This window comes from Scardinius erythrophthalmus (genome assembly GCF_964197995.2).
Source record: "Scardinius erythrophthalmus genome assembly, chromosome: 24".
In the NCBI taxonomy this organism is placed as follows: domain Eukaryota; kingdom Metazoa; phylum Chordata; class Actinopteri; order Cypriniformes; family Leuciscidae; genus Scardinius; species Scardinius erythrophthalmus.
In genome coordinates, this window is record NC_138244.1 from 24,475,185 (window position 1) to 24,619,363 (window position 144,179).

The 144,179-nt window shown below is 39.6% G+C and overlaps 4 protein-coding genes and 1 pseudogene across 5 annotated transcripts; 1 reads left to right on the forward strand and 4 right to left on the reverse strand.

Moving 5' to 3' along the window:
* Positions 1-5,231: 5,231 nt before the first annotated feature.
* Positions 5,232-46,290, reverse strand: kif15 (kinesin family member 15). Its single transcript, XM_081355423.1, has 35 exons — positions 46,145-46,290; positions 45,873-45,897; positions 44,141-44,324; positions 43,982-44,058; positions 43,870-43,907; positions 42,972-43,069; positions 41,579-41,758; positions 40,829-41,038; positions 39,987-40,112; positions 39,787-39,909; positions 39,570-39,702; positions 39,372-39,451; positions 38,865-39,062; positions 33,858-34,044; positions 33,006-33,147; positions 32,759-32,900; positions 32,498-32,680; positions 31,470-31,598; positions 31,285-31,390; positions 30,877-31,042; positions 28,854-29,004; positions 25,394-25,479; positions 25,027-25,105; positions 24,831-24,917; positions 23,826-23,930; positions 23,623-23,745; positions 23,363-23,509; positions 22,442-22,534; positions 22,183-22,347; positions 21,754-21,857; positions 21,611-21,674; positions 20,878-20,915; positions 14,081-14,213; positions 8,187-8,318; positions 5,232-5,565 (listed from the first exon to the last, which is right to left on the reverse strand). The coding sequence occupies exons 1-35, from the start codon at positions 46,161-46,163 to the stop codon at positions 5,506-5,508; spliced, it is 4,113 nt and encodes a 1,370-aa protein (XP_081211549.1). The 5' UTR covers positions 46,164-46,290; the 3' UTR covers positions 5,232-5,505.
* Positions 46,291-50,070: 3,780 nt separating this feature from the next.
* Positions 50,071-51,828, reverse strand: LOC308684832 (histone H2B). Its single transcript, XM_081356160.1, has one exon. It carries the CDS (start codon positions 50,773-50,775, stop codon positions 50,401-50,403), a length of 375 nt encoding a protein of 124 aa, XP_081212286.1. The 5' UTR covers positions 50,776-51,828; the 3' UTR covers positions 50,071-50,400.
* Positions 51,829-51,946: 118 nt separating this feature from the next.
* Positions 51,947-52,258, reverse strand: LOC308684833 (histone H4; the record flags this gene model as incomplete). The annotated part of the gene is made up of 1 exon (XM_081356161.1): positions 51,947-52,258. One exon carries the CDS (start codon positions 52,256-52,258, stop codon positions 51,947-51,949), a length of 312 nt encoding a protein of 103 aa, XP_081212287.1.
* Positions 52,259-58,526: 6,268 nt separating this feature from the next.
* Positions 58,527-58,937, reverse strand: LOC308684496 (histone H3.2-like; the record flags this gene model as incomplete). Its single annotated transcript, XM_081355739.1, has 1 exon — positions 58,527-58,937. The coding sequence occupies one exon, from the start codon at positions 58,935-58,937 to the stop codon at positions 58,527-58,529; it is 411 nt and encodes a 136-aa protein (XP_081211865.1).
* Positions 58,938-63,459: 4,522 nt separating this feature from the next.
* LOC308684619 (putative nuclease HARBI1) lies at positions 63,460-70,877 on the forward strand (annotated as a pseudogene). The gene is made up of 6 exons: positions 63,460-63,506; positions 64,545-64,687; positions 66,997-67,114; positions 67,521-67,663; positions 68,459-69,245; positions 70,638-70,877. The product of its transcript is annotated as a putative nuclease HARBI1 (transcript).
* The last annotated feature ends 73,302 nt before the right edge of the window (positions 70,878-144,179 follow it).

The window sequence follows — 144,179 nt, forward strand, 5'->3', positions numbered from 1 at the left end:
GGTCTTGAAAGGTGGAAAACGGACTAGATTTAAAATGTAGTTTCACAGGTTTAGTGCTGGATCTCTCAGGTGAGAAGGAAGAACTAGAGCTGGGCTTCTTAGAGGAATGAGAGCTAGACTTCTCAGATGGAAAGGAAATGGGTTCCATGGAATCCCTAAGTTTCTCAAGTTTAGAATTGGGCTTCGAGTAAAAGGTTTCACTCGGAGAGGAGAACTTGAGGTCTCAGGAGAAGACAGTTGTTGTAAGTTTTTGACAAATTCAGTTCATTGAGGAGGCACATCTCACAGCTTTGAAGCCTAAACATAGCTTCCTTTATTGGGGCTTTCAGAGGTGCACAAATACTTGAACGAAGGAGAAGTGTAGCATACCCATCAATTCCATCTGTTGCAACTCAGGTTGTCTGACTTTCCTAAAGTTGAACTGTCTTTTAATCTTGCTTGGAACGGACAACTTTATCACTCCTTGGTGATACAGCATCAAGTTGCCAAAGCTTTTCTAAATACTTAGAAAAGTCATCTGGTGGAGAGCTGAAATAGGTCTAATTGGAACATGTGACCGGTGGATTTAGGAAATCTCTGACAGGTACCTGAAGTGTCCAACCAAGTCGAGTTCTGATGGCTGCAGGAGCACCAGGAGGGCCAGACTTTACAGGTTGGATCAGCGTTATCAGATGAGTGTAATCTGCAACAATTAGAACCAAAGAAGTCACTTTATCAAGCAGCTGGAGGGGCAATCTCTGCAAGTGAGGGTAATGACACTGAAGAGATATCACTGGGTGAGAGTGTTCAGACAAAGCAAGATGTTCAGCAGTGAAAGCATCTCGTATAAGCAAGGATTTCTCTGGATTGCATACAGGAATTACGTTGAAACTTACTGCTGCACCCTCAAGGTTCTTAACATCCTGACACACAGTTCTCAATGTTAAACTCTCTGGTTTACCCTTCAAGCATAGTGTTGTACAGCTGGTTGTAAGATGATTGTCCTTTCAGATCCATCATCTAATATGGCATATGTATCCAGAGTTTTGTCCCCATTTGTCAGTGTTACTGCTACTACCTTTAACAGCTCTCTGTTACAGTCACTAGGATGATCAAGGTACAGGTTTTGATCGGGCCTTTGATTAACATGGCAAATAATCTGTAAGTGTTTCCATTGCAAAAGTTACAAGGGTTTCTTAGGTTGCAGTCTGCTGCCATATGATCACAGGCACACCCCCAATATCTTTTTTTTTCCCTGCTGAATCCAATTGATTTATTGATCTTTAGTGAACTTTGGGAAATTACCATATTTACTGATATGATGATCAGTGGTACTGCAGTATGCACAAACAGGAAGGCACTCTGAAGTTGGTTGAGGGGTCATACTACTTATTGTAGAAGACTTTACTCCAGCTTTAATAAAATCTCCTTTCTAAGAATCCTTAACAACATGAAGAATTGTTGTAGCTTTGACTGAATGAGATGCCTGCTTTTGCTGGAGGCTGCCTTTGTCTGGCAGAAAGACTCAACTTGTAACCAATTGGAAAAAAAATCTAGAATATTGTAAGAGAACAAACCTTGATTGTTCTTTACATAGACCTCTTATATTCACAGAACTGCTCACTGGGTCGTTTTTCTAAAATTCTCTCTACATGAGAGTCAAGTCACCTTTATTTATATAGCACTTTTTACAATACAGATTGTATCAAAGCAGCTTCACAGTGATAACATGAAAATAATACAACAAAATTTGTTTCTAGAAGAAAATTGCGTCATAGTCCACCTTAAGTAAGGCAGATCAATAATAGTGTTGAATATTAAATGTCCCCAACTAAGCAAGCCAAAACCCAGGGAAACAGTGGCCGAGGAACCAAAACTCCATCAGGTGACAGAATGAAGAAAAAAAAAAACCTTGGGAGAAATCAGGCTCAGTCGGGGGCCAGTTCTCCTCTGGCAAACGAGCAAAGTCAGATTGGATCAGAACATTCAGAATATTTATCCAGTTCCATCTGGTTGGAAGTCGGAGTCACGCCGGTATGGAGACGAGTTTGTTAAGGATCAGTGCCTATTGCTGTCGTGTTGATGAGGCCTTCACGGGGCTGATGAGGCTGGCACTTCAGGGATGCGTTGTGGTCGTGTCATGGGTCCACCATCTGATCTGGATATGGCCCGGATCCAGCTGACTTCAGTAAACCTCGGAGTAAGCAGAAAGACTAACATTAGCGTAGATGCCATTCTTCTTATGATGTAACGAGTACATCGGGTGTTATAAGAAGTGTCTCTGGCTCCGGCTGACCTAATCTATGCAGCCTAAAAATCATTTAACTGATTTGAATAATAGAAATGTAAAATGTTCTGTATGAATGCTAGGTAAAAGAGATGCATTTTTAGTCTAGATTTAGACTGACAAAGTGTGTCTGCTTCCCAGACAATGTTAGGAAGACTGTTCCAAAGTTTAGGCGCTAAATAGGAGAAGGATCTACCGCCACCAGTCAATTTTTATATTCTAGGTTTTTTATATTTTTATATTATCAACTGGCCAGAATTTTGAGATCGCAATAGACGTGAAGGACTATAATGTGTTAAGAGCTCGCTCAAGTACTGGGGAGCTAAAGCATTTAGTGCTTTGTAAGTAATCAGGAATATTTTAAAATTGATACGTTTAATAGGGAGCCAATGAAGTGTTGACAGAACGGGGCTAATATGGTCATACTTTCTGGTTCTAGTGAGAACTCGAGCTGCTGCGTTTTGGACCAACTGGACTTTGTTTATTAAGCATGCAGGGCAACTACCCAGTAGAGCATTACAATAATCTAGCATTGAGGTCATGAACGCATGAACTAACTGTTCCGCATTTTTCATGGGACGAGTAGAAATATAGAGCTGAGTTTCATCAGCATAACAGTGAAAACTAATGCCATGCTTCCTAATGATATCTCCCAAGGGTAGCATGTACAGAGTGAACAGCAATGGTCCTAGTACTGAGCCTTGTGGTACTCCATACTGAACTTTTGATCGATATGACATCTCTTCATTAGCTGCTACAAACTGATAACGGTCAGATAAGTATGATTTGAACCATGCCAATGCAATTCTACAAATGCCAACATAATTTTCGAGTCTATTCAAAAGAATGTTGTAGTCGATAGTATCAAATGCAGCACTAAGATCGTAACACTAATAGAGAGACACAACCACGATCGGATGATAAGAGCAAATCATTTGTGACTCTAATGAGAGCAGTGGTCGTTCATTATGGGAAAGGGATGGCAAGGACTGACTGGACATATCCTGCTGCTAATAAGTGAGCTCCGGTTCGAAGGACCACGTAAGGGAGGATAGGAATTAAGTAGGAATGTCAAACTTGGTGTCTATTAGAACACACAGTCCAGCAGTAAAGTTCCATTTGACCACTTTATAAATCTACAGAGCACATGGACAGGGAGTACATAATGGTTTTGGTTAAATGGCTGAAATAAGGTCTATGGTGAACACAAGCTCAAGACACTTTATGAATGTCTGTATATTCAGCACTTGCATACTGTAAAAATACAGTAGCCCAAAAGGTCAAAGCAAATTGTAAATGAAAAGCATTTTACAGTACACTCAGAAGAGTTGCGTAACTGCAAAAACAAAGTCAGTGAGATTCATTCAGCCTCAGCATCACATCTTCATGTTGGGTCCGGCCTGATGACTGTCCACATCACAGGCAATGTTGTCTTGCCAGGCAAAGAAAAAACATCTGGTGTGCCGAATTCAGTTTTGATAAGACTCCACACCTTGCTCTTCATCATCCTTATCCTTACTCACTCTTCCTCCATTCCTCAGATCGTTTCATCTATTGTTCATATTACCATTCAGAGCACCTGTGCACTCTGAACTGGCTGATTTTGTACAGTTGGTTTGATCACATCATTAGAAACAAGTGTGAACAATTTTAAGTAATTTTTTGAGTGTCTAAACCATGCAACTGTGATTAGATGTGTTGAACTTTTGCAGTGCATCACAGTGCGAAATGTTTTTTTACTGAGTAAGTATGTTTAGAGTTTTGGAAAAAGAGTGCATGAGATTTGCAAATGGTGTCTAATTGCCTGAACTTGTATGATGTTTGGCATATGAATGATGAACGCTTTTTAAAATTATACATTCAAAGCATAACAACTGAATGTTTAAGAAACATCAGTCAACCAAGCATTTTTGTATCATTTACGACATTGTGGTTTAATTTGCTTCTAGACATGACATTTTCAAATCATCCTCAATCATATCTATGGGAATATTCCAGGTTCAGTACAACTTTATATCAATCTACAGCGTCATGTTTATCATTCCCTCTTTGAACATTTATACTTCACATTTATAGAGATTTCACTTCTAGAGAGATTCAGACCACTGTGCATCTGCTGCTGTGGAGAACTGGTCAAACACAGTGTCTGAGGCAACAGATACACCAGCTCTAAGTGAAGTGTGGTGTGACGCTTTCAACTACCCTAAAGAGACATCCACATGATCACATAAAGAGTGTGTAGATGTTCGTTACAACCTAGTTTCTTTTCCAAAAAATGTATGTTCTTCAAACTACATTAATGTTCAAGCTATGTAATGTTTCACATACACACTGATTACAGTAAATTGTTTAATCTCATGTAAAAGTTATGATAAATCCTCTTTCTTGCAAACTATTTTTGTTAACATTTTAATGCTACATATTTCAATACTTCAATCAATGTTCTCCAACATACATTGACAGAAATAAGTGGCAGATAGTAGTTATAATAGTATAATGGTATAAAACTCCATTTCTTGTCAGTTGACACAAGTCATTTCAACTGACCAACAGCATGAACCACTGTAGTGAAACCACACTACAATAGAATTAAATAAGACATTACTTTTAAACTCCAATGAAGTTTGGATAAGTGTTGTGCAGTTCACATTTCTGTTGTGAGCCATGGACTTAAGTGTGACTAAAGCCATACTCTCTCACTACTTGGAGATAGAGAATGACATTTCACACACCTATTTGAAACGCATATTACAGACATTTAAAAACAGAAGGAAAGAGATAAGAAAAGTATTTCATGTTTTACTTAGAAATTTATGTAATGTCTGCATTCAGACAGGTATTGTTTTTATATGTAGCTAGTTGTAAATTCAATATTCTAACCCTTAAAATAAATTAAAAATTAAATAAATGAAATTTGGTTCACTTCTTGGTACAAATTTATCCCCAAAAATATGAACAAGCAGTTACACTTGTAAAATGCCTTGTGAAGGGTTGCTTTAATAGATTTATTATACAAAAATAATTACAATTCATAAATTGTGTAGCTACCGTTTAGAAAGATAAAAATGGAAGCAAAAATCAAAAGAAAAAAAAAAAACCTGAATGAAACACACACACACACACACACACACACACACACACACACACACACACACACACACACACACACACACCAAAATGACATCTAAAAATCATTTTATCATGTAGTTTTTACTTCCAGCATGTGAAGGGTGAGCATGTTATAGGCCTGTTGCAGGACTTTCTTCCATTTGAAGACACTGCTTGAGTTTGCCGTTTTCCTGAAAACACAGAGACAGATTTAATACAATCCTGCAACAGCAACTCGGTACTTTAAAAATTCTTTCCCATCTTGAGAATATGAAAGCATCAAGAGATAAGAGAGATGCTTTATGCATATCAGATAAATGTAATGTATGTAATGTCCCTGAAAATGTTGAGCATATCATAATGAGGTGTAAAACATGATTCAGAGAGGAATATTTTACAAGATAGAATGTATGAGCTGGAGCGAGAATGGAGTTTACTAGGGATTTTAGGGACAGGTGGAAAAATGAGGGAATGTAGTAAAAGCAGGGTTTCCACTCTTTCAGAGATAATTTTCCAGGACTTTTCAAAGACATTTCAAATTTCATTATATACACTTTATAGATAACAGATTAAACAGATATTTGGTCCCCGACTAAATATTTTCCTAGACAACTATTAGTCGTTCATTAAAGCCATTAGTTGTTTAGTCAGGGGAGAAATACTAAACTATGCACATAGTGCACATAAAGCTTGCTGCAGTGACACCGGCAAACATTGCATTAACTTTTCTAAGATCAGAATGTAAACAAAATGAATAACCTATAATATAATGAACTGCCTTATCTTTTTTATTTATTTTTTTATGTAGGACACAGATTATAAACAAATAAATAAATATACAGCAAAATGAATCAGTTAGAAGAGAAACATCAATGTAAACACTATAGTACAGCCTTAACATTGAATAAAAACACAAACAAAACCGATACATTATAGAAATGAAGCCAGCCTTAGAGAAGATGCACACCGAAGGCATGGACGACATGGAAGTTAAACAGTTTGTGCAGTAAGAGGTTCTCATTTAGCTTCCACACTCCGTACGTACACTTGGATATGCGGCTAATAATAGCACACATGTATCTAGGTTAACATTAGAGCAAGTGGCCATGTAAAGTGGCTAACGTCAGGCTACTTGGGTCTACATGTTTTAAATAAAAGTCATGTTTGAGGTTGCACAACACCTTTTTGTCAAAATATTCCCACAAGTTGAATTTTCTGCCCGACATTACCGCATGAGCCAGCCGTGTTAAAGGAATTCTGTCATCATTCACTCAACCTCATGTTGTTCATGACACAGTTGACAGTCGCCATCGACTTCCATAGTATTTTTTTTCCAACTTTGGAAGTCAATGGCGACTGTCAACTCTCTGGTTACCAACATTCTTTAAAATTTCTTCTTTTGTGTTCATCAGAAGAAAGAAACTCGTACAGGTTTGGAACAACTTGAGGGTGAGTAAATGATGAGAATTTTTATTTTTGGGTGAACTCTCCCTTTAACGATCTTCTCAATGCGTGACTTTACCAATTCCTGTGTTTTTTTTTTCTGTGACTAACCAACTAAAACGTAGTCAGCCAAGGCCTCTTCTTGACGACTAATGACTGACGCTAGTCCACTATTAGGGGCCAGCTCTAATTTATTTATGACTTTGACCATTCAAAACAGGTTTGTGACTACATTTAGCATTAGGCCTATTTAATCAGCATGTTAAGAGCATTTCATAATAAACATTGTTACAATTGAGAAAATTATTTGTAGATTGCAAGGAAAGACCATTACACTTTGAAATGACTAGTTAACTTTGTTTTCTGCTCATGAAAACATTTTGATTATTATATACGTTATTTGGTAGATACTTATTTTAAGCAAAATATAAAAATTTATATTTTAATTTATACTTCAAGAGGAAAACCCTGAAAACATACAGAAGGCTATCTTTTATGAGTCACATGGCCATAAACACAGTGCTGCCAACTATTTTAAAAGGAAAGTAGCTAAAGTCTGCCCAAAAAGTCACTAAATGTCGCTAGATGACATTATGCGTCAATTAGTATAGTCATGACGTCATCACGTTGTTTTTCTTCTCCCAGTCCATGCTCACACACTGTATTTTAATATAGCCGAATGTCTAATAAAGCTGTTCTCATTTACATATTGTGAGACAACAGACCCCCTATCTGAGGGTTGTCCATCCCTAAAAATATCATTAAAATATGTGTATTTGTAAATAATATAATGATATAATTGTGTAAGTAGTAGGGCTGGGACGATACACCTATCTCCCGATTCGATACAGTCACGAGACTTGGGTGCCGACAAAATATGTATTGCGATTCTTTTAAGAATCGCGATTCTACAAGTATTGCAATTCGATATTGCAATATATTGCAATTTAATTTTTTTAAAACACTAGACCATTAAAACACTATATATATATATATATATATATATATATATATATATATATATATATATATATATATATATATATATATATATATATATATATATATATATATATATATACATATATATATATATATACATACATATACACACACACACACACACACACACACACACACAGAGACCGGACGTCTTGGAAGATTAATCGAATATGTTCTGGATAAACAGGGATTGTCTCTTCAATTGGATGGCCATATTGAGCATGCTATGCCTCTATGAATAAGTAAATTTAAGACAGGACTACAGCTGCCACTTTGAGTGTTATGATTTTTCCCATGTAAACGAGTGAATGTTCTCTGTCTTGTACGTCTCTGGTTTTGTGCATAAAAACTGTGGGTTCATACTGACCTCCTGAAGTTTGGTGATCTCCTTTTTCAATTTGACCAGGTACTCAATCTTCTGCTTGGGGTTCTGATGACCCAACAGTTTCCCATTTTCCTCAGTCAGATGGTCCACCTGCTTTCTCAGAACCTCAATTTCCTGAAAGACACCACTAGGGTTACAATTATGGATTTACATTTACACACATTTAAATGAACTTAAAGGGAGAGATCCCCAGAAAGGAACATTCTGTCATCGTTTGCTAATCCTCATTTTGTTCCAAATCCATTTGACTTTTCTTCTTTTGTGTTCCATGGAAGAAACAATTTTGCTCAGTGTCCTGGCCACCAGTTTCCCTACTATTATTTCTTGAATTTTGGTCTTTTCACAACAAAAATATTGTACATAGATTTTCATAACAAATCTAAAAAAATAGTTTTCTGACTCTTGCGCTACATATTGTCCTTTAGTAGTCCACAAAAGACAGTCATACAGTTCTGGAACCACATGGGCAGAGAATCAAATAATTAGTATTTTAAGTAGTAATGTCCAACCGCTCCCCTTTCCCCATTATCAAGGATTTGGCCAGTAGTTCACATTTTTACTTGTTGGGGCCCCACCACAAAAACAAATAAATAAATTAGAATACAAGGTTAATTGGGTCAGAAGCATGGAATACAATAACTAATAACTAAAGTTGTGAGGAGACAAACAATGTAAACAACAGTGAAATTACAAATTTTTTTTATTCAAATTTCAATACCACAGTAAAAAACTACTAGCCTAACTAACAGGCTGTCTGAGAGGCGGCTTTGTGCACACGCTTTGGGTGTGCACGCACAGAAAACATTGTGCATGAACGGTTTAAAACAGCTTCAAAGTTAGAATTGGCCTGATTGGATATCAGTCAGCGTCATCAGGAAAGTTTTTCATTTGCATTTTTTAATTTTTTTTATCTAGAAATAAAATAAAATGTAATTAAATCGTCACCTTGGAATTATAAGATTCTATCTGACATTTTTGTAAAATTGAGTTATTCACAATCGTATTCTGACAACTTATTTATATTCTATCTATCTATCTATCTATCTATCTATCTATCTATCTATCTATCTATCTATCTATCTATCTATCTATCTATCTATCTATCAAGAAAATAATTATTCGTCCAAAAATATGACAAATCTCATAGAAAGCATTAAACTTAACTTTCTCATACATGTCGACACATTGTTACAACACCAATTTTATGTTTTAAAACAATTTATAAGTAAACTGTTTGTGTTTCTTGAAAAGTATTGCTTTAATTAATGTTTTGCAAAATAGAACCTTATAATTCCAAGCGGAAAGTGATTTTTTAGAATTAGAAGGTTCTGCATTTGACCTGTTCCAAAAATGCCCATTTACAAATTTGAGAGGATTTTGATATTGTACATTTAGAATGCATTTAGGGTCTCTGTCATATTCATGTATGAAAGAGACTTGTTCACCATATAATTTTTGCTATATGGAATGCAAAATCTTTGAAGCTCAATATCTCAAAACCGCTCAGAATGCAGATAGAACCTTATAATTCCAAGGTGGTGAATTCCCTCAACTGTTCCAAGCATTGTTTTTCAACAACACTCATTTCCCATGTTATTATATCAGGCTACCAGCTAACCTTAACATTTAACCCTCTGGGCTTCTTCGTATTATAGTCACACTTAGCTTCCTCCCGCCCGAAAACGGGCGAAGCCTTAAAATCTTACTTTACTTTTTCCCAGGATAACCAATCAAATATATTTTTGTTCTATAATGTTTTCTGATTATTATTTAGAATTTTTGGAATTTTTTATGATATTTTGCATTAATTATATAATTTTTATGAGCTATTTTTTCCATTAGAATTAATATATTATTATTTTGGTTTTTTTTATTTTTCAATAAATGCAACATTTCACATCAAAATAGAGTGCAGGCCTAAAAAAAAAAATTTTTCAACTGAGAAGAGCGCCATCTAGTGGCTTCAAAATGTATTAATTTGTGTCATGTCCTATAACCGCCTATAGGCGGCCTATAGCTTTTTTATTTATTTATTTGATTTATTCCCATTCGGAAAGAAAAAAAATTATTACTAAGCAACCACTGAATGGAACAACACAAATTATATATCATTTTAAAGCTTAGGATCTCATCTAATTACATTTATTAACTCCCAACGAGTGCTGAGTAATCCCTCTAAAACCGAGTGTACTGCCAGCAGGCGCCACCTAGCTGCGAAAATATTCTTTACCATATTTTTTAAAAATCTTGCCTTGATTAACACAAAGTTGATGTCATTTGAAAGCTTAGAGTCTGAACTATACAGTGAATGTATCCACTTTGAAAAACTCTTAAGTATTGCTGAGTTATTTGCTGATAAATAGAATTTCTTTTTTTTTCATAATCTATTAAATAATGTACTGCAATGTGTCAAAAACATCATACAGCTCATGAAACATTCTCAGATAATTGAAAATGGCACTTCATTTTTTACAGCATATTATTACAATTAAAATGAGCCCAAAATTAACATAATCTATTGCTTTTATGACAAGATATTCTTCATGAAGAAAAAATTGCCCATGAGGGGGTGTCAAAGACTGTACAAAAAGGCTATCTCTTTTCCAAATGCTGTAACTTTTGATTCCTTTGTCCAAAAATTATTATTTTTTTTATCCAGATGCAGCTAACATGTAGGGGGACTTAACTAAAAAAGAGTTTCTCAGGAAGGAAATAAGGTTTTCCTCCTACCTTATTTCCTTCCTGAGTTATTCCATGACAAATAAGAAAGATATGCAAAATCATAATAAAAATTATATATATATTTTGTCTTTTATCCGCTGTTTCTTGGCAGGACAATGTCCAAATGTAATGTAATTTATATTTTCAAAAAATTTAAAAAGAGTTCTTTCAAACGATACCTACCTTTTGACTCTCCTTGCTATAGTTTTGGAGTTATTATGATTATATCATTTTTATATAGTTTGGGGCAAAATTTGCTGTTTCAGTCTTACCAGTTCATTTCTCTCTCTCTGTGTGTGTGTTTGTGTGTGTAGGTGTGTGTGTGTGTGTGTGGGGGGGGGTGTCTTATTTGCACTCTTGATGTTCTAGAGCAGGGGTCTCCAACCTTTTTTCATTTGAGAGCTACTTTTTAAAAATGAAAGTGGCAGAGAGCTACTCATGTAATGCAATACTTAAATCTCTTAAATAATGTCTCATAACTCTAATATTAACAACTATGCAAACTGTTTTTGACCTAAAATAGTTATTGTAGGCCTATATGTGTCACCCTTAATTGTCAGAGATAAAAAAAATTATTATTAATTATTGTTGATTTTATAGTGCATCATAACTAGAGATGAAATGGTATGAAAATGTAATTTCATGATTATAGTGACCAACATGTTCATGGATGTTCACAGAATCCTGTTCAAAAAGTACAAATACTACACAATAAAATCTATTCACCTCAATTCACATCAAGTTTTATGTCGAAAACCAGCAAATAACAAATAAACTTAGCATCAATATGCACTTTTTGTTTACATAAACATTAAAATAATAACATTAAAAATGATGGCCAAATATGAAAGGAGTGTCTTGCAACATGTACTAACATGTACAAGTTCAAGTAAAGTTTTGACAAAAAAAAAAAAAAGAATGAGTCAAAAAAGATAAATTACTGACATTTACAATGCACATTAGCTTATCTTTTATTATTAATAGTAAAATTCGGTCCGATTTTCCCGTGGCGTCTGTCGTTGCTATGCAACCAAGCACTGCGCTCTCCACAACGACAAAGAAGTTTTAATAGCTAATGGATTTCCACCACCAAAAAACGCTTGTTGTAGCTTTGCTACTAGATTTATTTACGGAGAAGAAAAAAACACCCGTAGTGTTTGGGTGCACTCCCATCCTTCATGCTGACTTGCTGCGCCTGGAAAAAATGAGCGCGTCGCTTCAATTATTTGAAATAACGAACTTGAGCGCGCAAAAGACGCGATATGTGAACGGCCCTTGGCGAGCTACCTCCAATCAGGCCACGAGCTACTGGTAGCTCGCGAGCGACGTGTTGGAGACCCCTGTTCTAGAGTGTCACCCCTTCATTGCTGTACACTTTTTTTCAGCACAGTGGCTGATCTGTAGCTTGTACCACCAAAAGTTTCTCTGAGTTTTCCTATTTTTTTCGTATTTCCCATTCATTTCCTATGTCGCCCGTTTTCGGGCGGGAGGAAGCTAAGTGTGACTTTTTTTTACGACCCTTTAACATATCAGAATCATCTCCTTGATTTTTTTGTGTGTTCATATAGGTAATAAAACAAAAGTCACCAAGTTTCACCCCCATCCGATGAAGCAAAAAAATTAAACAATTCGAAACGTTCAAGTTTTCGCCCGTTTTCGGGCGAAGAAGCCCAGAGGGTTAAGACATTTGAATGAATTTTCAGCTTAAAACTTGTATGGTCACAGCGTGTACAAATAACAAGGTCACATGAGACACAGCCATCTTCTAACCGTACACATACTGGGAACTATATTCTCAGAAGGAAAAGCACTGCTACTTCTGTGGAGTGATTTACTCCAACTCTGAGCGAACTCTCTGCTCCTCACCACGGGGCTTCTCAGGTGCTGCGAGCAAATCACTCCGCCCAAGTAGCAGTGCTTCGCCTTCTGACAATATAGTTCCCAGTATGTATACGGTTAGAAGATGTCTGTGTCTCATGTGACCTTGTTATTTGTATACGCTGTGACTATACAAATCACAACATGTAAATAGGAAAATGTTGGCGTTATTTTGTCACTTATTGGGAGCAGTATGCTAGCTGGAGCCGTTTACCTCCAGTCTTTGTGCTAAGCTAGGCTAGCGGTGAGTGTGTCAGACAAAGTTAAGGCACGCACGGAGATGAGAAGGGTATGTATGGACTTATCTAACTCTGGGGGATAAGGTGAATAAGCTAAAGTCCCAAAAAGTTGGCGTGTTCCTTTAAGAGAACAATTACTCGAGTAGCCCCGTCGTTTCACAGAATAGTACAACGGCGAGCGCGTCAAGCATAAACGCCTCGTCCGTTTGGGTCACAGTCTGTGGGGACTCGCACTGCGGAGCCAGGCTAAAGTATAAACAAGGCTTAACATCAAGCAAAGCGAGTGTTTATCACAGAGCATAACCTGTGCAATGAATGTCCTTGTAATTCGCTTCAACCTTTCCGAACTTTATGAAAGATAATTTTTTTGGAAGGTTTGAGTGGTGTGCGTATGCGTGTGTGTGTGAGAGAGAGAGAGGAATTAGAAGCAAGCAGAATACGTTTTTTTCTAAAGCACACGCATCTATGTCAAGTCAAGTCACCTTCATTTATATAGCGCTTTTAACAATATGAACAGTTTCAAAGCAGCTTTACAGAGATAATAGGACATTACAGTAACAGAGATTGTTTTGGCTTTACAGCAGCTCTAGAATAAAGTTATTGTCCAGCTAAATTTAGTTTTGATCGATTCACTTCCGTTGCAAAAAACATTAGTCATTAACTTAGGGGCCGCTAACACAACACAGTTTAAAAACTAAGCTCAGACTCGATTCTGAAATTCTCTGAATCGATCCAGAATCGTTGGAGAGAGAATCTATAACACAATATCACATAAATTAAACATAAACGGTTCTTTCCTGTATGCCAGGCCTATATTCTTTACTCTTGCGTGTCACGTGACCAGAGTGTAGCAATTAATCGTTCAGTAGTTTTAGTTTCAGTAGTTTCCACTGTCAGGCCAGTAGCCCTGCAGCGGAAACACAACTTGATTTTGGGCTCTGTGCTTGAGGTCCAAGGCTATTGGCTCCGCCCGTCACGTTGTTAGCTCTGGCTTGCACTGGCCTGACAGTGGAAAAGCGACTATTGTTTCTCTCTGACCTGCTGCAGTTTTTCTTGTTGATGGTCTTTCTCCCGCAGATCCCGCAGCTCCAGGCAACGATTCCTAAGTTCAGTGGTCAGTTCCTGCACACACGTCTGAGACTGGGCAAGAGTAACCTCATTACGCTGGAGTCTGTAACACACAAACAGGGGGTTGGGTAGTTTGTTAATGTTGTGGAGTTTAATGGCAATCAATTCAGACATTTGTAAAAACGGTTTCATTGCATTTGGACATGATCATTTCTTTCCCTGCGCTCATTAACAGATCATTAACTGTTAACTGACAAGATTTTGTTACATTAGAAGTAAATTAAGACAGAATGTGTCTGTGACCCATTAAAAATACCAACATTTGTTTTCCAGGGGTTTAGCAGTGGGCAGTGGTGACTGAAGGCAGTGACTGAGTAGTTCTGATGTCCCATTTTTATGGAAGTCACAACGGCTTGTGAAAAAGCACAGCTACTTTATACAGGCTATGTGCATTTGTCTGTGGATTGACAAAGATTGGTTTTGAAACTTATATGGTAGTTACATAGCCCCTAGACCTCTGTTATCATGAAAAAAACCAGAACATTTCAGTTTTGACAATATGGGACCTTTAAAAGCCAGTTGCGCTGGTGCCATGGCGGATTCGCTATTTAGATGACAGAATCTGCAAGCGGAAAAAACGAACGCGTCTCCAGAGTGCCAACAGATCTGCTCGTTAAAGCACGCAAGCAGACCATCAACGGGACAAGCCGGATTCCACCATATCTTTATGGACACAATAATAATATTTTACATTGAAATCCTTTTATTTTTTATATTTGCCATGTTTGTGTGCTGCGTCCCTGTGTGTGTAATAATATTAAATAACAAAAAAAATAATAATTGCGCCATTGACTTTAGACCAGGTTTCAGTTGCCTCAAAATAGCAACGCGCCAACCAAGCGCCTGAACACACCTTGTTTTCAGACCATGGGCCGGAAATGCATTTGCTATTTAAACAACGTGGCGCAGGACGTGAAAATGATACCTAGCAAAGAACACTTGCGTCACGCCGCATTGCCTTACACATCCCTAACTTAAACTGGAACGTAAAGTCCCAACTAGAGGCTTAGTAACTACTAGCTAGTTTATAATTAACTCTGTACTTTATTCGGTAGCTCCATTTGTTTTTCAGGCAGAAAATAGGTCGTAAACTCTCCTTAAAAGTAATGTGTTGTCGCATTGAATGACGTCTATTTTTCTTAACCTAATCACAAGCCTTCTAATAGGTAAACAGGAAATATTCTGAACAGCACATGTTTTCAAACTCATTCTTGACTAGCCTAAATTGAAAGAAAAAAATAAATTAAAGCAAACATTATCAAACTTTTGCTTTAAAGTTTGAAGGAGAAAAGAAATGGGAAGAAAAATTTCAGTGATAAAGAAATTCTTTGCTGCTCTCTCTGGCTCCATTGCAATTAGTAACAAGGACATTTGGGGTTTATTCAAAACCTGTACTACTTTATCTGAAATATTAGCCTGTCTGCTGTCGCAAACCCCTGTGGAGACATGACCACCTCCTTTTTATTACACTGATACTTTTTTCCACTGTTACCCGTGTTTTGGTATGTGCAGAATTTAATTTCTCCTCTGCTTGTGTGGAAGGGTTTAGGTATGGTGTAATCAGACACTTTTTAAGTGTGTAGGCAGAATCACCCAGCAGAATGCCATGATACTACCCCGAGTCAAATTTTTCAAATCATTCTTATGATGAAGCTGTCATGCTTTGAACCTGGCCATATCTAGCAACACAGTTGGTGTTGTGGGTGCTTTTTTCCTGATTTGTGTCCCATCAATGCAGCCAAGTACATCAGGGAAACCAGCAATGGTATGTAACTTTTGCCTGTTTGTGTTTTGTACATTTATGCTTGGCATGCACACGTAGTTGTTCATGTGGCGATCAAAATATTTAGTAGTGCGAAAGTTGTAACTTAGTGCCCATTTACGTCAAAACTAGGCTAAGTTGTAACTTGCCGGCTTACTGGTGCAACCGGCCCCTGGAGAGGCTGATCCTCTCCCACATTAGGAACATTCCTGCAAACATGGACCAGCTGCAGTTTGCTTACAAGGCAAACAGATCGACAGATAATCCCATTTCCATGGTTTTACACACACTGTTCTGGAGCATCTAGAACAGACTAACTCCTATGCCAGGATTCTCTTAGTCAATTACAGTTCAGTCTTTAACACTATAGTTCCCATCAAACTAAATCACGAAACTATACCATCTGGGGCTAAATGCACACACAAGCAACTGGATTTTAGATTTTTTAATGGATCAAACACAGACAGTAATGCTGGGAAAACTCATCTCATCCACCCTGACCCTGAGCACGGGAGCACCGCAGGGTTGTGTTCTTAGCCCACTGCTTTACACTCTTTTCACAAATGACTGCGTTGCTACTCACCCCACAAACCATATTGTCAAGTTTGCGAACGGCACTACTGTCATTGGACTGATAACAAACAACAGTGAAACAGCATACAGACAAGATGTACAGAGATTGCACACATGTTGTGATTACCACAATCTCACACTCAACATCAGGAAAACAAAGGAAATAATTAGGGCTTGGTAAAAAAAATATCGATTTCTCGATTTTAATCGATTCTCATTTTTACGAACCGATATCGATTCTTAAATCCCAAGAATCGAATAGTCATCCTGTTTTCAGTTGATGAATGAATGTAACATTGTAGCGCACATCCCATCCAATAAATCGCAATAATCTTTGTGCTTTGTTATTATTGATATGAAACAAAAGTCTCAGATTTCAAATTACGTCTATTTTCCTACGAAATTCATAAACAAATACCATTTTGGCGCTGCGACGTGAGATCGCTCTGGCTCAGCTCAAGAGAAGCAGCAGCACATGATCTTCTCTTCCGCCTTAATAATACCAGTTACTGTGCGAAATAAACATGAATGAGCATCTGAAAGCATGTTAAAAGGTAGAGTACAACTTATCGAAATTCGTATCATGTGACATGGAATCGCTCAATTAGTGTTTCAAGTTCAACCGTGGAAAGACGTCAGTAAATCAGCTTGTAAACAATGTCATGTAACGTCACATTTACCTCAGAAAAACCATATCCAGTGACCATAAACTTGTTAGTCAGCTAGAAAAATTAACTGTAGAGAGGAGCATTTAGCTAAATATATGCACCATATTACATATTCAATATATTTTTTTATATTCTTCAATTTTTAATGCATGTTTGAATAAATCTGGCAGGTTTTTATGAAAGCCACCATTTAAGTGTTTATATTTCATATAACTTTATTATTATAAAAATAAATAAAAGTGTAATTTAAGTGTTTGTATACAAATCAGTTAATTTTTACCTTCAATATATATTATAGCTAATGAAGCCTAGTAGGCTTCAACTGACTCCCACAGTTTACAACATTAGTTAAGAGATTTGTTTTCCTTGATAAAATTTGCCATGTATTGTACCTGATATCCAAAATAATCAATATTGAATCGAAATCGAATCGAATTGTAAAATTTGTGTCAATACCCAGCCCTAGAAATAATCATCAACTACAGGAAAACAAAAAGAATTGAACACGTCCCACTCCTCATAAATGGAGATGCAGTGGAGAGGATAACGTGTTTCAAGTTTCTGGGGATACAAATCACAGAGGAGCTCCACTCACATCTCCACAGTGGTGGGAAAAGGCCAGCAGCGCCTATATTATCGGAGGACACTTAAAGGGATACTTCAGGATTTAGCATTAAGCTTTGTATTAGTAGAAAACCTGTAGTATTTTCGAATTACCGTGCTTTCCACCCTCATATCCCCCTGAGACAAGAGATTTATGTATTTTTTGTCTGGAAAAAATCCTCCGATGACGCAAAAATCGTCATTTTGCGTCATCGGAGGATTTTCTGGCCAGAGGCTAAAGACTACAGCCAGTAGATGGTGTTGTTCCGCATGTTTTCAGCCCGCCCATAGAGGGTTGGATCTCACTCACAGAATGTACACAGTGTCAGCCGTCTTTCTTTGGAAGCTAAGCTAGCAGGCTCTTGTTCTGTGGAGAAAGCTGAATAGTGGGAGAAAGCTGAGTAAGTAGGGGTTACCATCCTCCTTTTCCCGGACTTGTCCGGCGGGCGAGATCGTTCAAAATGTCCGGGTATCAGCTTTTGCGTTCGCGGTCGCCATTCTTTGTTTACATGCACACCTTTTGTTTCAATCTAACTGAATTCATTCCGATAGCTGAATCTGAATGTAGTGTTTACATGAACGCTAAACAAGTGATCGGTTGATGTGCGTTTTACCATTGCTAAGAAAATTCCCGCTCCTCCGTGAGAGATGCGAGACCCGGCGCGTCTCAGTAATGATGCCACCGGCCTCGCGCCGTTCTCCCGCGGCCGTCAGCCTCGTCCTGCTCGCCACAGTAAACATAATGAATGAATGGCGACTGTAGAACGCAAAAGCCGAATCCCGGACATTTTGGGCGATCTCTAAATCCCTGGCAAACTCGTCACATAGGCTAGCCTTGTTGTTTGTTTTCAACTGCGCTCCCTTACCGGTAGGCGTGGCCTCCTAAGGCAGCGAAGCAAGTGCATTCTGGGAGTTGTTGTCTTTCATCCACATAAGCCAAAAATACATTTTCTGGGTTTTCTCAGTCTAGAAAGCTCCAAATTAAAAAATTTCTTCACATTTCTTCTACTTAAATGACCTATTTTAAATACACATTCATCTTTCCAGAGGTGAAGTATCCCTTTAAGAGATCCGGTCTACCCCAGAAACTGCTGGTGAACTTATATCACAGTGCCATCAAAAGTATAATATAACATAACATACTGTATGACATCATGATATGGTAACTGTAATCAGGCTGACAGGTGAATGCTGCAAAGGATTGTAAGTACAGCACAGGATACCATCGGGACCCACTACGAGACCTGGACTCAGTTTACACCTCACTTTGCTTGCGAGCTCAAAACATTATAAAAGACCATCGCATCCAAGTCATCACCTGTTTAACCTTCTGCCATCTGGGAGGAAATACAGGAATATCACTCAGACTTCCCGGAAGAAAATTAGTTTCTTTCCCAGGGCTGTGACAATACCGAACACTGCTGCTACACCCATAATCCCTCACACCTCCTCAGTGTGCAATAATCAAGGTCCACAGAGAGTAACATGTTAATTCCATTCTTGTTCATTGATGTTCATTTTCATCACGTTTACTCATCTCATTTCTTGTTATTTAATCCTATCTTATGTTATTTATTTTCATTATATATGTTAACTCCATGTGTATTTATTGTTTTCTAATATTTGTTGATTTGCTGAGTGAGCATGGTGACTATTTGTAATTTCGTTGTTTACAATGACAATAAAAGCGGTATTCTAAAACATACTGAAAACTATGCAACAAGTAGTGCTGAGTTTCGGTTCACATTCAAGTATTTTAAAGGTCCCATTCCAGGGATTATTTTTATTATTTTATAATGTTTCCAGGGGTGCCCTTATAATGTTAGTATGTTTTTTAGATCAAAAATTGTTATAATTTAAAAATAAAAGGCATATTTCCTAGCCTGATTTCATTCCCTGGTTTGAATGCTCTGTTTGAAGGGGCGTGTCTGCTGTGAGACTTCAGTGTAAACGCCCTCTGCTGTGATTGGCTGACATGCTTGCATATGAAATATCTGGCATTACATGTGGAACTATCTGGAAAACTTTTACTATTACAGCTATTATACGTTTTTACTATTACAGCTATCTGGATTAACGAATCGTGAGAAGTTTTTTAGGTATTTAGATCTATTCTCATCACATAAAAGGTTGCAGTGATGATGAGCATTGAGCAGATGACAGACTGTTGATCGCGTGAAAAAAGATCTTATCATTGCAACGCGGTTTCTGCACTCTCACTAATGATTTCACCAATGCAAACATGAGGTATATAAATACAGTAGAGCTTCGTTGTGCAGTGTAACAGCGTCATTGATTTCATAACGAGGTTTGGCAAGTGTCCAGATAAACTCGCGCTGCGTGATTGACAGCTTGGGCGATTGGAAAGGGATTGTTCTTTGACTGCTTTCTGTATATTAATCACAGTTTAAGTAAGATTATTTTCATCCTACTAAGAGAAACGATGTGAAGTTAATCGCTACTTCCATAGTGAATCACTACTTACTGCTTGCTGGAATATAGTTGAAATTGCCCCCTTCGTCAGTATGAAACGCTGAGAGAAGCCTGCTTGATATTATCCAGGTTAGAAAAACAGTCCGTGGTGAAATGGACAGAGCAAACTAACAACTTCGAATTAAACTTTTGCAGTACCCGATTATAGATAAACATCAACCATGTCTGTTGACATTTCGCCATCAATACGCCTGTGTTCCTGTGGGCGGAGGTTAGTCAAAACACGGTTCTGTTGATGTCACTAATGAAGGAAGTAGAGGGGTGTAGTCCAATCCAGCCGTTTTTTGTAGTCAACTTCTGTTAAATAAAATATCTCGCTTGGCATTGAACTTTGAGCTTTATAATTTTACAGATATTATTTATACTCTAACAACAACATTACACACTAACTAAAGTTTGAAACATGGGATCACGCAGAACGGGACCTTTAAGTCGTTTCCACTGTTGCAAGGAAACTATTCAAATGATCGTGCAGGGGCCTCATGCGCGCGCGCGCACACACACACACACACTGCATCCGGAAAGTATTCACAGTGCTTCACTTTTTCCACATTTTGTTATGTTACAGCCTTATTCCAAAATAGACTAAATTCATTATTTTCACTTACGCTGTCTGAGCATCAGTCAACTGCATCATCATGGAGCTCTGAAAAAAAAAAAAAAAAAAAAGGGATTCAACTTAACACAATTCAATCCAGTGCGTCGTTTAAAGGGGCATATAGCATTTCTGATGTACCTTTTTACCAACTTAGTCATAAATAAATGCAGTTGGATTACACCAAAAGTTATAAAGACAACAAAAAAAACCCTGAAGCAATTACTTCTTCAACAATATACTTTCAGATATTTACATTTTGCTACATTGTTGCTCTGATCTCCATGTTAGGAGGGCCTTGAAAACATTCATGCATGGAAAAATGTTCCAAGTGAAAGTAGTTCAACTGTTTCAGTGACACCATTGCTCAATACTGTTGAAAGCCATGGCAGACACAGATAATAACATCCCTCTCTATCACACACGCAAACACAACCTAGTTATTCCAATATCAAATACTATAGTAGCTACTCAAGTCAACTGTTACCAACAACATATTTTTCTAAGCAAGATGCTGAATTAGTGGCATCTAAGTTCTACACACATACATTACCAGAAAAGTGGTAACAGTGATATAAGCACAATGTAAGTGATAAAAACTGACTCTGAACCGTTTAATTTTTCTAAAATAAAATTATAGCATCGGGTCACATCATTGACCCAGGTTATTGGAAACAGTCTAGACTCCAGAGGGTTGATGTAATCTAATTCATATAGAGATTTTTTTAGATCTTGCCTGGACATACTTTCACTTTCCTCTCTTCTTGTAGTTCTCTCAGCACAGAAATGGGTATGGTCTCCTTCACATCTCTATAAAGTCAAAGCAAAGAGATAATTTCATAGACAGAACACACACGTATGAACGAGTGTATGAGTGAATCATTCTTACTTTTGCGCACAGCTGCCCTGCTGTTGCTGATTCTGGACGGTGTAAAACTGGTCCAACAGTGTTTGAATCTCCATTCGCACAATCTCTTTTTCATTCAGCTGGGCCTACAGATGCACAGGCAAACATTTTTATGAAAAATGAACCTCCTGAAAACTTTCATTAAAAAAATAAAAAAAATAAAAAATAAATAAAAAAAAGAGAGCGTACACTGCTATGAAAATTAATTTGGCAAAATACAGCCTGGACAAAACTATCCAAAGGTGAACACTAAACAAGAGTACGATAAAAGATAACTCCTCCCTCTCAATTAGATCAACAGTTTCTAGAATACAATGAATAAATAATTACAATTTAATTATATAATAAGCTGTGAGCTTAACTGTAACAGCTGTAACTGAAGTGGGAACTGTGCGTGTGCATGAGCATAACCTTTAATCTGACGATCTCTTGGTTCTTGGCTGTGCGCTCTGCGTTGAGTTCCTTCAGCAGAACCTCCATGGTGATCATTGAAGAGCGTCGACTCTCCAGCTCTCTCTCTTGACTCTCCAGCACCTGAGACAGACTCGAGCTAAAGCCACCGGGGGTTTGGGGTGTCTGAAAAAACAGACAATGTTTAACAAAGGCTTCATTTTTAAATTGACTCTTTCATCACAATCAAGAGCAAGCACTCTCTCTCTCTCATACACACCTGTATTTTTCCTTTGGGTGTGGCAGCAGCTGGAGGTTGATTGACAGACTCTCTCACTCTCAGAAGGTTAATCTGATCATTCAGCTGTTTCACCTGTGAATGTGTGTGCACCAGAAATCATTCTGTTATGTTTTCATGCATATTGTGGACGTTTGTCTGATTCAACAAGCTTGTACTAAGGGTACTTGGTCACACTTTAGATTATGGTCCAATTCTCACTATTAACTAACTATTAACTACGACTTTTGCCTCAAAAAACTTTTACTGCTTATTAGTTAGTAAGGTAGTTGTTAAGTTTAAGAGTAAGGCATGTAGAAAATGGTCATGCAGAATAAGGCATTAATATGTGCTTTATAAGTACTAATAAACAGGCAATGTCATAGTAATATGCATGCTGAGAAGCAACTAGTTAATAGTGAGAATTAGACCCTAAACTAAATTGTTACCGAGTCCTTTCACACTGGCAGCTCGAAATAGGGCATGGTTTGCATGAAAAATTGGTAATTTAAAAGTTGTAATGAGCACCTAGGAGCGCATCATGGAATCGAACTTGAGACTACCTGTAGGAGGTGGTCTGAGTTCGAGAAGCATTTTCTCCACACTTTTGAAAGTTGATGAATACTGTTATCCTACCTATACTTGATTATATATTGCATTTTAATAATTGGATTTCACACTGTTTGCCTGCAGTCTAAGACACATCAGAACAATTCCGAGACCCATTTTTGGTTTGCAACACACCAGTTGAGAACCACTGGTTTAGAGTTCATTATTCAAAAATATTTGACTGTTCAATCAGAATCAAGTATCGCAGAGAGCCATCGATAATGACTAAATGCCAGGTGGACTCTACATTAACTCCTACATATTTGATTTAAAAACTGCAGCATGAACTGAGGTAGAACGCAGAAGGGGCAGTACCTGTTCCTCTAGGGTGTTTATATTGTTCTCTTTCTCTGTGTTCAGAGTCCTTGACCTCTCCAATAAAGCAGCTTGTTCCTCCACCACTTTACTGAGTCTCTCCATCTCATCAGTAGCATAGGACATATCTTCCTGCAGCAGCTCCAGCTGTGACACACACTTACTTCAGTTTCGGCTTGTGACAAAATGTTAAAACTTAACCCAGTTACACACATACCCCAACACTGTCAGAAGCAAAACGTAAACCATTACACACATACCTCTACACGGTCAGAAGCAAGACGCCTCTCTGAAGCTTCTCGCAGCTCCTGTAGTTCGTTCTGCATTTGTGTGATGTTCTCTTTCATCTGCTCTTTCTCAGTACAAACTGTGCTGTACTTCCCCTGCAGGTACAACACTTAATATATCAATACAACTTACCTAAAGCATTATGAGCATGTAGGGTATGGATAGGGCAACTCACACTGATGTCAGCGATCTCTCCTCGCAGCAAACACACAGTCTGATCTCTCTCAGCCACCTCACTCCGAAGCTCTCTGGTCTCCTGCATAAACTCCAGCACCACATCCTGCACACAAACACACACATAGTGAAACCCCAGTCATAACATAGCAGAGGAAAAACTAAATCCTATAGTTATTCAGTCCGTCTTAGTCTTGTTTTTCATTAAAACATATGTTACAATAAGAATTATAGATAAAATGTTATCTTGACTTGTTTTCAAAATAGATCTTAAATACATATAAACACATTTAATTGCAGTTACATGTATATTTAGATTAACCTCAATATAAACACCAATATCAGAAACCTATAAGATCATACACAGCAAACAACTAATTGCACGAATCATGATATTTTCAGTATTCAACCTAATGACAGCAATCATAAGTTGCTTTTGTTTATGGTTTACCATGAACACACTTTAAAGTCACATTTGAAATCAAAATTGACAATTCTTATTTTTAATGGAATAGGCCTATTGCAGTATTTTTTTTTTTATTATTTATCCATGTAAATCGTAGTTAATGTAGTACATGTCCCACCTTACATTTTTTCTTGTTTGAGAACCCGTTTCACTTGGATGTCTGTCACAATAGATAAGAAAAGTCTATTGCAACTTGAGTTTCATGCTGACTTTGAGATCAGTTTTTCCAGCTGTTTTCAGAGTGTAAATTTGAGTATTTTACTGAAACCTTAAGTGTGTTTTGTCTTGTTCCATTAATGTTAATTTCGACATATACCACATTCCACATTTGCATTGACATTAAACATGTTAAATAATAACATTAAGTTATAACCATTAACATTTAATATAGCATTAAATACATTTTATACCGTTTTTTTCGTTTTTTTTATTGATACCAATGCATAAACTAAGGTTATATAACCTAACCTTTTTTTTATAGACATTTTTATAGTGAGTGAAAGATTCCTGCTTTTTGTGATCAGTGTATTGCATTCTCACTTTGTCCTGTTCTATCTTCTGCTTGAGGCTGTTGATAGTCATGTTGGCTGAACACACACTCTGCTGTAGAGCACTGATCTCATCACACTGCACAGACACATCAGAACCAAACAGACATGTAGAGGTCATGTAATACAGCATCAGAACATCATCATACAAATAACAAAAGACTAAAATTGTTAATGGACACACATACCTGTTGTTGATTTTTGTTTGTCAGGTCAGTGATGTGTTTCTTCAGTGAAGAATTCTCTTCTACAGACTGCACAAGCTCTCTGAAAAACACTCAACATCAAAACTTCTATAGGTGCACATAATGCAAATTATAAGTGCATTCATTTCTCTCTGGCTCTCTCCACACACACACACCCCAAAAGTATTTAGACACTTATGCACGCAAGAAAAGATGGAGGAAAACTACAACAACAAAACTATAACTATATAGAGTTATATCAACAAGTCCATAATTTACACGCTTCCTCTATAATATCTAATACCAAAATCAGATACATCAAATAATAAGGCGGGGTTTTGACAGATGTTTTCATGTCTCTTTCACTCACTTGGACACACTCTCTTGGTGTGCGGTCAGCTGGGATCTCACACTGTTGTTCTGCTCTTTCTCCTCCTGAAGAGTATGCTGCAACTCCTACAAAAAAAAAACCATACTATACGGTCAATGTTTTGATAATAGCTATGCCTTCAACCACACAATAAAATGAAATATAGACATCTGACCTAAAAATCATTCAACCAAGCATGTTTGAACCACTAGTAAACCTGTATAATAAACATGAACAGTATAGGGCTTTACATACTTGTAATAGTTAACCATGAATTATTCTGATTTAGACTGCTTCACACTGCGTCATAATTTATTCTGGGTTAATTGGGTATTCATAAGACATTTCATACTGTAATTAGCAAATTGATTAGTTACATTTATATAGGGCTTTTCTGGGTACTCAATAGGGGTGGGAATCTTCTACCATCTCACGATTCGATTCGATTCCGATTCTTGAGGCCACGATTCGATTCAAAATCGATTTTCGATTCAAAAAGATTTTCGATTCAAAACAATTCGATTTTATTCATAATGATTTCTAATCAGGTTTCTGATCATGATCTACTCTCATCTGCTTTGCTATACAGAATGACAAACATAATGACAGACATTAAAGTGTCTTTTTCACATTTATTAAGTTCAATTCTCAGGGAAGTGCCTTTCATCAAAAACATTGAAAAAATGTTTTTACTTGGTACTTTTAAAGCAAAGTATTTATGATGACCCATAACGAACTTACTTCTAATACTTCCTATATTAATTTTATTAATAAAACAAATGGAAGTGATTTGGCAAGTCAACTGTAAGGTTACATTTGCCAGCATATGTCCCAACATTGCTGAGAACCAACAGGAAAATAAATGTGTGCTTGTACTAGCAGCATACTTGTAGTAAATTAATACAAACTTCAGCATATTCTGAATCTCTAGCATAGTAGCAGCATTTAATAATAGACTTCTAACCAACATCCTCTTGTTATTTCCAATTAGCAATATAATCCTTCATACTAAAAAAAAAACATTTTGCTGTAGCAAATTCACAAACAGTTTTCGTTCAAAAATATAGAATTATGTACCAGAAGCTATCATAACGTATAATGCTTGTGGACTTATGCATATTCTGAATAATTAGTAACATACAAAGTCGCTCTTGACTTATAGTACACAACTAAATAATAAAGAGTTATGACTTGAAATGTTTGCTGTATACCACAATCAAAAACAGCTTATACAAAGAAAGTGAATGAACATCTGCAGAGAGTAACTTACAGTCAAAATGTAACTTTTTGTGACTGGCATTGCACATTTGGCGCTTATAGCCATCATGCGTCCGTTATGTGCGCGTCTCTGTTATGTGCACGCCACAGACTGTCCGCGCACGTGCACGTCCGCTTCAGAGTTCCGCCTTTTGCGTTCCGTCAATGTTACGTTATTAGAATTTTTTTTTTTTTTTAGAAAATCGATTTTTGACATTTGTGAATCGATTCAGAATCGTCCACGTCCCGAATCGCGATTCATCTAAGAATCGATTTTTTCCCCCACCCCTAGTACTCAAATAGCTTTATATATGGAAGGGGGGGAATCTCCTCAACCACCACTAATGTGCAGCACCACCTGGATGATGATGTGACAGCAGCCAGACTGCACCAGAATGCCCTCAACTAGGGGTAGAACAGTTCATGAAAACAAATCTGAACCGTTCAATTCACTTGTCACGGTAAGAGACACGTGTGTATTGTTCGGGTCCAGCCATGCACAGCGTAACGTGTTTTTTAAATTTTGTATAATTTGGTACAGAGGCGATTGTTACACCGTGTCCTAACCAGACGCGATGCAATAAGATTCCAGAGACAAATAATTTGACTGTCCACACCAGACGCGATGCAACTATGGGACGAGATGTAGTCAATCAAAGAATCACAGCCAATCAGAAGAGCGTGAGTGAGTGGGCTCTCTAGGCAAGCTCCCGGCACTCTCAACTAAATGGATAAGTACATAATCAAGTTCATGAATATTACACCATTTTAACACTATTAAAGTTGTTGAGGTGTTATTGAAACAATCGTTTTCATAGAATACACTTGTCTGTTAACAATGAGTTGACAGTTTGAACGTTCTTGTTCACTTTTATTTATTTAGAAGATCCGAGGTGAATTGTTGCTTTCAGTACGGCTATAAAAAGACAAAATGATATGCAAACTCACACAGACAAATTTGACAATAAGTGTTTTTGTTCTCAGCTACAATTTGTTTAAGGTTGTAAACTTTTTTTGACAAATAAATGAAAAGCCTGTTGAAATTAACAATCTCCCCTCTTGCTGTATTAGAATCTCAGATTTAATTTATGATTGTCACAATAACGTGTCTATTCCTAAAATCAAGCTGCCTCATTCTTTCAGTTGTTTTGAGTACGTGACCTTGAGAATAACTTATTTTTTAAATACTGTAAATGGTAGATTTTAAGGCTATATATGTTATGCTGATGTATGGTATTTCTAAAGTGTAAAAAAAAAAAAAAAAACAAACAAAAAAAAAACATTAACAATGTTTACTGTATCTAACCGAAAATCGTGACCACAAGCCGTGATACAAACCGAACCGAGGATTTTGTGAACCGTTCCACCCCTACCCACAACAAACCGGCTTATTGGTGGAGAGGAGACAGAGTGATGAAGCCAATCAGTATATATGGGGATGATTAGGAGGCTAATGGGCAAATTTGGCCAGGATGCCAGGGTTACACCCCTAAACCTTTTTTTTTTAAGGACATTCTGGGATTTTTAATGACCACAGAGAGTCAGGACCTCGGTTTAAAGTCTCATGCAAAGGACAGTGCTTGTTTCAGTATAGTCAATATACTGGGCCATTAGGACCCACACAGACCAGAGTGAGTGCCCCCTGCTGGCCTCACCAGCAGCAACCTAGTTTTCCCAGGAGTCTCCCATCCAGGTACTGAGACCAGACTCAACGCTGCTTAGCTTCAGTGGGCTACAGTGTGATAGCTGCTGTACACTGTACATAAAGGCTCTAGCGCTGCACATCTTCATTTTATATATTTCTGAATATATCAAGTTTTACCTGAATGGACTTTTTCAGACTATAAAAAGTAAGAATACATTTCTTAAGTCCAGTAGATGTATTTTGTGTCACCATTTGAAATTTTTTCCCCTCAAACACCGAAACTTTTTATTCAACAAGCAGTGACTTTGTGACTGTCTGAAGAATGTAAATATGAGGAATGCAAAGTGGGTGTCTGTTAGGCTTAGCCTTAACATTCTAACACTGCACCAGTTTGGCACCACATTGTGGAGTTAACAGTGCAAAAGCGGTGTTAACCCTGCTCTAGGACAGGGTTTCATAAAAGCTGTGTTTAGAACGGCAATATCGCAGGGTTAGGCACAGGGTGAAAAGCCCTTAAGTGAAAACTAAAACTGTGTGAGTATGTGAATGAATACTGACATTAATCTTGATTTGCATTTCTGAACACTCTCGGCGCTTGAGCTCCATCTGCTGTGTGTGCTGATCCAACTCAAACTGAAACTCAGCCTGCAGTGTGTCATACGTGTCCTGAAGAACACGCTGTTTTTCCAACACCTGCTCCCACTCCAACCTGAGACAGACAAACAGATTATATTGATTACATATTGAGTGTAATTAAGACAGACAAGTTATACTGGGTATAAATGTTTTCTGAGACAGAGAGACAGGTTACAACATCACAGGTAAAAAACATCAATCTGAACACCCCGGTAATCAAACCTCTGATCTACACAGCATGTTCCCTTTCGAACGGTCAGTCGTATTGCGTAGCTATACGCTATGGAGAAAACTCCTTTTTCTCCGAATACTGAAACCTTTTTGTATAATAACGCAGTGCTACTGCACAGCCATAATAGTGCAGATGCTACTCGCAAGCTTATTGGCTGGTCAGTGGTAACTGCACGAACCTATGGCAGTTCATATTGGAACAGGTGGTTACCTTTCTTCAATCCAAAGGAATTTAAATGGACTCCTATAACATTGAGGCATGTCACCCTCTGCCCCGGAGAAATGACAGCGACAAACCAGCTATCATCATGAGATTGATCAACCGAAAGCACAGAGCGGCATAACTGCGCGAACCAATCGGTGCACAGCTTGCCAAGCTGAGTGCAGACTCCACCAGAATTGGCGGGGCATCTGCCTATAAAAGACGCTCGTTTCACCATAGATTCAGATTTATCTCCTTCAGCGACGATCTACGGACCTTGCAGAACAACTCTACTCAAAGCCTTCACCTTCTTCGCAGAGAAAACAGAGCCAGCAGACTGCACCAGACCAGCGCGCTCTTCAACCAGCGGAATTCATCGCGGTGAGCTGTCGCGCTGTTTCCCTGCGCTCTCCGGCGGGCGCCTAAGAGACGCAAATTTCTAAAAGAGCAAGCGACGTTGTGGCCATGGCATATGCAGAGGACAAACACAGCGAGTGAAAAAACGGAGGAGTCAGAGGGCTGAGCATTTGGAAGTTAGTGAGCTCACGCCGGCTCAAACATCGACGACGCTGAGGAGAAGAGTTATGAGAAACTAGTGGCCCCCCTGTTTGATGTTTTGAAAGCTCTCCGATTTCATTAAAAAGATCTTCATTTGTATTACGAAGATGAACAAATGTCTTAGGAGTTTGGAACGACACGAGGGCAAGTGATCAATAACAGAATTTTCATTTTTGGGTGAACTAACCCTTTAATATTAATGTAATCTTAACAGCAATTAATATTTTTATCTTAAAAATAAAATAAAGTAAATCTGCCTGCAATCTTGAATTGTCACCAAATAAGGTGAAAATCAACTACAAATGAAACACCTATGAGAAGGGCACTGAGCACTACCGCAAAACCTTTGTTTTTAATAGAATGCCAAATAAAAATAAATCGTTTTTATTATATTTTAATTTATAATAATATGCTCACTATTTTTTCCCCCTCATACAGAATACATGAGACTTTTAACACATGAAAATGTAAAGCTGCTTTTCTTTTACGGTCTGTGACCTAATTTGAGATAGACAGGTTACACTGGGCATCATTCAAAACCTCAGAGACAGACAGGCTGAGTACAATTATAATCTGAAGGAGATTAATTCAACTCTCAGAGAGACAGTTTCTATAGAGTATGTTTTAGTTTAATTTACACTACCAGTCAAAAGTTTGAAAACTTTTGATATAAAGGCTTCAGCTTAAAATAAAATGTATTAAACTAACACTGGCTGATTTGGAGAAGTAGCTCTGTTTATTAATCCAGTTTTGTTTATTAACCGATAGAGCATTTAACAAGTTCAGTTTTTTTTTTGTTTAAGGCTACTTTTGGATAGTTTTGATTTGGTTAATTTACTGCATAATTCCTTGATTTCAATTATATATAAAATTTTTAGAACAATAGTAAATAAGGCGGAGGTGTGTTCAAACTTGTGGCTGGCAGTGTATTTGATGTGAACGGTGTGTTTGTACTTGACGGTGTCCAGCTGCAGCTGTGTGCTGATCAGGCTGTTGGACAGCTGTGTCGTCTCTCTCTCGTGTTCTGCTCTCTGCTGCTGCAGTTCTGTCCGCGTGGTCTCCAGCTCTTTATCAGAAGACTGAAGGACAACACGCAGATCTCGCACCTCCACCCGAAGCACTGCAGAGAGGTCACAGCAATCACAGACCGATTCATAATTTTGTACACTTGGTTCATTTTAGGAGCCTAAAAGAGGTTGACAAACTCACAGAATCCATCATATTGGCTACTAATTCAACATATTACTCACTTACTGAGCTGCAAGTTCCAAGTCATTATTTCTTCAAGGTGGGTCCCAGCATTAAAAAAAGTTTGGGAACCCATGTGACAAGGAGTTAAGCATCTGAACCACTAAGACTCACCATCCATCTCTCTCTTCTCATCTTCCAGCTGCTGTTCAAGGGTACTGATTTTCTCCTGCAGATGATCCTCTTTTTCCAGCAGGGAGTGTCGCTCAGCACTGAACAACTACGGTTAGAGAGCATCATCAAACCCATTTGCACAAGAAACAGAACACCAGAAAAACTGAACACTATTACAAACACACCTCCTCTGTACGACTGGACTTCTCAGTGGCTTTGGTGACCTGTTCTTCCAACTTGCTGATTTGCTGAAGCAGTTTTCTGTTCTTGGCTTCCTCCTCGTCTAACTGGCCCTGAACACCAAGAGCATGTTCCTGAAACCAAACCAATAAGAAAGTTTAAACAGATTCCCACAATCTACAGTAAACTAATATTAATTTCAGTAATCAAATCATATGATCAACATTTTATGCAATATTATGATTTTTTTTTTCTAGAACATGCACTGATGATTTCCACACTGTAAGAATGCAAAAATAGCTCTTGTACAGTAATTTGATGGTAATCTGTAGGGCTGCCCCCTAATAGTCGACTAAACGCTAGTCGATGAGAAGAGGCTTAGTCGACCAAAACATTATTAGTCGGTTAGTTGCAGAAAAAAAAAAAACCTGCACACGAGGTGGCGAAGTCCGTGAGGGACAGATCGTTAACAGCGGGTCCTTGTGGTAATTACAGTATGTCGGGGAAAGAATCCAAACGTTTGCCTATCATCCATCGACCTCAAATATGCCTTATCATTTGAAACATGTAAGTAGCAACTTTACATGGCCGCTCGCTCTAACGTTAACCTAGATAAATGTGCGCAATTATTAGGTGCATATCCAAGTGTTTGTGCGGAGTGAGGAAGCCAAAGTATTAGCATGCTTTACTGCATGACATGGAGGCCTTTTACTTTTTCCATACTATGGAAGTCAATGGGGTCCATTAACTGTTTGGTTACCAATATTCTTCAAAAAGCTTCTTTTGTGTTCAGCAGAATAAATACATTCATACAGGTCTGGAACAACTTGAGGGCGAGTAAATGATGACAGAATTACATTTTTTGGGTGAACTATACCTTTAAATTAATATAATCGTGATTAGTCAACTAATGACTTAAATTAACGACTAGTCGACTAGAGACATCTTCAGTCGGGGGCAGTCCTAGTATGCTGCTTTGAAACTGCAAAACAACCCTTAAAACAGATTAAAAAGTAAGGTTCTTTGTGAGCACCTGCATTTGCTTGAGCTCTTCAGTGAGCGCTTCACAGGCTAACTCGTTCATCTCAGGGGGCGGCGGTTCACTCTGGATATCGTCAACGTCCATATCCTCGGCCTGTCCATTCAGATGCTCTGGGCTAGACAACGGCACCAGTCGATTTCGCAAGTTATAGCCTTTTGTGGGCGTAGTCAAGATCTGAGGAGCAACAGCAGCCATTATAAGACATTTCAATTTGAAATCATTTTAAAACAGACCAACTTAAAGTCTCCCTACCTTAATGGTCTCAGCATGAATCTTGTTGAGTTGAGACACTTCCTGTTTGCTGTAGGCTTTAGTGGCCTCGAGGATATTCTCAAGGTGTTTGTTGGACTTCTCCAGATAGCGTTTCTCAGATTCCAGCTCAGCTACCTGTTTTCTGAAGAGTATAATGTTGACACACTTGTCAGAATGATCAAATTTTCAGCCACCAAGGACTCTGCAAGTATTTGGGAAGAGACACATGAATGAGACATGAACATACTTGTTGACCTCCTTAAACTCCTCAAAGGCTTGAATTGTTGCTGTGAGCTCTGACTGTTTCTGCAGCAGCTGCACCTTCATTCTCTCCATGGAAACTGATGACAGCGTCTCCATGGTGACAGGGGTGGAGTAGATGGGAGGAGCTAATAATCAAGGCAGTTACAAGAGTCTAAGTGATCTCCTCATGCTTCACATTTAAAGAGCTTTGCAAAAGTCAACTTTTATGTTGACTTTACTGTAAAGCTATTAATTGAAATTTTTAATCGTAGTTAATCTCTTTTTTGTAGTGAAAGGTACCTTTGTTTGTTAAAAAAATACAAAAATAATATAATTATATAATGAGTACATCATAACTAGGGTGTGTGTTAGAAATCAGGAATGGTGAGAGAACATTGTGCTTGGTACATTTTTCGTCTTCAAACCAAACTTGGGTCTTCAGCCGACAGAGTTTAAATCTCATCTGGCTAGTGCGCTTCCCATAATGTTTACGCATTAGGTCTGAATGTGGAGAGTCGGCGTCTTTTGTGACCATTTGAATGCGTTCAACCACATGATCGTTTACACTACTAAAGCAATCTGGTCGAATGCGTTTTCAGCTACCTCTGGAAGTGGTCGAAAGTAAGCAAGCTCAAAATGTTTTAGATCCTGTTTACACCTGTATTTAGCATCGTCCACCGATCGACCAAAATGCATCTTAATCCCAGCTGTGAAGAGGGCCAGAGAGAAGTAGCTTCAGCTACAATGTTCTTAATGTTTAATTAAATCATGCGTGTTCAACTTTGACAACCCTACTTTATACATATCTGCCTAACGACTGTGGCAAACAGTTAAAACGGAGGTTCGAGTTCTTCACCTCCTGTGGTTTCCTCTGGTCTCTGAGCTTCCAGCAGCTCTAGGAAGTTTTTCTCCAGCGCAGTTAACGACTGAACCTTGGTCTCAACGGCAGATCTGACAGAATCCAGAGCGCGCAGGGCTCGATTCTCCTCACGCAGGGCGCAGTTCTCCGCTGCATACCGCATCATCCGTGGGTGGTGTTCCACCTGACAAAAAGAAAAATATTTTTTAGAAAATGTTTGCATAGTTGTATAACTACAACTAGAATTGACTAGAGAAGGACTACATGCCTGCGCACATATATATTCAAAGCGCATACCTTTGGACTGAGCACGTAATGCGCATGTGTGCGACGTCTGCGTTTTCGCGGGTTTGCGTTTTTTGAGGTTTGCGCAGAGATAATGGATAATCGTTTGCACCTTCGAAACTATTTCAGGGAGTGCGTTCTTGAGACACCAGGCACTGTTTTGTGCGGATGGGTGGCCGGAGCGCGTTAAGGGTTTTCCTGTTAGAACGGTGTTGTTCGCGGCCCCTCAGTTTTTAACTAATGATCTTCGCAACAGAAGTGAATCAATCAATCAAAACTAACTTTAGCTGGACAATAACTTTATCCTAGAGCTGTTGTAAAGCCTAAACAATCTGTTACGGTAATTTCCTATTATCTCTGTAAAGCTGCTTTGAAAAATTGTAAAAAGCGCTATATAAATGAAGGTGACTTGACTTGACTAGGAATATATTAGCAGGTCAGCACCAAAACTGAAAGGCATTAAAGGTGTTAAACACCAGTTCATTCAATGAATTACAGATAGAACATAAACCATTAATTTACAATTCAATTCACACTACATGTGTACCTGTGCGCTTTGATTCCATGTGCGCCTGTGTCCAACCGAATTGTGCTCTGGCCCAACTCTTCCAAGCGGGCCAGGGACGGTTTACTGGGCACAGTCGGTGTGATCCCACTAGTAAAACGAACCAGACTTAGAGTGTACTCATTGTAGGCGTTCTGAACCATGCCCGAGCACGTTTGAACCCCAAAGTCGGCTCTTTCCCCCCAAAATGCCCCAGTGAATAACAAAGTACTGTAACAAAATACTGACTGGAACATTTTGTTGACAGTAAAGTAAAAAATCTAAAAAAACAAAACAAAAAAACCCCTAAAAAACATTGGTGGGCAGACATAAGTGTCTCCATACTAGAAGGCAAGGCAAGTTTATTTATATAGCGCATTTCATACACAATGTCAATCCAAGGTGCTTAACATAGAAGAAATTAAAATAATAAAAAGAAATAAGAATAATTAAAACAGTTTAGAAAAATTAAATAAAATACAGTACAGTACAAACAGTCGGACGAACAGCGGCACAGTGCTCATTCAGTAAATACACAGCTAAACAGATGTGTTTTGAGTCTGGATTTGAATGTGACTACTGTAGGAGCACATCTGATCTCTTCTGGAAGCTGGTTCAAGCTGCGCTGGCATAATAGCTAAAAGCGGACTCGCCATGCTTAGAGTGAACCCTTGGTATTTCTAGCTGATGTGATCCTAATGATCTGAGTGATCTGTTGGGTTTATATTCAGTGAGCAAATCTGCAATGTATTGAGGTCCTAGGCCATTGAATGATTTATATACCAGTAATAATACTTTAAAATCAATCATAAATCTAACTGGGGGCCAGTGTAAAGACCTGATATGTTCATATTTTCTGGTTCTGCTCAGAATCCTAGGAATCCATTGTTTCACAATCTTATTCGTATTTGTGCCAGAAATTTGTGTTTAGTGTAAAAGAGCTTTTTTATTATCAGTCTAATAAAATGTAGATACCTAATATCAGCACATGCCTAAATATTGAAATCGGAAGATTTCTGTAATGTTCTGTTCATTTCATTTTTCCACTCCGCTTTGACTGTTGGAGCATGCTGATCCAAGCTATCATTCTGGGCTATGCTGTTGACTCAAGCACCACTGTTATGCAGTCTGTCTACTAGGGCTGTGTATCACCAACAATGTCACGATACGCATCACGATACTAAAGCCACGATACGATACGTATCACGATATGGATCAATTTGGAATTTCAGAGTTTAGTAACAGTAATATATGTTTATTTTATAACCAGTGTTATAACAGTTGTGATCACTGAAAAACCATTTAGTTTTTGTCATAAAAAACGAAGAGTTAAATGAAATAAAAAACTTGTCACAAAAAAGCTTAAAATGGCTTTTCCTTCAGTAGCGCAAATAAATACAATAGAATAAAGATAGCCTACCAATAAAGAGAAAACTTTTTGAATAGGTCTAGCACTAGTATTCAGAAATACTAGAAACTGAATAAAGTAATCAAATGCAAAATAAAACAGTAGTATTTTAGTCCTGATTAAATTAAATACATATGCTATTAATCCAAATTCTTCAAATTAAAACTATCTTTTGTTGTTTTGACAACAATATTAAATGACAGAAATATATGGCTTCTGTCCCTTTAAGAGCTAGTGCACGGATCCTGATTTCATTATACTGTCCCATCATGCGTTTATGCTGAAGACATAACCGACTGTGTTTAGAGGATACTCAACAAGACCGAAATGTTTGACATAATTTCGCGTGTTTTTGTTTGTTAAAGTGATATAATCCGCGAAAAATAACTTTTGTTACTCGCAATCTGTTTGTGAGCGCGTCGAGTATAAACGCCTCGTCCGTTTGGGGAGGTGCGCGTGCAGGCAGCGGAGACTTGCGCTGCGGAGCCAGGCGAAAGTACAAACAAGGCCGCTCTTTGTGAAGTTTTAAATTGACTGATCTGATTGTATAGTCTGTGTGGATTACAGGGACGTCGTTAGGCCTATTTTAGGGGGGCTGAAGCTACCCCAAAATGTTCCTAAGCCCCCCTAAATCAAAATAAGAACAACAATAACAATTCGATTTATCAATAACCGTATCCTCATTCATATTTAGACGGAACAAATGATATATACAGCTATAAAAAATAGCCGAAAAGTCGGAAGTTGGACTGAAGTACAAAGAGTCGTTGTGCTATAAAGATGATGCACCGCACCGTCTCGTTGCATTGGTGTGAACTGTGGCAGCTTTCAGAGCGTTGCAGACCGGAGCGCTGCAAGAAACTGGAGGATTCATCTCGTCTCGTCGTTACTCTAGTCTAGCCTGAAGTTGAACTTGCTATGCACCCCTCCCCCCCTCATCACGGTAAAACACAATGAAACGTGCATCACTCTACTTTCGTTTTCAATAACGCAATTCTCTTCAGGGAAAACCAATCAAGGCAAACATCGAACATATCGAAAACAAGGACTCGACAATACCGATTTTTTTTCTTTTTTGAAGGGAGAAAGTGAGAGAGAATTGTAGCCCATCCGGATAAATGCCCTGATTAAAACAATTTTTAATAAAAAAATAAAAAAACTAGGGAATCACCGAAAACGTGAGGAAGATTCTGTTTTATTTCATTTAATGTAAGTGGCGATTGATAGCCCTATAATGTAGGCTACTGACGGTCATAGATAGCCTATCTATGCCCACGGTAACAAAGTTGCGCTGTTGAGGCTCGCGCTGTTATTTATAACATAGGCTATAGTTAAGAAACAATATATAGCCTAGGCTACACATGACCAGAGAGCTGTTTTCCTGAATGCCATCAAGATTGAAACCGAGACTGATTTCATAACAGTTCAATAAACAAATAATTAAAATTAAGTCACTTACATGCAATGACTGTTTTTGTTCTGTTTCAGCATCAGCGAAAATAGTTCCAAACAACAGAACCATAGCGCATCTCACAGCAAACTCAGCCGTGTTTCATTAATGAATGATTCAGCGTTTTGAACGAATCTATTGAGTCAAAGATTCAATTATCCATTCATAAACTGCCTCATTCTGAATAAATCAGCCTTTTGAACGAATCGTTTGAATGAATGACTCAATGACTCGCTCATTAAGACTGTCGCCTGGCGCCTCCTACTGGCGGTTTAGTCTAATAAAGTATCATTCTTTTCAACATTCCTTATTTGTATATTCAAAAATATTTAAAATAATCTCATTTAATACAGTTATAATTTTTCAATGTAAATTATTTAATTTGATTGGTATAACTAACAGCCTGTCTTATTATTTTAATTGAATATATTGATCAAATTTAAGAATTTGAAATGAAAGATGGAGCAAACATTTAATAAAATTAGGGAAAAATGCCCTTTATAAAGGAGTGTTTTCAAACAGTGATGAAATGAAACATTGACGATTTAAGTTTGAAGGGAGTAAAGCCTCTGTTTGGGCTATTAAGGAAATGTAATTTTGCCAAAAGAAGAATTTTTATTTTAAATAAATGTTCATTTTAAATCAGCCTTCATGGTGATATGTTACCATATTATCATGCTTAACACTGAGAATTTGAATAATTGTAATGTGATGATCAGATGCAGATATCTAAATCAGAGAATATAGGCGGTTTGCGGGTGGATTATTTATTTTTAATAGTGGATTCGGGTGACTCAAAGACTGCACCAGATTAATGAATTTATCTTTAAAATGTACAAAATTTTCTTCCGGGGGGGCATGCCCCCGGACCCCCCTAGAGGTACCAAGCTACACCAACAAAAATAGTGTGAGAAACACACCAGGCTATATGATGATATACAAAAAATACAAATTTAATTACCTTATTATTAAAATACATTATTAGGATTTTACCACGTCCGCCTCGTTTTGAACCAGGAAAAAACCTGTAAAGTGTACCCTGGGGGCTAAGCCCCCCCTTTCTTCTAATTCTAGTGACGTCCCTGGTGGATTAATTTACTCATACAATCTACATGCTAAAGTGCAGGAATGATTAAAATTATGCGCAATACCCGCGCCGAAATTCGAGCCCTGATTTGGCTACATAAGCACAACAGTATCGATACGGAAGCTGCTGTATCGATACGCGCATCGTCAGGAGTTCATGACGATGTATCGTTGTATCGATATTCTGAGCACAGCCCTACTGTCTACCTTATTGAATTTAAGTGTGTCTACCTGATCTCGAAGCAGACGGATCTCTTCCTGCAGCTCCTGGTTCAGCTGCTCAGGATCTGATCTCTGGCCTGTCTGAAGTTCTTTCTTTAGCTGAGCGATGTAATCATCTCTGAACTTCATGATCATGCGGTTTGACTGGATAAATTTCTCCTTCTGAGCCCAGGCAGCTTCCAGCTGAGACACTTTCTGCTTTAGAGCCTGTAAGAAAGACAGCAGCAGAGGCGACTGTGGTTAAGACTGAGCATAATGGGAAGAAAACGCAAACTCATAATAGAAAAAAAGTGTTTATAGCTGAAGTCAAACATGACGGTGAGTAAATTACAGAATTTACATTTTGGGGCATATATACTGTATATATTTTAATTACTTTTAATTTTTATATTAAAATGATTGATTTCCTAATTTTTTTGGTGCGTACCATTGTGTACCATTACTAAATCATGGGCACAGATTATAAGTTCTCAATAAAAAAAATATAATAATAATAATGAAATCAATAAAAAGCACCTTCTTCTCCTCCTGTCCTTTCTTCCAAAAGCTCATAGCCTGAATGAACTGTGTCTTATAGGAAACTTCAGGGTCAGAGTCTGCGGCAACACAAACACCAGTTTAAATAATGAATGAATGTGCTCACAGTAGTTGTAGTTTCTGACACTATGTCTAGGCAGATAGATTGTCTGTGTGAGCTCTGTAATGTGTGTATACCTGTTTGCTGGTCTGTTGGCGTAATCTCTACAACGCGCCCTTGAGAAAGAGCATTTGCAAGCTGTTCCTTTAGTTTTCTCACTTCTGCTTGCAGTTGTCTGACATTACCCTGAGTGTCCTCATTTATCATAGCCTACAGAGACACAAACACACAGATCAGTCTTCACATCTCTTCAAGAATACTGAGAAGATCGGATGAATAATTCTGCTGTTCAACCTTATTTTTGATGAGCTTGGCTCTCTGAGCGAATTGCAGAGTGGACAGCGTCTCTCCAAAGCACTTGGAACCCGGATGAACATTAGCGATGATGTACGTCTTTGCATTTCCGCCCAGAGAGTCCTGACAAAATGAACAGCATTCAGCCAAGATTCAATCATCTGCATTCATTCAGAGTAACGTTCTCAAAGCACCCTCACCCTGAGCAGGAAGGTCAGTTTCGAGTCTCTATAACAAATATGACGATTTTTCCCATTGGAGACATCCATCAGGGCCATGATCACCTGACCGAGACACATCAGTGACCGGTTTATGCTGCTTGCCTCCTAAAGCATACAAATCAAAGGTTACAGTTAATTTTTAAAGTAATAACAGTGGAGTAACAGAATGTCTTTAAAGCAGTTGTTTTAAAACTTTTCATTTGGTGGGCAACATCAACACTAAAATTGAATAGTATCTAAAAGTTGAATTAGTGTAAAGTTTCTTAAATATATCTTTAAAGAGCTTAACTTTTACGATTTGTACTTAACTTTTACAATTCATACTTAACTTTGTCACACTAAGAAAGACTACATTGCTACTTTTGCTTGACAAACCGAAATAAATTTGGCTGCACACTTATGTATGACCACAGCCATGTTAATGAACTAAAGCAACAGAAACATTATACAAATTAATTATAACATAGTGTTATGAGTTGATTTCGTCAATTACATTAGGACTGCATGATGTCCCTATGACATACTGAGGTAGAATTAAAACTTTCCTCATATTGCTGTTGCCAGTGTATCAAGGGAAAACTAAATTACATGAAAGTGGATTTTTAGTCCACATTAGCTGTGACAGAGTATTACTTGCACTTATTTGAAACAGACTCAAGTTGAATATTATTGTAATACAATACTGCAGTGTAGTAATATTTATAATAATAATAACAATAATGTATTCCTCTTAACCTGAACCCTTATTTTGTTTGAAAACTGAACAGTATGACAACCACTGCTTTAAAGTATTTTGAGAGGTAAATGTTCAACATAAGCACCTTGAGCCGTGAACCCTCTGAATGCGTGTCCCTCTGTCTCTCTGAGCCGGCAAGATCCACCAGGTTGAGCTGAGAGGTCCTGATGTTGACCACTTCATGTCCAGTTTCCTTCGATTCCAACGTCATGGTGAACACTGCATGTGAACGAGAGGATTCGCGGTTCATTGAGGTGGATGCCACTCGCCGGTTCCGCCATCCCATCGACAACACCTGCAAACACAAACATTCAGAAACACATCACAAGGTCACAATAGAACTGGCAAAATAGTATAAATAAAGATAATATACAACCAGGTTCCCACAGTTTGGGAAAACCTGAAAATGTGAGATTGCCTAATCAAATTTAAATAGCCACGGTATTTGTATGAAATGTAGAATGTAAATTGTTCTAGTTGTGCAAAAGTTCTAAAATATTTTATCGGGTAGACATTTTATAAAAAGTCTTATCCAGTAAATATCGAACGACTGGAAAAGTCATTGGTAAAAAAAAAAAAAAAAAAAAGAAAAGGGACCCTGAAGAACATTCAGCTCTTAAAAAGAAAATGTTTGTTCATTATACATTAAAAATATCGTTATACATCATAATTAAGTAAAAATAGAATTAGCAACTTGATGAGTAGAATTCTGTTAGATGGAATCCAGCCGTCACACTGTAGGATATTTCAAACCAAGTCTTGCGGCTTGAAAGCTATTAAGGTCTGTTACTAGTGTGTTTTTTTGACAACTACTCAAGGTCAACATGTGCGAGACCTGATAGGCCTCTGCAGCAGATGCAGCGTATTTCTCCACAGCTCCTTCTACAAAGACGCCCCTCTTGATGTCCTCACGCAGGAACAGGCTGGTGGACACACTGTCCAACAGGTCATAAATCTGCTCGTTGTAGATCTCTATAAACGAACACTTGCAGAGGAAGCTCTTCGTCCCACCAGACTGCACAGAAAACAGAAAGAATTAATAAACACCACAAAGCACAACACCAAATAAATAATTTACTGTACCCACTGATTAAGAAATGTAAAAACGTCAATACTTCTAATCTATAATTAAGGAAAAGAATAAAAAAACACTTGGAAAAATTATTTTATTCTGTAGTGCCCTTATCAGCATGTTGTTCACTGAGGTCATTTCAGACGTGTTCAAATGAACACTAATAACTCTAGGGGTGTAACAATACCCTCGTGTCACAATTCGATACCACGATACGTATTATTGCGATACTCCAAGACATATGATAAGAAGTTAACAAAAAATGTACTGTTGATTCAAATGCGAAATTCGGAATTAATGAATAGGCTTGGACTTGTTGCTGGAAACCCAATTCACAGGACAATAGAGACTCCAGAATAACAATATTCATGATTCTGAAGCTGAAAATACAGAATTATTTTAGATGAATATGCTTGCACTCTGTCACTGACTAGATATATTTAAAATAATGTAGGCCACTTTTTACTGGTAACAGAAGATATCTGGCATTATCAGGACACACAAATATTCCCCCATTGCATTATTATACATTATATTCAACATTATATACAGTATTTTAATGTAGTACTGACACGAAAACTTCAGAGAACTTCTCACACAGTGATTTTAATTTTGGGTTAACTTCACACGTGACGGTACATATTGTTGCATTTTTTTATTGCAATATATTGTTTGGACACCATATATTGTTACACCCCTACTAATAAGACATTTAAAATACATATTATGACACACTGAGGGGCGAAAGAGAAGAAGAAATGTTGTATCAACAATGTATTGCAACATGTATCAAATGTTTTGTTTTGTTCTCCTACAAAAGCTGATTGAACATGCACTTGTCATGACAACAGCAAAGTTCATCGTAGCTCTAATTACGAATTTTCTTCACACAGAACAAATCCCACATCAGAGAGCCCTATTTTACTGTGATGTACTGCCCAATTCAGTGGAAGAACACAGACATTCTAGAATAACTAAATATACAACATAAATTTCACTAATTTCCAAGTTTTGAGCTGTTTCTGAATGAGAGGTTCTTGAGAGTCCCATGCACACATAGTTTATTTAAACAGCAAGATACCTCAATGAATGTGCAATTAATTGGTAACATTAAATTAATCTAGAATTATTTGACATTTATTGAAACTTGTCTCACCCGTTCCACCTCTCGATTGATGAGGAAGAAGAGGTATTCAAAACTACGAGGAATCACACCACGCAGCTCATCGGAGAAATTATCCAGCTCTGAGGGTCCTGCAGACACAAAATACATACACCCGTCTGTATGCTTACAGTGCTCCCAAAGAAGTAAATGGAAACTCCTGGAAAAGTCACACTTGAAACATATAATTGACAACACATTAGATAACAAAAAACTTCATCTGACCAAACAACTGTTCTCACAGCTTTACTGTTCTGAGATATTTTTAAATGACCGGTGTCAGCGGTTGTTATTTGTAGTGCATGAATGCAGTCGGTTCCCTTCAAGTTCACTCATAATTCATATTCTAATTACATCAAACTCATATGAACTAGCATTTGACAACTACAAAATAAGATACAAAAACTACAAAAATAGCTTGAGCTTACAGTATCTTCTAAACAAATGCCACTTATATATTGCAATGTTATTAAAACATTTGGTAACACTTTACAATAAGGTTCATTATTTAACATTAGTTAAATACCTCAGTTAACAAACTAAGAATGAATACTTCAGCATTTATTAATATTAGTTGATTAATCTAAACATTTACGAATACTTTATTAAAATCAAAGGTTGTATTTGTAAACATTAGTTAATGCACTGTGAACTAACATGAACAGCTGGATTTGAATTAACTAACATTTACAAGGATTAACTAATATAGTAACAAATGTATTGCTCATTGTTAGTTCATGTTAGTTAATGCATCAACTAATGAACCTTATTGTAAAGTGAGTGTTACCAACCATTTTTAATTGTAGCTCAAGTGTCTAAATACTTTTTGGGAGCTACTTCATGTTTGCTATGCATGCACACAGTCAAAAGCTGACTAGTTCTCAGCACTTACCCAGCATGGTGAAGGTCTTTCCTGAGCCTGTCTGTCCACTGAAAAACAAATACAACGTCATGAATCGACAAGGCTCTAACATTTTTAAAACAGGAACCACACAGGAACTCACTATGCAAAAATGGTGCCGTTGTATCCGTTCATGCACGACTCCACAATGTTTTTAGCCACGCTGGAGAACACCTCCTCCTGAGAGACACAAAGAGCAGTGGATGAGATGTTCCTCGACTGATCTTCAGCCAGAGAAGACACTTCTGAAGCCCTGTCTCACCTGGCTTGTGTTCATGTCAGCCACATGGTCGTAAGTGAAGGTCCGAGGCTCTGGTTTGCAGTGCAGTCTGACAGTGTGCGGTGAGCTCACGGTCAGGCACAGACTGGGATCGCCGTCTGTTGTTAACCCAGAGCCTTGAGTCAGCGGCCGTACCCGCACAAACACCTTGATGGCATCTCCATCACTGCATGAGGACGTTAGAGGAGGAAATGAGTCTCGGACGGTAGAACACACATCTGTTTGATTCAGTATAAAGGGATGCAACCATACAAATTTGTATGATAATTTTACACAATTTTTTTTAAGCTGCGTTCACTCCTTCAATAATCTGTCTTCTTTAAAAAGAGAAACCAGTCTGTATTCCAACACATTCATGAACTACAACCATCAAAGTTGAGATCTGTGCTCAAAAGCGGAGTGACAGTTTAATGACCAGCGAAAATAAGGGGAAGAAAAGCACAATTAATTTGTTTCTACCAGACAAATGTCAACCGACCAGCATGATAAACGCTGTGTGTTCTCAGTTACCTGATAGAATGGCAGTGCTGGGTAGATTACTTACAAATAGTTTTTAGTTGCTGATCCCAAATTACATGACAAAAATTGTAGTTAGTAATGTAATCTAGATTGCTCAATTTAGGTAATGTATTCTGACTCCTTTTTGATTACTTTTGACCAAACTCGTTTATCACATTGATCTGGATAGGATAATCTTGTACATTATTGATATAAAAATACAAAGAGAAAGAAAATATATTCCAATCTTTAACAACAACAGGAAGTGCATTAACTATTACATTATGTCAGGGTTTTCCTGAATGGGGTTCGTGAATTTAATGAAAAGCTATCAAGTAAAAATTTAAATAAATAAATAAACTATTAAATAATAATAATGAAAACAATCAAAATAAAACATTTACTAAAATAATAATCATCATTTATTTTTTCCCTGCATGTCATGTGACCATTAACCGACATCAGAAAACCATGAACTTCATTTTATTATTATTATTGACTTATTTGTATTATTGACCTATTAACTTAAAATATAAGGGCTTCCTTCCAGTAAATGCATTAGGGCAAAGAGGTTCAGCTAACAAAAAAGTTGAAGAATCACTGTATTGCATGTAGACATGTAATGACGATCATTTAAATATACATGGTTAAATAACTCACTGAAAGATCATTCAAATAATAATTAATGTGCTCATCAGGAGCTGATTAGACATGCAATGATGGGAAAACACTTCCTAAAAATGAAATGATCAAAATTTGCTGTGGTTGTCAGTTTTCAGTGATAGTGGCTGGTCTGTGTAACTGTTACCTGGAAGACCTTCTGAACGGATATAAACAGTATAGGCTTTTTTTTTTTAGAAAGAAAATGTTTAAAAATAACAAAGAGGTACAATCAATGCATAGCATAATTTACTGTTATTGTAAGAATAACATGTAACCATTTACTCAATAGAAAAATAGCTGTAGTGTGATTACGAGTTTTTAAAAAGTGTAATGTAATCTTAACAAAAAAATAATGTAATGTAAACAAAAAAATTTGGGGGATCTGATTACGTAATCCATATTAACATGTAAATCAGTTACTACCCAGCACTGCTCGGTGTAGATAATGGTATAAAACATTGCTAGCGGAAATCGTTTCATTCTTTAACGTGAGCTCAGTGTTAGCAGTCAGCAGTGTTTACTATCTTTTGGCTGTGTGTGTCTATTTATGTACCTGTTGATATTTGATTCCGCGGTTCCTGAAAGGAAACATAAATGATAAAACACAATTATAACACAACTATAGTAAACATGGTGCTAATATTAACGACAACAAAGCTCGTCAGTAAACAGTAACGTGTACTCGACCCCAACAGTAGATATCTTCTGTTTATTCGATGTAACAAACATTAAACATTTAGTAAACATTTCGGCTATTTGCTTTAGCATCATATGCGAAGATTGAGATCGCTACATTAACTCATAGCATGAATAAATAATCCTCACCTTTGCCTTTAAGATTCATGATTCATTCTTAGTGAAGGATCATAGACTGTAAAAAAATAGGATACAAAATTTGGCGCCTTGTTCTTGTTCTTCTTCTTTGTGTTTTAAGGGCAGCTCGTAACCTGGATGTCGCACTACTGCCCTCTTCTGGAGGCATGAACTCCTGCATTCTTCACTGCACTTGCATATTTTCTCCATCAGTGCTCATTATCTTGTCCGGTTCTGCCAAATACCAGTTTCTCAAGCGTAATCCGAGTATTTTTTTAAAAATATTTATTTGTGTTTATGAAGAAATAACAGATGGTGAACATTGACAATGAACATACTTCGGTAGCCTGAATACTTAGAAACCCATAGGGAACTGATGAAACAGGAACCAAATACAGGAACTATGATGCAATTTAAATTAAATTTACTAGTTATATTCTCAGTGAATTACTTGAACCATTTTTATACTGCAATTATACTTATAAATTTTATTTAAGCAAAATTATTTAAGCAAATACTTATCTACTATTTAACATTTTGCTCTATATTCACTGAAAAAAAACTGAGTATGTTCAATACAAATATCCATAAGCCAATAACATGACAGACAACATTTTACTACATTTTGTTTTTTAATTCAATGTCAAAATTGTAAATTCATTAACAGTTTACAATATAGTTCACCAAAATGCATTCAGCTCTTTGCTTCTCTAAAGACATAATCCGTGGTGATGATCTGTACAATCTGACTTGAGATGAACAGCCAAAATGCATTATTTTCCGGTTATCACTGTAAAGATGCTTTATAAACAATCTGTATTGTATAAAGCGCTATATAAATGAAGAAAATCCTAGCTGAGAAGTTGTCGTCTCCTCCTCCTCCTCCCAGACAATTATGTTTATGGTACAATCTATATTTTATCCCCTAGCCGAAAAGTTTATGCATTTTTACATTTAAAAACGTATAAACGGATGATTTTAAGCCATTTTACTCATCAGGACAAAAAATGTCCCCACAAGGACAAGGATTTAAAATATTACCATCTTTGTGGGGACATTTTGGTCGATTGGAGACGGCCCCGGTAGACTTAGGTCAGATGAGAGGACTTAGTTAGGTTTAGGGAAAAATCTACGACACTTACCAGTTTTGGAAATGTTGTTTTGAATTTATTGCACCAGTGTGTTAGACTATGTTGTAGTGTGTGTGATTTTGAGGGCTTGTGTGTCCTGTCTGAGGGCAAAGTTAGGTTTTTCAGCAAGAGTGAATGGTTTTGAGTGTAAAGCTTCATTTTGACCTAAAAATAGGATTTTTGGGGAACTGGGTGAGACGTATTTGTGTTTACTGTTTTGAGAATACGAGGCATAGAGGCCTATAGTAAACTTGATTCACATTAGTATGTAGATTTCTCATGATGTAGCAATTATTACATAATGACCTTGATTTTATTAAGTTGAAGAATGCTTTAATTCCAGAACAGTACATCATTTAGAAATTAAGAAAATTTGAGGGCTAAAATTGAGATTTCACAAATGTGTATTTAAACGGTACAACGTTTTTACAGTGTATACCACCTGTTTATTGCACAGTATCTGGTATGAAGGTTTTAGCCACGATGCTAACTACGTTGATCTAATGAACAAATGGAAATTATCGAGACTGTTTTCCTGCCTGTATACGCGTAATGTACTGTCTTTATAAAGTATCTTCTTATTAAACTGTCTGTACACTTACAAACTTCTCCATGCTTGGATGTAGAGACCCTCATTATGCTACCGTGTTAGTTTGAGGCTATTTTGAGCCTTGTTAGTGGTATTAACTAGCGATTTACTTTTACTTATTCTCTGCCCCATATACTAGCATTATGAGCTAATCTATTTTTAGAGATAAAACTCTTTACATTCGATTATCATTAAAACGCATCCCAGAGAACGATCGACTCGGTAACCATGTGTTAATTACCCCTTGGTTAATTTTTCACCGGAATTGTTCTTTAATACTGTTTCCGGGTCGAAGCCTCTACTTCTACTTCCTCTTGTTTCATGAGAATACTCAACAACCATTTATGAACACTGTTGTCACACATTTAAGCTTTTCAAAAGCCATAGTGTACATTACAGTCTCCAGTCTCACGGCATCCCAGACTTCAACATTTTATGATTCAAAATAGCTGAATAACTAACCATCAGAGATTTCGGTATAGAGATAAAGGTTGGGATCATAATTTTCAGGAACATTACGGCACAATGAGTGCATATTAGCACTGTTTGTTTGGTTTTGACATCTGATAGAGCTTTTGGACTTGGAAACAGTGATGTCAGACTTACCATCGGACTGAAACACAAATGTTTTAAAATTAAGTGAAGGTTGACATTTTTAATTAGTCAAAATTAATTTTTTTACATCGATTTATTTCATGGAACATGTGTTTCCATGCATTTTGTTGAGATGTCTTTTCTTGTATAGCCTATTGTATATACATGGTTGATTATTCATGTTGCTTATGTATTATACTATTTTTTTGTGTATTCATTGATATTAATCTATAGTTAGCTTTTTTCCCCATGTGCATGCAAATGTATGTATAAAAATTAATATAAAATATGTAATAAACAATTCTTATTTTGTATTTGGTTCAATTTGTTTTTTATAATAGAAGTCTGAAAGCTGAAATAGAAGTAACCATAGTAACAACATGAAATTAAATATTTAAAAAATTAAATTTGGTTCCTGGAGGCACCCAAAGCGGTTCCACACAGTGCCTAATATAAGAGTTCCTCAGGAAACCTGTGTGGGTATTCAGAGAACCGCCCCTTTTTAAAGGGTGCCTAGAGGATCTACAGACGGTTCCGCCGGTGTGGCAAAGTGAAGAACCCCAAAAGGTTCCTCCAGGCACCTTTTATTTTTACAGTGTACACTATAAAGCTTTCTTAAATTTGTCATTTTCGCTGAATAACAAAAAAACAGCCTTGGATGAAACACGGATCAAATTACAGTTTAGAAAATCCACCAATTTACAACACGTTTTTCTACATTTACCATATTTAGTTTTGAATGTGGTATTTGCAACAGATTCTAAAACATCTGAAGCGCTTTTTGAAATGTAGGGTCGGGTAGGTATGGATTTTAATTTAATTTTATTCAGGGTTCCCACACCTTGGTTAACTCCAAATTCAAGTACATTTCAAGGACTTTTCAGGTCCAATACCCTCAAATTGAAGGACTTAATGTGGGGACACATATCAAGAGAGAGCAAGGTTACATCGTGTTACCTCTTAAGATACATTGTTACAGTTTTCATGGGTCAAACACAACTATGCAAAAGAGCACAATTTATTTTTGGCCATATGACAGAGATCTGGTTTTCTATTATGCATAAAACTGAAGAATATTCGGTACATCCTATACTGAATTCTTAAATTAGGCCTATCTGGATTTTGGATTTTATTGGAAAGAATTAGGCTCATGTAACCAGAAGGTTTAAGATATATGTATGAATATGCTCTTAAGCTTTTCTTGCCTTATGGGTTTACATTACCTTCACAAGCATTCTTTGTAATCTTCTTTGTTGAGCTAAATATCTTGAAACTTGCATTTTCCAGGCATCGTGTTTCAGCGGTTTCAGACTATTTTTGCAATGTTTCAGTGTGTCTGTAAAAACGTTGAGGTACCATCGTAATAGTTTTGTGCGCGTGTAACGCGAAACACGTAACGTAACGAATAAATGCGCGTAACTAACGTAAATTAAGCAAGCTAGTGTGCATAGGCCACGAAGTGTTGGCGAAATAACACATTAGCGGACCGGAGGAAATATGGATTTTTTTCCAGAAAACTTCTTGCACAAAATAAATTCAAGCACTTTCAAGGACCTCTATAGGCTATATGTTAATTTTCAAGAAGTATCCAGGGCCTTGAATTTTTTTTTTTTTTTTTTCAGATTCACAAACTTTCAAGGACCCGTGGGAACCTTGTTTATTATTTGTTATGTATGGACATTTATTTATGTTTAGACCACTTCTATTATTGATGGGTATCAGGATGTTTCAACCACTATAACAAAACGTGTTTTTCTACCTTTGAGAAAATGGGTGGCTCTTAAAAAGAGACATTCGAATCAGGTGAGAGAAAGAGTGAGATGAAATGGATCAAATATCAGAAGATGCAATTTTTCACCGTTTAAACAGCAACAATCAACAGAAACTCTTTAAATGGATAGGGTGGGTGGCTCTTAAAAGAGCCTTTGTGGTAGCTGAAGTCTTAAGACCCCGCTTTACTTCGAGCTGGTGTATTTGGTGACGGCCTTTGTGCCCTCGGACACGGCGTGTTTGGCCAGCTCTCCGGGCAGCAGCAGACGCACGGCGGTCTGGATCTCTCTAGAAGTGATGGTGGAGCGCTTGTTGTAGTGCGCGAGGCGAGACGATTCACCGGCGATGCGCTCGAAGATGTCGTTGACGAAAGAGTTCATGATGCCCATCGCCTTGGAGGAGATGCCGGTGTCGGGATGAACCTGCTTCAAGACTTTGTAGACATAGATGGCATAGCTCTCCTTCCTGGACTTTCTACGTTTCTTTCCTCCCTTACCGGCGGTCTTGGTGACGGCCTTCTTGGAGCCCTTCTTAGGCGCGGACTTTGCTGGTTCAGGCATGATGATGAGTGATCAGAAAACTGACGAATCAGTGTAAAATCCAGTGCGATACAGAGGCATTTATTCGCTTCTTATGTTAATTTTCAAAGAGATTCGAGAATCTGCTGATTGCCTGTTTTCATAGACCAAACCCATAAACTCGTATTTCATTGGACAACTCAAAGAATCACGAGAGGAAAAAGGGCCAATCACGAGCGGTTAAATGATAGCCCCTCCTACCGCCAAATGTTTGAGTGACACGCCACAGGACACTGTTTCCTTTGTTCATTTCCCGCTATTTATTTTCGTTTTGATAAAATTTTTAAGAAAAAGCCAAATATTACGCATGATCGTGTAATCTGAAAACTCATTTTTGAAGGGAATTAATAATAGCAACGATAAAATTCCTTTAAAAACAGCTTTTTATACCAGAGAGTCTCTCAAAGCCCCTTTACCGCTGACGTTTCACTTTTATTTTCACCATTTTCTCTTTTTTTCTTGTTTCTGTAAATCACTTTAAAGCCCAATAGGTGGTGAATCTCTAGGAAATGTGCTTCTGAAAGAAAAGTTTATAGAACTCAATTTTTTGTGCGACTTTAATGCAATTATACAGTGAACCTTATGTGACCCTGGACCACAAAACATTTATACATCATATGAAAGCTGAATAAATAAACTTTCCATTGATGTATGGTTTGTTAGGATAGGACAATATTTGGCGGGATACAACTATTGAACATCTGGAATCTGAGGGTGCCAAAAAAATCGAAACAGAGAAAAATCAACTTTAAATTTGTCCATTTATGTTCGCAATTGTGCTGCATTCACTCACAAAATAAGTGTTTCATATGTTAGGACATTTACAAAATATTTTCGTGGAACATAATGTTTACTTAATTTTTGACAAAAGAAAAATCTATCATTTTGACCCATACAATGTATTGTTGGCTATTGCCGTAAATACTTGTGCTACTCGTGACTTTTGTGGTCCAGGGTCACATATCCATTATAGACAAATCAAAACTATCCCTGCAGAATTATCAATTATCCGAAAACAAATTAGAATTGTAACGTTTACTTTCAAGAAAAGCATTAATTATTAACACTGATGTGGCAATACTCTTTAACTGAAAGTGTGTGTGGCTCTTAAAAGAGCCGTTGGGTTTGAGTAGTTTCTCCTGGTTTCAGGCGTTTATCCGCCGAAGCCGTACAGGGTGCGTCCCTGTCTCTTCAGCGCGTACACAACATCCATGGCGGTGACAGTCTTTCTCTTGGCGTGCTCGGTGTAGGTGACGGCATCTCGGATCACGTTCTCCAGAAACACCTTCAACACTCCGCGGGTCTCCTCGTAGATCAGACCGGAGATGCGCTTGACACCGCCGCGGCGAGCCAGACGACGAATGGCGGGTTTGGTGATTCCCTGGATGTTATCGCGCAAAACTTTACGGTGACGCTTAGCGCCTCCTTTCCCGAGTCCTTTACCGCCTTTGCCTCTTCCAGACATGTTTCACGAACTCCAGTCAAACGATGACAAGAAATGTACTTTCAACGTTGCAAGGAGGCCTTTTATAGTTACTTACAGGACCTGATAGAAACCAAGACCGCGTCACAAGGCACAAAACGCCCCTCCCTCGATATAGTTCCAGCACAAAACAATGTGGTTTAACCCAAACCATAATCTAACGAGGCCTGTCCGAATTCTTTAATGTTTTTAAGATTTATTTCATTTGATGAAGAGGATGTTATAATATCATCATATAATATACAGAGATACTGAATGCTAATGAAATGTGATAATCTAGAAGTACAGTATAGTACATTTTGTATTAGACAATTCAGATATATTTGCAGAATATAAATGATTCCAGGCCTCAGTGGTTTAAACTGTATGTCTACCTTTAGCTGAACTTGCACCTGTATAAGAGTAATCTCTAAAGTTGGCATTGAACTTGCGCTAAAAGTTTCAAAACAGACCACTTTTAGGGAGTATCTGGAAGAAGAGTTGGAAAAAACAACCACTGTAGTCTTGTTTGGGAAAACTGTTTGAAGATGAAAAGAAGCTTTACCTGTAAATGGGTCATTGACGAATAAGGTTTTTAAAAGTGTAAAAAAATAGAATGGAGATATAACTATATTTGAAACCATTTTTTAGTTTACCTAGGTGTTAACAATAAGATTTTGTGGTTTGTACAATCAATTAACACTGTTTTTGTCATTTTTTACAAGATGGACAAAATCTGTCACCAAAAAAGTCATTCGGTTTAACCATGAATATATCTAAAATTATTAATTTGCAGATAATTATTCATGAAAAAAACTGATTTGACATTGATGTTGAGATAGTATATAGTGTGTACCACAGAAGAAATATTAAATTAAAATATAGCTGCGAGCAGCGATTGCGGGCCCAAGCCGGAGGCACCGCCACCCTGGTGCCTTTAGTTACACTAAAGGCACCGAGGTGGCGGTGTCACCGGCTTGGGCCCTCCATCGCTGCTCGCAGCTAAATATATATATATATATATATTAGACACACACACACACACACACACACACACACACACACACATATATATATATATATATATATATATATATATATATATATATACATATGTAACAATATATATATATATATATATATATATATATATATATATATATATATATATATATATATATATTCTTTTTTCCCCCTATTTTATATATATATATATATATATATATATATATATATATATATATATATATAATTACCTTTTTTTGGATGCTAAACTATTGTTTATTATATGCTTTGTACTTCACTCACATTCCAATATCGAAGGGAAAAATTATCCTCTTCACATGCGCAAAAATGTGCTTGGAAAATTCACAGTGGAGCGGTGCTTACTGTGAATATACGAATTGTACTACTGACTATTTAGAGCAGTGTAATTTTTATATGTTAGGTTGACCATTTTATTATTATATTTTATTAAGGCTATAATGAACAGGCTGCAATGTCAAGATTGCAATGCTGGAATGTGTGTGTGTGTGTGTGTGTGTGTGTGTGTGTGTGTGTGTGTGTGTGTGTGTGTGTGTGTGTGTGTGTGTATGTGTGTTCATGTTTTTCTATCCCGGTGGGGACTTTAACCTGAATGCACACAGACTCATGGGGACTCGTGTCACAGTGGGGACCTAAATAGAGGTCCCCATGGGTAAACAAGCTTATAAATCATACAGAATGAGTTTTTTGGAAATGTAAAAATGCAGAAAGTTTTCTGTGATGGGTAGGTTTAGGGGTAGGGTTAGTGTAAGGAGATAAAATATACAGTTTGTACAGTATAAAAATCATTAAATCTATTGAGAGTCCCCACAAAGATAGTAAACCGTGTGTGTGTTTGTGTGTGGGTGTGTGTGTGTGGCGTGGGCACGATTGAACAGTGGACACATAAAAACATACTCCGTCATTATACAGGACGACATTCAAACTGCAAAGTGTTAACTTTGTGTACAGTCGCAATAAAACACAACATTGTGCTTTTGTAAAATAATTTCAAGCAATCCACCCCCCGAAAGGCGCTAATTTTAAAATTAAACTAAAATGCTCATGGCTGCACGGGCATTCATAACGGTGTGCGTCCACGGCGAGGAACGAGCAGAACAGAGTGAACGTTTTTCAGTTAATTACTACTTCCATAGGAATTAATTTGAAACGCTCGCTCAACCACTATCAATGTCAGTGTGGACGAACATATTTTACTTTCGTTTTTAAGTTGGCGATTCAAAAGCCCCCAGCGGTGTCACACGTCGATTAACCGGTGGTAAAATATTCTCACCATCACATACCTAGTATATTTTTATGTAGATACAATAGGCCTACCTGATTTTGAACACAAGAGGGCAGTATAGCCCTATGTATGACTTGACTTTTATGGGACTAAATAGTACAATTACTATTTTTAAACTTATAAATATTTATTAAACTGAAAAAAAAAAGAATAAAATGGGTTTAGTTGTGATATTTTTATACTTTTATATAGAAATAAATGGTGTTTAATTACATTTTTAGAAGATGAGGCTTTTAGTGTTTCCTTTTTGTACATTACTTTAGTCCCTCACTATAGCAAAACCGTTTGAGATGTTTAATATCCGTTCACAATTTAGCATCTTTAATGTATCTTTATCATTTTGAAAAAGTTTGGTGTGAATAAAATAAACCAGTTAGGAAGAGTAGCTAAAAACTCATAGTCTGAAATATCCAAAAAATCCACATTCAAACCAAAATATCTGACTTCCTTTTGCTCTGAGCTAATGACTGTAAATAAGAAAGTTGTCCGGCTCAGTGAGACCAATATAAATACTGATTTTTGTAACTGTAGTTAAAACTAACCCCCCCACTTTTGTCAAAAGCATGTTGAAAGTGACACACTTCCTGCTGCCAGTTGGTGGCGCTATAAATTTGACTCACAATAGTTACATCCATCTGATCGGTCTCTTACCACGAACACACTGCTAAAGTTTCATCAAGATCAGTTAATGTATGCAGAAGTTATAACACTTCGTCTCTCTCTTTTCTCGCCATAAATTTGTTTTCTCGCCACGGCCAAACCGTTCGAGATATCAAAAATCCGTCCGCAATTTAGCATCCTCAATGTCTTTACTTCATGCTGACTGAGTTTGGAGGTGATTGAATGAATTCTCTAGGAGGAGTACATCACATTCCACAGCAAGCGTTTTCCAAACAACCCATAATAGCCGACTTCCTGTTGGGCTGGCGTGAAACTTGACAGAGGGAAAGTTGTTCGGCCCCATGAAATCTATATGTGTACCGAGTTTCATATTAATTCATGCAAGCGTGTTTGATATATGGACCAAGTTTTCAGACCCTGTTCAAGAGGGCGCTGTTGAGCCCCCCTGCCACGCCCGTTTCTGAAACTTTTCACATGTCTACTGGCTAATAAGTGTTATGTGTCTGTCGAGTTTCATCCAATTTCAAGCATGTTAAGAGTCTCAAACGCATCCGAAAAGAATATTAAAATTTGATGCGTTGCCACGGCAACAGTATCTAAGATATCAATAATCCTTTCACAGGTCTACATCTGCCGTGTGTTTACATTATACACATAAAGTTTGAAGCAAATTGGGTAAAATTAAGAGGGTGACTTCAAAGCATTTTGAAAGCACGAAAGTTGTTCGGCCGATGAGATCTATATGTGTACTGAGTTTCATATTATTACATGCAAGCGTGTTTGATTTATGGACCAAGTTTTCGGACCCCATTCCAGGGGGCGCTGTCGAGCCCCCCTGCCACGCCCCGGTACCAGCTTCAGCCCGGCCCTGATGGCCGCGGGTTCTGACCTGTGTGCAAAATTTCAAGAGTTTTTGAGCATGTTAAGGGCCCCAAAAGTGGCAAAAAGGCAAAAAAAAAAAAATAATAATGAAGAAAAATAAAAATAAAAATATACAAATAATAATAATCCTTACGGAAACAATAGGGCCTTCGCCCTTTCAGGGCTTGGGCCCTAATAATCCTTACGGAAACAATAGGGCCTTCGCCCTTTCAGGGCTTGGGCCCTAATTATCACTGATCTCATAAATGTAATCATTTTATTGGACTACTCTAAACACTCCAACATATTCAAGTAAAACATTGCACAGGGAAAGGAGAAAAGGGGAAATGTAAAAAAAAAAAAAAAAAAAAAAAAAAAAGCCTTATCTGCTTTATATTTGTATTATTGTAGTTCCTTTAGTTATTAAAAACAATATTATTCCATTTGGTACTATACGGTTATCCGGACCACATGTGATGACCTACCCCAACCCCGCCCCAAAACCGACCCGTCACTGGGGTTATGACCAACCTAGAGCGGTTGTGGTCAGGTGTGGTCCGGATAACCGTATAGTACCTTTCATTTAAATATTTACTATATCGGTTTTACCGAATGACCAAGGCCGGTTATGCCAAATGACCATGTCTGCTGCCCTTGACATTATGAATATTTAAGACAATAAACAGACACAAATAGCTTCAAAAGCACATTTTATTGTTAATATAATAGGCTATTAATGTAAAAAGTACTTCAGACATTAAAACATTTTGATATGGGAATGAACATATAACTCGTATCGCAAATTATATTAATTAAAACATTGAAGCATTTAATTGGTCTTGGAACAAGTGTTTAAACTGTTAAATGATGAGCTGCTAGGCTATACATTCATGAAAAATAACGTCAAACATTATGACATCTCATTGTTATCGGAACAAACATTACATACAACTCGTATTATTAATTGTAGGATAAACATGCACAATCCAGGTTTTTGGGGCATTCCCTTCACCATAGTATGTCTATGGGGTACTTTCAGGCACCTATATTATTGAATATAATAATACAAATAATAAAAACAAATGATACCTTTCCCTTCTTTTAGCAAGCATCTGTTCTTTTTTAACAGGATCAGCATTGACCCAGAAGTGAGCGGCTTTTTTCTTATTTTATAAAGGCAATCTGCAAAGGTAAAATTCAGTCAAAATTATATAATATACTCTGCACATTTTCTATTAATAAAATGTTGTATTTATTTATTCCAGATATGTTCAAATATGACCAACATACATTGCTGTCATTCGATACAACCAGTAAGTCATTCGTTATAACCAAAATTTTGGATTAACCGAATTACTCTTTTGGTTATAACGAATGACAAAATCTTCACTCAATGCCAACAGGCTGATATCTAGCTGCCCAGCTTGTTAGTTAGCTACCAAAAGGACAATCAAATATTTTATATTTAGTAAAAGTTTTTAAAATATTACAACATTATCCATGTTTTATAGCGGTTGTACCGAATGACCTGATATTTGGGTACATGTGTATGAGCAAGTGAAAACATGAATTTTTCTAACAGTTAAGAAAGAGTTACTTACTTTGCTTCACAACCATGCAGTCCTTTGCAGGTGTCTGAATGTCACATCCTGTCACATAATATTGACCACATGACTTGATCCAAAATGGAGCCCTTTATATTGGTTACTCTGAATGACATCAATGAAAATTTTTCCGGACATTCTTTCTCATAACATAGCAACGACTTCTACACATAATTTTAATACCATTTTGCACTATGTTGATATATAATGTTATAAAATCATGCCAGAATAAAAAATATATAAATTTATTACATTTTAAGATATTTTAATCACAAATGAAATTGCTGTATTGGCCTTCGGACGGTTAAACCAAATGACCTTTTGACACTTCAAAATCTTTAAAATGCCTTGTGTAGTAAAATATAATTAAAACCTTTTGGATTCAGTAAAAGAGATCAAGTTGTACTACCTTACATACTTTGGATGTTGTACATATATTTATTTTATTATTATTTATTATTAAGGCCTTTGGACAAAAAAAAAAAAAAAGACCAGTCACGTCATTGACCCAAATATGAAGATAAATTTCTAGCTCCGTTGAAACCATCCACAACAACACTGGAATCTGAGTGCGCAGTTATTTGTGTGATTCGCATCCTGTACAACTGACATTACAGTACTCAAGTAAAATAAAAAGAACATAGAAAATTTCCTTATGTCTAAGTAGTTTGTAAAAGGATTAGGATTAGACTTATAGTAATGGTAACTGATGATTTAGAGAACGGTGACCCAGAGTATTAATGTATTGCATGAACGCAACTTTCTACTCATGTAGGAGTTAAACTGGAAATGATCTCGTTCAGTGCAGTTTTGGTGGCTCTTAAAAGAGCCGTTGTGGGTTGACGCAGACGCGTGTTTAAGCGCGCTCTCCGCGGATGCGGCGGGCCAGCTGAATATCTTTGGGCATGATGGTGACCCTCTTGGCGTGGATGGCGCACAGGTTGGTGTCCTCGAACAGACCGACCAAATAAGCCTCGCTGGACTCCTGCAGGGCCATGACAGCAGAGCTCTGGAAGCGCAGGTCCGTCTTGAAGTCCTGAGCGATTTCTCTTACCAGCCGCTGGAAGGGCAGTTTGCGGATCAGCAGCTCGGTGGACTTCTGATAGCGGCGGATCTCCCGCAGAGCCACGGTCCCAGGCCGGTAGCGGTGAGGCTTCTTGACGCCGCCGGTGGCCGGAGCGCTCTTACGGGCGGCTTTAGTAGCGAGCTGCTTCCTCGGGGCTTTACCACCGGTGGATTTACGAGCGGTCTGCTTGGTTCTTGCCATTGCTACGGTCTTTCTCTTTGTTCTGCTTGCGCTGGAAGGAAATGCTGCTATACGTTATACACCCGCTTTTAAAGCATTGTACCGCCACGAGCTCATGGTGTCGCGTGGATGCAGACCTTGTGATTGGCTAATACATGACGTCTGCGCATGAGTGCCAGCCAATGACTGCGCGTTTCCTCTTTTTCAAACAAGTGGAAGGCTCCCCGCTCGAGCTGCTTTTCTTCTGTTGAATACTTCATATACATCAAAAAGTGTATATATATATAACACCTCCCTGGTATTTATACTCACAATGTTGTATTAAATTGTTCTGAAATTCTCCCATTAATTGAGCAGATTTTGGATTAGAAGATCACATTACAGTCTGTGTAAAAGCACTGCAGCGAGACACACTAGGGTTTCCATCCGTCCCGTAATAGGGGATCAAAGAACCAGAGTAATATTTACCAATTTCTGTTACCATGAAGCCGAGATGTATATTTGCTTTTAATTTTGAATAGTTTATTAAAATCTTCAATACATTGTCAGAGCTTGGTAGACCAACTATATTTTAATATTAAGGGAGATGGGTTGGGTGACAAACACACATTAGATATCATCATGTGCTTATGACAAACACACACACACCTGTACAAATAAAAAGGTCACATGAGACACAGCCATCTTCTAACTGTATACATACTAGGAACTATATTCTCAGAAGGCCAAGTCAAGTCAAGTCAAATCATCTTCATTTATATAGCGCTTTTAACAATGTAGATTGTTTCAAAGCAGCTTTACAGAGATAAACGTATAATTTAAGGTAACAGAGATTGTTTTGGCTTTATAGCGGTTCTTTAATAAAGTTATTTTCCAGCTAAAGTTAGTTTTGATTGATTCGCTTCCGTCGCAACGATCATTTGTTATAAAATTTGGGGCCGCTAAGACGACACCATTCTCTCTACACAGATTTTAAACGAGAACCTGTGAGAAACGCTGATGGCGGTCACATGCGCATTAAGAATTGGTTCTATAGTTATGTGCGTTTGAATATATGTGCGCAGGTTTGGAATTCCCTACAAACCAAGCCTAAACAAAGTACTGGCGTTTCCTTATAATTTTTGATACAGAATTTTATTTTATTTTATCAATTCGGGGTAGGTACGCGAATTGAGTTTCCCGACAACGCTTTATCTGTAGAGTGGTAAAGGGATCCTCCATAGGGAGAGACTAGTTGGCACTTCAGCACTGCGTTGGATCGGGTCCAGGCGAAGGTCCTTCATCAGATCTGGATACGGCCTGGATCCGGCTGGCTGCGGGAAAACCTTGGGATAAACAAAGACACTAAAATTAGCGTAGATGCCATTATTCTTATGATGTAACGAGTACATCAGGATTTATGGGAAGTGTTCCCGGTTCCAGCTGACCTAATCTATGCAGCCTAACATTGAATTATAGAAGTCTATTATGTATTATGTGAATGCTAGGTCAAAGAGATGTGTCTTTAATCTAGCTTTGAACTGACAGAGTGTGTCTGCTTCCCGGACAATGGTAGGAAGACTGTTCCAAAGTTTTGATGCTAAATAGAAGAAAGATCTACCGCCAGCAGTCGATTTTGATATTCTAGGTACTATCAACTGGCCGGAATTTTGAGATCGCAATAGACGTGAAGGACTATAATGCATTAAGAGCTCGCTCAAGTACTGCGGAGCTAAACCATTTTGTGCTTTGTAAGTGATCAGCAATATTTTAAAATTGATGCGATGTTTAATAGGCAGCCAATGCAGTTTTGACAGAACCGGGCTAATATGGTCATACTTCCTGGTTCTGGTAAGAACTGGAGCTGCAGCAACTCGAAGAACTCGAAGCACTGCTACTTGGGCGGAGATACAACTCTTTTGACCAAGTAGCCTATTAAATATACTTTTTGACATAGTTTTTCATACAGTCTTATGAAACTTACATGTTTGAAAATATTGATTCGAATATTGATATAAAACAGATATGTTTCTAATTCTGCATATCTGAATTTTTGTGTAGGCTAGTCCACTAAAAGTGTACATAGGAATTTACTTTAAATCTACTTTACTCTTTCCCTAGCCTGGAAATCCAGACCTAAATCTAAAAGATTAATGGTCTGGCTTCAACTAATGAAAATCGGCCAGCTCGAGGGGCGGCACCAAGCATGCATTTGAAAATCTCACTACACGCAATTGGATAAAACTATGAACAATCACAACAATAAACCCCATACGTTTAGCTACCAGCGGAGCTAACTGGTAGATTAGACTCTTACCGTATCTGGTCGGCAAAAACAGCAAAAACGCCCTTCTTGCAAAAGAACGATTCGAGAGCCGTCTTCTGTTCCTTTTTTAGAGGAAAGTCTAAATCTTTCATTGTAGCGGCCAAAGCCGTTTCAAACAAATGGTGTTCATCCATAGCCAGCTTGCAATGTTTACTAATGACTTCGGCATCGCAGCGCTGTAGTCATCTCGCCTCTGACCCGCCTATATCAGATAACCCGATGTGATTGGTGCAGCTCAGATAGAGGGGCATATTTAATGAGCTTCATTACTCGACACCAGAGGAACTCGCTGAGCAAATCCAACTTGTGTTCTCGCGTACTTGTGTACCAGCGTACTCTTTCCCCACTATTGACTGAATTTTCCAGCTATCCATGTTTTCACTGTTAGGGGGCACTATGACACATCTTCTAGTACAGAATATCCGGATCAAAACACAGGAGAAGAAGAAGCTGAAACTAGCGATAGAAGACTGCTCACTCAAATGTAAAATAACGTGATCATCAAACATTTAACAACATGCAATTTAAAACTGCTTAATGTTACCAAATGAAATGAAGCGTAACCCATAAAGAGAAAACGACTGTGAAGCTTTGGGGTTACAGACATCCCAACCTGCAGTTGAATGAACGAGTACTTATGTCCTTTCGATTTCTTACAGGTTGAGTTGTTGTTGCCTATTACACGCTAGCATTCTGCTAATGAACGCTGATTGGTAAGTGAGTGAAGGACTGATTATGACCAGAGATACTGCTTGATGGCATCGTGGCATCCAAAGCGGGACCAGAAACAAACAAAACCTGTGTCAGCTGTATTGTCGATGCCTCGAGAGAAAAGAAAGTGCAAAGCGCGAAAGCACCAGAGTGACTGAAGGATTGCCGTAAAGCAGTATCTCTGGTCGTACGATTTGTATGACGTCATTGACACTTTAATTAAAAGACTTTTTAAAGCAAATAAGTGACTCTAAAAATCTAACACCCAGCAATGTGTAATTTCTTTGCATCTCCTTTCGAATACAACATTCAAATTACTAGACAAAAAATTATATCCTGAGAAAAGTGGATTTTGATGGGTATAGCGCCATAGACCGCCATTCATTCTGCACTCGCCTGCGAGCGCCCCCGCATGGACAGAGACGTGTTACTGCAGCCAGTCCAGAAACAGGAAGTAACCAGAGAGTGCCAATTCTTTTCCTATTAGACATTCTCTGACTGAACTGATTAATTCGGTTCAGGGGAAGAGATAAAAGCCCGCCCACACTGACAATTGATTGGTTGATTTACCGAAACAGGCCAATCAAATGCTCTCTATCTTATATGCGCTTCATGAGGCACACACGCACACTAGCAAACACACGCACAAGCTGTGTCCCAATGTTGAAGGCTGCATCCTTCGAAGGACGCAGACTTCAAGGATGCAGCCTATGCGTCCTCTGAAGGACGCACCATGTAGCCTTCCTATGATTTCCTAATTGTGCAGCCAGGTGTTCCCGATCACCGCTCCTGGTGCCAAGCAACGGTGCGAGAGGACAGCTGCTATCCTGATCATTCATTTTGATAACTGAGTAAACAGCTATGGAGCCAGAATTGGCTATTGTCATTTTTATGTTTTATATTTTACTTGAGGACATGGTAAGGATTTTTTAGCCCTGGCGCTGCCAGGTCATGTATTTTCGGTTTAGTCCTGTTTGAATACAAAACCCAATTAAATATAAAAAGTCCAGTATTTCTCGCGCTCGTCATCGGCAGCTGTCACGGTTGCCAGGCGACAAGAACAATCCTTCGTAGGCTAGACCAGTCCGAGCGCGTCAGATGCGCCCTTTGATATGGGACGCTGCTGTAGTTAGTAACAATTTGTTAATATTGTGACTAATTTTGTTACTTTAATTTTCGGAACTGCATATTTCGTTAAGTATTCACTTACAAATGTGAAGTAACCTGAAGTACTTTTTTCCTCACATCACAATATGATTACATTAAACTACACAAAAGTATATAATGTAACAACCAGATATTACTGTATATTGAAAATATACAGAAGTGAAATGCAACATGCTAACATGCAGTAGTAGCCTAATATAAATGCAGTAGTTATTAAAAGCAGAGCCCGTCTACGGAGAGCCTTGGCACTTCCTATTAGCCCCATTGTATAGATCTTGGTTGCAGTTCCATTAGAATTCCACTGGAGGTGATCACGGGCGAGTGCAGACTGAATGGGAGTCTATGGGGCTAGACGGCTAAATGTGTCTCTTTCATCTGATTGCCTTTGAGAAATCTCAGATTTTATTGTAGGTTTTGCAAGTTCAACATGGGTTATAGGTCGAAAGTTGAATGAACGAGTACTTATTTCGTTTCGATTTCTTACAGGTTGAGTTGTTGTTGCCCATAACACGCTAGCATTATGCTAATGACGTCAGCATTCTGACGTCATTGACATTTTAAAAGACTTTTTATACCAAATAAGTGACTCTAAAAAATCTAACACCCAGCAATGTGTAATTTCTTTGCATCTCCTTTCGAATACAACATTCAAATTACTAGACAAAAAATTATATCCTGAGAAAAGTGGATTTTGAGGGTTTTTCACCATAGACCTCCATTCATTCTGCACTCGCCTGCGAGCGCCCCCGCATAGACAGAGACGTGTTACTGCAGCCAGTCCAGAAACCGGAAGTAAGCAGAGAGTGCCAATTCTCTTCCTATTAGACATTCTCTGTTAAAAGTACTTTTTTCAGAAAGCCGTCGATTGAATCAGCCCTGCAAACCTGTTGGTAGACAACTTAGTGGATAGTGGAAATATGCACTCAAACACTCTGGAGACCGTCCCAGATGATGTCCCACCAGCAGGAGGCCTTAAGGGCAGCCCATCCCGGTCCAGCAGCTCAGCTCAATAGAGTCTACATCATTTTTTTCTTATTTTATGTATTGTAAAATTAAATGTTTATGTTGATTTTGATCTGTTTAACGTATTTTGTAAATAGTTGGAAAAAGTACTTTAATGTAGCCTATAGAACAAATGATTTTCATTTACCAATTTTATTTGAAAAAATAAAAAGGTATAGAATTTGTTTCATGCAGAAAGTATTACTGTCATTACAAAAAAAAAATGATAAAAAAAAAAAAAAATGTCCAGAACAATTCATTCTCTTTTATTTACACAATTAAAGTTGCATAAAAATAAATGTACATAATTTTTCTTTTAAAAAATAAAAGTGAAAAAAGTTAAACAAGATATATTTTTCAATCATTCTCTCAAGAAGAGAAAACAGCCTGTCCATCCTCTCCCTTCTTTCCTGTGCACTCCTCGCCTCTGCCTCCCTCTGTAGTTGCATTTCTTCTCTGATCAAGTCCATAAACTCGTCCTGTCTCGCCGCCTTCGTGCTGGTGCTGGTGGTTCTGCTGGTGTGGGTGCTAGTGCTGGTGCTGCTACTGGTGTTGCTGGTGCTGCTGCCCCTGGCTCCTCCTCACCGTGGGCACTGCTGAACACGGCCCTGGTGTGTCCTCAGGGATTGAGGCGATGAGGACAGGGGGGTTGGTGCAATGCCTCTGTCCTAACACCTCATCCAAGAGGACAAACCAGGGCCAAGTTTCAGCAGTGGGTTTCCCACTCACACCCTCTCCTGTCCCAGGACACTTGCAATCCTAAAGGCAGAGCAAATGAACCATGGCTTGTTAACAACAACAGGACAATACATTTCAGCAAAGATGTGCGTAGGCCTATTACTTTTCTTTTTATATATATTTATATAGACCCATTTTTCTCCTGAATTGTTCTAAAAAAGCAGAAAAGGGTACTTAACACAGAGGAGCAATCTTAAGTGCATTGTTAACACTGCAGAATATGACACATCAAGACATACATATAAAATACTTAAGAAATCATATTTCTGTATACTAAAATTTGGTTAAAACCACATAGCTTGCATGACAGCACTACAAAAACACATAAAAGTGAAACCCCATTGCCTTATCTACTGCTTTTCTTATTGTTTTGGGCTTTATTGGGTGAGTGATATTTCTTATAATACACAAGTGCAAATATTACAAATAGGTCGTTAAACTAATAACGTTATTACCACAAGTTTTGCCTAAAACTACCTGATAAATGTAGCCACGCAATGGTGACGAAGGAGTAAAGAAGAAGTTTATAAGAAACTTTAACTCTGGTTTCGCTAGCTATTTGAGTAAATGAAAACATAATACTTACATTTAAATGTGAATTTGCTGTCCACCACCGATCTCTAGTCTCGGCCGCCTTTAAAAATAAATAAATAAATGCTGTCGTCAACGGCGCGCAATGACTTATGGGGTAGAATAGGCCGCTAAGTGTCCATTTATGCATCCTTCTTTTCACGGGGGAAACGAAGGGTGCATTTGGCGTCGCTTTTGAATCAGGGAAGCCTTCGTCGCGGCGCGATGACGCAACCGGCCTTCGAATACGGCCTTCGAAGGATGGAGAATTGAATTGGGACAGCCTTCATCGAGCCGCGGTGACGCAATCGGCCTTCAAATGCGACCTTCCAAGGATGCAGCCTTTGAATTGGGACGTCCTTTGTCGCGCCGCGTGGATGCAATCGGCCTTCAAATACGGCCATCCGGCCTTCAAATATGGCCTTCGAAGGATGCAGCCTTCACTTTGGGACACAGCTACAGTCTCTCGCTCCCTCTCCCTCTCCCTCTCTGCTGTGAACACGCTACACGGTTTTTGGAGCACAGTCAGTCTCTAGCTGTGTCCCAATGTGAAGACTGCATCCTTCGAAGGACTGAAGACTTCAAGGATGCAGCCTATGCGTCCTCCGAAGGACGCACCATGTAGCCTCTGTAGGATTTCCTAATTGCGCAGCCAGGTGTTCCCGATTACCGCTCCAGGCGCCAAGCAACGGTGCAAGAGTATGCTGCCATCCTGATAATTCATTTGATATGCTATGAATAGCCAGAACTGGCTATTGTCATTTTTATGTTTTATATTTTACTGGAGGACATGGTATTAAGGATGTTTCAGGTCATATTTTCGGCTTAGCCGAAGATTCAAATGTTAATGTAGGCTATATCTTATCTTGATGTGATTTTGTAGGCTAGTGTATTCTTTTTATTATGCACATAAATGGACCATGGTAAATATATTTACACAGGTTTTTAACCCCATTTGAATATAAAACCCAGTTGAATATAAGAAGTCCAGAGCGAATGTTACTCCTGCTCGTCATCGGCAGCTGTCAGTCACTGTTGCTAGGCGACAAGAACAATAGGCTAGACCGGTCCGAGGGCTTCAGATGCGCCCTTTGAAATGGGACAGAGCTGTAGTTAGCAACAAGTTGTTAATATTGTGACAATAGGCCTACATTTTGTTACTTTAATTTTCAAAATAACCAGTGGTGGTATGTAAGGAACTACATACTTTGTTAATACTCGAAATAATTTTCCCACACGGGACAGCAACACTACAAAATTGTTATTTTACAATATGATGCATTGTTTTACATTAAACTACACAAAAGTATATAGTTAAATGTATCAACCTTGAAAATATTCTGAAGTAAAATGCAACATGCAGTAATAGAAATGCAGAATTCGTTTACTTTTACTCTTGATACCTTAAGTACATTAGAGTATGCAAGATAATGAATAATAATAATAAAAAAATTGCTTAACTAAGGTTTAAAATATATGACTAGTAGTTTTTCGCCAATGTGGTATTAGTGGTTATTAAAAGTACTTTAGTGTAATAAAGTATCTCAATATTTATTGCATGAGTCAGCCCTGCAAACCTGTTGGTAGACAACTTAGTGGATAGTGAAAATATGCAGTCAAACACTCTGAAGACCGTCCCAGATGATGTCCACCAGCAGGAGGCCTTACCAGGGGCAGCCCATCCCGGTCCAGCGGCACAACCAGGGTCTCCCACTCAGCTGAATAAAAGTCTACATCATTTTTCTTATTTTATGTACTGTACATTTAAATGTTTATGTTGAATTTGATATGTTTAATGTATGTTGTAAATATTTGGGGGAAAAACGTTATAGAAGAATTTGTTTCATGTAGAAATTATGACTGTCATTACAAAAATAAACCATGTCCAGAGCAAAGAATTCTCTTTTATTTACACATTTAAAGTTGCATAAAAATAAATAAATGTACAGATTTTTTTTTTTTTTTAAATATAGGTGAAAAAAAAAGTTAAACAAGAATATATATATATATTTGTCAATAATTCTTTCAAGAAGAGAAAACAGCCTGTCCATCCTCTCCCTACTCTCCAGTGCTCTCCTCGCCTCTGCAGTCCCATGTCTTCTCTAATCAAGTCCAAAAACTCGTCCTCTCTGTCTCGCCTTCTTCGTGGTGCTGGTGCTGGTGCTGCTGCTGCTGCTGGTGCTGGTGCTGATGCTGCTGGTGCTGATGCTGGTGCTCATGCTGGTGCTGCTGCCCCTGGCTCCTCCTCTTCTTGGTCACACACTGCTGAACTCGGCCCTGATCTGTCCTCAGGGATTGAGGCCATGAGGACAGCGGGGTTGGTGCAACGCCTCTGTCCCAACACCTCATCCATGAGGACAAACCAGGGCCAAGTTTCAGCAGTGGGTTTCCCACTCACACCCTCTCCTGTCCCAGGACACGTGCAATCTAAGGCAGAGCAAATTAACCATGGCTTGTTAACAACAACAGCACAATATAACAGCACAATACATTTCAGCAAATATGTGTGTATTAATTTTCTTATATATATAAAATGATATACCCATATAAAAATGGGTCTGGGGAATGTAACTCCCATACAGGCACAGAATAATATATATATTATTTTGTGCCTGTATGGGAGTTACATTCCCCAGACCCATTTTTCCCTGAATTGTTCTAAAAAAGCAGAAAAGGGTACTTAACACAGGGGTGCAATCTTAAGTGCATTGTTAACACTGCAAAATATGACACATCAAGACCAATTTAGACCAACATTAAAAAACAAATTTGGGGGTTGGTTGTTTTAGGCTTTATAGGATGCGTGATATGTGATATACACAAGTGAGATAGACTAGTGCAAATATTACAAATAGGTCGTAAAACTAATAACTTTATTACCACAAGTTTTGCCTAAAACTACCTGACAAATGAAGCCATGCAATGATGACGAAGGAGTTAAGATGAAGTTTATAATAAACTTTAACTGTGGTTTCGCTAGCTATTTGAGTAAATGAAAACATAATACTTACATTTAAATGTGAATTTGCTGTCCACCACCGATCTCTAGTCTCGGCCGCCGGCCTGTCGTCAACGGTGCGCAATGACTTATACCGTCAAAGGGTGTATGGTGAACGTACCAAGCCACTGGAACAATACACCACTGAGGAGCTGTATGTCCGGTTTCGCTTTGGGAAGGCTGATATAGAGTACCTTGTGAACCTTCTCAGGCCAAAACTTCAACACAGAACCCAAAGGAGTCATGGTCTGTCTGTGGAAGACCAGATCGTCATTGCTCTCCGATTTTATGCATGTGGGACTTTCTATCAAGTTGTTGGTGACTATATGGGAGTGGTGAAATCAGCTGTGTGTGATGTGGTGAGAGATGTGTCAATCGCACTGGCCAGCCTGGTCAATGAATTTGTTTCTTTTCCAAAGGACAACCACATTGCCCAGGCCAAGCGCAGCTTTTTTCTTTTGGGGAATATGCCCAATACTATTGGAGCAATCGACTGCACACATGTGCATATACAAGCACCTCATGAGAATGAATGGGAGTTTATAAACAGAAAGGGGGGCACAGCATCAATGTCCAACTTGTGCGTGATGCTGACCTCATCATCACCAACTGCGTTGTCAAGTGGCCTGGGTCTGTCCATGATGCATGCATCCTGAGGGAGAGCGCTCTATATAGAGACCTCCAAACCAACCGACCGGATGGCATAATATTAGGAGACAGTGCCTACCCACTCCTACCATGGCTGATGACTCCTTTTCTAACAGCAAATACACCGGCGCAGGCACGCTTCAACACTGCTCATTGCAGAGCAAGATGTGCAATTGAGCGTTTAAATGGAGTTCTTAAAGGGCACCTATTATGCAAAATTCACTTTTACTTGGTGTTTGAACATAAATGTGTGTTGGCAGTGTGTGAGCAAAACCACCCTAGAATGATAAAAATCCACCCAGTAGTTTTTTTACAATCTCAATAAATCATAAGCACTGTCTCAGAACGCCCTGTTCTAAGATTGCCCTCACTGTGACGTTGAATTGCGCTAAGCCCCACTGACGTGTTTGATTGATAGTCTGGTTTTGGCATAGACCCCGCCCTCGGTGATCTGTTACACCATCCTTCATTGTTTCAACGACAGACGGTAATGTCTCCTAAGAAGTGTAGGTGTTCTGTTGTGGGATGTAAGAATGGACATACTAGTCTTCACTGACATCAGAGCCACTGAAAACGCAGTGGATGGATTTTATTTATGAAGAAAAGGCACCACTTAAACTTCCTAAATACAAGAATCATTTTCTGACTGACTGTTTAGTGAACGAGGGTCAAAGTTAATCATCAAGTGTGGATTGTTGCCTACTGTTCGCGATCCAACGAAGTAAGTGTATTTTATGATTTATGAGCAAATAGTCATTTCAATCGATGTCAGCAGTAACAACAAATGCGTCTAAAGCTATTTATTGTCGTCGTCATAGGATGTCTCAACAAACAACGTCAGACAGTTTTGTGTTACGAATTATTTTTTGCAGCAGTAACAAATGTAAATAAATGAATACCTCTATCTCCATAGACAGTATATAAACGTCCAAGGGTGTAGATTTGGTTTGAACATTGGGGGGGTTGAAATTTGGGTCTGCATATTTTTCATGTGATCATGGTATAAATATTGGGGGGGTTGTAATGCATAGATTTAAATATTGGGGGGGTTATCTCCCCCCCAACCCCCCCACAAACTACGCCCCTGTAAACGTCTATATCTCCCTGCAGCATTTGCTTTCTGGTTCTGTAACTTTAGCCATCTTCTCACATTTGCCACATAAGCGTGTGTGTAGTTTCAAAAAATTGCGCGAAAGTTATCACAATTTGTTTGTGTGTGTGTGTGTGTGTGTGTGTGTGTGTGTGTTGCACATCCATAATTGCAAAGGGGACGCGATTAAAACTCTATAAGTACATAAATGTATTAAAAAAACATTCCGAGAAGCCCTGGTCCATTCTCATTCGTGTTTATTCTGTGCCGGACTCTCTTCATCATCTGGGTCCAGCAGGGCGGGGATTATGCAGCTCATTTACATTTAAGGTGGTACACACCAAAACACCTCTTTTTAAAACAGGCCCCAAAAATGACATTTTCAAATGGTTATAATAAATTAACTGTGGGGTATTTTGTGCTGAAACTTCACAAATACATTCTGGGGACACCCAAGACCAATATTACATCTTGTAAAAAGGGGCATAATAGGTGCCCTTTAAGAGGCACTTTGCATGCCTTAACTACCTGAGAGCGGAACCACAGAAAGCATGCAACATAACCCTTGCCTGTATTGTCCTGCACAACATCGCTACTAAGCGCAATGTCCCTCTCTGTGCTGACAATGATGCACCTGAGCCCCTTGGAGACCCTAACCAATATCCTGCATTCTGCCAGAACAAGCAAACAGGACGTGCAACAAGGGACGCAATAGTTAGACACTATTTCTGATTTGGATTTGTTTTGGATCTCAAAAATCAGTGATTGCCATTCTTTGCATTTTTTTGCTTATTCTGTAATCATTGCATGCATCACTAATACATTTTCTAAAAACAAAAATATTTTCGATTGTGATGAATATATATATCAATTAGTGACAGAATAAAATTTATTGTTTTTGGTCAATTTTGGCAGCTGTTTGGGGGATTATTTTATGAGGCCAAACTCTTTCTACTTTGCTGTTGGCCTATACTGAAAGGCTGAATACGTTAAAGCCTACCTAATCACTGTAGCCTGACGGATGAACAAATAAAATTAAAACCTTATGAATAAATAGGATATCTTGTAAGATACTGCATGATCCAAATATAGTATTATTTGATACATTTTTAAAGTTTTCATTACATTTTGGGCATGAAATCCACGCTGAATCCACCCTTCTGATGGGATCAGTTTAATCCAGATTTTTTGGATCAAAGTGATCCAAATCCTACAAAAAAGTTCTGAAAAACCCAAACTAAAGGTTTGATCCGGATCAAAACCAAGATTGGATTACGTGATCTAATCCGATTATGTAATCCGTTTTTTCTTTTGAAAAACCCATTTTCAAGATTTGATCCAATCCGTTATCCAAAATCCTAGTGGATTACTTTTGAAAAACCGGGCCCTGTATTGAGTATTACAACTGCCTGGAGTATTACAACTCCTGTTGGGACAGGAGGCTCTAAAAGACAGATATTACCATCAGAAACTATTGGGACCAACAAAAATCCTAACCCAAAGTAAAAGAAAAGGAAATATCAAAAGTAGCCTATATAAAAAATAACACATATGTAAACCTCTTACATTTTATGAAGGCCCTTGGTTCTTTGGGAGTGGCTCTGAAGTCCCTCCTGGAATTTCCTCAGCCAAAAATGCTGCTGCACTGCTAGACACTGGTAAGCAAAGGGCGAAATGGATCGCTGGGTCCTACCACCTTGGTGAAAACTTGCTGGGACCCGAGGGGTATATATGCCTTTTGCAAAAGCTTCAGCAGATACCATTGGGGAACAGGCTTTGACCCCATAGGTCAGTGGTTCCCAAACTTTTAACAGGCATGTACCCCCTGAGACATTATAGATCTTCCGGAGTACCCCCAACACCACCAATTGTTAACAACAAGTTTTTTATTTTTATTATTATATTTATTTTTATCAATTTTGTCGAGAATAGTGAATAGAATCATAAACATATGATACAAATCTCATCAAAAGTCAACATATGATATAGGGCTGTGACGGTGGCAGTTTTTTACCACCGCGGTAGTAATGGACCCAAATACCGGCGGTGTTGCGGTGGTCGGGGGACGTTGTTTTGAAATAAATTAAAAAACAAAAACAAAGAAACAACACACTAAAGCCTGTAACGCATTGAAATAAATATCAGTAAATACTGGTAACTTACATAATATAATAAAGTTGAATCTATTTAAAAAAAAATAAAAAAATGAATAAAAACTTTCGTTAAATTTTCCACAGAAAGACGCGTGATACAGCCTACCGCTCTGCTCTTTGAGAGGGATGTGGGACACGAGCAGGAAAGAGACCATCGATCTATTTTCTGATATCTTCATGTTTTCTACTTGTAAAAGGTATGAAGAGCGAATTCTATCTTCCACAAGGGCAAGGCATTTAGGCTATGTTTGCGCGCTGCCAGAGAAAGCCAAACTAAAATCACCCGCGCGTGTGAAACGCGCTTTACAAATGAACTTGACGCGCCTTACCAATTATCATATGTCTAATAACAAGCACAAACTGTGTTAAAAAGAATTTGACGTACAAGTAAAAATGTAGGCTATCTGTCCTACAGCGTTTTTCTATTTTAACACAGTAAAGAATACGAAAATAATTGACCTAAAAGCGAACAAAGGAAGAAACGTTTAGAATCCGCTTTGGAAATGGGTGAGACGAGTGAAGATATGGGAAAAGAAACAAGAGATTCCATGCAGGGATGAGTCACGATTTTTGAATATTCGATTAGTTGATTTAATTATAGAATATCTAATGTTCTAATGTCTGTTGTGTATGGAAGCCCGTTTCCGCCACATTGAGTAAAAAAATAAAGATTCTTTAAGTCATAATAATGAGAAACTTTCTCATAATAATGACTTAACATCTCGTAATAATGAGAAACTTTCTCGTAATAATGACTTAACATCTCGTAATAATGAGAAACTTTCTCATAATAATGACTTAACATCTCGTAATAATGACAAACTTTTTCATAATAATGAGAAACTTTCTCGTAATAATGACTTAACATCTCGTAATAATGAGAAACTTTCTCGTAATAATGAGAAACTTTCTCGTAATAATGACTTAACATCTCGTAATAATGAGAAACTTTCTCATAATAATGACTTAACATCTCGTAATAATGAGAAACTTTCTCATAATAATGACTTAACATCTCGTAATAATGAGAAACTTTCTCGTAATAATGAGAAACTTTCTCGTAATAATGACTTAACATCTCGTAATAATGAGAAACTTTCTCATAATTATGACTTAACATCTCGTAATAATGAGAAACTTTCTCATAATAATGAGAAACTTTCTCGTAATAATGACTTAACATCTCATAATAATGAGAAACTTTCTCGTAATAATGACTTAACATCTCATAATAATGAGAAACTTTCTCGTAATAATGACTTATTTTCTCGCACTTCTACGCATGCGCAAAGCAGCGGAGCAGAAGGGCGTGCCACACTAGCGACATCCGCTGGTCAAAGCCGTGTAAATGCATCACAGCAAACTTGGCACGCTCTGCAGTGAATAACATTAAAGATAAATGATCAGTATATGAGACAGGCTTCCATACTAGATAGTCTTTTATTCATTTGTAATCATTTGTATTTTTGTGCAGCAACACAAGGGTGATCCATGGATTTCAAATAGACGGAGGAATGATAAGACAGCACACCTTTCCAAATCTGTTTAAGAACACTTCATCTGGAAATCTGTGTAAGGGTCCGTTCATACAGAACGCGCTTTTTCGTTGCTTTTCTAGGCATACCGAACTAGACGGACGTTGCGCTCGCTCTTCTGCAGCGTCTTGCGCATGACACGGCGTTCTATATTGAAAAGAAGTTCAGCTTTTAAAAACACGTCTCGACCTTGCGTTCTCTTACGAGAGGTTCTCTCGTATTGCGTAGTTGCTTACGCTACGGGAAAGCCTTTCTTTCTCGAGATACTGAAGCCAAAAATTATCCTTAATTTTTATAATCTTGTCAACGCAGTGCGGCAGCCTGCAGACCTAGGGCAAGCTTACTAGCGTGCCCATTGGCTGCCCTGCGGCAACTGCAGCAGCCTACCGCTGAGCCCTTGACGTGACGTCACGACCAATGAGCGCGCTTGGCGCGCTTAATGCGTCACAGCCCGCGAAAAGGGGTGTGGCTTAGCGTATATAAACAGGGCTCGGAGGCTGCTTCTCTGATTTCTGTCTTTTCAGCGAAGCTCTACGCATCGCTGCTCTCTGAGGAAGCCGCCGTCGAATCAAGCGACCAGCACGCCGAGGATCTCAGCCTGAGGACGCCGGCCGCCTTCGCCGCCTTCAGCTTTCCCTGCCTGCTTCGCTATCCGGCGAATATATCCTTTACTGCTCTGTGTTGTATGTGTTTGTGTGTTCGCCCCGCGACACACTTTGCATCTAAAAGAGCGCGAGGCGTTGTTGCAAATGCCTCGCTCATCCTGTGGCTCGTGCAGAGCCGCGCTCAGCGACGGAGACCGCCACGTGATCTGCGCTCTCTGCCTGGGTTTCGACCACGCAGCCCGCGCCCTTCACGGGCGGCTGCGAACAGTGTGAGGACTTGCCGATGTCGACCCTGCGGGCTCGACTCGCCACGTTTCACGATCCTCCACCTTCTCCGGCTGCCTCTTCCGGGCCGCGTAAGAAAAAACGCCGCTCTCAAAGGCCTTCCGAGCCGGTGGTTATAGCTGAGCGCTCGCCGGAGCCCCTCCCGCGAGCCTCGCTCTCTCCTTCTCCCCCGCCCTTCACCGACGCGCAGCGGCCGGCCTCTGCCCGCACTGCCGTCGCCTCAGGGGATGAAGCAGACCAGCAGGTTACTCCCCTCTGTCAAGCCGCGCAAACGGCGCCGCTCACAAGGGATGTCAGAACGGACGGTCACGGGCTATAGCTTCCTTTACGTTACAAGGAAGCTACCCCCCCCCGGATGACGCACGCCCTCTCCCCCTCTGTTCGAGCCGCGCAAGGCGCCGCTCACAAGGGATGTCAGAAGTAGACGGTCACGGGCTGGCTTCCTTTACGTTATAAGAAAGCTAGGAGGAAGGAGGAAGAGAGAGTGTTTTCGTCCCGCTTAGGCCGGACTTCCTCCAATCCTCGCATATTTCTCAGTCCCCTCTAAGTTCAGGCGGCTGGAAATACTATTATTGCAGTAAACGAGCCTGTTGTAATACACGCGCGCCTGCAAACAAACGCTCGGTCATATGCTCGCACTGACTGGAAGCTCATGTGTGCCCCTGTGGCTCAGTGGCAGAACATTAGACTTCCGCACCAGAGACCCGTGTTCAAATCCGGCTCTGGCAGCAGAAAAACTTTTTTCTGCTTGCTTCTCTCGAGCTCGCGGCCAGCTTTCTTACATACAGAAAGCAAACCCGCATCTCACGGGATACATATTTCTCAGTCCCCTCTAAGTTCAGGCGGCTGGAAATACTAATACTGCAGTAAACGGGCCTGTTTTAATACACGCGCGCCTGCAAACAAACGCCGAAACGAAACACGACGCTCGGTCATATGCTCGCACTGACCGGAAGCTCATGTGTGCCCCTGTGGCTCAGTGGCAGAACATTAGGCTTCCGCACCAGAGACCCGTGTTCGAATCCGGCTCTGGCAGCAGAAAAAACTTTTTTCTGCTGTCTTCTCCGAGCTCGCGGCCAGCTTTCTTACATACAGAAAGCAAACCCGCATCTCACGGGATACATATTTCTCAGTCCCCTCTAAGTTAGGCGGCTGGAAATACTAATGCTGCAGTAAACGGGCCTGTTTTAATACACGCGCGCCTGCAAACAAACGCCGAAACACGACGCTCGGTCATATGCTCGCACCAACTGGAAGCTCATGTGTGCCCCTGTGGCTCAGTGGCAGAATTTTACGCTTCTGCACTGGAGAACCGTGTTCAAATCCGGCTCTGGCGGCAGAAAATATTTTTTCTGCTGTCTTCTCCGAGCTCGCGGCCAGCTTTCTTACATACAGAAAGCGAACCCGCATCTCACAGGATGGTGCTTGAGTATTTATGAGCGTCTAAACATATGAGCCATCAAAGCATTTGCTCTATAACGCCGATGGTGTTACAAGTGTAGAAAATGTGCCCACTCCCATGTGCTCACTGCTACACACAAACACGGTCCCCATGGTAACGCGTTCAGAGCGCTCTCTCATAAAGCGGTCACACGCCGCTCGAGTAATAAGTGTAGTAAATGTGCCCACAACTCTGTGCTCACATCTACCTGTAACTCGCTCTGCCACTCGGTTACCCCGGGCAACAGCGGCTCAAGCCGAGGGTGTTATAAGTGTAGAAAATGTGCCCACTCCCATGTGCTCACTGCTTCACACAAACATGGTCCCCATGGTAACGCGCATAGAGCGCTCTCTCATAAAGCGGACACAAGCCGCTCGAGTACTAAGTGTAGTAAATGTGCCCACAACTTTGTGCTCACACCTACCCGCTGCTCGCTCTGCCATTCAGTTACCTCGGGTCGCACACCCTCTAAGCTCCCAAACTCTGGCCGTGTCATAAGTGTAAACTCTGCGCCCGCTCAGGTGCACGCGCACTCACTTTTAGACATTACAATCCCCACGCCGCTTTCGCGCCAGGGGTGTTTGTCAGCAAATCGCGCTCCATCCTCTGGGACCGAGCTACCGAACGCTGTACAGCCGGCCAATACTGTTTACCAGCCCCCGTGTTCGAGCACCAGCGGCGCGCACGCCACTCCATCCTCTCTGATACAGGTTCCCCAATCCCGCGCAGCGCGGCGATCTGAACCCAGAGACCATTCGACCCCTAGCTATGCATGCGGAAGCATGGGAAGCTATTCAGGGCGCGTCAGAATGGGTGCTGAGTACTATAAAACACGGCTATTCGCTTCAATTCGCTCGTCGCCCTCCGCGCTTTCTAGCACAGACGGAGACGAAAGTGAGTTCAGAAGCTGCGCACCTGCTTCAAGCCGAAATAGCGAAGCTACTGCGCAAAAGGGCTATAGAACAGGTTCATCCTTCTCTAAGCGAGTCAAGCCTTTACAGCCGCTACTTCCTCGTACCCAAGAAGGACGGAGCGTTAAGACCTATTTTAGATCTGAGACATCTGAACAAAGCCCTCATGAGACGGCCGTTCAAAATGATCACAACCAGAAAAATCCTCGCGCAGATTTGCCCAGGAGACTGGTTTATCTCTCTCGATCTAAAAGACGCATATTTTCAGATCCAGATAACTCCCCGTCACAGGCCATTCTTGAGATTCGCCTTCAACGGTCGAGTATATCAGTACACAATCCTGCCCTTCGGCCTGTCTTTGGCACCCCGTACATTACGAAATGCATGGACACGGCTCTCGCTCCCCTGAGAAAACAGGGAATGCGAATACTGAATTATCTGGACGATTGGCTTATTCTAGCGCTGTCAGAGACGGAACTTGTGTCTCACGGAACAGCGCTTCTCAGCCATCTGGAGGATCTGGGTCTCTCGGTCACTGACCAAGAGCTCGCTATCGCCCCGTCAGTCAATTTCCTTCTTGGAATAGAACTGGACTCGGTGGCTATGACGGCCAGACTGTCGGAGCAGCGCGCGCGCCGCATCCGCCTCCTCGCCGCATCCCTCCAAATAGGCAGCCGGGTTCCGCTGAGGACATTCCAGCGTATCCTGGGGCATATGGCCTCAGCTGCAGCAGCGCTCCAGCTGGGCTTACTGCGCATGCGCCCGCTTAAACGCTGGCTGAAAGCGCGCGTGCCCCACCGAGCCTGGGCGGCCGGCGGCTTGCGAGTCAGAGTGAATCAGAGCTGCTTTTCAGCCCTGCAGCCCTGGCTGGCAGCCGAATTGTATCACACAGGAGTGACTATGGGAGTGATTTCACACCGGAAAGTTGTCTCGACAGACGCTTCCAACCTAGATTGGGGAGCGCTCTTCGAAGGCAGACCGGTCTATGGCCGCTGGTCAGACCAGGAGAATCTCCTACACATAAACTGTCTAGAGATGCTCGCGGTCGAGAAAGCTCTCAAACACTTCCTCCCATTCCTCCACGGTCACCATGTTCTAGTCCGCACGGACAATACATCGGTAGTGGCCTATGTGAATCGCCAGGGCGGTGTCAGATCAGACGCTCTGCACCCTGGCGGAACGCCTCCTCGTGTGGGCTCAGCACTCTCTGCGCTCGCTGAGAGCCGCGCATGTGCCTGGCCACCTGAACGAGGGCCCCGACAGACTGTCCAGGGACAGCGTTCCCCCTGGGGAGTGGTCTCAACACCCCCAAACAGTCCAGTCACTGTGGCGCCGTTTCGGCAAAGCGAAAGTCGACCTTTTTGCGTCAAAAGACAACGCTCATTGCCCAGAGTTCTTCTCGAAGAACGAGGACGCGCTGGCCCAGACCCGGCCCAGCGGCCCGCTGTATGCTTTTCCCCCGGTCTCTCTGCTGCCTCAGGTCATCAAGAGAATCAGGGAAGCGCGCCACACAGTGCTCCTCTTAGCCCCATACTGGGAGAACCAAGTTTGGTTCCCGGATCTAATACAGCTGGCAGACTCAGCCCCCTGGCCGATACCGGTGAAGAGAGACCTTTTCTCTCAAGCCCGCGGCTCGATATGGCATCCCCATCCAGAGCGCTGTCTCTGCATGCGTGGAGCCTCAACGATTACACGCTGATCTGCCAGACGGGGTCATGAACACGATCATACAATCTAGAGCCCCCTCTACGAGGCGGCTCTACATGTCGAAATGGTCAGTGTTTAACAGATGGTGCACTGCTAAGGGGCTCGATCCACAGACATGTGGGGTATCGCGAGTACTGTGTTTCCTTCAAGAGTTACTGGACGCGGGCAGGTCCCCCTCCACGCTTAAAGTCTATGTCACGGCCATTTCAGCGCTCTCTGTTCAGAGCTGGGCCGCGCATTAGGAAGGAACGAGTTCGTCATCCGCTTCATTAGAGGAGCCAGGAGGATGAACCCCCCGCGACCCCCCTCGGTTCCTATGTGGGATCTTTCACTGGTCTTGGAGGCCCTGAAAGCGCATCCCTTCGAACCCTTGGAAACTGTGGATATGAAATACCTCACGCTCAAAACCGTTTTTCTGATAGCACTGTCTTCAGTCAAACGAGTGGTGGAACAGCTCTTTGTTTCGTTTGGCGGGCGCACCAAGGGTCTCGCCGCCTCGAAACACAGCCTGTCCAGATGGATAGTGGACGCTATTGCTGCTGCTTATGCGTCTAAAGACCTGCAGTGCCCATTGGGCATTCAAGCTCACTCCACCAGAGGCATGGCCTCGTCGTGGGCGTGGTCCAGCGGGATTCCCATTCATGACATTTGTGCAGCGGCAGGCTGGGCCTCCCCCTCCACATTTGTTAGGTTTTACAACCTGGATGTTCCCGCCTTGCAGGCGAAAGTGTTATCAGTCTAAGTCTCGCGTATGCCAGCCCACTATCTGTGCGCGGGCTACGTTGTGTGATTTAGCTCTACTGGTTGAGCTGCACTATGCAGGGAATTGTCAGTTCGGACCGGCCGTGCCGCTCCTAACCCCCTAGTGTGTGCTTATGTACGGCGCTAGCCCTCTTCGGGCCGCCCGGCTCTCTGCTATCACGTTCCCCGGGCTCTCCCTGGGACTCATTCAGTGGATGCTGGGCGCGCACGGCGTTGACAAGGGCGTTCCCGTAGCGTAAGCAACTACGCAATACGAGAGAACCTCTCGTAAGAGAACGTTTCGGTTACTCACGTAACCTCTGTTCTCTCTAGAAGAGGGAACGAGTATTGCGTAGCCCGCCGTGCTCGCACCACGAGCTCATTTCGCTTCATGCGACAGAAACCAGAGAAGCAGCCTCCGAGCCCTGTTTATATACGCTAAGCCACACCCCTTTTCGCGGGCTGTGACGCATTAAGCGCGCCAAGCGCGCTCATTGGTCGTGACGTCACGCCAAGGGCTCAGCGGTAGGCTGCTGCAGTTGCCGCAGGGCAGCCAATGGGCACGCTAGTAAGCTTGCCCTAGGTCTGCAGGCTGCCGCACTGCGTTGACAAGATTATAAAAATTAAGGATAATTTTTGGCTTCAGTATCTCGAGAAAGAAAGGCTTTCCCGTAGCGTAAGCAACTACGCAATACTCGTTCCCTCTTCTAGAGAGAACAGAGGTTACGTGAGTAACCGAAACGTTTTCCCCCATTCCACTGCCCACTTATGTTTAAATGTCCCCAAAGTCATAAACATCTTAAAGGTGATTTCTGTATTGATATCTTCCAGATGAACCTGCACATCAAATATCCTAGCATCTGCAAAATACGTGTTATATTAACACACATATGTGTTACACTTAAACTTGACGAATAAATGTAATATTCCAACTTTAATCTGATAGTTTTGTAAATTCATGTAACAATTTTCATCGGTGTGCACAAGCAGGCGTCCTTCGTTACCATGGTAACCGTCCTGCTTCTGCATTCCACTTTCACACCTTATCGTGCGCATGGAAAAGTATGGAAGATATAGGCCTACTGATGATGTTATTTAATGATACTACAGATTGCACTAAGTAGATCAAACTGACTTTAATGAAAACAACTGTTTTGCAGAGCGTGCCAAGTTTGCTGTGATGCATTTACACGGCTTTGACCAGCGGATGTCGCTAGTGTGGCACGCCCTTCTGCTCCGCTGCTTTGCGCATGCGTAGAAGTGCGAGAAAATAAGTCATTATTACGAGAAAGTTTCTCATTATTACGAGATGTTAAGTCATTATTACGAGAAAGTTTCTCATTATTATGAGATGTTAAGTCATTATTACGAGAAAGTTTCTCATTATTATGAGAAAGTTTCTCATTATTACGAGATGTTAAGTCATAATTATGAGAAAGTTTCTCATTATTACGAGATGTTAAGTCATTATTACGAGAAAGTTTCTCATTATTACGAGAAAGTTTCTCATTATTACGAGATGTTAAGTCATTATTACGAGAAAGTTTCTCATTATTATGAGAAAGTTTCTCATTATTATGAGATGTTAAGTCATTATTACGAGAAAGTTTCTCATTATTATGAGAAAGTTTCTCATTATTACGAGATGTTAAGTCATTATTATGAGAAAGTTTCTCATTATTACGAGATGTTAAGTCATTATTACGAGAAAGTTTCTCATACGAGAAAGTTTCTCATTATTACGAGATGTTAAGTCATTATTACGAGAAAGTTTCTCATTATTACGAGATGTTAAGTCATTATTACGAGAAAGTTTCTCATTATTACGAGATATTAAGTCATTATTATGAGAAAGTTTCTCATTATTATGACTTAAAGAATCTTTATTTTTTTACTCAATGTGGCGGAAACGGGCTTCCATAGGTTGTGCGATCATTCTCTAAAATAAAATCTCCATGTTCTGGTGCTGATGCGGTGGTGACGAGTTCATGTAACCAGAGGTTGACGCTGCCAATAACGCACATCAGCTGTCACAAAGAGGCGGCAAAAGTAATGATTATGAATGTGTCAAATATAGGAATGAGACATTTGAATATTTTATTAATAAAGTGTTTATTTTTTTGTGTCAGTGTCGGGCTGCAAAGATGAAGTTGAGGATGCTGACTCGTTATCTTCGCAGTGAACGCGCCTATAGAGAGAAATGTACTTCATACGGATATGCATATGCTAGTCGGTTTATTTTCGTTTCGAATTGTTTTGTGTAAAAGTAGACAATTCAAGCTTTCTATAAGAAATAATTAATGGAATATAAAATTCACTAATAATCGGGTGACCAGAGCGCAAACCAATTCAAAGCCGAAAAAGCTTAAGTTTATGGGCTCACGCACAACTCTCTCATTCGTCATGAATTCAAACTTTTCCATGGCTGCGATATAACATTTAATTGCTAACCTATTATTTATTTTGTAAACAAAGCTTTGTGTGTCATATATTAATGTAAAACAGCATTCATATTTTTGGCAAACCACCGCCGGTAGCTACTACTCAGCCACCGCGGTGGCACTTTACAATCGCGGTGGTGTGGTTGTCAAGATTACTGGCACAGCCCTATTTCGTGTACCCCCTGAAATCAGTCCACGTACCCCTGGGGGTACGTGTACCCCAGTTTGACAACCGTGGGGTAATATATTTTCCCTTCAGATTTAGTCGAAGAACATCACTGGAACAGAACAATACATCCACACAGAGCAAACTTGAACTAATATAAACTTCTTCTTACGATTAATTTTCACACTTTTATCATATAGTGAACATTGGTGTTGTAAATACCTAAAGAATTACATGTGCCAAGTAAGCATACATGTAAGTGACTACATGTGGTGTGATAGAACTTCAAAACCCTAGGCATATTTGTCTATAGTAACATGAAAGCAAATAAGAAGAACCTGTCAAAATCTAGAACTCTTGATTAGTTTGATTCCGTAATAATCTAATGGAAAAAATGCTAAGCAAGTGCATATTGATTATCTGGAGGGCAGGCTACACGAATAAACAAGGTATGCAAAAGGGGTGAAATGGATCGCTGGGTCCTACCACCTTGGTGAAAACTTGCTGGAACCCTAGGGGTATATAAGCCTCTTGCAAAAGCTTCAGCAGATACCATTGGGGAACAGGCTTTGAGCCCGTAGGTGATATCTTTTCCCTTCAGATTTAGTCAAAGAACATCACTGGAACAGAACAATACATACTCAGAGAGCAAACTTGAACTAATATAAACTTCTTCTTACGATTAATTTTCTCACTTTTATCATATAGTGAACATTGGTGTTGTTAATAACTAAAGAATTACACATGCCAAGTAAGCATACATGTAGGTGACTACATGTGGTGTGATAGAACTTCAAGACCCTAGGCATAGTTGTCTATAGTAACATGAAAGCAAATAAGAAGAACCTGTCAAAATCTAGAACTCTTGATTAGTTTGATTCCATAATAACCCAATGGAAAAAATGCTAAGCAAGTGCATATTGATTATCTGGAGGGCTGGCTACACGAATAAACAAGGTAAGCAAAGTGGTGAAATGGATCGCTGGGTCCTACCACCTTGGTGAAAACCTGCTGGGACCTGAGGGGTATAAATGCCTCTTGCAAAATCTTCAGCAGATACCATTGGGGAACAGGCTTTGACCCCATAGGTGATATCTTTTCCCTTCAGATTTAGTCAAAGAACATCACTGGAACAGAACAATACATACTCTGAGAACAAACTTGAACTAATATAAACTTCTTCTTACGATTATTTTTCACACTTTTATCATATAGTGAACAATGGTGTTGTAAAAACCTAAAGAATTACATGTGCCAAGTAAGCATACATGTAAGTGACTACATGTGGTGTGATAGAACTTCAAAACCCTAGGCATATTTGTCTATAGTAACATGAAAGCAAATAAGAAGAACCTGTCAAAATCTAGAACTCTTGATTAGTTTGATTCCGTAATAATCCAATGGAAAAAATGCTAAGCAAGTGCATATTGATTATCTGGAGGGCAGGCTACACGAATAAACAAGGTATGCAAAAGGGGCGAAATGCATGGATCGCTGGGTCCTACCACCTTGGTGAAAACTTGCTGGAACCCTAGGGGTATATAAGCCTCTTGCAAAAGCTTCAGCAGATACCATTGGGGAACAGGCTTTGAGCCCATGGGTGATATCTTTTCCCTTCAGCTTTACTCAAAGAACATCAATGGAACAGAACAATACATACTCAGAGAGCAAACTTGAACTAATATAAACTTCTTCTTACGATTAATTTTCTCACTTTTATCATATAGTGAACATTGGTGTTGTTAATAACTAAAGAATTACACATGCCAAGTAAGCATACATGTAGGTGACTACATGTGGTGTGAAAGAACTTCAAGACCCTAGGCATAGTTGTCTATAGTAACATGAAAGCAAATAAGAAGAACCTGTCAAAATCTAGAACTCTTGATTAGTTTGATTCCATAATAACCCAATGGAAAAAATGCTAAGCAAGTGCATATTGATTATCTGGAGGGCTGGCTACACGAATAAACAAGGTAAGCAAAGTGGTGAAATGGATCGCTGGGTCCTACCACCTTGGTGAAAACTTGTTGGGACCGGAGGGGTATAAATGCCTCTTGCAAAAGCTTCAGAAGATACCATTGGGCAACAGGCTTTGACCCCATAGGTGTTATCTTTTCCCTTCAGATTTAGTCACAGAACATCACTGGAACAGAATAATACATCCACACAGAGCAAACTTGAACTAATAAAAACTTCTTCTTACGATTAATTTTCACACTTTTATCACATAGTGAACAATGGTGTTGTAAATACCTAAAGAATTACATGTGCCAAGTAAGCATACATGTAAGTGACTACATGTGGTGTGATCGAACATCAAAACCCTAGGCATATTTGTCTAGTAACATGAAAGCAAATAAGAAGAACCTGTCAAAATCTAGAACTCTTGATTAGTTTGATTCTGTAATAATCCAATGGAAAAAATGCTAAGCAAGTGCATATTGATTATCTGAAAGGCAGGCTAAACGAATAAACAAGGTATGCAAAAGGGGCAAAATGGATCGCTGGGTCCTACCACCTTGGTGAAAACTTGCTGGAAACCTAGGGTATATAAGCCTCTTGCAAAAGCTTCAGCAGATACCATTGGGGAACAGGCTTTGAGCCCATAGGTGATATCTTTTCCCTTCAGATTTAGTCAAAGAACATCACTGGAACAGAACAATACATACTCAGAGAGCAAACTTGAACTAATATAAACTTCTTACGATTCATTTTTACACTTTTATCATATAGTGAACAATGGTGTTGTAAATACCTAAAGAATTACATATGCCAAGTAAGCATACATGTACAGTGCCTTGCGAAAGTATTCGGCCCCCTTGAACTTTTCGATCTTTTGCCACATTTCAGGCTACAAACATAAAGATATAAAACTGTAATTTTTTGTGAAGAATCAACAACAAGTGGGACACAATCATAAGGTGGAACGAAATTTATTGGATATTTCAAACTTTTTTAACAAATAAATAACTGAAAAATTGGGCGTGCAAAATTATTCGGCTCCTTTACTTTCAGTGCAGCAAACTCTCTTCAGAAGTTCAGTGAGGATCTCTGAATGATCCAATGATGACCTAAATGACTATTGATGATAAATAGAATTCACCTGTGTGTAATCAAGTCTCCGTATAAATGCACCTGCTCTGTGATAGTCTCAGAGGTCCGTTTAAAGCACAGAGAGCATCATGAAGAACAAGGAACACACCAGGCAGGTCCGAGATACTGTTGTGGAGAAGTTTAAAGCCGGATTTGGATACAGAAAGATTTCCCAAGCTTTAAACATCCCAAGGAGCACTGTGCAAGCGATAATATTGAAATGGAAGGAGTATCAGACCACTGCAAATCTACCAAGACCCGGCCGTCCCTCTAAACTTTCAGCTCATACAAGGAGAATACTGATCAGAGATGCAGCCAAGAGGCCCATGATCCCTCTGGATGAACTGCAGAGATCTACAGCTGAGGTGGGAGACTCTGTCCATCGGACAACAATCAGTCGTATACTGCACAAATCTGGCCTTTATGGAAGAGTGGCAAGAAGAAAGCCATTTCTTAAAGATATCCATAAAAAGTGTCGTTTAAAGTTTGCCACAAGCCACCTGGGAGACACACCAAACATGTGGAAGAAGGTGCTCTGGTCAGATGAAACCAAAATCGAACTTTTTGGCAACAATGCAAAACGTTATGTTTGGCGTAAAAGCAACACATCACCCTGAACACACCATCCCCACTGTCAAACATGGTGGTGGCAGCATCATGGTTTGGGCCTGCTTTTCTTCAGCAGGGACAGGGAAGATGGTTAAAATTGATGGAAAGATGGATGGAGCCAAATACAGGACCATTCTGGAAGAAAACCTGATGGAGTCTGCAAAAGACCTGAGACTGGGACGGAGATTTGTCTTCCAACAAGACAATGATCCAAAACATAAAGCAAAATCTACAATGGAATGGTTCACAAATAAACATATCCAGGTGTTAGAATGGCCAAGTCAAAGTCCAGACCTGAATCCAATCGAGAATCTGTGGAAAGAACTGAAAACTGCTGTTCACAAACGCTCTCCATCCAACCTCACTGAGCTCGAGCTGTTTTGCAAGGAGGAATGGGCAAAAATTTCAGTCTCTCGATGTGCAAAACTGATAGAGACATACCCCAAGCGACTTACAGCTGTAATCGCAGCAAAAGGTGGCGCTACAAAGTATTAACTTAAGGGGGCCGAATAATTTTGCACGCCCAATTTTTCAGTTTTTTATTTGTTAAAAAAGTTTGAAATATCCAATAAATTTCGTTCCACTTCATGATTGTGTCCCACTTGTTGTTGATTCTTCACAAAAAAATACAGTTTTATATCTTTATGTTTGAAGCCTGCAATGTGGCAAAAGGTCGAAAAGTTCAAGGGGGCCGAATACTTTCGCAAGGCACTGTAAGTGACTACATGTGGTGTGATAGAACTTCAAGACCCTAGGCATAGTTGTCTATAGTAACATGAAAGCAAATAAGAAGAACCTGTCAAAGTCTAGAACTCTTGATTAGTTTGATTCCATAATAACCCAATGGAAAAAATGCTAAGCAAGTGCATATTGATTATCTGGAGGGCTGGCTACACGAATAAACAAGGTAAGCAAAGTGGAGAAATGGATCGCTGGGTCCTACCACCTTGGTGAAAACTTGCTGGGACCCGAGGGGTATAAATGCCTCTTGCAAAAGCTTCAGCAGGTAATATTGGGCAACAGGATTTAACCCCATAGGTGATATCTTTTCCCTTCAGATTTAGTCACAGAACATCACTGGAACAGAACAATACATCCACACAGAGCAAACTTGAACTAATATAAACTTCTTACGATTAATTTTCACACTTTTATCATATAGTGAACAATGGTGTTGTAAATACCTAAAGAATTACATGTGCCAAGTAAGCATACATGTAACTGACTACATGTGGTGTGATAGACCTTCAAAACCCTAGGCATATTTGTCTATAGTAACATGAAAGCAAATAAGAAGAACCTGTCAAAATCTAGAACTCTTGATTAGTTTGATTCCGTAATAATCCAATGGAAAAATTGCTAAGCAAGTGCATATTGATTATCTGGAGGGCAGGCTACACGAATAAACAAGGTAAGCAAAGTGGCGAAATGGATCACTGGGTCCTACCACCTTGGTGAAAACTTGCTGGGACCCGAGGGGTATATATGCCTCTTGCAAAAGCGTCAGCAGATACCATTGGGGAACAGGCTTTGAGCCCATAGGTGATATCTTTTCCCTTCAGATTTAGTCACAGAACATCACTGGAACAGAACAATACATCCATACAGAGCAAACTTGAACTAATATAAACTTCTTCTTACGATTAATTTTCACAATTTTATCATACAGTGACCAGTGGTGTTGTAAATACCTAAAGAGTTACATATGCCAAGTAAGCATACATGTAAGTGACTACATGTGGTGTGATATAACTTCAAGACCCTAGGCATAGTTGTCTATAGTAACATGAAAGCAAATAAGAAGAACCTGTCAAAGTCTAGAACTCTTGATTAGTTTGATTCCATAATAACCCAATGGAAAAAATGCTAAGCAAGTGCATATTGATTATCTGGAGGGCAGGCTACACGAATAAAAAAAGTATGCAAAGGGGCGAAATGGATCGCTGGGTCCTACCATCTTGGTGAAAACTTGCTGGGACCGGAGGGGTTTATATGCCTCTTGCAAAAGCGTCAGCAGATACCATTGGGGAACAGGCTTTGACCGCATAGGTGATATCTTTTCCCTTCAGATTTAGTCACAGAACATCACTGGAACAGAACAATACATCCACACAGAGCAAACTTGAACTAATATAAACTTCTTCTTACGATTAATTTTCACACTTTTACCAAATAGTGAACAATGGTGTTGTAAATACCTAAAGAATTACATATGCCAAGTAAGCATACATGTAAGTGACTACATGTGGTGTGATAGAACTTCAAAACCCTAGGCATATTTGTCTATAGTAACATGAAAGCAAATAAGAAGAACCTGTCAAAGTCTAGAACTCTTGATTAGTTTGATTCCATAATAACCCAATGGAAAAAATGCTAAGCAAGTGCATATTGATTATCCGGAGGGCTGGCTACACGAATAAACAAGGTAAGTGAAGACTAAATTTCATCTTTGAATATAATTGCATTATTTTATATTATGTATCTGTATTATTATTCTTTATTACTATTCTTTATTAGTTTACTATTCTTTATTAGTTGTATTATCTTATGAAGTTTAAAATGCACAAGTTAGACTATAGATTGCATGGACACGTGTTTAAGGAACATATTTTGGACAAGGAGGGTAGCTCTGAGGATTTTGTTTTCTGCTTAAAGGTATGTGTGCAATGCAATGTTCACTTAGCAGAGTTCCAATGATGATGATACTTCAAATGTGTACAGTTGGTATGCTCTTTGCGAGAAGAGGAATGTTTCAACTAATGCAAATGTACCATTTGTGTACCACTAATGTATTAATGTATATACAGAAGGATAGTGGATTGCACCATGTGTAAGAATTAGGTTTACATTCCATTTTTAAACATCAGCTATATGTTTTTGATACCTTAAAAGGAAGACAAAAGTTGCTCAGTTGTGTATTTAAGCTCAATCTTACTGTACTGCAGCAGAGAAACATGGAAACGCATAGACCTGGTATGAATATAACATCTTCTCAGAGTTTCTCTCCTGAAATATAAGAATTAAATTCTTCTTGGCAAGATAACTGGTGTCCGGTCCTGTGAATCTAATAATAAGGGGAAAAGACTAAATTCCAAGTCTACAATTGGCGTCTCACGAACATGATGTCTTCAGGCCTTTGTTTGATCATTCAAGGTAAGACCTTGTTTTATTCTAAATAATTATAAGTCTGCCTGATGATTAAACATAGACTGAAACTGCTTAAAAGAACTGTGCTATTTAAAGTACCAGTTGTGTTGCCAATGAATATATGTCAGATATAATAATAAAAGAAAAAAATGGAATTCAATTAAGTAATTAAATTTAATTTGGAATTTTTAAGTTCCTCTGAAAAGTAAATCTCTAAAGTATTTGATATGCTGAGATAGAGATAGTCTTCTTTCTAAAAAAAAAAAGGACTATCTAGTCAAAAAAAATCGAGAAATTAGCTGTAAGACGGTTAAGCTAGGAAATTTGAGGATACTTGATTAATAGGAGCGGTTAGATGTAGGGAGTTTCCAAAGAAAGGAGTAAAAATAGTCTCTAAAGACATCAACGCTGGAATTAATACAAGTATGAAAAGGCAGCAAGACTTGATTGACAGGAGTAGTTAAGTGTGACGAGCGCCATAGAAAGGGTTAAAAATAAGCTCTAAGGACATTAACACTGGAGTAATACAAGTAAAAGCGCCATTGTAACTAGATAAGATCGCAGGCATTTCTGATTTTGACTGTAAGCTGATCAAATACTTGAGTATAGCCTACTATTCTGAGCAAGCTAAAAGAAAAAGAAAAAATCAAAGAAATCAATCTGAGATAAAACAAAAAAGAAAAAAAGATACTGAAAATATAAGGGTTAACTTTATTTTTAATTATTTTTATTTTTCCCCTGAAGTTCATATAGTGTTTAGAGAAGAGAGAGAGAAGCAGGGGTAGCAGTAGCCCCTTCTGAGAATTCACTCTAAACACACACACACATACAGTTGGAAGAGGGAAAGAGAGTGCAGCCCCTCCCTTCAGAAGTTGCTATACCTCCATACACACTCACTCACACACACATACATACAAAGCCCTGCTGTTCTGAGCACACAAATAACAAATAATTAACAAATAATTTGCAAGATGGAAGAAAGTGGCTGTAACAGTAGAACAATATCTGCTTGGTACCTGGAAAGGAAGAACAAGAAACAAGCTAAGCTTTTAAAAAAAGGGCTGGATATCAATGCAAATATGGATGCACAGTTACACTGGTTTGAGTCTCAAAAAGACAAGATAAAATCACAAGCATTCCCAATACTGGCAGCTCATTGGATTTTGAAACAAGGTGGAATTTGTTGCGATATAAATGGAGGTCCAGTACCATTTGCTGAAGTAATGAAGCCTCAAATTGAAGCATTTAATAAGTTAAAAAAATCATGTCTATTAAATGTTCAGATGGAGAAAATTTAACCAGTGATGACTTATTTGATCCAGATTGGACAAATATAATAACTGAAGCTGAAAGAAAATATTCACAATCACCAGTGAAATCTGCAACCACAGTAACGCCTCCTCCTTACAAACCAATTTATCCAGCTTTGCCTGAACAATATACAAGTTCATCTAAACCTCTGACACAGCCTCAAACTTTAGGACCAAATGGAGGTCCAGTTGACAAAATGTATATTGCATCTGCACAGGCAGCTCCAATAATAACAAGATCTAAATCAGCCCAGCAAAACAGGGACATGCTGCGATGTACACCAGCCCGTAATTATGGATCTGACTGGGGTGATGAGACCAGGGATGACGATATGATCACAGTTGACAAGATCGGTCCTGAATTTTCTTCACCTGCTGTTAAAAGGGAAGACTTACAATCTGAAATGATGACAGAAGAGAGACCATTCACACCAGGAGAACGTCAAGCCATTCTCACAGCCTTGCCTCCTCTGAAGCGACAAGATCCAAACACAAGAGTTTTGGCGAGAATTAGACTCTCTGGTTGAAGCACATCAAATGACATTAAAAGATATACACACCATTGTGAAAGCTAAAATCCCAAGAGACAGATGGGAACGCTTGCCAGCTTCGATAACAACAGCCCAATGGATAAATTTGTGGGTTGATGACCAAGGACGACCACTGGGTCTTTGGCAGGCATTAGATGTGTTTCGAAAAGAAATCCAAGAAATCTTGGGCAGTGGGAAAGTTCCTTTCACATTAGTGACGTTGATTAAGCAAAAGGATGATGAATCTCCAGATGAATATGCTCTGCGTAAGTGGAATGCTTATGAGAGATGGTCTCTCTGTTCCAAGAAACAGCCTGACAGAGATGATGTGCAGTTCACTGACACACTTGTGGATGGACTTAGCTCAAAATACCAACAAGCCTTATCACTTGGAGTCAATCCAGGTGAGACATTTGATCAAATTATGCAATGGGCTGGGCGATTAGAGATGGCTACGAGATCAAACAAGGAAGAAGGAAACAAGCCAAATCGAAAAGGAGTGGCAACAGCTCAATTCAACATGGACATAAAGAAGAGGATGATTTTCTGCACCAACTGTGGAAAGCCTCGCCACACAATAAAAGATTGTTGGGCTAAAGGAGGTGGAGCAGAAGGTCAAGGTCCATCATTTAGACAGGCCAGTGAAAAGAAACATGATGAAACCCCTCAAGGGAAAATGTTTACTGAAGCACAAGTCCGTCAGCTCATTGAGGGAATCGTGCGTCCGCAATAGGAATCAGCGGCCCCCTGTATTAGTAAGAAAAGAGACAATCGCCTTTTCGTTAATGCATTAATAGGGGGCCACCCATGTGATATGTTGGTCGACACAGGAGCTTCGATTTCAATAACAGATCTGAACCTACCTACAACCGATGAAACTATGGAAGTTGAAGGAGTTGGAGGAGCTATCACTAAATTTCGCAAAAGTATACAAGTTCCTTTGCAAATACATGAAGATGAAGTCTTATGGACATCTTTCTGGGTAGGGCCGAATTCACAAGGAAGCCTTATTGGCATGGACATTCTTCCATTGTTGAACATGATCATATTCACTGACAGTCGTCAAATCGCTACAACAGCTGGGATAATACCACATGAAGATCGCACATGTAATTTAACATCTGTTGGTACAGCAAAACCAATTATCAGAGATTGGGGAAAAGACGGTGTGTGGGGTCTTCTGTGCAGTTTATATCCAGATGTTTGGGCTAAACACAAATTGGATTGCGGTAAAGCCAACATTGACCCTGTCGTAATTGAGGGACCGATACATGCCCCTCATAAACAATACCCTTTCCGACCTGAAGCAAGACAAGCCGTGGAAGAGATAGTGGCAGATTTGGAATCTGAAGGAATCATCAGACAATCTTCATCAACCACTAATAGTCCTGTATGGCCTGTCAAGAAATCGGATAACTCATGGAGATTAACCATTGACAGTGTTGTGTGTAACGCGTTACAAAGTAACGCGTTACAGTAACGTAACTACTTTTTCGGGTAAAAAGTAGTGTAACGCGTTACTACTAAAAATTTGGTAACGAAACGTAGTTCCTTTTTCAATTCGGCGCAACGTTACTTTTCCCATGGATATATTTGACAGCGACACTGCCTCAGCTGCGCGCTTGAGAGAAGAGAACGGTTGAGATCTGAAGAGAACGATTTAGTTTCATATTTATGTTTAAATTAAATAAAATAACAATTTTGTGTGGAGACATGATTTTGACCACTTTATTAAGTTTGTTTTTGTAGAAAACCTGTATTTAAAGTGAATTTCGTTTTGTATTAATTGTATCTTATTTTTAATCAATGTTTTATCAATCAATTGCCTGAATTTAATAAGTAAATTAAAGAAAACTATTTAGTTTCATATTTATATTTAAATAAAATAAATAAATAAATAATTTAATCTATGTTGATTATATGAAAAGTGAAAAGCATGAGTAAGATCATAATTTTGTGCAATATATCGGGAGACAAATGGAGGGGGCAGACATGATTTAGACCACTTTATTAAGTTTGTTTTTGTAGAAAGACTTTCTTTAAAACGAATTTCGTTGTGTATTAATTGTATCTTAATTTTAATCAATGTTTTACCAACCAATTAATTGCCTGAATTTAATTAATAAGTAAATATGGCATGCAAAATAATCATGACGGCACCAGCGCGTGAACTGGAGCTCGTCTCCATACTGTAAATGAACCGAAACTCAGATAAGCTATACTTGTCTCAAAGACCTGAGAAATATATAGAAAGCTTGAAAGGGTACTTTTAAACAAAATATATTTTTTTCTCTCAAAATCTCTTTTTTTTTCTCCTACTCCCTTAGAGTGAGTCGTATGTCTGAAAACTAAGCTTATGTCTTCTATATCATTTTGTCCTATGCTATCAAGACGCGATTCGCACCGGTGTTAGAGAGCAGGAGCGCTTTATTGGCTGTTGCCGAAATTTAAAGTTCGGTGGATAGGGGGAGCGGAGCGGAGAGAAGTGGTGCTGGCGCGCTGCTCATCGCGGAGTGTCACACTCTACCCCATGATGCAGAGCCGGCTGAGAATAAAAGTTGCCGCACACAGCAGCGCCAATGAGAAGGACTTTTTTTCTTTCGAAATTGATACTATTTTTTATAATAAAGAGCAAAAAATAATTACCTGTTATGTCCTCCATTGTATAACTTTATGTCTACATATTTAGGAACAGATATTGGGTTCTGCCCAAAGTCAAGCAACATAAAAGTAACGTAATAGTAACGAGTAACGTAAAAAGTTACTTTCCAAATGGGGTAACTAAGTAAAGTAACGGATTACTTTTTTAAAAAGTAACGAGTAACGAGCAAACACTACTTTTTAAAAGTAACTTCCCCAACACTGACCATTGATTACACAAGACTCAACAGTGTAACACCAAAACCGCATCCTATTGTGGCCAATCCAGCCACCATTCTGAATGATATCCCAGGAAATGCAAGAATATTTACAGTACTAGATGTACTGTCGGCATTCTGGTCTATACCTATTGACGAGAGATCTCAAGAGAAATTGGCCTTCACAGTGGGGGCAAAACAGTTTGTCTGGAACCGACTACCACAAGGGCTAAATATATCTCCTGTAGTCTTCCATAGAACTTTGGATCAGTTCTTAACGGAGCGAAAAGCTGAAATTGAGAGTTCAGGAAGTGTTTGCATCCAATATGTTGATGACCTGTTGATTGCAAGCCATGACGAAAAGAGTCATATATTTGCTCTGAATGTTGTCTTACAAGCCCTTAAGAAAGGAGGATTCAAAGTCAACCCCGACAAAGCACAGCTGGCTAAAACCAAGGTAATCTACTTGGGCCAAGAAATATCTGTCGAGGGAAGGAGAATGACAACAGAGCGTGTAGAGGCATTACGACAACTTCCAAAACCTTTAACAGTTACAGGAATACGGAAGGTGATGGGACTGTTCAACTACTGTCGCCAGTATATACCTGATTTTGCCAGCATCACTAGCCCTCTCATTGACTTGTACAAGGGAGGAAAGCCTGGAGTGGAAAAGATAAACTGGACGCCGGAAGCTGAGGAAGCATTTACTTCTATGAAAGAGAAACTGACATCAGCCCCAGCCTTGGGACTTCCTGATGGACGGTTGCAGTTTCATTTGTGGACCAGGGTGGGAGATGAGACGTATTCAGCAGTTCTGTGTCAAAAAAGAGGTGATAGATACAGACCAGTTGGATATTTTTCCACAAAGATTCCTGTCACAATGATTGGTCAACCACGATGTATACAAGCTCTTGATGGTGCTACGTGGGCAGTGGACGCTGTTGAAAATCTGATAGGAGCACAAACTATCATACTGCACACTCCACACAGTATAGTGACACTGTTGAACAACACAAACATCAAAACCATAACTGACGCAAGAAGAGCAAAATGGGAAGCAACTTTGTTGAACAAGGATCTGAGAGTGGAAATCATCAGAGACACTTCTCTCAACCCTGCAACAATGATGTTGGAACCACATGAGGGAATACCACATGAGTGTGAAAAACAAGTAGAAGAAGATAGTTTTGGTCCAGTAAATCCAATCCCTCTTGAAAATCCAGACAAAGAGTTATGGGTCGATGGATCCAGTTATTATGTTGATGGAAAACGACATACTGGATGGGCTGTAGTGGAAGCTGATGGAACTGTTGTGAAGAAAGGAGCTCTTTCGGGGCAATTTTCAGCACAAGTAGCTGAGCTCATAGCACTTACGGAAGCTCTTGAACTATCGGAAGGAGATCGAGTTAACATCTACACAGATAGTCGTTATGCTTTTGGGGTGGTCCATGACTATTTGGCTCTGTGGAAAAGACGTGGACTTATCACTAGCAGTGGGAGCGAAATACAACATGCTTCCATAATTCGTCGTTTGATTGCAGCATGTCACTTACCCAGAGAAGCAGCCGTGATCAAAGTAAAATCACATCAATCTGACAAGTCCAAAGAAAGTCAAGGGAACACGGCAGCAGATGCAGCAGCTAGAGAAGCAGCTCTACTTCCTCTTACTCCTGTTACCTTGGTAAAGGAAAACAGCAAAGATAATCCTGAGTTCCATCTTCTGTCATATCAAATGGAGACAGATGAAGAGAAAGAACAATGGATAAAAGCGGGAGCAAAAGAAGATGATCAGGGTATTTGGAGAATTCCAACAGGACAAGTGGTGATGCCTATTGGAACAAGAAGAGAACTAATGCAGCTGTATCATGGAAAAGTGCATGCTGGAGCAAAAGCAATGAAAACTCAAATCAGCGAGACGTGGTGGTGGCCACGAATGATGAGAGACATTGATGATTACTGTAGGAGATGCTTAATTTGCATGAAAGCAAATGTGGGAAAATCTGTAAAGGTGCGAATGTCACATGCACCCAGACCAACAGGTCCATGGACACACCTCCAAATCGATTTCACAGGACCTTTATCACCCAGTGGAGGGTATCAATACATTCTAGTACTCATGGACAGATTTACTAGGTGGGTGGAAGCATTCCCTACGAGAACTTGCACTGCCGAAGCGGCAGCACGAGTAATGGTGGAATAATGATTTAGTAGAAGAAAGGAATTATGAACTCTTTGAGATGGTTAGAAGAGTTAAAAAGAGTGTTAAAGCAGCTCAAGAGGAGGGAATTCAAGCAATGGGTCATGTTATCGTAGCAAACGGGATAGCTAAATTGATGTCTGAGAGAAAATTGACGCAAATTCCAGGAACTCTTTCATGGTCGGAATGGATAGTTTTGACTATGGTAGGAGTTTTGGTGATTCTGTTAGTAATACAACTCATCATATGTGTTACTAGAAGGACGAGAACCAAACCTGTTAAATTGGTTATTGCTAATCAAATGGATAGAACCAAGAATGGGACATACGGAGTGAAATAGGAGATTTTACACATTCTACACTACTTACAAAACACAACCTCACAAACAATGAACACTCGCTTACTGATTTTCAACCCCAAGGGATAGGATCCTTTAACATCAACGTTTATTTTGGTTGTTGTTTTGGTCGGGAACTTGAGGAGTTAAGTACTTAACGAGTCAAGGCACCGGCAGAAGAATTATTAGTTTTTCATTTTCTTAGATGATTGGGGTTCATTTTAAACGCTTGCACATAGACGTTAAATGACACATAGTATGCGGGGACATAACATGGGTTGGAGTTCTTTGTTATTTGTTTTGTTTTGTTTTGTTTTCTGTTTCTATTCTTCTGTCCTTTGTCTATTTCTTGGTCTACTATTTTTCCTCCTCACTATCACTTCAATAGGGTCGCAACCTGGGAATGATGGTGTGGAACTAACGTCCGTAGTTCCAGTGGAGGGAGATGAAGACTAAATTTCATCTTTGAATATAATTGCATTATTTTATATTATGTATCTGTATTATTATTCTTTATTACTATTCTTTATTAGTTTACTATTCTTTATTAGTTGTATTATCTTATGAAGTTTAAAATGCACAAGTTAGACTATAGATTGCATGGACACGTGTTTAAGGAACATATTTTGGACAAGGAGGGTAGCTCTGAGGATTTTGTTTTCTGCTTAAAGGTATGTGTGCAATGCAATGTTCACTTAGCAGAGTTCCAATGATGATGATACTTCAAATGTGTACAGTTGGTATGCTCTTTGCGAGAAGAGGAATGTTTCAACTAATGCAAATGTACCATTTGTGTACCACTAATGTATTAATGTATATACAGAAGGATAGTGGATTGCACCATGTGTAAGAATTAGGTTTACATTCCATTTTTAAACATCAGCTATATGTTTTTGATACCTTAAAAGGAAGACAAAAGTTGCTCAGTTGTGTGTTTAAGCTCAATCTTACTGTACTGCAGCAGAGAAACATGGAAACGCATAGACCTGGTATGAATATAACATCTTCTCAGAGTTTCTCTCCTGACATATAAGAATAAAATTCTTCTTGGCAAGATAACTGGTGTCCGGTCCTGTGAATCTAATAATAAGGGGAAAAGACTAAATTCCAAGTCTACAGTAAGCAAAGTGGCGAAATGGATCGCTGGGTCCTACCACCTTGGTGAAAACTTGCTGGGACCCGAGGGGTATAAATGCCTCTTGCAAAAGCTTGGGCAGGTACCATTGGGGAACAGGCTTTGACCCCATAGGTGATATCTTTTCCCTTCAGATTTAGTCACAGAACATCACTGGAAAAGAACAATACATCCACACAGAGCAAACTTGAACTAATATAAACTTCTTCTTACGATTAATTTTCACACTTTTATCATGTAGTGACCGGTGGTGTTGTAAATACCTAAAGATTTACATGTGCCAAGTAAGCATACATGTAAGTGACTACATGTGGTTTGATAGAACTTCAAGACCCTAGGCATAGTTGTCTATAGTAACATGAAAGCAAATAAGAAGAACCTGTCAAAGTCTAGAACTCTTGATTAGTTTGATTCCATAATAACCCAATGGAAAAAATGCTAAGCAAGTGCATATTGATTATCTGGAGGGCTGGCTACACGAATAAACAAGGTAAGCAAAGTGGTGAAATGGATCGCTGGGTCCTACCACCTTGGTGAAAACTTGCTGGGACCGGAGGGGTATAAATGCCTCTTGCAAAAGCTTCAGAAGATACCATTGGGCAACAGGCTTTGACCCCATAGGTGATATCTTTTCCATTCAGATTTAGTCACAGAACATCACTGGAACAGAACAATACATCCACACAGAGCAAACATGAACTAATAAAAACTTCTTCTTACGATTAATTTTCACACTTTTATCATATAGTGAACAATGGTGTTGTAAATACCTAAAGAATTACATATGCCAAGTAAGCATACATGTAAGTGGCATATTTGTCTAGTAACATGAAAGCAAATAAGAAGAACCTGTCAAAATCTAGAACTCTTGATTAGTTTGATTCTGTAATAATCCAATGGAAAAAATGCTAATGTAGCGGCACGAGGATGGGATGAAATGATTTTAAGCATAAATGATCTCTGCTAACGACTACGCCACCCTGGAATCTTGCCAGGGACAATAAAATATAGTTTGTTATTTAAGGAAACACAGGTTCGTCCACAGTAAGGCGGCAGGAGACGTGGGTACAAAAATATAAATTTGTTTTATTAAAGATAAATAATCAATATAAAATGCACAAACATCAACAGCACTCAATGTAGACAATTTTGTGGTTCCACGAGCACACATGGAGCGACCTGAGTCAGCAGGACAGGAGCCGAGGCAGAGCAGTGGATAAGGGCACATAAGGCCTCCACGACAAGTCACCTTTTCCGTACGCCTGTGCATATACACTCACACCAGTACACACACTCACACCACTCAGCACACCACCCTCGTGAGGGAGACCACCACCAACAATCCGCCCCTGCTTTGTGCACTCAGCTCCTGGAACAGAATTGTCACTGTTGAAACACACTCAGAATTGTCACTGTTGAAACACACTCAGAATTGTCACTGTTGAAACACACTCAGAATTGTCACTGTTGAAACACACTCAGAATTGTCACTGTTGAAACACACTCAGAATTGTCACTGTTGAAACACACTCAGAACTGTCACTGTTGAAACACACTCAGAATTGTCACTGTTGAAACACACTCAGAATTGTCACTGTTGAAACACACTCAGAATTGTCACTGTTGAAACACACTCAGAATTGTCACTCCAAGAGACAGAAATTGGAGTAGAGATGTTCAGTTTCACGTTAAACATATTACAAAATTCTGAGTCAAAATACAAAATAAAAACTAATACAAATGAAAGGAAAACTTTCCTGGTGTCACAGGACACAGAGACAACCCCGAAATAAAGGGCTCACATGAAGACACACACTAAAATAAACACAAAGGACAGTGTTTTCAGTCCTTTGTCCACAGCGGATCAAAGTAACAGCAAAAGCAGCAAAGCAGCAGCGCAGCAAAGCAGCAGCGCAGCAAAGCAGCAGCGCCTCCAGAAGTAGTCCCACGCAGTCAACCGCACAGAAACTAATCGGTGGTGCAGATGCGACCCATTGGTCCGTACTACATCTATAAATTTACAAATAAACAATCAGACAAACTCTGTGATTTAACTGCTAACAATTAATAAAAGCTGTTTCTCAACAGATTGCCATTTAACGTAGGCGCAAATTTAAAACTACATACCTTTTAGGTGCGATCTCTGGGAACTAACTCAGTCAGGCAGACAACATGCATGTGGGCTCATCCCATCTATCAGGTGAACAGCGTGCGCGTCGGCAATAACTAAGCATTCCGGACATGAAGTATAAACAACCATACTCTGACCATCAAGAGTACAACCTCAGCCGAATGCCAGCCGCGAAAGCTTGCATGTCGCCCTGGAAATAAGCTAATGTTAGCTACAGTATGCCATTGATCGGCCAGCTCACAACACCCAACATACCTGAATGACGACACGAGAAGGGGCGGTGCCTCATGGCACCATACACTCTAACCAGCTTTTTTATATGCGCTACTACAGCTCACTGATAGGACGAGCTCAAATGAATTAATCAGCCACCTGCAGGCAGGATATATCTCATTAGACCTGCCACACTAAGCAAGTGCATATTGATTATCTGGAGGGCAGGCTAAACGAATAAACAAGGTATGCAAAAGGGGCGAAATGGATCGCTGGGTCCTACCACCTTGGTGAAAACTTGCTGGAACCCTAGGGTATATAAGCCTCTTGCAAAAGCGTCAGCAGATACCATTGGGGAATAGGCTTTGAGCCCATAGGTGATATCTTTTCCCTTCAGATTTAGTCACAGAACATCACTGGAACAGAACAATACATCCATACAGAGCAAACTTGAACTAATATAAACTTCTTCTTACGATTAATTTTCACAATTTTATCATACAGTGACCAGTGGTGTTGTAAATACCTAAAGAGTTACATATGCCAAGTAAGCATACATGTAAGTGACTACATGTGGTGTGATATAACTTCAAGACCCTAGGCATAGTTGTCTATAGTAACATGAAAGCAAATAAGAAGAACCTGTCAAAGTCTAGAACTCTTGATTAGTTTGATTCCATAATAACCCAATGGAAAAAATGCTAAGCAAGTGCATATTGATTATCTGGAGGGCAGGCTACACGAATAAAAAAAGTATGCAAAGGGGCGAAATGGATCGCTGGGTCCTACCATCTTGGTGAAAACTTGCTGGGACCCGAGGGGTATATATGCCTCTTGCAAAAGCGTCAGCAGATACCATTGGGGAACAGGCTTTGACCGCATAGGTGATATATTTTCCCTTCAGATTTGGTCACAGAACATCACTGGAACAGAACAATACATCCACACAGAGCAAACTTGAACTAATATAAACTTCTTCTTACGATTAATTTTCACACTTTTACCAAATAGTGAACAATGGTGTTGTAAATACCTAAAGAATTACATATGCCAAGTAAGCATACATGTAAGTGACTACATGTGGTGTGATAGAACTTCAAAACCCTAGTTATATTTGTCTATAGTAACATGAAAGCAAATAAGAAGAACCTGTCAAAGTCTAGAACTCTTGATTAGTTTGATTCCATAATAACCCAATGGAAAAAATGCTAAGCAAGTGCATATTGATTATCCGGAGGGCTGGCTACACGAATAAACAAGGTAAGCAAAGTGGCGAAATGGATCGCTGGGTCCTACCACCGTGGTGAAAACTTGCTGGGACCCGAGGGGTATAAATGCCTCTTGCAAAAGCTTGGGCAGGTACCATTGGGGAACAGGCTTTGACCCCATAGGTGATATCTTTTCCCTTCAGATTTAGTCACAGAACATCACTGGAACAGAACAATACATACACAGAGAGCAAACTTGAACTAATATAAACTTCTTTAAACGATTAATTTTCTCACTTTTATCATATAGTGACCAGTGGTGTTGTAAATACCTAAAGAGTTACATATGCCAAGTAAGCATACATGTAAGTGACTACATGTGGTGCGATAGAACTTCAAAACCCTAGGCATATTTGTCTATAGTAACATGAAAGCAAATAAGAAGAACCTGTCAAAGTCTAGAACTCTTGATTAGTTTGATTCCATAATAACCCAATGGAAAAAATGTTAAGCAACTGCATATTGATTATCTGGAGGGCTGGCTACACGAATAAACAAGGTAAGCAAAGTGGCGAAATGGATTGCTGGGTCCTACCACCTTGGTGAAAACTTGCTGGGACCCGAGGGGTATAAATGCCTCTTGCAAAAGCTGGGGCAGATACCATTGGGGAACAGGCTTTGACCCCATAGGTGATATCTTTTCCCTTCAGATTTAGTCACAGAACATCACTGGAACAGAACAATACATCCACACAGAGCAAACTTGAACTAATATAAACGTCTTCTTACGATTAATTTTCACACTTTTATAATGTAGTGACAAGTGGTGTTGTAAATACCTAAAAAGTTACATATGCCAAGTAAGCATACATGTAAGTGACTACATGTGGTGTGATAGAACTTCAAAACCCTAGGCATAGTTGTCTATAGTAACATGAAAGCAAATAAGAAGAACCTGTCAAAGTCTAGAACTCTTGATTACTTTGATTCCATAATAACCCAATGGAAAAAATGCTAAGCAAGTGCATATTGATTATCTGGAAGGCACGCTACACGAATAAACAAGGTATGCAAAAGGGGCGAAATGGATCGCTGGGTCCTACCACCTTGGTGAAAACTTGCTGGAACCCTAGGGGTATATAAGCCTCTTGCAAAAGCTTCAGCAGATACCATTGGGGAACAGGCTTTGAGCCCATAGGTGATATCTTTTCCCTTCAGATTTAGTCAAAGAACATCACTGGAACAGAACAATACATCCACACAGAGCAAACTTGAACTAATATAAACGTCTTCTTACGATTAATTTTCACACTTTTATAATGTAGTGACAAGTGGTGTTGTAAATACCTAAAGAGTTACATATGCCAAGTAAGCATACATGTAAGTGACTACATGTGGTGTGATAGAACTTCAAGACCCTAGGCATAGTTGTCTATAGTAACATGAAAGCAAATAAGAAGAACCTGTCAAAGTCTTGAACTCTTGATTAGTTGGATTCCATAATAACCCAATGGAAAAAATGCTAAGCAAGTGCATATTGATTATCTGGAGGGCTGGCTACACGAATAAATAAGGTAAGCAAAGGCGCGAAATGGATCGCTGGGTCCTACCACCTTGGTGAAAACTTGCTGGGACCCGAGGGGTATATATGCCTCTTGCAAAAGCGTCAGCAGATACCATTGGGGAACAGGCTTTGAGCCCATAGGTGATATCTTTTCCCTTCACATTTAGTCACAGAACATCACTGGAACAGAACAATACATCCATACAGAGCAAACTTGAACTAATATAAACTTCTTCTTACGATTAATTTTCACAATTTTATCATACAGTGACCAGTGGTGTTGTAAATACCTAAAGAGTTACATATGCCAAGTAAGCATACATGTAAGTGACTACATGTGGTGTGATAGAACTTCAAAACCCTAGGCATATTTGTCTATAGTAACATGAAAGCAAATAAGAAAAACCTGTCAAAGTCTAGAACTCTTGATTAGTTTGATTCCATAATAACCCAATGGAAAAAATGCTAAGCAAGTGCATATTGATTATCTGGAGGGCTGGCTACACGAATAAACAAGGTAAGCAAAGTGGCGAAATGGATCGCTGGGTCCTACCACCTTGGTGAAAACTTGCTGGGACCCGAGGGGTATAAATGCCTCTTGCAAAAGCTTAAGCAGATACCATTGGGGAATAGGCTTTGACCGCATAGGTGATATCTTTTCCCTTCAGATTTAGTCACAGAACATCACTGGAACAGAACAATACATCCACACAGAGCAAACTTGAACTAATATAAACTTCTTCTTACGATTAATTTTCACACTTTTACCATATAGTGAACAATGGTGTTGTAAATACCTAAAGAATTACATATGCCAAGTAAGCATACATGTAAGTGACTACATGTGGTGTGATAGAACTTCAAAACCCTAGGCATAGTTGTCTATAGTAACATGAAAGCAAATAAGAAGAACCTGTCAAAGTCTAGAACTATTGATTAGTTTGATTCCATAATAACCCAATGGAAAAAATGCTAAGCAAGTGCATATTGATTATCTGGAAGGCAGGCTACACGAATAAAAAAAGTATGCAAAGGGGCGAAATGGATCGCTGGGTCCTACCATCTTGGTGAAAACTTGCTGGGACCCGAGGGGTATATATGCCTCTTGCAAAAGCGTCAGCAGATACCATTGGGGAACAGGCTTTGAGCCCATAGGTGATATCTTTTCCCTTCAGATTTAGTCACAGAACATCACTGGAACAGAACAATACATCCACACAGAGCAAACTTGAACTAATATAAACTTCTTCTTACGATTAATTTTCACACTTTTACCATATTGTGAACAATGGTGTTGTAAATACCTAAAGAATTACATATGCCAAGTAAGCATACATGTAAGTGACTACATGTGGTGTGATAGGACTTCAAAACCCTAGGCATATTTGTCTATAGTAACATGAAAGCAAATAAGAAGAACCTGTCAAAGTCTAGAACTCTTGATTAGTTTGATTCCATAATAACCCAATGGAAAAAATGCTAAGCAAGTGCATATTGATTATCTGGAGGGCTGGCTACACAAATAAATAAGGTAAGCAAAGGCGCGAAATGGATCGCTGGGTCCTACCACCTTGGTGAAAACTTGCTGGGACCCGAGGGGTATATATGCCTCTTGCAAAAGCATCAGCAGATACCATTGGGGAACAGGCTTTGAGCCCATAGGTGATATCTTTTCCCTTCAGATTTAGTCACAGAACATCACTGGAACAGAACAATACATCCACACAGAGCAAACTTGAACTAATATAAACGTCTTCTTACGATTAATTTTCACACTTTTATAATGTAGTGACAAGTGGTGTTGTAAATACCTAAAAAGTTACATATGCCAATAAGCATACATGTAAGTGACTACATGTGGTGTGATAGAACTTCAAAACCCTAGGCATATTTGTCTATAGTAACATGAAAGCAAATAAGAAGAACCTGTCAAAGTCTAGAACTCTTGATTAGTTTGATTCCATAATAACCCAATGGAAAAAATGCTAAGCAAGTGCATATTGATTATCTGGAGGGCTGGCTACACGAATAAACAAGGTAAGCAAAGTGACGAAATGGATCGCTGGTTCCTACCACCTTGGTGAAAACTTGCTGGGACCCGAGGGGTATATAAGCCTCTTGCAAAAGCTTCAGCAGATACCATTGGGGAACAGGCTTTGACCCCATAGGTGGTATCTTTTCCCTTCAGATTTAGTCAAAGAACATCACTGGAAGAGAACAATACATCCATACAGAGCAAACTTGAACTAATATAAACTTCTTCTTACGATTAATTTTCACAATTTTATCATACGATGACCAGTGGTGTTGTAAATACCTAAAGAGTTACATATGCCAAGTAAGCATACATGTAAGTGACTACATGTGGTGTGATAGAACTTCAAGACCCTAGGCATAGTTGTCTATAGTAGCATGAAAGCAAATAAGAAGAACCTGTCAAAGTCTAGAACTCTTGATTAGTTTGATTCCATAATAACCCAATGGAAAAAATGCTAAGCAAGTGCATATTGATTATCTGGAGGGCTGGCTACACGAATAAACAAGGTAAGCAAAGTGGCGAAATGGATCGCTGGGTCCTACCACCTTGGTGAAAACTTGCTGGGACCCGAGGGGTATATAAGCCTCTTGCAAAAGCTTAAGCAGACACCATTGGGGAACAGGCTTTGACCGCATAGGTGATATCTTTTCCCTTCAGATTTAGTCAGAGAAAATCACTGGAATAGAACAATACATACACAGTGAGCAAACTTGAACTAATATAAACTTCTTCTTACGATTAATTTTCTCACTTTTCTCATATAGTGAACATTGGTGTTGTAAATACCTAAAGAATTACATATGCCAAGTAAGCATACATGTAAGTGACTACATGTTGTGTGATAGAACTTTAAAACCCTCGTCATAGTTGTCTATAGTAACATGAAAGCAAATAAGAAGAACCTGTCAAAGTCTAGAACTATTGATTAGTTTGATTCCATAATAACCCAAAGAAAAAACTGCTAAGCAAGTGCATATTGATTATCTGGAAGGCAGGCTACACGAATAAACAAGTTATACAAGGGGGCAAAATGGATTGCTGGGTCCTACCACCTTGGTAAAAACTTGCTGGGACCCGAGGGGTATATATGCCTCTTGCAAAAGCTACAGAAGATACCATTGGGGAACAAGCTGTGACCCCATAAGTGATATCTTTTCCCTTCAGATTTAGTCAAAGAACATCACTGGAACAGATCAATACATCCACACAGAGCAAACTTGAACTAGTATAAACTTCTTCTTACGATTAATTTTCACACTTTTATCATATAGTGGCCAGTGGTGTTGTAAATACCTAAAGAGTTACATATGCCAAGTAAGCATACATGTAAGTGATTACATGTGGTGTGATAGAACTTCAAAACTCTAGGCATAGTTGTCTATAGTAACATGAAAGCAAATAAGAAGAACCTGTCAAAGTCTAGAAGTCTTGATTAGTTTGATTCCATAATAACCCAATGGAGAAAATGCTAAGCAAGTGCATATTGATTATCTGGAAGGCAGGCTACACGAATAAACAAGGTAAGCAAAGGCACGAAATGGATCGCTGGGTCCTACCACCTTGGTGAAAACTTGCTGGGACCCGAGGGTATATATGCCTCTTGCAAAAGCTATAGCAGATACCATTGGGGATCAGGCTTTGAGGCCATAGGTGATATCTTTTTCCTTCAGATTTAGTCACAGAACAATACATCCACACAGAGCAAACTTGAACTAATATAAACTTCTGCTTACGATTAATTTTCACACTTTTATCATGTAGTGACCAGTGGTGTTGTAAACACCTAAAGAGTTACATATGCCAAGTAGGCATACATGTAAGTGACTACAAGTGGTGTGATAGAACTTTAAAACCCTCGGCATAGTTGTCTATGGTAACATGAAAGCAAATAAGAAGAACCTGTCAAAGTCTAGAACTCTTGATTAGTTTGATTCCATAATAACCCAATGGAAAAAAATGCTAAGCAAGTGCATATTGATTATCTGGAAGGCAGGCTACACGAATAAACAAGTTATACAAGGGGCAAAATTGATTGCTGGGTCCTACCACCTTGGTGAAAACTTGCTGGGACCCGGGGTATATATGCCTCTTGCAAAAGCTACAGCAGATACCATTGGGGAGCAGGCTTTGAGGCCATAGGTGATATCTTTTTCCTTCAGATTTAGTCACAGAACAATACATCCACACAGAGCAAACTTGAACTAATATAAACTTCTGCTTACGATTAATTTTCTCACTTTTATCATATAGTGAACATTGGTGTTGTTAATACCTAAAGAATTACATATGCCAAGTAAGCATACATGTAAGTGACTACATGTGGTGTGATAGAACTTCAAAACCCTAGGCATAGTTGTCTATAGTAACATGAAAGCAAATAAGAAGAACCTGTCAAAGTCTAGAACTCTTGATTAGTTTGATTCCATAATAACCCAATGGAAAAAATGCTAAGTAAGTGCATATTGATTATCTGGAGGGCTGGCTACACGAATAAACAAGGTAAGCAAAGTGGCGAAATGGATCGCTGGGTCCTACCACCTTGGTGAAAACTTGCTGGGACCCGAGGGTTATATATGCCTCTTGCAAATGCTTCAGCAGATACCTTTGGGGAACAGGCTTTGACCCCATAGGTGCTATATTTTCCCTTCAGATTTAGTCAAAGAACATCACTGGAACAGAATAATACATACACAGAGAGCAGACTTGAACTAATATAAACTTCTTCTTAGGATTAATTTTCACACTTTTATCATGTAGTGACCAGTGGTGTTGTAAATACCTAAAGAGTTACATATGCCAAGTAAGCATACATTTAAGTGACTACATGTGGTGTGATAGAACTTCAAGACCCTAGGCATAGTTGTCTATAGTAACATGAAAGCAAATAAGAAGAACCTGTCAAAGTCTAGAACTCTTGATTAGTTTGATTCCATAATAACCCAATGGAAAAAATGCTAAGCAAGTGCATATTGATTATCTGGAGGGCTCGCTACACGAATAAACGAGGTAAGCAAAGTGGCGAAATGGATCGCTGGGTCCTACCACCTTGGTGAAAACTTGCTGGGACCCGGGGAGTATAAATGCCTCTTGCAAAAGCTTCAGCAGATACCATTGGGGAACAGGCTTTGAGTCCATAGATGATATATTTTCCCTTCAGATTTAGTCACAGAACATCACTGGGACAGAACAATACATCCACACAGAGCAAACTTGAACTAATATAAACTTCTTACGATTAATTTGCACACTTTTATCATGTAGTGACCAGTGGTGTTGTAAATACCCAAAGAGTTACATATGCCAAGTAGGCATACATGTAAGTGACTACATGTGGTGTGATAGAACTTCAAGACCCTAGGCATAGTTGTCTATAGTAACATGAAAGCAAATAAGAAGAACCTGTCAAAGTCTAGAACTCTTGATTAGTTTGATTCCGTAATAACCCAATGGAAGAAATGCTAAGCAAGTGCATATTGATTATCTGGAAGGCAGGCTACACGAATAAACGAGGTATGCAAAAGGGGCGAAATGGATCGCTGGGTACCACCACCTTGGTGAAAACTTGCTGGGACCCGAGGGTTACATATGCCTCTTGCAAAAGCTTCTGCAGATACCATTGGGGAACAGGCTTTGACCCCATAGGTGATATCTTTTCCCTTCAGATGTAGTCAAAGAACATCACTGGAACAGAACAATACATACACTGAGAGCAAACTTGAACTAATATAAACTTCTTCTTATGATTAATTTTCTCACTTTTATCATATAGTGAGCAATGGTGTTGTAAATACCTAAAGAATTACATATGCCAAGTAAGCATACATGTAAGTGACTACATGTGGTGTGATAGAACTTCAAAACCCTCGGCATAGTTGTCTATAGTAACATGAAAGCAAATAAGAAGAACCTGTCAAAGTCTAGAACTCTTGATTAGTTTGATTCCATAATAACCCAATGGAAAAAATGCTAAGCAAGTGCATATTGATTATCTGGAGGGCTGGCTACACGAATAAACAAGGTAAGCAAAGGGGCGAAATGGATCGCTGGGTCCTACCACCTTGGTGAAAATTTGCTGGGACCCGAGGGTTATATATGCCTCTTGCAAAAGCTTCAGCAGATGCCACTGGGGAACAGGCTTTGAGCCCATAGGTGATATCTTTTCCCTTCAGATTTAGTCACAGAACATCACTGGAACAGAACAATACATCCACACAGAGCAAACTTGAACTAATATAAACTTCTTCTTACGATTAATTTTCACACTTTTATCATATAGTGACCAGTGGTGTTGTAAATACCTAAAGAGTTACATATGCCAAGTAAGCATACATGTAAGTGACTACATGTGGTGTGATAGAATTCAAGACCCTAGGCATAGTTGTCTATAGTAGCATAAAAGCAAATAAGAACAACCTGTCAAAATCTAGAACTCTTGATTAGTTTGATTCCATAATAACCCAATGGAAAAACAGGCTAAGCAAGTGCATATTGATTATCTGGAAGGCAGGCTACACGAATAAAAAAATTATCCAAAGGGGCGGAATTGGCCGCTGGGTCATATCACCTTGGTGAAAACTTGCTGGATCTCGAGGGGTATATATGCCTCTTGCAAAAGCTGCAGCAGATACAATTGGGGAACAGGCTTTGACCCCATAGGTCATATCTTTTCCCTTCAGATTTAGTCACAGAACATCACTGGAGCAGAACAATACATACACAGAGAGCAAACTTGAACTAATATAAACTTCTTCTTACGATTAATTTTCACACTTTTATCATATAGTGAACATTGGTGTTGTTAATACCTAAAGAATTACATATGCCAAGTATGCATACATGTAAGTGACTACATGTGGTGTGATAGAACTTCTAAACCCTAGGCATATTTGTCTATAGTAACATGAAAGCAAATAAGAAGAACCTGTCAAAGTCTAGAACTCTTGATAAGTTTGATTCCATAATAACCCAATGGAAAAAATGCTAAGCAAGTGCATATTGATTATCTGGAGGGCAGGCTACATGAATAAACAAGGTATGCAAAGGGGCAAAATGTATCGCTGGGTCCTACCACCTTGGTGAAAACTTGCTGGGACCCGAGGGGTATATATGCCTCTTGCAAAAGCTTGGGCAGATACCATTGTAGAACAGGCTTTGACCCCATAGGTGATATCTTTTCCCTTCAGATGTAGTCACAGAACATCACTGGAACAGAACAATACATCCACACAGAGCAAACTTGAACTAATATAAACTTCTTCTTACGATTAATTTTCACAATTATATCATACAGTGACCAGTGGTGTTGTAAATACCTAAAGAGTAACATATGCCAAGTAATCATACATGTAAGTGACTACATGTGGTGTGATAGAACTTCAAGACCCTAGGCATAGTTGTCTATAGTAACATGAAAGCAAATAAGAAGAACCTGTCAAAGTCTAGAACTCTTGATTAGTTTGATTCCGTAATAACCCAATAGAAGAAATGCTAAGCAAGTGCATATTGATTATCTGGAAGGCAGGCTACACGAATAAACGAGGTATGCAAAGGGGCGAAATGGATCGCTGGGTACTACCACCTTGGTGAAAACTTGCTGGGACCCGAGGGTTATATATGCCTCTTGCAAAAGCTTCAGCAGATACCACTGGGGAACAGGGTTTGAGCCCATAGGTGATATCTTTTCCCTTCAGATTTAGTCACAGAACATCACTGGAACAGAACAATACATCCACACAGAGCAAATTTGAACTAATAAAAACTTCTTCTTACGATTAATTTTCACACTTTTATCATATAGTGACCAGTGGTGTTGTAAATACCTAAAGAGTTACATATGCCAAGTAAGCATACATGTAAGTGACTACATGTGGTGTGATAGAATTCAAGACCCTAGGCATAGTTGTCTATAGTAACATGAAAGCAAATAAGAAGAACCTGTCAAAATCTAGAACTCTTGATTAGTTTGATTCCATAATTACCCAATGGAAAAACAGGCTAAGCAAGTGCATATTGATTATCTGGAAGGCAGGCTACACAAATAAAAAAAATATCCAAAGGGGCGGAATGGGCCGCTGGGTCCTACCACCTTGGTGAAAACTTGCTGGATCTCGAGGGGTATATATGCATATTGCAAAAGCTGCAGCAGATACCATTGGGGAACAGGCTTTGACCCCATAGGTCATATCTTTTCCCTTCAGATTTATTCACAGAACATCACTGGAGCAGAACAATACATACACAGAGAGCAAACTTGAACTAATATAAACTTCTTACGATTAATTTTCTCACTTTTATCATATAGTGTACATTGGTGTTGTAATACCTAAAGCAGGGGTGGGCAAACTTTTTGGCTCAAGGGCCACACTGGGTTTTAAAATTTGACAGAGGGCCGGCCCAGTAGCAGATTATGAAACACGATCTCATGAAAGTGTGTATATACCACAAATTAAATTTCTCGTACCATTTACGCCAAAAATATATATTTTTTGCGTGCATTATGCTGCGCACTGTAAACCCATTAGTTAGGATTAGGGGTGCGGAGTGCAATTTTTAAAAAATATTTGAAATAATTTGAAAGATATTTTGAAAAATGTCAGTAACCAAACAGTTGATGGACCCCATTTACTTCCATAGTAGGAAAAAAAATACTATGGAAGTCAATGGGGTCCATCAACTGTTTGGTTACCGACATTTTTCAAAATATATTCTTTTGTGTTAAGCAGAAAAAATAAATTCATACAGGTTTGAAACACCTTGAGGGTGAGTAAATGATGACCGTATTTTAATTTTTGGGCGAACTATCCCTTTAAGTGCGTATCATATGCACGCGAAAACTGCGTTTCATAAGAACTACAAATACAATTCGTGGTATTCGAACTTTCATGAGATCGGGCTGAGCAAACACAAAATGTTGTGGCAACGTCTGCGCGAAATTCAACAACTGAGAGACGACATTATGACAATACATTTTTTATGCTAGATATCCCCCATTTAGCATGTTATGTTTTGAGGTTAATAAAACAAAACACCTAAGTGTACACTTAGAAGAGTAAAAATGACAGAAGGTTACGTTAATTCAACTTTATTAAAACTGCATGGCAATCAATTTGCACTTCCAAAAGTCATACATTTGTGGGAAAAAAAAACGAAATAAACGATTATACAAATTTATTTTAAGTATAATAAAATAAAACATAAAAAGCAAAGGCAGATCAGAACATTTAATGAACAAAACCGGGTTCTGTACACGGCAGACAGGGGAGCGTAAGGTTAGTCGAAAGCCGGGCGATAAAGGAGGATACATCCACAAATCCAGAGTAGCTGCTAGCAAAACTAAATAGCAGACAAATCAAAGGAAAAACTAAACGTGTGCAAGCGGTTACCGAACATTTTTTTCTCTGTGAGTTTTCAAAAAAAGAAATAAACATTAACGTGCACCAAGTCTATGAGCTTAAGTTGCGGTCTGTTTGGTTTCCATGGTGACGCGTCTAGCTTGTTACGTGACACAACGCAGCCACAACAGCGCTGAATGAATGATGATCTGCTTTTATGTCATTTTTCCTTTTTTACATTTGCTAGCTATGGCATGAAATATCTGATATTCCGATTGTCAAATATATGCAACGCAATATATATATATATATATTGTATTTCAAGAAAAAGGCTAAATGAATGCGATCTTTAGACAATTTTTTAAATACTCGACGGGCCGGATTAAACAGCCTAACGGGCCGTATGTGGCCCGCGGGCCGTAGTTTGCCCACCCCTGACCTAAAGAATTACATATGCCAAGTATGCATACATGTAAGTGACTACATGTGGTGTGATAGAACTTCTAAACCCTAGGCATATTTGTCTATAGTAACATGAAAGCAAATAAGAAGAACCTGTCAAAGTCTAGAACTCTTGATAAGTTTGATTCCATAATAACCCAATGGAAAAAATGCTAAGCAAGTGCATATTGATTATCTGGAGGGCAGGCTACATGAATAAACAAGGTATGCAAAGGGGCAAAATGGATCGCTGGTTCCTACCACCTTGGTGAAAACTTGCTGGGACCCGAGGGGTATATATGCCTCTTGCAAAAGCTTGGGCAGATACCATTGGGGAACAGGCTTTGACCCTATAGGTGATATCTTTTCCCTTCAGATTTAGTCACAGAACATCACTGGAACAGAACAATACATCCACACAGAGCAAACTTGAACTAATATAAACTTCTTCTTACGATTAATTTTCACACTTTTATCATTCAGTTACCAGTGGTGTTGTAAATACCTAAAGAATTACATATGCCAAGTAAACATACATGTAGTAACATGAAAGCAAATAAGAAAAACCTGTCAAAGTTTAGAACTCTTGATAAGTTTGATTCCATAATAACCCAATGGAAAAAATGCTAAGCAAGTGCATATTGATTATCTGGAGGGCAGGCTACATGAATAAACAAGGTATGCAAAGGGGCGAAATGGATCGCTGGGTCCTACCACCTTGGTGAAAACTTGCTGGGACCCGAGGGGTATATATGCCTCTTGCAAAAACTTGAGCAGATATCATTGGGGAACAGGCTTTGACCCCATAGGTGATATCTTTTCCCTTCAGATGTAGTCAAAGAACATCACTGGAACAGAACAATACATCCACACAGAGAGCAAACTTGAACTAATATAAACTTCTTCTTACGATTAATTTTCTCACTTTTATCATATAGTGAACAATGGTGTTGTAAATACATAAAGAATTACATATGCCAAGTAAGCATACATGTAAGTGACTACATGTGGTGTGATAGAACTTCAAAACCCTTGGCATAGTTGTCTATAGTAACATGAAAGCAAATAAGAAGAACCTGTCAAAGTCTAGAACTCTTGATTAGTTTGATTCCATAATAACCCAATGGAAAAAAATGCTAAGCAAGTGCATATTGATTATCTGGAGGGCAGGCTACACGAATAAACAAGGTAGGCAAAGGGGCGAAATGGATCGCTGGGTCCTACCACCTTGGTGAAAACTTGCTGGGACCCGAGGGTTACATATGCCTCTTGCAAAAGCTTCAGCAGATACCATTGAGGAACAGGCTTTGACCCCCTAGGTGGTATATTTTTCCTTCAGATTTAGTCACAGAACATCACTGGAACAGAACAATACATCCACACAGAGCAAACTTGAACTAATATACGATTAATTTTCACACTTTTATCATGTAGTGAACAATGGTGTTGTAAATACCTAAATAATTACATATGCCAAGTATGTGTAACCAGGGGAAGGAAAAAGTTATTACATGTAAATGTGTGAATGATGTATACAGATACCTGTTCCATTCTGTTAAATTATGACGCTGGCCCTTTCAGATTTCGTAGATGAGTTTATTGATGAAATTGAACGAGTCTTTCGAGTACGGGGTTTAAACAGTGAGGATCAGGTAGACTTTATTCTTTCTCATTTGAGAGGTTCAGCCTTGGATGAGATTAAGCTGTGTATGGGGGGAGAGATAAAACAACCTCAGGAGCTGTTTTCTTATTTAAGGGGAGCTTTTAGAGAAAAACGCACAACACCACAGCTGTTACATGCATTTTATGCACGCAGACAATCAGACGGGGAAGATTTTTGCGACTTTTCCCATGCTTTGTCTCAGCTTTTAAATGCTGCTCTCCAACAGTCCTCTCATGTTGTGTCTGACCCACAGCTAGCTCTCAAAGACCAGTTCATTGAAGGGATGCAAGACTCTACCCGTCGCAGGGAACTGCGCAGGTTTGTGAGAGAGCGGCCACACTGTACGTTGGTTGACATCCGTGATGAGGCCATGATGTGGTGCATGGAAGACAAACCTCACAGTGCCAATGTTGCTCGAAGTAGGAAAATTGTGGGTGCAGGGCCGGTTGATATATCAGAGCAGGCAAACTTGGGCGGTACAGTGCCCACCGAGCTGGCTGTAACTCTGCAGGAAGTGGTTAAAGTTATCACTCAGCAAGGCAAAGCTATTGGTGAGCTTACCAGTGCAGTACGTGAACTTACCATGCAGAAAGCAAATGTTGTCCCTGACAAGAGCACAAGTCCCTGACAAGAGCACAAAACCGAAATTCAGGCCAAGGTATACCGGCGATGGTCAGCCAGTCTGCCTAAGATGTGAAGGAATAGGACACTTAGCTTGAAACTGCACAGCACCACATGGCTCAAAGGCAGCGTCCAGTTCTGCCTCAATGTCTGCGGTACCGGGAAACGGTGTCCCTCCATTGCAGTGAGCCGAGTAATGCGAAGTAAGCCTGAAGGCTCAAACAGTATCCCATTGACTAAGGAAAGGTTTCTTGAGCGTGCAGTAGGCACATGTCCAGAGGTCAGTATCTGCATTGGTGGTGAGCCTGCTCGTTGTTTATTGGACACAGGAAGTAACGTGAGCACACTTACTGAGTTTTTTCAGAGAGCACCTCCATGGTGAGGATCAAGATATTCACTGTACGGCTAAGTGGCTAAAGATAACAGCAGCCAACAAGCTACCTTTACCGCACCTTGGATATGTGGAATTAGATATCAAAGTTATGGGACTGACCATACCGGAATGTGGATTCCTAATAGTAAGGGACGAGGGTGGTCCAGAGCCCGACGCGACCCCACCGGGCATAATAGGAATGACTATAGCTCAGAGACAGCTTGTTCTTTCTGAGTTTGATAACACTCTGGGAGGTAAATTGGACTCTGTTTGGAGGGAAGCTTTCCAGCGAGTACAGGAGGTGGAGCTCATTGAAAAGGTGGCAGACGCAAAGCATATGTACCCGCCGCCTCTGTTGCCACAGTCTATGTCAGGGTCCACAAGAGACCAGCGGACAATGATGCTTGGGCATTGTTAGAGCCAGGAAACAGATCCTTGCCTGGTCAGTTGGTCCCAGTTCCGACATTAGTGCCCCCTCATAGTCATGTTTTTCCAGTCCAGTTGGTAAATTTTTCATCGGATAAACGTTTGGTTGCTTCCCAAGACTCCGGTGGGTGTACTTAGCCATTGTCAATGCGTGGAGAGTAACCCCTGTGAAGTGAGGTTTCATCGCATGTCAGCTAAACAAGAAGACATGTCCGTTGATCAAGGAGTTAGACAAGAGCCTGACGGTGACATGAGACACCTGCTAGATAGACTACGGATAGGAGGTACGTCAGAGCAACAGACAGAGCTAGTTGAACTTTTGAGGAGATATGCTGATGTGTTTGCAGTCTGTGAAGAGGACCTTGGGTACACGGACAGGGTGAAGCATGAGATCCCTTTAGTAGATGATACTCCAGTTGCCCAACCATATCGACGCATACCTCCGAACCAGTTTGAAGAAGTCCGGGAACATATTTCCAAGTTGCTCAGAAAAGGTGTAATACACGAGAGTTCTTATGCCTCACCAATTGTGCTGGTGCGCAAGGCTGATGGGAGTCTCAGACTTTGTGTGGACTATAGGAAATTAAACGCTAAGACCAGGCGTGATGCTTTCCCGTTACCACGCATATATGAGAGTCTGGATGCCTTGGGGGGAGCAGAGATCTTTTCGACGATAGACCTTGCCAGTGGCTATCATCAAGTTGCTGTACATGAGAAAGACTGCCACAAGACTGCATTTGTAACTCCGTTCGGGCTATATGAGTAGTGCCGTATGCCTTTCGGGCTTTGCAATGCACCTGCCACTTTCCAGCGCCTCATGCAGTCTATCATGAGTGACCTGGTGTTTCACATCGCCCTTGTCTACCTAGACGACTTGCTAGTGTACTCGTCTACCTTCACAGATCATCTGGTGAGACTGGAAACGGTGTTCAAAAGGCTGAGAGATACTGGGCTAAAAGTCAAGGTGGAGAAATGTCACTTCTTGCAGCCGGAGGTCAGGTTTCTTGGACATCAAGTCTCAGCTCAGGGAGTGAGCGCAGACCCAGACAAAGTAAGTGCAGTAGCACAGTGGCCAACACCTAGCACCCTTAAAGGGGTGGTTTACTGCTTTTTTTTCTTTGCATGATTGTGTTTATGGGGTGCAATATAACATGTCTTCTTGGTTATTTTTTTTTTTTAAGTCTTATTTTTCATAAATTTCACCTTTATTGTAAGCCGCTTTCTCCTCTGTCATTTGAACGACCGGTTGACTTCCTGATTCTATGAAAACACTCTCTCAGAAACAGGCAATGGGCTCAGATTGGTTAGTTGGGCTAGTGTGTTGTAATTGGCTAAACTGCGTATTGCACGTTGTCCTGAAACTTCACGCCCATTACCTTTACGGGCGAAAGTCACATGTGCTCCGGTCAAATGTAAATAATGGTGTCAATACTGCCGTAACAGTTTGAGCCAGATCAGACCCAGAAAGCGGCAATGAAGAGAGTCAAGCAACCTCCGCAAACACGACTCTTACAAAACGTTTCTGAATGGTACATTTTTTATTATTATTATTCTATTCTATTCTATTCTACTATTATTATATAAGAATTTCGATACACTGTTACTTGAAAATGGTACTGCTGCATGTTAGCTTTTGAGATATGGTTTTCTCCTGATTAAACATTTAATATAACTGAATAAATGACTGAGTAATACCGTTTTTTAAAGTTATTGTTTTAACTTCAGCATCGAATAGCAAAATAATTCAGCGAATTCAGCAAAATAGCATCGAACTAACTGGCTATAAACAAACAGCGTTGGCATTGGTTTACGTTTTTGATCAAATCGAAAAATTACGTCATAAAGTACAGGCTACATGGAAAAATACATTTACAAAATTAGTAGCCCACATAATTACAAATTCAGGTCCAAAATGTTTGTACGCGTTTGTAGTTTTAGTAGTTTGTGGCTACTACAGCCAGCGTTGGCATTTGTTTACGTCCTTGATAAAACTAAAACATTACGTCTGAAATTATACATGCAAATACATTTAAAATTATTAAGTCTTACTTACAGGTTGTGGCCCAACAACTGTTGCCTCTGGTTTTAAAGTTGGAACTGCTTCATGTTTTAGTAACAGTTTCTTGTTGAATCCGGCATTGAATTCGTGGAGATTCTGTCTTCCGTAAAATGCGCAGCACAGAGAGCTAAATTACGATTGTAATTTTCAGGAACATAATCAAACATAAATTTTAGCCATTGTTGACGAACTACAGCGTCCGTATGAAGCCCGAACACAGAAGACCTGGCAGCTGGGTGAAAATAACACACTTTCGACAGCATGGCTACAGCTCTCCACTATAGCTCTTCCTCTTCGACAAAGCCGCAGAAATATGGCCATGCCCCCTTTTTTGCATGGGTTAGTTACGTATAAAACCCGGGAAGTATCTCGTTGTAGTCCCATTCGAGTCGTTTTTGTAGGCATTAAACTTCCTGATTTTTAAAAGACAATATCTCTGCTTATGTTGAACTTTCAGCACAGCAACTTTGCAGATACTGTTCATGCACCAACAGCAACATTACACACTATTTAAAATGAAAAAAGTGAAATCACAATCAACCACCCCCTTAAAGATCTCAGATCATTCCTGGGTTTCTGCAGTTATTACTGCAGATTTATAGAGGGTTTTTCCCAGATTGCTGGTCCGCTGCATGACACAGTCAATGCTTGTCTTCGAGGGAATAGTCCTTGCAGGACAGATCAGTTGTTTAAGGACTCTTGGTCTCCCCTTTGTCAGTCAGCCTTTGTGCAACTCAAAGAAAAGTTGACTAGTGCACCGACGTTGGGATATGCTGATTTCACCCTCCCGTTTGTTTTGGAGACAGACGCTAGCAAGCTTGGGTTGGGTGCCGTTTTATACAAGCATCAGAAAGGGAAAAAGAGTGTGATAGCATATGCGAGCAGGAGGCTACGTGGGGCGGAACGGAATGATCGTTATTATACTGCCCCACAAAGGCAAAACGCCGTAACATCATGTTTGGTCAAAAATGAGTTAGTGTCATTTTTGTGGTATATGAGACCTCCTTTATCATATGAATAAATATCGTGAGTCAATTTGATTGTTTTAGCGAGAAAATAAAGGGCTATGACAACCGTAACTTCCAAAACCATACGAGAAACCACAGCAGAACGCCGTAACAGCTGTTACGGCTCTTTGCCTTTGTTCCAGCACGCTGAAGTTGAGTTAAGGTGTTCTGACTTTGTTTAGCCTGGCATCAAGAGAGATGTTACGGTGCCGCTGTGATGTTACTGTACGCTGGCTTTGTCATACTGTCAAAGTTTGCCGCTCTTTAATTGTCACCAAACCACGTCACATACAGACGACACATCTTTGAAATAAAGTGTAGACTGCAGAGTGCTTGCTTGTATTATTACAGAAACAAAGCAAGGTGAACAAGCCATACATAGATGGTATGCAAGCTAATAGGTTGTCATAAATGTTGTTATTTTCCTTCAGGGCGATGATTCAGATCTGTCAATGTCAGTGACAACCAGGAGCTAGCTAAATTTAATCTGTGTCACGTAAGTTAGCGCTAACGTTGACGCTGACACTCGCCTCACATCAGACGCCGAAAACCAATTATTAAACACAGGCATCCTACCTTTCCATGCAATCCGATATAATCCATAATCCATAGCAATGCATGTCATCTGCTGTATCCACAACAATCCATACGTGTTTGAGCCATATTTCCTTCTTGCAGGTGTTCATGTCAGATCTTACACAAATTCATAAAGCACTAAGCTAGTTATCGCTAAGTAGACTAACCTAAATGGTAAAAGTAATTCCAACTTTTTTTCGGTTGACTGTCTATATTATCTCAAAATTAAAAAGCAGTAATTTTATTGTGACTGTGCATCTTGAGCAGTTTGGTGGCCCTTAACCCTTTAACTGCCACCCCCACCCCTCCCTTTTTTCGCATAGACATGAAAATCACGATCCAAACTTAAATGGTTGTAATTCAAGAATGCTTTGTAATCGACCTATGGACAAGTTGTATTCCAAATTTTAGGTTGATATCTCAAAAAATGAGCTTTCAGTAAGATTTTATGTGGGCGCAGTAACAAGCTTTTTCACTAGATGGACAGCCAAGCTTCCTTACTGACCATATAAGGGCGTATACCATTTTCATATATGTTTTGAGTGATCTGAACCAAGTATTTCCATAATTTTCATACAATTTATGAAGTAGACATCCTATTCATAAGTAGTATGGGTGGTTTGCCAGTATTTGATTTGAATTCAACCTCTAATAAACACATAAAAAGAGCATATATGTGCGTTATAGCTGGCAGCCACATCACAAATCGAGAATCCATAATATTTTTGTTTATATATATATACAAAAAAAAATAGACTTTTTTTTTTAAATAAAATTGAATTGGTGCTATTTTTTGAACTCTTGGTATGAAAACAAACTGAGTTTTCTACCAATCTTTCATGGTTTTTCATGTTTATTGCTATTTCAAAATAAAGGCCTAAACACGCCTAATATTGTTGCAGATTGATAAATTACTGCTCCTCTGTAATTTATTTTAAAAACATCCGTATTCAATTATAATTAAATTATCTTTATTGTGAAAATATTTCTTGTATTTATTCATACTGTACTGCAAAGTAACTTATCTGTCATACTGTTTAACTTTGTTAGTGTTGCCGCACTTTCCTAATCATTATAGCACTAAATAGGAACAACCAAAGGTCTTCTATATAATTTAAAACACATACCATGATGACTAGACCTTGGTTAAGTGTTCTTATAATGGATGTAAGTATGGGGGACAGCAAGCAAATATTGATTATATGTCAGTTACTGCCTTTTGCGTTTGCACGACTCCTTATTTTTGGCACATGATACAAAGGCAGAATACAGTAACTGCCAAACAAGGGTCAAAGGTCCATTTTGAGCTCAAGATTTTTTGCATACAAACATTTCTTCATTATAGCAACTAGTTGTCAAATTTTGGAAGTCCTACCTATAATACTTTTGTCTGGACAAAACAGAAACTTTAAAGTAATTTTTCTCAGTTTCACACTCTAGCGAGTTAAGGTCTTTTGCCTTTGCAGGGCAGTATAGCAGTATGAAGTTGGAGCTGTTGGCCCTCAAGTGGGCGGTGACAGAAAAATTCCGGAGTTACCTGTTGGGATCAAGGTTCACCATCATTACTGACAACAATCCCCTCTGTCACCTTACAACTGCCAAGCTAGGGGCCATTGAGCAGCGATGGGCAGCTCAACTTGCTGTTTTCGATTTCGATGTGAAGTACCGTCCTGGGCGATGCAACACAGCAGCGGATGCACTCTCGAGAAGACCAGGATTGGATGAGGTGGAGCCTGAAAGTGAGGACATGGAGTATGACGACTGTGTTGCCATCTGTAACTCACTTAGAACCGGAACAGCCTTGGGGACTGATCTGGTGGCCGCAGGGATTGAGTGTGGCAAAGTTCGGCAGATGCAAGCGTCCACTGCAGATGAGGACAGTGTTGACTGCGAGAATACCCCTATCTTGCCGGGATACTCAAAAGCAGACCTTCGCCAGTTTCAGGAGACCGATCCGACTCTCTGTGTCTTTAGAAAGTTCTGGCAAGTGTATACTTGTCTGGCGCCCGAACATTAATGATTGTTTTTTTTTTTCTCGAGGTTTTGGGACTGAGTCAATGTAGGACTGTTGCTGACCGCTAAAAGAAAGATCGGCACTGTGGTCTAGCGGTTAGGACTCCGCGTTACCACGCCGGAGATCCGGGTTCGATTCTTGCCATAAATTGTTTTTTTTTTTTGTTTTTTTTGTTCAGTTTTTTTCTTTATTGGGCGATGCCACCGTTACAAGCAGAAGAAGAAAACCAACTTACCAGGAAAAAATAGAGTTGTCCAAACCTGAGCTGTCGCTATTGAAACAGTGGAAGAAAATCAAGGAGAAAGAAGGTCTCCTGTATCGGGTAGTTGAAGATGTTCACAATGGGGAGTGCCACCAGATACTATTACCTACATGCTTGACTGAGCAGGTTCTGAAAAGCGTCCATGACCAAGTGGGGCATCAAGGCATAGAACGAACCCTGAACTTGTTAAAACCGAGGTGTTTTTTGGGGGGGTATGTACGAGGATGTGGAAAAGTGGGTGAAAAATTGTCAGCGGTGTGTGTTGGCAAAGATGCCGCAGCCTAAAATCCAAGCACCCTGGACACCATTCTTAGCTTCCCAACCACTGGAAGTTGTTGCAGTACATTTTACCACTCTAGAGCCAGCTACAGATGGCCGTGAAAATGTCCTTGTGGTGACGGACGTATTTACCAAATTTAGTCAGGCATTCCCTACCCGTGACCAAAAGGCGAAAACTACTGCTAAGATCCTCCTAAAGGAATGTTTTTTAAAGTATGGAGTGCCACAACGCCTGCATTCCGACCAGGGTAGAAATTTTGAGAGCGCTGTCATTGCTGAGCTTTGCAAGCTCTACGGAGTAAAGAAAACTCGCACCACACCACATCAACAGAACTCTCCATGATCTCCTACGAACGCTCCCACCAGAGAAAAAACGCAAATGGCCGGAACACCTAGCAGAGCTTGTGTATGCCTATAATGTGACACCACATTCCTCCACAGGCTATTCACCATACAGATGTGGCCTTTAGAAACGCGCGTTTTCTCCCGCGGCATTTGGCAATTCGTCTCGCACAGTTTCGCAGAATTCTTGCAAGTGCTTTAGGGGGGGGCCTACTTAAAAAATCCCTCAATGTGTTTCGCTTCACAGAATATCCACCAGGTGGCGCATTAAAAAAACAACTTTACATTAGATTTTTTATTTTACTTCAAATTATGTCATGATTGTGAGAAAACATCCACAATAAAATATAAATTATAAAAAGTAATAGACACAAATATTTACAGTAGGCTACTGTATTATACAGACATTTGAAAATATTTGTAAATGCAAAAGGTTCATCAAAGTTGTCTTAAGACAAGAAGGGGTATTGGACAACGTTTACAATTTTTTATATGCTTTGTCATTGCTGTGGTTTCCAGGAGATGAGTGCATGCAGAATATTTAACATTGCTTTTATTAAAACAGCAAAGTGACGTTTTTGCCAGCGCATAACTTTTTTGTGTACAACTATTAAGATGATTGTGCGTGCAATGCGTATTTATATAAGTGCAACAGAGAATTTAGTGTGAGCATAATACACGTGACTCTGCCTGTAAAAACCCAGCAGTATTTTTTTTTATATATATACACAAAATCATCCTAACTTAATGAAAGGCTTAAAGGGACAATAAGTAACTCTTTAGGTATTATATTATCTAAAATCAATATTTTTATTCATAAATATGTCCTCAATGGTGTACAAATACCTCTACCAATGATCTGACTTATCCTCGTAAACGAAGAATTTATTATCTTTATATACATAGGACGGGTAGGTCCACGGAGGCTTCCATGTAGTTCCGCCATCTTGAAAAACTATAATAGCAGAGAGGGACAAAAAGTACTAGGCCAACGCGTTTCCACAACGCGTTTTCGCTCAGAGCCCGCGTCACGTGACTGAAGTCAACAGAAGCGGAGGAGCAGAGCAGAGAGAGGCGCTTGTCACTGCCCGGCAAGTTTAAAAGGCTGCACTGCACGTTTAAGTCACAGGATAACGAGTCCTCTTTGTCGAAAAAGTCCACAATAAGACCGTAAAAGGAAACGTGATCGGAGATTACAAAAACAAGGGTTATTATAATGTCGGGATAGCTATACAGGAGAAAGCTTTCAAAAGAGACGCTGAAGTTTCCTGCTTTCTTCTCGACAGGTAAGTCAATGTCACGGTCTTAATTACAGGCTTTTTAATTTATTTTTTATTAGCCTATATAGACCAGCGTTTCCCAGCGGGGTGACGCGGCACCCTGGGGTGCTTCTGGCGAGAGCAGGGGTGCTGTGTAAAAAAAAAAAAAAATTACCATCAATCTCGGATTGTCGGAAGTCTCTTATAACAACAAATAATGCGCACAAATTTATAATAAAAATGCAAATCATAAGTTTTCGGCGTTGAATTGCGGAGGTTGCGTTTGCGTGTGATTTTATTCCCGTGCCTTATTCCCAGTGCGTCCACATAAAGCTGCCTATTTTTCATCGATGCGCTTACAGTCAAATACACACGAAAACATTGTCACAACGTCCGTCTTGCCGCGCATTCACATAAACACATCGGTTATGTCCGTGCTGCTGTCAATGCAACGCGTGCGATTAATGTTTTTCAGTTTAACACGTTAAAAATATTTAACGCAATTAAAGCGGCATTTTTCTCTGTCATCCTTCGGCTAGCGTTACATTATATAATCACGTTCTTCTTCATGCAAATGCTTCTAACCATGCAAGCGAGAAAATACAAAAGAGAATGCGCTGTCTGTGATGCTGACAAGACGCGCGCCAGACTCGACTTCTCTTTCGCGCTTTCGCTTTGAGTATCCGCATGAGAGCAGTCTTAAATTAGTTAAATAAAGTCTTAAATGAACGTTAAAGGAGAACTTGGTAGCTTTTTTAACTTAATAAAACTGTCTAGAAATCATTTGGATGGTTAAACAACCTGTTCTGGTGATATTGGTGACTTTCCCCGCTCCCCCCAGCGTTCCCAGGCGGAAAACCAACCTTGCAACTTGTTCACTACCGTCCCGGCAAGATAGAAATTGGAAGTCTCGTGAGAAGCGAAAGCGAGAACGAGAACGAGCGCGAAACACAAATTGCTTTACGGCAATTCGACATAAACACACACGCATTTATGATGTATTACCAGATTACCCACCTCAGTAGACATAGCTCCACGCGATACAGTTGGCTTGCTCCGATCAAAACAAACGCACATGAGCAGCGGTAGAGAGGGGGAGGAGGCTGCCGCAAGTGAGTTTTTTACGACTGTGTTGTGAAATATACGCCCCACCACAGCTGTAGGGGGAGCTCGTGGGGAAAACATGCGACAACAAAAGGGAAAATCAGCGAAGAAGTGACTAGAGTTCGCTAGAGTTGCCGAGTTCTCCTTTAAGAGTTGTGAGAAAATGGGACGCGTGTGGGATCCACATGTGACAGTGCAGCAGTGACATCAGAATCAAATAACACTTCATTCATAAAAATATGCCATTAAACAATTATTTGAAATATACTGTCTTTATGATGTTTCTACATTAATTTGGAGATTTACTGATTTACTAAATTATTAGGCTACATAAAATATAGTAAAAACAAGCTATCTTGTGCAATTATAACAAAATTATCCCAATAATTATCACATTATCCCAATAATTATCCCATACACTGAGTGAGCAAACATTTAGGTGAGATTTGCAATGGTAATTGAGCAATGTTTATATATGAATAAAAAGCCTTAATTGAATATGTCATTATGTAAAGTGATCTCTTCAGAAGAAAGTAATGATTTCCTAGATTTTAAATGGATGGACAAAAAAAATAAGAAAATAATAGATAAAAATATCTATATGACAGTAGGCCTATAAGTTCTTCCCTGTGGTATTGAAAATTGATACATTCATTTATTTATTTATTGCTTAAGTCATACATAAATGTTTCATTCATTCATTCATTCATTCATTCATTCATTCATTCATTCATGCATTCGTAACATGCATGAACGAAGAAAAAAAAAAGGAACAGCAAGAAGAAAATCTTATGGTACCTGTCATTTATTTGTGCACATCAAAAAAACAAAAAACAAAAAAAAAAAACAGCACATTTCAAGGTACAGTATCAAAGTAGTATCTCTACTATTGAGTAAAGTAGAGAAGGCCCTATAAACAAGGTTGTAAGTTTTGTTTGTTCAAAACTGTAACATTCGTTTGTTCGTTGTGTCAAGTTGTAGTTTGTTTGAAATAACAAACCAGTTCACCCAAATAGTCAGGGGGCCAAAACTGATATTAAAACTTTGTCGGACACTTTTTGGTACAAGTATACAACTTATCAAGTATTAATATTTATCCCCTCAACATGTGTTCTAGCCAGGTTGTCAGCTTAGAAAATGTTTTTTTGTCCATTTTAACACTATATTCTTAAAAGTGGTAAAAGCGGATTTTTTTTCCCAAAGTGCTTCCATTTTCTTCCGTTACCTATTGTAATTTTGGGCAAATGTGCAATATAATCCAACTTATGTGCAAGCATGATCATTAAAAAATAATAATCAATAAATACCACAAGAGTATCACACCACAAGGGGCACTGTTGTGTCAGCGCAGCTGTGATTTGGCAGCAGATTGAGGCAGCAGATCCAGAGAAGATGATCACAGCAGGTGTCAACAGTACAGTCTGAACAAAACTTTATAAAGGAGTGAATCACACAATCACACAACAGATTAACTTGATCTATTTGTCTACACAAACATTTACCTCAAGATTCTACCATTCTACCATCAAATGTTGCCAGAAACAGGTAAGCTAAACTGTTTTCCAACTAGCTATATACTTACCAGACATACACTCACCTAAAGGATTATTAGGAACACCATACTAATACTGTGTTTGACCCCCTTTCGCCTTCAGAACTGCCTTAATTCTACGTGGCATTGATTCAAAGAGGTGCTGAAAGCATTCTTTAGTAAGGGTGTCACGATTCTCCAAATCCTCGATTCGATTACATTTTCGATTCTAAAGTCACGGTACGATTCGATTCTCGATTTTAAAAAAATAAATTGAAAGCACAAGCTATGCCATTTTAAGACTTTTATGCAATATAATAATATCTGACCTTTGTTCGCAATACCACACACTACATTGTCAAATTTAAAACGTTTATTAACAACATAATGTAACAATAACTTATATCTTCAGTCAATTGGAAACTTAAACAATATAACCTATTACCTGGCTATTATAGTCCCGGGGCTCCCTGGACTCCTCAGAGCAGTCACAGGCGAATAGCACAGCGTTTTAAATTGGGTTCCCACAGCGTTTGCAACGCAGTACGAGAGAACGTTCTCGTAAGGGAACGTAGGCTACTTGGTTACTTGCGTAACCTCGGTTCCCTTAGAGATAAGGGAACGAGTACTGCTTTGCCTTGCCGTGCTATTTCGCTCATATCAGGTACTTCGCTTCAGTCGATTTAAACCTAAAATCCTTTGGTGAGTTTTTTGTGAATTATACTCTCCAGCCACGTCCAAATTGGCACACTCGAGGTTGGCAGGGCGCCATGCGCTCCCATTGGACCGTACGCCACTGCTAACTCGCCATAGGTTCGTGCAGTTGCCGCAGCACAGACAATCAGCTCGCTCAGACGAGATATGATGCTCTCGCTGCAATGTGTTTTAAAATAAAGGCTGCAATATTCTCGAGAAAAGGAGTTTTACCTATTACAGGCAAGCCGAGCTGCCGTGACATGGGGGTGTGGCAGCATTGACGATTCCATTTTTTGATTCGATAATCAAGATTGAGCATTAATTTCGACCGATTTCGATTTAAAATCGAAATCGTGACACCCTTATTCTTTAGAAATGTTGGCCCATATTGATAGGATAGCATCTTGCAGTTGATGGAGATTTGTGGGATGCACATCCAGGGCACGAAGCTCCCGTTCCACCACATCCCAAAGATGCTCTATTGGGTTGAGATCTGGTGACTGTGGGGGCCATTTTAGTACAGTGAACTCATTGTCATGTTCAAGAAACCAATTTGAAATGATTCGAACTTTGTGACATGGTGCATTATCCTGCTGGAAGTAGCCATCAGAGGATGGGTACATGGTGGTCATAAAGGGATGGACATGGTCAGAAACAATGCTCAGGTAGGCCATGGCATTTAAACGATGCCCAATTGGCACTAAGGGGCCTAAAGTGTGCCAAGAAAACATCCCCCACACCATTACACCACCACCACCACCACCACCCTGCACAGTGGTAACAAGGCATGATGGATCCATGTTCTCATTCTGTTTACGCCAAATTCTGACTCTACCATCTGAATGTCTCAACAGAAATCGAGACTCATCAGACCAGGCAACATTTTTCCAGTCTTCAACTGTCCAATTTTGGTGAGCTCGTGCAAATTGTAGCCTCTTTTTCCTATTTGTAGTGGAGATGAGTGGTACCCGGTGGGGTCTTCTGCTGTTGTAGCCCATCCGCCTCAAGGTTGTGCGTGTTGTGGCTTCACAAATGCTTTGCTGCATACCTCGGTTGTAACGAGTGGTTATTTCAGTCAAAGTTGCTCTTCTATCAGCTTGAATCAGTCGGCTCATCCTCCTCTGACCTCTAGCATCAACAAGGCATTTTCGCCCACAGGACTGCCGCATACTGGATGTTTTTCCCTTTTCACACCATTCTTTGTAAACCCTAGAAATGGTTGTGCATGAAAATCCCAGTAACTGAGCAGATTGCGAAATACTCAGACCGGCCCGTCTGGCACCAACAACCATGCCACGGTCAAAATTGCTTATCACCTTTCTTTCCCATTCTGACATTCAGTTTGGAGTTCAGGAGATTGTCTTGACCAGAACCACACCCCTAAATGCATTGAAGCAACTGCCATGTGATTGGTTGATTAGATAATTGCATTAATGAGAAATTGAACAGGTGTTCCTAATAATCCTTTAGGTGAGTGTATAGCTAGGCTAATTTACTTTCATAATTACTAGCTTACTTACTAATAGGTAAATTAAGTTTTGTGCAGATGTGTAATGGAAATATTGTTTTTAATTTATTTGCTGCACAGCAGCCTATTTTACAGTCTGCTATAGCTAAAAGCGTTAATAAGTTTGTTAGATAGCAAAGCCCTCAGCTTATGTCAGAGGACATTGTAGTGATCCACTCAGAAACCAATCAGACTAGTGTAGTGAAAAATGTATTTGCCTTCAGATGAGATAACATGGATCCAGAGGAAACTGTAAGCCTAGCGTCCAAAGAAAAACAAATAGGAAGAGATATTGATTGGGAACAATGTTTCATTTGTCAAGACAAATATGGAAAATACAGCCAAGATAAAGCCCTTTGATTGAAGTGATTTTTCAGGAAGTGGTGTCTTTGTGCTCTTTCTGGAGATTATTGTAGTATAACATTGTGCAATATTTTTGCAATATAATAGACACACACCATTATTTGCATTGCGCTTAGCTTGACCTTGCTTATTCAATCCATTCAGTCTCAAAGGGATGAGACTGACAACCTGAGAGCCAACCTCTGCCAACCTGAGAGCCACTGCTTTGATGGGGAAAAACATACCTTTGCCATAGGACTATTACATAGTTATTACTACTAACTAGTTACTAACCCCCAACCCTAAAGAAGTGAGAGAGCAGTTTTGTTAGGATGGAATTAATAACTATAGTGATATGTGAATGTAATATAATTTGTGTTACAACCTGGTATACTAAATAAGTCAAATAGCACCATAGACCATCATCTACAGTTCTAAATGTCCGCCTTGACATTAAAGTATTATAACTTGTGCAGCATTGCACTGTCTCTCCCTACAAGCTTTAAACTTGGCTTGACTCATTCCCATAGATATGGGTACTGATTGATAGAGGTTTTGGGATACTAGGTTATGTTTCCAAGCTGATATTCACTTTGAAAACTGGTTCTCTTTAGGCGGAGATAGTTTTTTTCATGTTCTAGTTCTGTTGTCTCTTACACTGTACAATAAATGTTCATTCTGACACTTCAGCAGACATCCCATGAGTGTTGGCTTTCATTTGATACCATTTTTATAAATATGGTCCTTGTGGTTGTGGAGATATTCAACATTTACTGTTGGCATGTCGTGTTGAGCAGGAAACCAAAAAATTGGCCTGAAATTGCTTGTACAGGTCACACAAAAAAAAAATTCAGCTTGACAACCACCCTAATATCTTACCTATGGGTGTCTTCTAACTAAAAAAATAGGGTGACAGCTTGTACCAAAACATGTCCGCAAAAGTCTTAACGGAAGCCCTTTTCAGAATTGGCCCCCTGACTAAAAGGAAAACTCGATGAAGTGCTATTAGAGGACATCCTGTCATAGCTTTTTGGTACATAATGGCTACCGTAGATGCAACACACATTTGAAAATGCGAGGCGCTAGAGAGCACTATTCATTTGATTGCAAAATACAATTTCACCACTAGATGGGAGAAAATCCCACTTACTGTCCCTTTAAATAATGCGACTTACCCAGATTCTTTATTCGTGCAGATATTTCTTGTGTGATTGTTCTTGGGCAGATATTTCTTGTGAGGTAATGTTGCAGCACAACGCGTAGCATTTATATTTTGGGCGCATCTGATTTGCCATTACATTATTAATAAATATTTTAATTGAACTGTCTTAATGCATTAAGCATAAAGATTTTTCCACGTTAGTCTCAGAATGTCTGGGGTTGGTTTGAGGTCTTGCCGACAGTTTGTAAATCTTCTAAATATTCATATTCACAAATTCCATATACAACACATAATACAATTATTTTAATTATGCATTTTGTTCAGTTTTGCTTTTTCAAAATGTTCCCTGTTTTTTATATAATTAATTTAACCTGAGATGTGCGTTATATCGCTTTTTGATCATTCTTTGTGTTGTCGAATTTTGGAAGTTTCATTATTTGTTCATAATAATTTGATTCTTAATTATGTCATTTTTTTCTAAAAGTAGCAATATTCTAAAGAGATACAAAGACAGTGTATGTGTACCCACCAGATTTCGTCATGAGTCATTTTGTACCCACCACTTTTAACTTCCGTTGACCGTTTTCAGTGGTTATGAGGAGCAATATGAGAGAAAAATGTGGTGTCTGACACAACAAAAAAAACATTATAATATTGATTTCATTTTCATTTTCGTTTTCGCATTTATAAGGGAAAAACAACGTTCAGTTCTCGGTTATGGACGCGAGCGCTCTGAAAGCGGCATTAAAAGACTGCTTTAAAACTTTCACAGAGACCTCAAACAGAACAGCTGCCTTTCTTTAAATTGAATTTCGTTTTGTATTAATTATTTCTTAATTTTAATCAATGTTTCGTGAACCAATTACCTGGATTTAAGAAGTAAATATAGCAGACAATCACGACATTGGAGGCGCCGGCGAGTGAACTGGAGTTCTTCTCATAAATGAACCGAAACTCGGCGTAATGCACATTCACATTCACAGCGTATTTAGACACATTTAGACGTATTCATAATCATTACTTTTACCGGTTCTTTGTGGCAAGCTTTATGCGTGCGGTCGTGCGCTTGAGTGCGGCTATATTATAGTAAACGCTCATTACTTAATACAAAGCATAAGCCTCTTCCTGGCATGCAATCTAATCTACTAGGCTACAATGTCAGTTGGTTATATCAACATATGTCAAATTAAGATACACGAATAAACAAGGTATGCAAAGGGGCGAAATGGATCGCTGGGTACTACCACCTTGGTGAAAACTTGCTGGGACCCGAGGGTTATATATGCCTCTTGCAAAAGCTTCTGCAGATACCATTGGGGAACAGGCTTTGACCCCATACGTGATATATTTTCCCTTCAGATGTAGTCAAAGAACATCACTGGAACAGAACAATACATACACAGAGAGCAAACTTGAACTAATATAAACTTCTTCTTACGAATAATTTTCTCACTTTTATCATATAGTGAACAATGGTGTTGTAAATACCTAAAGAATTACATATGCCAAGTAAGCATACATGTAAGTGACTACATGTGGTGTGATAGAACTTCAAAACCCTCTGCATATTTGTCTATAGTAACATGAAAGCAAATAAGAAGAACCTGTCAAAGTCTAGAACTCTTGATTAGTTTGATTCCATAATAACCCAATGGAAAAAAATGCTAAGCAAGTGCATATTGATTATCTGGAGGGCTGGCTACACGAATAAACAAGGTAAGCAAAGGGGCGAAATGGATCATTGGGTCCTACCACCTTGGTGAAAACTTGCTGGGACCCGAGGGTTATATATGCCTCTTGCAAAAGCTTCAGCAGATACCATTGGGGAACAGGCTTTGACCCCAGAGGTTTATCTTTTCCCTTCAGATTTAGTCACAGGACATCACTGGAACAGAACAATACATCCACACAAAGCAAACTTGAACTAACTTCTTACGATTAATTTTCACACTTTTATCATATAGTGAACAATGGTTTTGTAAATACCTAAAGAATTACATATGCCAAGTAAGCATACATGTAAGTGACTACATGTGGTGTGATAGAACTTCAAAACCCTAAGCATATTTGTCTATAGTAACATGAAAGAAAATAAGAAGAACCTGTCAAAGTCTAGAACTCTTGATTAGTTTGATTCCATAATAACCCAATGGAAAAAATGCTAAGCAAGTGCATATTGATTATCTGGAGGGCTGGCTACACGAATAAACAAGGTAAGCAAAGGGGCGAAATGGATCGCTGGGTCCTACCACCTTGGTGAAAACTTGCTGGGACCCGAGGGGTATATAAGCCTCTTGCAAAAGCTTCAGCAGATACCATTGGGGAACAGGCTTTGACCCCATAGGTGGTATCTTTTCCCTTCAGATTTAGTCACAGGACATCACTGGAACAGAACAATACATCCACACAAAGCAAACTTGAACTAATATAAACTTCTTCTTACGATTAATTTTCACACTTTTATCATATAGTGAACAATAGTTTTGTAAATACCTAAAGAATTACATATGCCAAGTAAGCATACATGTAAGTGACTACATGTGGTGTGATAGAACTTCAAAACCCTAGGCATATTTGTCTATAGTAATGTAGCAACCTTGGCTATGAATCATGGCTCATTGGATCAGAACACAAACGCACATTCCTTCTTGCTGTCCCACTCTGAACCCCCGAAGGTAAATCAGTTGTGTTGGCTCCAGCTAGTCGGCAACAAATGGTCTTTCGCGACACTTTATTGCACCTTGGAGGATAAAGTCAACACATTCCCTTAACTTTGCAAAGTTCTGCATTCCAAACCCCCTTCCCCTCTCTGGACCACAGAGAGATAACAAAACTTTCTATGTGACACACACACACACACACACACACACACACACACACACACACACACACACACACACACACACACACATACACACACACACAAACAAACATCCTCTGTGTATTATTCAGGATAGAAATATAGTTTTAATGTATGTAACTCAGATTTGGGTTTGACCTTCCTGTATGCATGTTTTATTAATTTGTTTGATCATATAATTATGATTTTCTAGTGTTGAGCTCTGAAATGTATTTGTGAAGAATGTTTCTCCAGGGGAATTGCCTTCCCCCCACCCACTTTGTTTTATACCCTAACGGAATGTCAAGCTTTTAGGAGTGGAGCAGAATTAAAGTGTTAATCTTTCCTCCTACTTAAATCCTACATTTTCTATATGTATAACCACTAAAGAAATGTAAACATGGATGTAATTTCCCATCTCATAATTTTTCTTTTACGTGGTGTAGTTTGTGTATCCTGGTAAACTTTGGTAATAAGGTTAGACAAATCAGGTGTGTACCGTGTTTAGTTCCTTAAGTTTCATCTCCATTTGTAGCTAGTGTACAACACATTTTGGGTAAACCTTATTTCTAGCCATGTAACTTTAAAATGTTTGTAATTACGCATATCTTATGTAACTTGGTGTTCCTAAAATCTTCCTATGACAAGTTTTATATCTCTGAAATTCTCTCAATCTAACGGAGTCGAATTCCGATAGCAGAATGAAGTAATACGCATTATTTTACACTTTTCCATATTTTGGGAGCCGAACAGCTCAAAGCCCATCTCCTCATGACTCATTCGAGTGGGCGTTGCCCCAGAGACAAAGAACCTCTTCCCGCTTCAGATCTTTGGACGTTCATTGGTTGTTCGCGCGAACAGAGGTGTCAACCCATATTTTCCATAAAGACCGACTCAGGAAATCTCCGAGGGCACTTCTTACGAACCGTCTTTATCAGGAAGAAGATCCACATGGCTCCCTTTTAAGGGAGCATTCACCATTTTCTCGTTTATTTTCTTAAGTCCTTTCTTTATTTCCGTCTTTGTTTAGACTCTAGCATTCGTTCAGTGAAGCTTCAACTTTAAAGAGACTTGAATCTCCCGCGGCGCGCGCTCCTCATCCTCAAGGACGTGCACGAAATCTTCAGCAAGATTTCAGCAAATACAAAGAGAACCATATGTAAGTATTTTGATTTGTGATTTGATGATTCTGATTTCTTGTTGTCTCTCAAGGTTACTGCCTGTGATTTTGCCATGCTGAGATCATCTCGGTGATCTCTCTCGTCCTGAACTTTAGTTTCACTTTTTCCCTTCCTCTCCCTCTCTCATCTGTTATCCCTATAGTCTTGTATTTGTCTTTACTGTTTGTATTGTTATGCATACTCATGTAAATTGTAGAACTTGTATTCCTTAGTTCGATGTAGTATTAGTCCAATTATTAAAAACCCATTATATCCTAGATTGTCTCTGTATAAGTGTTCATTTTACAAGTCAATGATACGACGATCAAGCTACGCTTTACAAATGCGCTACTGTTAAGTAACCTACATTTTATAAGAACAAGAAAGTAATTTTCATGGCCAGAAAATATAGCTTTCTTCGAATTATAAGAAAGAGATCATTTTGTTGAGAAGTTGATGGAATTAATTTTACGACCAGTTTGCGGGACAAACAACTGTTTAATTAATACATTAATTTCCCTTAAAATTATTCTGATTAATTGATCTGAAAGAGGGACCTTTTGGTATATTAATTATTGAATTATAATTCATTGTAATTGAACATTGATGTATACGAATGGGTCTAAATTTCAGCTTCAATAATTTATTAATATTGTAAGAATATAGATGAATCAACCCGATTCATAATTTTGATTCCCTATAATCATTTGAGCTAAGTCATATTCCTTACAGTTTTGGTGGAGATATTTTAGGCACGTTTCAAACTTTGTTTTATGAACAATATTCAGTTTCAATCTGTTTATATGGTTGTTAATAATTTTGTGCACACATTTTATGAAATTATGAAAGTGTGAGGTAAGTCGCAAACGCGAACTCACTCCTAACTGTCCGAGGCAAAAAGCTTTAACAAATTGCTAAAATATGCCTAGACAGTTTTAGCACTGTTAAATGCTACGTACACTGCAGTATTTAATATTACAAATGTCCTGTTAAGAGATGAAGAAATATCTCTGCAGTTGATACATTTCTAATATTTGTTTTAAATCGCTGTGAACGAAGAATTCTCACGTGCGTACTACCGGTATTAATAAATATGTTTCTAAAGCGAGATTCCTTTTTAAACATTTAGGCCTTGCATGCATGCTATCATTATTGAATTCGTGGTTAGTCCAGTGATATTCAACAAAACGGTAAACTCCTGGTTAACATTGACCTAGCTAATCAATCGAAAACCTAAATACACAAATCATAAGTGCTATTTTGATAAGGGTGTAATATGGGAGTCTAGCAACAGACGGAAAATTCCTGTTGTCCACATTAGAGTATTTGCGGCGAAGAAACCCCGCCATACTCTCCTGTGCAGAATTAATAGCACCAAAAGGTCCGCCGAGACCTCTGTCTAATTTGTGATTGTTGCGGAAATCAGCGCGTGACGTGAGCTGAAAGCTCTTAAAGGGGGGGTGAATTACTGTTTCATGCATACTGAGTTTTTTACACTGTTAAAGAGTTGGATTCCCATGCTAAACATGGTCAAAGTTTCAAAAGTTAAGTTGTACGTTTGAAGGAGTATTTTTGTTCCAAAAATTGTCCTTCCGGTTTGCCACAAGTTTCGGAAAGTTTTTTTCGAGTATGGCTCTGTCTTACGTAAGAGAGGGCGGAATTTCCTTATATGGGTCCTAAGGGCACTTCTCCGGTAAGATCGCGGGCGCACGCGCACTCGTAAAACAGAGCAAGAGAGTGAAAGCAGTTCGCCATCAAAGCGCCCTGCCCGGCTTTTGGGAAGTCAATGTCACCAAAGAAGTGTGTTTTTGGTTGCCAGGGCAAGACAACCCTGCACAGATTCCCAAAGAACCCGGCGTTAAGGCACCCGTGGATGGAGTTTGTTTTCCTGAGCATAAACGGAGTTGTGTAAGGCTGTTGTTCCCTGCATTTCGACGATGATTGTTTTATAAACAAAGCCAAGATCGTCTAATGATTAAGGATCGAGCAGTCACAATGATAAAGGTTCGCGGTCGTGCGTTGGAACGGTGAGTAAAACTGTTGAACAAATGTCTCTGTGTGTTGTTAGCTCGGCGCGTTAGCACAGCTTTAGCTTCGCCCACACGGCCCGCCCCCAGCCGCTCGTTTTTTTCCGGAAAGACTCGGTACAGCCAATCTTTCAATTAAAAATATAATAAAACAAAAGACTTTTTGGAGATATGAAGGATGCAATATTACTCTATAGGTACTCAAGATTAACAGGAGATTGAGTAAAAATGAGCATTTCACCCCCCCTTTAAGCGTTTGAATCACATTGAAGTGGTGTAATTCCATTTACTAAACGCCAGAGGGCGTTCTTTAAGTGCTTAGCAGCCTCAAATTACCCTTTGCCCCTCTGATTTCCGCCTGCATGAGCGCAACAACGCCATCTAGTGGCCGTTTTCAGATAAGGCTCTTTTATTGCGATTATTGAATTAAATGTATAGACTCTAAATAATTATTCGCATTCACAGCTTGGCTTGTGCGAATATTATTTTGTGTTAGACAATTTTTCCTGCCTTTGACTGTTCACATTTACTTTGATTCTGGTTCAAACATGATTTGAATTTAGATTTTATTGTTTAATAGTGTAAACTAAGTGTCTCGAGTCAACCACTGAGTGGCCCACTTAGAAGGAAGTGAGCCTTCAGTCTCTCTCTTGTCTCTCTTTTCAATCCAGTTTGGAAATTTTGTATTTCTAATTTTACCCTTTTCGATTATTTTATAATTTTTAATGAAACTTCACTGTTATCGTTAATTATTGGAGGATATCATCCTGATTTTTCAATACCCTTTACGTGCTTATTTAAATTTGATTTTAAACCCGTTTTGAACTTGAATTTAAATTGTGTTTGTCTGTCAGCCACTGATATTCACTAAGAGGAAACAACGGCACCTAGTGGCCGCCTCCCGCTAGGTCGGATCACTCAGCTCTCTTTTCTTTCTCTTCAAATCCTGTCGGGAATTGTTTATTTCCACTTTTCTCTTTTGATTTACTTTATAGTTATGGATGACACTTCATTGTTACCATTAGTTATTATGGGATACTAGTCTGAGTTCTCAGTTTTTCTTTACATGCTCATTTAAATTTGATTTGAACTGGTTTGAATTTTAAATTTAAATTGAGTTGTCTATTCAGCCCCTGGTATCCACTTGGAGGAAACAGCACCATCGTGTGGCCTTGTGGATACTAAGTCGGCATCACTATTTTCCTCCTTTCACTCTTTTATATCGTCTTTCTCTCCTGATTATTTTTATAAATAGGACTGATACTTTAGTGTATCTGGATTATTATAAGATATCATTCCGATTTTTACATTTCCTTACATGCTTATTTTACATTTTAATTTAAACAAGTTTTGAATTTTTGATTTGAATTAAGTTCTCTGTTTGCCAGGTTGAGCACAGAGAGGGAGCACGCCCCCTTGTGGTGAAAACCCCCTACTGCGGCCTGCCTCTTCTCCTGGGTTCATCCTGTTATTTCATTTTGATTTTATTTTTAAATTTAAATTTTTATTCTATTACTTTATTTCTACTGTTATTCTTTTCCTTCTCTCTTTTGGGTTAGGTCATTTTGATAAGTAACATTATCATAATCTCTTTTTGTTTATTATTATTTAGTAAAACCTTTGACTCTTATTGCCACATAAATAACTAATCCATTTGGTTTAAACAAACTAGCCTTAATTCACTTTAAGTTTCACTTGTTTACCCTTTGTGTATTTATAGGTGGCATTCACTAAAGCACTGTGGGGAGTTGCAGTCATCTCGGGTTGGTTTCCGCGAGCGAGGTTGCCCAACCGGCGTTACTGACACTTGCCGTTCTGTGAGTTTCGGACACTTCCGAATCCCGTACCATTGTTGCGGCACGCAACTGTGACATTAGCAATTTGGCACTCCAAAGGTCAACCACGCCAGCCGACACACACAAAGCAATTTTGGGACAATAAACCCGAACTGAGGCCTAAAGTGGGCCACTCTTCAAGAGAGTTCCGGGCTAAAACCCAATTTTGCCGTATTGTCTGGCCGGGGAAACCTTGGTGTTGCCAGGTTGTGTTTTAAAGTCGCAAGTTGTCTGAGAGGGCGCAGCGAGGTACAGGGAGAAAACGAAGTTGCCCGAGAACACTGCGGTCAAGTGTTGGGAACCGTCGGAGGGGTTGACTGAGCCACGGATCCCACCAGAGCGGCTTCAATTCACCACAGGTTAATCTAAATTTAGTAAAACCCATTCCACTTAATATAAGCCACAGATTATTAGATATTCCCCCGGGTATATTCTAGATGTATGGCCCACCTTTCTCTCTTCTCTAAGCCATACCATCTTCCTAGGTTTCCTACCCCGATAGCCCCCACTCACCTGTTGGCCTTAAACCCTAACAGTGATAATAGCTTAGGTCTCTTTATCCTCTTGAACACGTACTGTGTTACTATTCTGTTTATTTAATTTCAGACCTAGTCATCACTAGTGTTTTGTTTTACCTCAGTCTTTTCTATCCTTTGTTCGGTTGTGATTTGTTTCTTTCATTTTCACCTAGAGACAAGTAACCTGTGAGAGCCACCAAGGAAACTAAATAATAGGGCGACAAACCAAGCAGCTGGTGTCATCACGTGACCCGCGAGGCTACTGCCTGTCAAATCTCTAGTTCGGGTCCTTCGAACCCAAGTCAATTGGCTCCGCTAACTGTCTAACTGTGCATCAGTTAGCCCAAAATTCTCATAAACGGCATAGCCCGTATGAGTATAGCTCATTAAAACTCTTTTCCTGCGGAATCTCCATCCAACCTTATCCCATCATATTGGGGTTTTGGCCGATGCACGGACCATGTCTACCCAACAGCTGCGTGACTTAGCCCATAAAGCTTACACCAAGCAAAAGACTATTTCTGAAAAGACTGTAAAAAACCTCACAATCTACTCTGTCTCTGAGCACTGTTCACACCACGCCAGCAGCAGAGGACAACACAATCGTGGTGGTGCTCGACCAAAGCACCAGAGCAACCGCTCTGAAAGATTCTGGGACCGGCGACCCCAAAAGAGCCAATCTCCCCCGTCCAGGACAACAAGCCCCGACAGAGAGTGGAACCACTCTCGACACGACACTGGTAAGCTCAAGCCTGAGCTCACATCAGGTAACCACAGTGCAGCCACGTCTGAGACAGCAGAGATCCTAAGGGTGCTGAAAGAGCTTCTTCACCAGAAACGTCGCAAGAAAGACAAGAAGGACGAGCCAGACATCTTATGCCTAAGCATAAGAACTGAAACCAAACCGTCTGACCGCCATCTGACTGAGCCAAGCACCTCGAACACTGCTCGTCATCCACAGACCACAGAGCTAACTGTCACATCACGAGGTGACAGCATCACCAAAGCTCCACAGCTGACAGCTGCACACCCTGAACGAGACGGCACACTTCCTCACACCAGGCACCAAAATACCAAGGTACCAGGAAACGCTGTTCTGTCTAACTGCCTCCACAGCAAGCTACACGAGACCGGTCCTAACCACCCATCGACGGTCACACCTGCCATGCCAACTTTCCTGGGCAACCTGATCAAAAAGGGGGTGGCCCAAAAACTCTACCTAGTCATCACGTTGGAAAAGGAAGTGAGCATGGAAGCCCTGATCGACACAGGATCAGACATTACGGTGATCTCAAATCAACTTTTCAAAAGACTCCAATTTGAAGCTAAGAGACAAGATCAAACTCTTACACCTCAAACTTGTGAACTGAACGTACAGTCATACAGTCAACATGACATCCGGCTCGAACAGGTAGCCCACATTCACCTGACGATTGGTCCTTTGAGTCTAGTCCATCCCGTGTTCATCTCAAAAATGGACACTTTTCCATTCCTCATCGGCCGAGACCTTCTACATCGTTTTGAACCGTTACTGGACTTGAAACAGCTCAAAGTCTGGGCTCAAGTACGAGAACTTTGCCCCCTCCAGTCACAGCCAGACGGTCAGGTCACAAAGGTCACAGAGTTCATGGGAACTCCCACAGCCAGCCAGGAAGACACAGACTCAGCACCAACTGAAGGTTCGAATCCGCTACCCTGCACCTTACAGCCCACCAAAGACTTTGACACTTGCTGCCTCAAGGTCATGACGGTCATAATAGACCAATGCAATGACCTCACTCAAGCCATTGCCAAGCCTGGCGCATTAAACAACAAGCTGTGGTCTTTTTCAACCCACTCACCCACCCTCAAGGTTGAAAAGATTACACACAGCATAAGAACTTTACAAGCTACACCGCCTACTTCAGAGCCGCTTACGCTGGCTCCGCTGTTTACAAAGACAAACATAACAGACATGCAGGCTTCTGACATCTACTTAAAGACTTTAAATGCCCACCTCTCAAAACCTTCCAACCACCCTCGCATGCCGTCTGACCTCACTGACAACCAGTGCCTCAGACCACTGCATGACACCACGCACATGCTGCTAGCACAAAACAACATTCTGAGTTGTGCACCGATTGACATCACAATGCCAAGGCTTGTAATGCCACGGCGCACAAAGGGGAATAAACGGCTAATGTTCGTCTATAACGCATCATGTGCTGCACACCACAGCACCAGAGACACTGACGAGACACTGAAGCAAGCGACAAGCCAACAGCAAGATATGGCAAAACATGGGCCAAGGTGAACTAAACCCAGTCGCCGCCCACGAAGTAAAAAGACTGCCCTGTCCAATCAAAGACAACCCTTGCTGGCTTCTTCCTCCCCTTTCTCTCTCTCTCTCCCTGTTGTCTGTACCAGGTTGCTGCTGTGGTTCGCCATGCTGTACTGTCAGCCAACCAGAGGACAGCTGCCACCGAGAGAACAACTGAGACTCCAGATCACCGACGGCAGGACCTACACCCAGCAAGTGCATGTTCGACTCATCCAGCCCTGCCCGGTCTACAGAGCACACTACCCCAGCTCCGTAGCCCAATACATCTGGACAAGTGCCCAATGGACAGAGGACTCCCTCTCTCACGCCGAGGCCAAGGTCGAATACGAGTTCAACAAACATGAGAAAGTGACTGCTGCACAATCGGGACTCCTAAGCACCAACCACTGCTCCAAACGTTTCCTGGGAGCGTTGCTCGGAACCGGAGCTGCCGCCAGAACTCTGTTTAACATTGGTATGTCCAGTGTAAATGCAGCGAACCAGACAATGAACTCCATGAAGCCGCTGTTTACTGTCTTACAGAGTGACTTTGTCCAGAATCAGCTTGTTACAACGCTAACGACAGACATGCTGTGGGAGGTTAGCTCCTCCAATGACAGCCTAGCCACAGGTGTAATTCCACCGTACCTGATACTAAGCCTGATGCTAACTGTGCTGGCTTCCACCATCAACACGCCAGTTGACCTTCTACAAAAACACCTGGCTTACTCTCTGGGTAGCGCCATCTCACTCTGCGTCGATCCCGAGCAGAGAGAAGTGGGCTTTCTCCTAAATCTGCCTATCATCGAGTCAAGCCAAGTCCACAGACTTACAGACATTGTCGAGGTCAGGTTTTGGAAAAACAACACCCACACCAAGATAAGCCCTCCAGACGTGGTGGCCTACCACGACAGCGACACACAACGGTACTCAGCTCCAAACCTGCACCTGTGCACTATGACCAAAGACATTCATTATCTCTGCCTTAGCAAACCCTTACTCAGAGACAACGCTGAAGAAATCTGCGGGTTGCACCCCCTGGTCAGCAAAGTCACCAACACACAAGCAGAGATTGCAGGTGAAAGGTGGCGTGCTAACACACCTGTGCACACCGCCACTGTCACTCACGACCAGCATGACACAACCAGCCGTGTCAACATGCTCAACCAGAAAATGGGACTTCAAGTACTGAAAGGTGTCATCCTACACGTTGATGGCCTGACATGGTACCAGCTTCCCAGCAAAGAGTACCAGACAGCACTGAAACTACCATCCTCCAAAAACTTCAACTTCACCTTGAATCCAGGACTGGAACTCTGGATTGAGAAAAGGGGGTCTCAACTCACTGACACTGCTCCTGTCAACACGGCCCTCCGAGCACTGTCTCGACGACCTGTTCTGAACACTTCATCTGCGGTCCAAGCCGGGACCGCCGCCGACGTTGGGCTGTGCACCTTTGCAGGTAATCAGCCACATCCTAACACTAGGTTGGTCGCCATCCTGTACAGAAGACTCAACGAGATGCGATACAGCCAAGCTCACGAAAGCTGTGTCCAAAGGTTTCAGACGGAATCCCCGGAAAGGGGGTGTCAAGTCAGAGACCACGCCGAACCTCATCGAGCTGAATCCTCAGCTCCAAGAAACACCTGCCTTTCTACTGTCATGATCAACCTGCTACACGACCATCATGATCCACCTGCTACATGACCATCATGATTCACCTGCCATGTGACCATTGTGATGATTGTCGTCCGATGATGTCCACACAGGGACTTCATCAGACGAAAAGGGGGAATCTGTAGCAACACTGACTACGTTTACAAGCTGTCAATATTCGGGTTATGGTCGGGTTAAGGTCACTATTTGGGTTTCTGAAACATTCGGAATAACCCGTTTACATGCGTGAGTAGAGAGAGTTACTCCTGTATACATGGAATTTGTAATCAATTGGCAATATCCCGATGTAAACGGCGACGCACGGTTAGCGTCTGGACGTACGGACAACCTTAAGATGCAATATGCGTCATTTCCGATTCTTCTTCCTGTATCCAAAGACAACAACAACAGCAGCAGCACGCGGATAATGAATAGTTAATGAATAGGGGCAGATAGCGATCGCCTTTGTTTGCGCTTTCCTCCTCGCTCCAAAAGTGTGGTGCTGTGCTGCGTCTCGCCATGTTTACCTCTACTTCTTGTTTACTTCCGGTATACTGCACGCGGGTTTTTGTATGCGCCGTCTCTACTCAAAAGACCAAGATTCCTTGCGAATAGAACATGCGCAGAACACAAATCAGTGTTCCTTTTGATGGGGATATGCCGATACGCGTTTACATGACCAAATATTCGGGTTAGAAAAGGGGTACCCCAGGTATCATATCCGGGTTTTTAAAAACCGGGATACGAGCATATTCGGGTTTTTGCCGGTGTTTACATGGCCGTGTGCGACCGGGAAATCTCCGAGGGCACTTCTTACGAACCGTCTTCATCAGGAAGAAGATCCACATGGCTCCCTTTTAAGGCCACATGGCTTCCCTTTTCCCTTAAGTCCTTTCTTTATTTCCGTCTTTGTTTAGACTCTAGCATTCGTTCAGTGAAGCTTCAACTTTAAAGAGACTTGAATCTCCTGCGGCGCGCGCTCCTCATCCTCAAGGACGTGCACGAGCACTGAAAGAATTCCTGGCTCCATGGCTAGGGAATCATCAACTCAGTTTTATTTTCTTTACTAAGTTTTATTTTCATATTCGTTTCTCCCTCCACAAAGGGAGATGAACTCTGAATCATGTTTCTGGCAACTTCACGTTCGGTGAACCTTTAAACTTCGCGCGAGTCTGGCTCGCCCCAAAGACACGAGGAAACACGCCCAGCTCTTAAGGAGCTCTTCTTCTTCAGCAAATACAAAGAGAACCATACGCAAGTATTTTGATTCGTGATTTGATGATTCTGATTTCTTGTTGTCTCTCAAGGTTACTGCCTGTGATTTTGCCATGCTGAGATCATCTCGGTGATCTCTCTCGTCCTGAACTTTAGTTTCACTTTCTCCCTTCCTCTCCCTCTCTCATCTGTTATCCGTTTAGTCTTGTATTTGTCTTTACTGTGTGTATTGTTATGCATACTCATGTAAATTGTAGAACTTGTATTCCTTAGTTCGATGTAGTATTAGTCCAATTATTAAAAACCCATTATATCCTAGATTGTGTCTGTATAAGTGTTCATTTTACAAGTCAATGATACGACGATCAAGCTATGCTTTACAAATGCGCTACTGTTAAGTAACCTACATTTTATAAGAACAAGAAAGTAATTTTCATGGCCAGAAAATATAGCTTTCTTCGAATTATAAGAAAGAGATCATTTTGTTGAGAAGTTGATGGAATTAATTTTACGACCAGTTTGCGGGACAAACAACTGTTTAATTAATACATTAATTTCCCTTAAAATTATTCTGATTAATTGATCTGAAAGAGGGACCTTTTGGTATATTAATTATTGAATTATAATTCATTGTAATTTAACATTGATGTATACGAATGGGTCTAAATTTCAGCTTCAATAATTTATTAATATTGTAAGAATATAGATGAATCAACCCGATTCATAATTTTGATTCCCTATAATCATTTGAGCTAAGTCATATTCCTTACAATAACATGAAAGCAAATAAGAAAAACCTGTCAAAGTCTAGAACTCTTGATTAGTTTGATTCCGTAATAACCCAATGGAAGAAATGCTAAGCCAGTGCATATTGATTATCTGGAAGGCAGGCTACACGAATAAACAAGGTATGCAAAGGGGCGAAATGGATCGCTGGGTACTACCACCTTGGTGAAAACTTGCTGGGACCCGAGGGGTATATATGCCTCTTGCAAAAGCTTTAGCAGATACCATTGGGGAACAGGCTTTGAGCCCATAGGTGATATCTTTTCCCTTCAGATTTAGTCACAGAACATCACTGGAACAGAACAATACATCCACACAGAGCAAACTTGAACTAATATAAACTTCT

Excerpts from the sequence above, each read along its gene's own strand:
- LOC308684832 (XM_081356160.1), bottom strand. The coding sequence starts at position 50,775 with ATGCCTGAACCAGCAAAGTCCGCGCCTAAGAAGGGCTCCAAGAAGGCC.
- kif15 (XM_081355423.1), bottom strand. Across the intron at positions 25,480-28,853 it reads AAATGCAAATCAAGATTAAT|GAGTTGCAGCATACTCTTCA; the intron begins GTCAGTATTCAT and ends TTTTTTTTGTAG. Across the intron at positions 24,918-25,026 it reads CAAACAAAAATCAACAACAG|TGTGATGAGATCAGTGCTCT; the intron begins GTATGTGTGTCC and ends GTGTCTGTGCAG.